Source organism: Xenopus tropicalis, chromosome 1 (genome assembly GCF_000004195.4).
Source record: "Xenopus tropicalis strain Nigerian chromosome 1, UCB_Xtro_10.0, whole genome shotgun sequence".
Classification (NCBI taxonomy): domain Eukaryota; kingdom Metazoa; phylum Chordata; class Amphibia; order Anura; family Pipidae; genus Xenopus; species Xenopus tropicalis.
In genome coordinates, this window is record NC_030677.2 from 98,588,678 (window position 1) to 98,732,856 (window position 144,179).

The 144,179-nt window shown below is 38.8% G+C and overlaps 4 protein-coding genes across 19 annotated transcripts in view; all 4 read left to right on the top strand.

The window, feature by feature from the left end:
- Positions 1-22,000: 22,000 nt before the first annotated feature.
- Positions 22,001-88,276, top strand: tcf3 (transcription factor 3). 12 transcript variants are annotated; one of them, XM_031897943.1, is made up of 21 exons: positions 22,001-22,702; positions 23,420-23,664; positions 33,907-34,005; positions 40,015-40,087; positions 57,458-57,531; positions 59,862-59,955; positions 60,862-60,923; positions 61,637-61,778; positions 62,467-62,516; positions 69,834-69,936; positions 71,656-71,795; positions 73,094-73,214; positions 73,360-73,418; positions 74,830-74,908; positions 75,275-75,348; positions 75,472-75,654; positions 75,765-75,885; positions 76,562-76,721; positions 78,093-78,331; positions 85,692-85,829; positions 86,848-88,276. In XM_031897943.1, exons 3-20 carry the CDS (start codon positions 33,934-33,936, stop codon positions 85,826-85,828), a joined length of 1,983 nt encoding a protein of 660 aa, XP_031753803.1. In that variant the 5' UTR covers positions 22,001-22,702; positions 23,420-23,664; positions 33,907-33,933; the 3' UTR covers position 85,829; positions 86,848-88,276. The 12 variants fall into 12 exon arrangements, with proteins under 12 accessions (XP_031753803.1, XP_031753819.1, XP_031753841.1 ...); XM_031897959.1 differs by lacking the exon at positions 78,093-78,331 and adding an exon at positions 82,036-82,274; XM_031897981.1 differs by lacking the exon at positions 78,093-78,331 and adding an exon at positions 82,039-82,274.
- A 13,011-nt stretch (positions 88,277-101,287) lies between these two features.
- uqcr11 (ubiquinol-cytochrome c reductase, complex III subunit XI) lies at positions 101,288-105,435 on the top strand. The gene is made up of 3 exons (XM_004911030.3): positions 101,288-101,395; positions 103,536-103,685; positions 105,202-105,435. Exons 1-2 carry the CDS (start codon positions 101,346-101,348, stop codon positions 103,654-103,656), a joined length of 171 nt encoding a protein of 56 aa, XP_004911087.1. The 5' UTR covers positions 101,288-101,345; the 3' UTR covers positions 103,657-103,685; positions 105,202-105,435.
- A 10,326-nt stretch (positions 105,436-115,761) lies between these two features.
- On the top strand, positions 115,762-126,865 carry mbd3 (methyl-CpG binding domain protein 3). Of its 5 annotated transcripts, none has more exons than XM_018092426.2 (8): positions 115,762-116,078; positions 117,823-117,882; positions 118,650-118,809; positions 118,924-119,061; positions 120,262-120,352; positions 121,585-121,762; positions 122,880-123,053; positions 125,778-126,865. In XM_018092426.2, exons 1-7 carry the CDS (start codon positions 116,011-116,013, stop codon positions 123,046-123,048), a joined length of 864 nt encoding a protein of 287 aa, XP_017947915.1. In that variant the 5' UTR covers positions 115,762-116,010; the 3' UTR covers positions 123,049-123,053; positions 125,778-126,865. The 5 variants fall into 5 exon arrangements, with proteins under 5 accessions (XP_017947915.1, XP_017947920.1, XP_012815666.1 ...); XM_018092431.2 differs by having other exon boundaries at positions 117,826-117,882; XM_012960212.3 differs by having other exon boundaries at positions 115,763-116,120; positions 117,826-117,882.
- A 16,118-nt stretch (positions 126,866-142,983) lies between these two features.
- Positions 142,984-144,179, top strand: part of mex3d (mex-3 RNA binding family member D) — a gene marked incomplete at its 3' end in the record, with an annotated part of 2,929 nt that continues 1,733 nt past the window's right edge. The window contains 1 exon segment of the mRNA NM_001123472.1: positions 142,984-143,081. Coding sequence (NP_001116944.1) covers positions 143,021-143,081 — 61 coding nt within the window. The 5' untranslated portion in view covers positions 142,984-143,020.

Here is a 144,179-nt window from a genome sequence, read left to right on the forward strand (position 1 = left end):
GATCTTTTACACTAGGTGGGAGCCCTGGTATTGTATATTCAAAGATTATGTAATAAACATGAAATTTCTCAAACAATCAGGGAAAATAATCAAACAACAGTACAGTTCTATGTCAATAACAGATCAATCAAAATAATTCTTCGAACACATATGTAATTAATTAATCTCTGATCTACTCAAGGATTTTCCAGTCAGTTCATCTATACCCCTATTTCTGCAAGCTTGTATATATACATGTGGCTTTGCCGCTAGGGTGCTAGCCCTGATATCAATTCTTGAAAAATGTTTGGACTGCTCAGCTACCTAAACCTAATCTGGACAAACATCAACTTTTAACCTAAGAGGAAACCATATAAAAAATCTGAACTTCTCCCTGCTTTATTTGGATTTAAAGGAGAATGATACCTTATCATACGCTCAGCAGTAAATCACCCATGAATTTCTGCTTCCTACAGTCCTCTTGCAGTGGCCATCTTATTAAAGTAACTGGCCTTTTCTTCAAAATGCACATCGCATATGCAAAAAATTTCTTCTTTTAACACCATAACATGTCATTGTCTCACCTTTTGCAGTTGCTTTATTATTGTGATATAAATAGTTGACATTTACATCACAATCGCCCCCTGCAATGTGCAAATGCTTTTGCTTTCCTGCTGGCTTCTGAAACACTTACCATGTATGCAAATGAAGAACCAAGCGTCTCCATGGTGATTTGACACTTAAGGTGGCCACACACGTGGTGATCTGCAATCTTTCGTGCGACCACCGGTCGCACGAAAGATCGTCAGACCTGCCACTAACCTTCAGGGCTGAAACGGCAGATAAGGAGGTAGAAACAATAGGATTTCTACCTTCTTCTGCCGATTCAGCCCTGTCGGCAGATTTTGCCGGATGCACGAAAAAATCGGCGAGAATACGCTCGGAGCATTCGCATGAACGCTCCGAGCGTTCGGGTCTTTGTAAATCTCCCTCTTAGGTTCCCATTAGGGTTGCCACCTTCCAAAAATGTGAAAACCAGGCGGGGGCCGGGCAGGGACATCATGGGGACGTGACAGGTGAAGTCAGGAATGTAGCCAATGATGGTGGGGCGGGTTATGACGTGGCAATCGGTGATTGACCAGTCACCACTGTCAATCTAAGAGACTCCTGCCCAGTTTCCTTAATTTGAAAAAACAAGCAGGGAGTTTTGGCCCAGGCTTTCCGGGTGAAAACCAGACAGGTGGCAACCCTAGTTCCCATTGGTTAAGAGGCGGCACATAATCTAAGCAGAAGGAAAAAAGGCTGTCATACAGCATGTGCATACTGTGGCCTGCCTGAGGCAAGGAGCGGATGTAAAAGTAGGAAATGCTGACATCCAAATGCAAATTGTCTTAAAATATAATCGTCTACATCATACTAAAAGTTAATTTAAAGGTGAAACCCCTTTAATAAACATCCTGATAAAAGAATTATGTTACTAGCAGAACTTCAAGTGCATTATCCTTCAATTCCCACAAATGTTGGAATATATTTTAAAAGTAAAATCACTGATGTTTTTTGGCACAATCAATGTGAAAATATGGCTGTGTTAGTTTAAAGGAGAAGGAAAGGCTAATAAAGAGTTAATCACAAGCTGCAGGCATACCTTCAGTTGTCTCAATAGTGCCCTTAAAGGAGAAAGAAAGGTAAAAACTAAAAGTAAGCTTTAGCAGAAAGGTCTATGTAAATACAGCCATAAGCACTCATAGAAACACTGCACTGACTTCTCTGTCAAAAGATTTGTTGTGTCGGTTTTCCTGTGCCACTGACACGCAGCTCTCTCCTCTCTCCCCTCTCCTGCTCCCCTCTCAATAGTGCCCTTAAGTCTCCCCACATTTCTCCTGTTCTGATGATCAGAAGCCTCACAGGAAAAAAGCCGATGTTAGTTAGACTATGAGCAAGCTTCCTGCTGATTGGCTCAGATCCACATTCCTAAGAGGGGGAGTGAGTTCTTAGCATTCTTGAGGGAGGGGGGAGCAGGAGAGAGCTGTGTGTCTCTGGCACAGGAAAACAAAGACAACAAATCTTTTGACAGAGCGTGCAGCGTTTCTGTGAGTGCTTATGGCTGTATTTACATAGACATTCTGATAAAGCTTACTTAGTTTTTACATTTCCTTCTCCTTTAATGACTAACAAGTGCCTTTTATCCAGAGAAAACAACCCCAAACTTGAGAGTCTACCCTCATAGTTTAAATCTTCAGCTCATTAATATCTTCTTAAGGACAGGAGTCCAAAACCGCACTGCATTCCTGCGTCATCCAAAAAACATAATCCTTCTTTAAAGAGCTGACAGATCTGGAGATCTGGAACACATATCTTTGGATGACATTCAACAGGATACATATTCCAGAGTATTTCTAGTTCCTTAAACCAATGGCTATTTTGAAAGACAATAGCGTTTGTAAATGAGTACCTTTTCATCCTTCATTGCAGTGATCCCCAACCAGTGGCTCGTGAGCAACAAGTTGCTTACCGTTTTCTTTAATGTTGCTTCCAGTGGTTTCAAAGTAGATTTCAAAGGAGATTTGTTTAAATCTCCTGCATGCCAATTCCTCAGTGCTCCGGGACCAGAGGAGGAGCATGAGTGATAGGGCAAAGGGGAAGCGGTGAGGAGGCAATTCCTCCCAATACAGACTTTTCCCTGCTGTTACTAAAAGCCAATAAAATGCTGATATTAAAACTAACGAGAAAACCCTAGATCCTGTAGTTACAAACTAATTACTAACTATATTATACTAAGAACAGTTTACATTGCTAAATTCTCTTTAATCGACTCTATTAATTAGCTGCCCCAACTTGCACTCAAAACAGGATGGCTTTCTGCTAGGCTGAGAGGCTTGAGCTCAGAACTGCTCTTTCTAGCTCAAACCCTAACTGCCTTACACCCCTAGAGCGTACTATAAAGGGAACTACACCTGCCACTATCTAATGCCTCATTCATGGGGCCCTGTTCCCCGACTTTAACTAGGCCCATTCCCCAGGCTCACAGCAGCCATCCACCCTGTTCCTCAGGTGGAAGCAAAGAGGAAGGTGCCACTCCTTTCCCAGCACTATACCAAAGTGAGGCAGGAAGTGGTCACCATACCTGCTAGCCAATAGCACACATATGTTAATGAACTTACTTAGATACATTCCCTTCTGCCCAGCAACTAAGGGTACTGAACCTGTAGGGATTTAAAGCCATAGGGGCCATAAATTTAATACATATATTGTGACAGTGTGGCTAGGAAAGACAGCATTCTTTCCTAAAAAAAAAGTATACATTTCAGTGTGATGTGGACTGCAGGGGCATTCCCCAGGGTTGGGGGTACCCAGGGTTAATAATCACTCTCAGTTGGCTAATTAAGAGGCAGCTGAGAGAGAAGCTGCCTGGAGAGGTAAAAAGGTGTGTGTTCATACACCAGGGGTCCGCTCAGTGTGAAGGAGTCACTGAGAGTGAGGGGTCACTCAGAAAGGTGTCCACTCTCAGATCAGGGCACAGGGCTGGAAGGCTGTCTGCCTGAGTGAGGAACTCCCAGAGGGGCATGGGGGTGCTGCCTGTCACTGCAAGGAGCAGAGGGAGTCGTGACCAAGTGTGTGAGAGCTGAGAAGAGTCAGCAAGGCTTAGTGAGAAGCTAAAGTTCCCAACGTTACCTCAAATTAAACCTCTCTAAAACTGAACTGGTTCTCTTTCCCCCATCCAACGCCCACATTGTTCCCGAGGTATCTATAACGGTTAACAATTCTACCATCACCCCATCTTCCCAGGCCCGGTGCCTTGGGGTTATCCTTGATTCTGCCCTGTCCTTCACCCCTCATATCCAATCACTTATCAAATCATGTCACTTTCACCTAAGAAATATCTCCAAAATCCGATCATTTATCACCCAAGATGCTGCCAAAATTCTTATTCACTCTCTTATAATATCTCGCCTGGACTACTGTAACTCCCTATTAATTGGCCTTCCCCTCCAAAGACTGTCCCCTCTCCAGTCCATAATGAATACTGCTGCCAGGCTCATACACCTCTCCAACCGCTCCTCCTCTGCCGTGCCGCTCTGCCAATCCCTGCACTGGCTTCCCCTACCATCCAGGATAAAATTCAAGCTATTGACCCTCACATTTAAAGCAGTCCATAACTCTGCCCCACCCTACATCTCTGAACTCATCTCTAGGTACCATCCAACCTGCTTGTTACGCTCCTCTACTGACCTGCTCCTCAACTCCTCTCTCATTCCCTCCTCACACGCTCGCATTCAAGACTTTGCAAGGGCTGCCCCCCTTCTCTGGAATTCGCTCCCACAAACTGTCAGACTTTCTCCCAATCTCTCTGCCTTCAAGAAATCTCTAAAAACACATTTATTTAGAGAGGCTTACCCTAATCTAGTTTAGCAATACCCTGTGCCCCACCTCTCACAACTCTGGTCATGCCCATTCCCACACCTTGTGTCTCAACCCTTTCTCCTTGTAGATTGTAAGCTCTTTTGGGCAGGGCCCTCTTCACCTCTTGTATCGGTTATTGATTGCTTTATATGTTACTCTGTATGTCCAATGTATGTAACCCACTTATTGTACAGCGCTGCGGGATATGTTGGCGCTTTATAAATAAATGTTAATGTAATGTTAATGTAAAGTGTGCCAGAAGCTGGTGAACTGGTATCCCAGAAGGGGAGAGACAGCAGGGTTGAGTGAGTAGCCCAGAGTGTTCACAAGTGTGAGAGTCACCATGAATTTGTGAAAGCCATTGGGATCAGTGGCAAAGCCCCGGGAAAAAGTTCCAGAGTGTGAAAGTTACCCTGGAAGGTGAGAGCCCTGAAGAAGGGACAAATCATTAACATGTTTGATGAACTGTTTACTGATGAAGTTTGAACATCATCAACAACAATACAGGAGGGCTTATTTACGTCCACAACTGCAGTGAGCAAAGGGCAATTTTGAGCACAATTGCCATATTTTTTCCCACAATGCAGTATGTTTTCCAGATTTCTTGCATCATTGCAAACGCAAACAGGGGATTCTTTTGATGCTATTGTTCTGTGTCTACCGCAATTGTATCCGATTCAGCAAAAATGGAAAGCAGGATAGTTGGGGGATATGCATTATGTCTCTGGGTCATTCATTGAATTTCTATATAAATGCACTCAAAAAATGTTTCTATCTGGTAGCTTTTTTCCTAGAATTAGATATTTAATTCAGACTAAGAAAAAAAACTGGTGACTTAGCTCTCTGCACTTTCCACTATTATTAAAGCACAAACTGGATTGACACCCAACTGGATTGGAGACGGGTACATCTGCACTTCTCTGCCTTAATGTTTTCTTTTTTTTTTAGAAACTTCTAAAGGAAATGGCACAGACTTTTAGATACCTGCTTCTCTTTCCTTATGAATTGTTGTTCCTTTGTTTCTCCATAAGGATGTTAAATTTTATTGTTATTGTGGAAAATTTATTGTAGTTCCTTATTTGGGACAGTAGGTGGCAGCAACTCCTAAGGTTGGGCCTTGATCTGTTATTTACCATGAAACATTAAGTTGGGGGGGGTGCCCTATCATCTTTGTCCCCTTTGCCAAAGGGTCTTGCAACTTGGAAGACCTCTGGTAGTCTTCTGACTAGGAAAGAAAAATCTTTATAATTCCAGCTGAAGGCTGGGGCCATAACTCAGGGCACTTACAATGATATATTATTTATTTATTTCATTACATTTGTTAGTTTCACTTTGACTTTGTTCTTCTTCTAGAATTCTGGGGTGCTGCTTCTGCGGAAAGCTTCTTCTGACCCCAAGTGGGAAAGGAACCCTACCTAGACACTACCAAATCTGAAGAGCCTGGCTCTTTTCCAGAGCCTTGTGGCCAGGGGGATGGAATTTTTGGAGTCTTTCCTTCTTAAAGGAAGGTCTGCCTCTGATGCATATATATAGACAGAAGAATAGAGTTAAACAATTTATCATTATATTAGAATGATTTGTTTAAACAAGGACATTGTTCAATTAGGAAAAGATTGTTATCTATTTATGAACAATATGCATCAGTAGCAATAAATTATGCACTCAATTATTATTACTTGGTCTCACTTCTACTAAATATAAAACATGGGCTGTCCGACTGGAGGTCCACAGGCAGAATGTGCCCTTCCAGGGGATTTTTATGGCCACAAGCCTGCTAAAAGGCTTCATAGGCTTTGCATGATTCTATAATTTAATGTAATCTGGCCCTTGAACTAACTTGCAGTTACACAACACTGTAGGCAATTACTACTAGGAGCATTAAATTCTACAAAATGATGAATAAAATGACCAATTAACGGGCTTATTTATCAGTTTTCAAGCTTGTGAATTTGAGTTTATTTTTCTAAATCGAATAAACTTGAATATCGAATGCTTTCTGATTTATCAATTAGGAAAACTCCTTCAAATAAAAAAACTTGAATACCTCAAATTTTTCGAGTTTACAGACTTGGAAAACTCAAAAAATTCAAGTTTGAAAATATGGGTTGACTTTGCCTAGGACAACTCTTGTTGACTTCTATAGAAACTAGCAAGCTTTTAGTTTTAAACTGGCTAGCAGGTGTCACTATCTTATGCCAAAATCCACCCACACAAAGTTTGGGCTGTTGCAGTTACAGGATAAAACAATGCAACCCCCCTGCACTAAATTGTCATCTGAAACTTTGAAATAACCTAACAATCTGATAATTTGCTTTATGCGTAGCTTGCACTAGAATATGTCAGAATGTGCATATATTGTATCTGTGTATTGTTTGATCAAAAATCCAGTGCAAGTAGGGTCGCCAGCTGCCCATTATTTCACCAACCCAGCCGGTAAAATACCAGTTGAGGCTTGGCTAGTATTACACATTTAATGACAATGTACTTTACAGAAAATGTATAATAGTTAGTCCTTGTGCCTTCAGTCATCCCCATTCTCCCCTTCTAACTCCTAGCATTTATGTCACAGACTGCCCCCTTGCAGGCCCTCCCCTGCCTAGCTGGTATACTCAGTCTGAGAAGGTGGCAACTCTAAAGGGCATATTTATTACCATTGGAGACAAAAAATACCAGGCATGTTGCCCTCAGTAATTCGATTTGAATGATCTGAATGGTTGCTATACACAACATCACCGGTGATGTTTGTCTCCAGTGCTAATAAATACACCCCTAAGGGCAAGGTGCAGAGTACAGCATTGGGGGACAGGCCAGCCACTTTATGCCTCTATATTCTGCTGCTCCCTAACTTGCACAAAAAAACCCCACTGCAGTGTAGTTTAAAATCATTGCAAAATTGCACTGTGCTTATTTTGGTTCATAGTTTTCAGTATTTCAACTACTTTATATGACCCTGCAAATTGCCCCATCACCACCTATTGTGTAACATGTTGTCCCATCACCACCTATTGTGGTGTTACATGAGAACATGTTACATGTTCTCATGTAGGCATCACACACTACTATTCATATAAAATAATGATACAAAATGTAGATCACATTATTACATACAGAGATTTGTGTGCCCTGGATGTTTATCCACCAGTACATTTTTCAAGAAGACACAATGCCCTTCATTGAGATATAAGGAAGTAATTTTATAAGGAAAGCAATTTTTTATTCTTTTATAGTAAAAATAAAATCATCTAGTGCTCTCACTACATCCAAATGGAAACACAGCTTTTTGCCATTCTCTGTATCAGTTATTAAGGGTTGAACTTGAATGTGCTTCTTTTCCCCAGTCTGGGCTGTGCTACCATGTATATAAGCATGCAATATGACACTGTTAAAACACAGCAGAAGGCCACCATAATGACTTTTTTTTTTACCCCTAAAAGAAAGGTGCTTCCTCCAGCGCTGAACAAATAAACAAAGAACAGAGAGCTGCATAGACACAGGATTCTGACTGGGGAATCCTCTTTCATATCAACTGAAGCTGAGGCTGCCACAAGAGAATTTAGGGAGGACATAGATAGGCGCTGTCTTAAGGCATTGGCACATGAGGAGATTTGTCACCCATGGGAATTCTGTGCACCTACGGCCAACAAATCTCCAGAAAATACCTGTCCCCTCACTAACATTTGGATTGTTGCATGTAAAACACTTTACATGCAGTGAGTAGGCTTAATAGCTGAAAGAAGCAGACATTTTTCCATTATGCTCGAGTAAAGTGTTTTACATACAGCGATCTGAATGTTAGTGAAGGGACAGGTATTTTTGGGAGACTGCAGTGGCACAGATTATCCATGTGTGACAAATCTTGTCAGCCATGGCCTTAAAACAATAGCTCTTATATAAAGCTCTTAGTTATAAAAGAGGGTCTCTAGAGGCATGTTTATCTTCCTGGGTACAAAGAAAAGCTACTGTCTCTGGTATCTTTTATGTATATTTGGCTACACAGCTGCTTATTTATATAAGCAGTTATGTCTTTTTTTAGTACTTTGCACTTTGTTTCAATAAACTTTTTGCACAAGTAGAATGGTGCTCACTTCACTCTTTATGCTGTATTGCCCTGCATGGAATGGGCTTTAGGTATGCTGCTTGAAAAGCTCCATAACTTGAGCTTCATCCAGAACTAAAGTAGGAAAGCACTGGGGGATGCAAGGTACTTGAGTGCCTTGTACTTACTGACTGCATATGGATTGTAATTTGCTATATTGGTAAATGCTTTGTGCCAACAAATGCTAGAGCAATTTTGGCTAAAGTGCTACTTAATCCACCTCTCATATAATGTAGTCATATCGGTTACTAAAAAAAGACAAGATCTCTGCATTAATTGGCCAAAATGTTCCAAAATTATCCAATGCCCTGTCGGTTCACCTGTCAGGCTGATGAAGAGTATTTAACAAATTAGCTTACTATAGACCCTGTGGACAAAACATTATGCTTGAGTATGGGCAGAAGATTGAACAAGATATTTTGTTTTAAAGTCAACATTCAAGACATTGAGACCAAAAGTGGGTAATTAGATTACCAGTGCATACATAATCACCCTACATAATTGACTCCTCCAAGCAAAACAGTCACAAAAAAGGGAGAAAAGAAATGGGTTTAAACTGGAAATCTAATTTTCCTAATTATTATCAATATTCCTCATACAGACCAAACATTGCAGCTCAGCAGTAATGTATTTCTGACGTTTATCAGCAGACAGGTCACATGGCTATGGCACCCTGGGAAATGAAGAATATGGCTAGCCCCATGTAATATTTCAAAATTAAATATTAAAAAAATCTGTTTGTGTTTTTGAAAAACGGATTTCAGTGCAGGATTCTGCTAGAGTAGTACTATTAACCAATGCTTTTTGAAAAAAAACATGTCTTGATGAAACTTCTTTATGACAGAAATGTTTCTCTTTACCCCATTAAAAGCCTATAACACCCCAGTATTGTGTAATATTGAACCATAAAAGCAGCTTGGATGAGTGATAAAATGTTTTCAGAAAACTCGGAAAGTCCAGTTGCTTGATTCTTAATTCTTAATTCTACTAGATACAATATCCCAAAATTGTCTATTGCGGCTAACTTTTATCCTTGATTCTAACCTGCCCTTCACTCCAATTAAATCATGTCACTTAAGGAACATGATTTATATAGCATAACTGGCTTCCACTACCTATTGCCATGCTCAGAACCCCAGAACAAATGCCAAAATTCTGAAAATCTACCCTAGTAATAAGGTTCATTACCTGGCAAGGATAAATGCACACACCCCTACATAAATAATGGAAAAATTGTACACATGATGAAGATCAATGTACTGTATACATATGTTCTACATTTCTAAACCTTGCAATTCTTTAGAAACATCTAAGCAACATTATTGCTTTGCAAGTGGTTTGCAATATTAATCAGTCTATACTGCATAGAAACAGACATTCTGCAGTCATTAATATGCAATCATGCAAATAAGTTTGTAATTATGCTACAGTTCCCAAGAGATGCTCTGATGTTGTAACTTGTATTGTTAGAAAAACAGAGATGTATAGAAAAGGGCGAGTGAGTGGAATGTGGGGGAAGGTAGTTAAGGCAAGACAAGAAGATAAAAAGAAAGATGAACGGAGGGGTATGCTGACAAAGCAAATATGAATCAAAGAAAGAAGAAAGTACAAGCAGCTAAGTAATGTGAAGGTGGAAAGAGGGCAGAAAGACAATAAAGTAAATTGGACCAAGGAATTGGAGGAGACTAATGAACATGATACTGAATAGTGCTTACAAAAAAAGCCCCCTGAATGGGTCAGCAGCATGACGTACATGATTTTAAACATTATTAACAAGCATTTATAAAGTTTCAAAATATTTAACAGCACTGTACAATAGAGAGACAGGGGATTTTGCAACATCATTCCCTCATTCCCCAAACGTTAAAATGATTGTACAATGAACGAAAAATCATAATCAAGTCATAACGCATGCTCTTTACATGGAAGTAATTTATATTTAGCATGATTGTCATACAGCCAGCCCCTGCTACTACCACATTAGGGGTTTATTTTCCTTTTCAAAATAGTAAAAAATCTCCCGCTTTTTAGGGTTATTGCACACAAAGTTTCTTTGCAATGAAATCTTGCAGCCTTATTAGAAGCACCAAAAAATACCTGCAGTCTACCATTGACTTTAATGGAAATTGCCTGACTGTGCTAATACAGGTGGATCTGGGCATGAAAATTACTTTTAAGGCTGAGTTGGGCTAAAACTTATTCATTACTTCTGTCCTGCTTGAATACCACAAATATTTACATATAGAGACAGAAAATCCAGTGACTGTTGGGGGGGCAGTAATATAAGGCAGCAGTTAGGGGACATAAATGATGGATATGCTGATTAAATATGTGGAATGTGGTCATCTACCCAAAAGTTTTCTGGATTTTAGATCCTAAAAAAGCACTTTGTAATACTAGAAGGTCTTACTTGAAGGGCATTAGCATTTGGGGGCTTAATTATCAAAGGGTGAAGAAACAATTGGCTAAAAGAGAATCCTATAGGTCTTTTTACTTAGAATTGGCCATCCTTTAACATACTAAAAGGTAACTTAAAGGTTACCAACCCCTATTCTTCTTGGTATAATATTGAAAAGGGCAACACATTAGATCTTCTACAGGTCAGAAAGATACAAATCCTAAAATGAATACTCCATCCTTTTTTTACATTTGGTCACAATTAGACTACGAAACAAGGATAAAAGGTCAGGAATGGCCTGAAACATTGTTTTAATGCTCTGTAAGTGTGCAATAAAAGCATTCTAACTTGAAAAAGAATTGTGGTTCTATTTCAGTTTACTGTGGTTTAGCACTTCAATCCCAGAGAACCTGACCTCTAGCTTTCCTTGGACCAAATAAAAATGTGGGCAATAATTAAATAGTGCCATAGTCCAATACTGCCCCTGGCACTGAGGATAAGTGCAGCAAGTCTGGTGATGACAGCTTACTTTTGTGAATGTTAAATCTGTCAAATATTTACTGACTATCTTCTACATAACTGTGTGATCAGACTAGCTTGGTTCCTCTAGTACAGTGATCCCTAACCAGTGGCTCGTGAGCACCATGTTGCTGCCCACCCCTTTGATGTTGCTTCCAGTGGCCCCAAAGTAGGTGCCCATTATTTAATTTCTAGCTTGAAGGCAAGTTTTGGAAGTATAGAGACACAGTTTTACTACAAGCATTGCCTCCTGCAGGTTAATTGTCCACATGGGGCTACTAAATCGCCAATCACAGGCCTTATTTGGCATACCCAAAGAACTTTTTTCATGCTGGTGTGGCTCACCAACACTTTTTACATCTGAGTGTGGCTCACAAGTAAAAAAGGTTGGGGATTCTAGTACAACCCTGTTTTCAAAAAAGTTTGGATACTGTGTAAAAAATGTAAAAAGAAAGAGAATAGAATCATTTGCAAATCATTTAAACCCTTTATTTAATTCTTTGGAAATAGTACAAAAACAACATATCAAATACTGAGGTGGGTATTAGTGGACTTATCACAATAACTGTAAATGCAGGCTGTCGGGGCAAGGACTGCATCAACAAGCCAATGCAGTCCTTGCCACAACGTGATTCTTAAAGCTGCCCAATCAATATCTGGGTGATTTTTAGACAGACCCAGTGGACCCCATAAATGGGCAAATAAGCTGCCGACCTGGTCCAGAAAGACAGAAGCAGCAGCTTTTATTGGCCTGTGTATGGCCACCTTAAGTTTTACCTGCAGCTTACTTTTCAAGGTTAAAAGTTTCAAATGGTTGCAATTGTTATTGGCCCCACTGGGATCACCTGACTTTGGCCATGTTGTAGCTCCCATCATTTCCAGCTCTGCTCAGTACTAACATGTACTCAGTTTGCCTGTGTGCAGACAAAGAGTGGATTTAGTCACGGAATTATGTAAGTATGCATTTTCACACATTTCCTTGCCCCAACTGCAAAGCAGAGTGGATCAACTGTTTCTTGGCCTGCTTTTATAGGCACTAGCCTATGCTAAAGTTCTGTTTTCCCTCATTTTTTTCAGGAAACTGCAAACAATTTATTTGATTTTCAAAAGAGTTTTAAGTTGCATTTAATCTCAGTCCCTACTTAGTCTTTTTGAGAAGACAATGGTCAAATTTGCTATCCATATGTTGCAAATATGGGCCCCAAACCTCAGGGTTTCAGATCCTTCTAGAGTTTCTCTAGATCATTTTTCTAAATGAATGGCTCTGTGGTGATGACACTGATTGATGAATCAGTGACTCACTCCATGCAAAAAAATGCATGTAGGATTATTTTACTTTGCCCCATAGCTCAGCAGCTGATACACTGTGTTACAAATATGCCCTACAAAGGCAATTAAAATTTGCTTTGTTCATTATCCTCTTAACGCATCTTTGTACTCCCTAATGAAATTGGTGATTTAGCTATAGGCTTAGAGAAATAATAGGGCTCTTGCTCTTATAGCTAATCTATGTAATTCATGTGTCCCCATGCCCTTGTCTGGTATGGTCAAGCCTATTTAGGCACTTTCCAACTATTTCCAGAGAGAATAACTCATAGAATGTCATTGGATATGTGTCTTTTTTGTGGGGGTCAGCAGCAATTTGAAATCTACCAGATGCTTCAGGGACTACAACGCATAGGTCAGTTTGTGAAAATTCATTTGGGTTCTCAAACTTTCAGACTGTCCCTGCTCTAGTCATTCTAGGCCCTAGAAGGGAAAAGGGAACTATATCAATATTTATTTTGCTTCCAATTAGTCTATCCCTATTACTGTCAGAAAATGCAGGTTTCAAACGAGAAGTTTGGAAACCATTTGCTGGGTAACGCGAAACTAAAAATAGTTCACACACTTACAAGCACCTGATAATTAAATGCAAGGCATGTGGTGCAATAATGTACCGACAGTGGTGGCCCTCCAGCTGTTATCAAATAATGAACAATACTAGTAATCAGCACAACAAGATGCAGAAAGTGCCAAAAATCACACGGACAGAGCTGTGCTGCACCAGTTTACAAAAGGCTGTTAGTTCAGCAAGTCCTCACACCACACATTTGTAATGCTTTATGCATATAATTAAGCATGCATACAAACACTGTTTAATAGTAGTAGCAGATATATCTGTGGTATAGGGCTTCCCTCAACAGGATTTTTCTTAAATGGTAAGAATAACTAAAAGTTAAAATAAGGTTATTTGTTTTTAAACATTACTATAGCATTAAGCTACAGAAATTACAGCTGTGCATTATTCTGTTACAGTTTATGGAAAACATTTGACTAACTGACAAACCTGTTGAAACTTGGTACGGTACCAAGTTAATAATCTGGAAACTCTAAAACATATTTTACAGGAAACATAATGCCCCCTTTTAGATTTGGTCATTTTAAAATCATAAATGATATATTTAAAAACATAAATCATATATGTATGTTGAGTGAAATTGAAGACAATTAAAATATATGAAGCTTATACAAAATAGCATAAGTATAGATGGAAATTTGCTGCAGGGGAGACACCCATAGCATGTTAGTTTTATTCTTACAGCACCAGGCTAATAAAGGCTAGTTGCTGATTGCTTGCTATAGGGATGTTATCAAGAACAACTGAATGGGAATGTGAAGTTGGAATTCCAAATGTATTTGATGACTATTTGGACAGTAGAGGTCACTGTTTTACTGTTGTCTATGGATGGGATTTAGGGCTCATACTGAGGAGCGTTTCCATCTGCACTCCCCTGGGGTGGCGTTCTCCTGCGTTTCACCACAGGGGAGTGCAGATAAAAAAACGCATTCCATTCTTCTTTATGTGGCTGTACTAACACAGACGCATGTGAGCACTGAACGCAGCATGAGCAAAGCCCCATACAAGAATGGAATGCATTACTTCCCATGCTCCTCTGCCGTGGAACACAGGAAAACGCCACCACAGCGTAGCGCAGAAAAAAACGCTCATCAGTACGAGCCTTAATCTTTTCTAAACTCTCCATCAACTTTTAGTTTGAATGTTCCACGTAGCCCTCCACTGGACCACAACTCCCAGCATCAACTATAACAACAGCTTTCCAGATTATGATGCAGGCTGTGCATCACAGGAATAAATATCTGAGTACTATGGATGCTTGCAAGTACTATCTGCAGCCATCTCAATATAGCTTAGATTGCAAATTTTATTCATTGAAACTAAAATGTGTTAAATGGAAAGTCACAAAATACAATTATCAATATAACTAAATACAGGCATGGGATCTGTTATCCAGAAACCAATTATCCATTAAGTCCAGAATTATGGAAAGGCTATCTCCCATAGATTTCATTATAAGTAAACAATTCTGTTTTTTTAAATGATTTCCTTTTTCTCTGTAGTAATAAAACAGTACCGTGTATTTGATACTAATATAATTAGTTTTTATAGGAAGGAAAAACAATCCTATTGGGTTTATTTAATATTTAAAATATTTTTAGCAGACTTATGGAGTTATGGAGATCCAAATTATGGAGAGATCCCATATCCGGAAAACCTAAGGTCCCAAGCATTGGTATTATACCTGTACTTTATAAAACAATGTTCTATGGTAAACAAAATTAAGTAAAGAACCTTCAGAAGTGGCTAGCAGGAATGGGGTTAAATCTAAAAGCTAGAAACCCCCATCCTGCCTTGTTTGTCCCCTCTACTACTCACACATGGTTTTGTGACTCAAAGCTGGTATCACTACCCTGTGACAGACAGGGACAGGTGCAGAACTGTCTCCCATGGTGGTTTGAGGGGGAAGGGAATAAAGGGTGGAACTTTTCACTTTGGGGAAAAGCCATTTACAAGGATGTTACTTGAAAACTGGCCAGCTGTAGAATATATTTACTAAAATGCTGACAAACGTAGTAATGTTAAATGTAACAGAAGTTATGGAAAGCATTTATGGAATAAGGCGGTACTACCTGTGGAACATGAAGCCAGTATGAAGAAAATAGGAGTTCTTGATACAAAGCATTTAGTATATAAAATTATCAGACCAACACACCCTGAAATTTGCTCGTAAGTTACATATATAGGACATTAAGATCCTATTAATAATTCTATGTATTAAGCTACTAAGAAATGCCCTCCCCTAAACAAAAGAATAGAATAGAATATATCTTTATTGTCATTGTCACATAGTAAACAACGAGATCTAAAAGAAGCAAGCAAAGCATGGATTGTTTGAATTTTGTGGCCACGGCATCAATGGTTTAAAATTTAGTGGTGACCTATAATTTTGCTATAACTTTTGTAGCCCGCTAACCTTTTAAAAGTCTTCATATAACTATTTGTATTGCTTTAATATATTAACAGATTATAGCCCCTTGACCATACAGTATAGCAAATGATTGGCTAAATGACTGGTGGGAGAAATTTTCAGTTTGAGCCTTGTGTTAATCTCAAACTGATACATTTTAATGAAAATCAATACAAATGTGGCAGTATTAGTATAAAAGGGCCAAATTAGCTTTTTATGCAAAACTGCTGCAAGACTGCCCCCAGCCTAGCAATATCTTGAGTCACCATCAGACAAGAGAGCTGCTTACTGCTACTGTTTGTTATGCTGGATATGGTTTGAACCTTCCATAGACAAAGGTGAGGTTGCATAAAACTGTGGGCCCAAGTAGGGTGGGGTTTTTTACCTGCAAGCAGAAGTAGACTATCATGATTTCCTTTCAGTCTGTCAGCTATCAAAGTTCAGATAGTGTGTATGCACTTTTTTTTAGTCTTTGTTGGGGGTGGGCATACTAGAGGCCTGTGAGGTGATCAGTTATTTACAGTCCTAGATATTCATGCCAATACAGTTCACAAATGCATGCAACATTGTTATGAGTAGTGATGGGTGAAATAATTTGGCAGGCATGGATTCCACTTTTCACCAGTGGGGTTTATTTTTGCGAAATGGGCGACAAAATTTGCCACAGAAAAATTTGGTGCTTAATTTTTTTTACGCACAACATTTTCGGTGTTTCGTGCTTTTTTCGCCATTTTGGAAATCTTTTCAAAGATTCGCAAATTTTTCAGCAAAGCAAAACAGGACAGATCAACTCATCATTAGTGATGAGCTTAGAGAAGCAATAGATGGGTCTACTTGAACCTTTATGGTTGGATAAAAGTGTTAGTGTCGAGGTTGGTAAGAAAAAAGTTAGCTGAGACAGCAGAAACTTTCATCAGTTACAAGGAAGCAAATAAAGCATGCAAAAAAGCTATCAGGCAAGCTAAAATAGAGATGTATTGCAGCAAGGAGTATAATGAAATTAAAATTAGTTTTTAAATATGTAAATAGTACAAAAATGAAGCAAGAAGGGGTGGAACCCTTATTATCACAGGGTGGTCAGTTGGTTGATGAGAACAAGGAAACAGCAGAAACTCCTGAACTGCTGAACTCCTAATTTTCATCTGTCTATACACCTGAGGAGCCAGCTAATGAAGGCTTCCCTTTTAATAGACCCAATTCTAGTAATATAACTAATATAATTTTTGTAGATAACAAGTAGTCTAATTCCAGGCAGTGTTATTTTTATTCCGTGGCTACTAAAGCCAATAAAATACTGTCTTGCACGAAAAAAAAGCCATTAGGATGAAAACATAATTTTGCCTCTTTATAGGTCTCTGGTAAGGCCTCACCTTGAGTATGTAGGGCCAGGTTTCAGTCCTTAAAGGGCACCTACAGTATAACCCCCTATACTGTTTCCTCCACCAGAGGTGCGAGATAACAGAGCCCGCACTCCAAATAGGGGAAACAATAGTTGTTGTTTTTTTAAACTACCCCTGCCAGTGCTGGCAGCCATGTTGGGGCACATGCATGCACATAATGAGCTAGTTGCAACTTGCTCATTATGCATATGTGTGTGACGCAGGAAGGTGATTTACATCCACCACTCCTAAGTCAGGTGCATGCGCATAGTAAGCGAGCGGGGAGACAACCAACAAGGCCGCCTGCACTGGGAGCTCCCTCCCTGTGTATTGTTTCCCCCAACCAGAGTGCGGGCTCTATTAGCCCGTACCTCTGGAGGGGGAAACAATATAGGAGTGATAGGTGCTCTTTAAAGCTGGCCATACACGTGGCGATCTCACGATGTTTCGTACGACCGTCGGTCGCACGAAACATCGTCAGATCCGCCACACACCATTCAGGGCTGAATCGGCAGGTAAGGAGGTAGAAACAATAGGATTTCTACCTCCTTCTGCCGATTCAGCTCTGAAGGGAGAATTTTGGTCAGGCGCCTTCTATGGCGCCCGATCAAAATTTTCTAACCTGGCCGATCGGCGAGTCGACCGATATCAGCAGCTTCCTGCGATATCGGTCGGCTCGCTGACATGCCATACACGCACCGATTATCGTACGAAACTAGGTTTCGTACGATAATATCGGTGCGTGTATGGCCACCTTAAGAAGGCTATTTATGAGCTGGAGAGTGTGCACAGACGTGCAAAACTGGTAAATGGGATGGAAGATTTAAACTATGAGTGTAGACTCTCATGGTTATTTCCTCTGGAAAAAAAGGCACTTGCATGGGGACATGAATAATCTGTACAAATACATTAGAGGGGATGATAGATAGATAGATAGATAGATAGATAGATAGATAGATAGATAGATAGAGAGCCATTTTTTACCATAAAAATGATCAGAGCACAAGAGACCACCCATAGATTAGAGGAACAGAACTTTTATTTGCAGTAATGACAGTGAGGTTGTGAAATGCCCTTCCAAGTGATGTTGTGATGGCAGATTCTGTTAATGCCTTTAACAGTGGCTTGGATGATTTCTGAAACAAGCATAATATCCAAGGCTATAGTGATACTAAAATCTAAAATAAGTATAGAAACTGGTAAATATTTTATATATGTAAGCGTATAGACAGGTTGGTATGGGTGTGTGCTGAGGTTCGCTTGGAGAGGTTGGACTTGATGAACTTAGGTCTTTCTTCAACCCAACTTAACTATGTAACTATGCAGGGGGGGGGGGCAGGCAGGGGACGGGGTTGCCAGCCTATAAGTTCCTATTGCACGTGGCTGGCTTGGCCCCAGACTGCTTGCGGCAGCACTGATGCACCCATTCAGCATATTCTGATGAATTAAGAGCAAGTGCACATTATGACACAAGGGAACCATGGAATTGACACAAGGCTGGAGGTAGTGGTAATTTTAGGGTTCCCTTAGGAATGCATCTACAGTCATAACTGACTTGCATGAAGCAAATCCAGCCATAATCTTAATAACACAGAAGTGACACCATGATAAAATGTGGAAACTGCATCCATCACAACTTACAAATGATTTACCATAATGGATGCTATGCTATTTTACATCCATATTGCTACATCCTCTGCATATTGTTGAGAATGTTAAAAAAAAAAAAAAAAGTAAAAATAAAAGTGTAGTGTGTATGTATGCTTGCTAAGGATGTGTAGATGTAGTGTGTGTATGCAAAATTTAAAAATAAGCAAAAATGAGTCAACTTTGGTGTGTGTTGTGTGTAAATGTGTGTTTATGTATGTTTTAGCTGTAGGACAGCAGGAGGGATCCAGTAACAGAGTAACATACAGCAGGAAGTGTGGGGGCAGCACTGGGGGCTGCAGGAAGTGTCCAGAAAGCAGATACATGTTCTTCAGGATCGATACTGGGATTACTGGGTCCTAAGGTCAATTGCACAGGCCTTTAGGCTCATTCAGTATAAGATGTGAAGGAGTATAAAGCATTTCAGCTGTGGTTAGTACCGCCAGCATAACACATTATATGACATTCCAGAAAATGTATATTCTTGGTTGCTGTCATACTGAACCTTTGCCTTCCAAGCACGTAGAGCTGGTGTGCTCAGCAGGCAAAGATTAAATTATTACTCTTTCCAGCTGTTCTCTATTTTTTATTTTTGCAATACTTGCCCATGGTAAAAATGAATTTACTTTGTTTTCCTCCCTTTCACTGTAGATTCTAAGTACACCAAGTTGCCAACTCTCGGAACTGTTATTTCAGAATTTGCTTAAATAGTTGATACATTTCTCGGCAGCATTAGAGGAATGTCAGCAACTGATGTATCAACTGTAACAATTCACTTTAGTAAAGCTCAGGAGCATACTCAGTGGCAGCCAAAGTGGCTGCTATTAAAGGCAATCTAAATCCAAAAAACGAATTTAAGAGTCAGCAATTTTGCAGTTTACATTAATTTTCTATTTTCATAGTTTTTGAGTTGTGAGCAGCGGCAATTCTGGGGCTGCTGCTGCCTAAGAGCCCTCCCTATCCTGCTCCGTGCTTACAACATTAGCTTCGGAGCAGAAACACTAGTGCAGAGAACACTAATTTGCTCTCTGCATTGGCAGAGCTAAATTTTCATTTTAAAAAACAAAAATTCAGCTCTTAAAGTTACCAGAGGTGGCTTTTTGCAGCCCTTGGTAACTGGCCACTCACTGCTTGCCTCATGGCAGGAGTGGCCCTAGCTGTAAGATATTAGCCTTCTAAACATGATTCAGCTTAACAGTCCTCTTTGAAGGCCTATAGTGCCAGCAACGCTGTCTATGCACTTCCTGTACTCATTTAACCCTATGGCTGCTGACTCTTAGGGGCACATTTACTAATCCATGAATCCGAATGGGAAAAATTCGGATTGGAAACTAATATTTTGTGACTTTTTCGTATTTTTTTCGATCTTTTCCGTCGCCGTTGTGACTTTCTCGTAGCCGTTACGATTTGCTTGTATATTGTCACGACTTTTTCGTATTGAGCGCTCGTAAACGGCGGGCAAACCTTTCAGACTTTGCATGATTTTGGAAGCCTCCCATAGGACTCAATGGCACTCTGCAGCTCCAACCTGGCCCAAGGAAAGTCACGATACTGAAGCTTGAATGAATCCGAAACTTTCGTACTCGGCGCGACGGCTATGAAAAAGTCACGACAATTCGCGCAAGTCGTAACACTACACAAAAAAGTCGCAACAATTTACGAAAAAATCGCAAAATACCAATCATTACGAAAAAAATGCATTCGGACGCTTTTCGGACGTTCGTGGATTAGTAAATGTGCCCCTTAGTAGAGCCAAAAGCCTGATATTAGCAGTTTAAGAATGTAAATATCTTAAAAACCACTGAAAATTAAAAAAACTCTGAGTGCATTTACATCAATTTAGTTTTTGTGGTTAGGATTCCCTTTAAAGAGATACTGACACCAGACATTAAACTATTTTTTTACATCTATTATATTTTACATGCTATTTATGATTTTGCCTTAAAAGTATTTGCCTGATGCTTTTACATTACTTATCTGATCCCCCATGTTCCTCTATGAGGGGACTGCCATATTTGTGTAGCAGGAGTCCGTTATGATTAGAAGCTATAAGTGACAGGTTGAGAAGGGACAAAACAGTCAGGTTGGCAAAACAGTCAGGTTTAGGAACTTCAAGTAATAATTATTTACAAAAGCAGCCCTATCAGTGAAAAATGATCAACTTAACCTATAGGTAAGTTTTAATGTACATTAATATTTTGAAGAGTGGTTTTTTGCCTGTATCATTTAAGGAATTCATCAAATTTTAACAGCTTCCAGAGTCCCCTAATTAAGCTTATCCTGGCAAACATAACAGGATGGAAAACAAAACTTATGTATCAAGGCAATAATCTTGACTAAAAGATCCCAATTTGGCCACCTACACCAACAATCACGATGTGGGCCTATTGAGATACTGAGACTCCTCAGGAGAGGACTACCATCACTACGCCAATGCAGTCCTTGCCCCATGGGATATTCTAACCTGGCCATAAAATATGTGGTTTATTTTCAGCTACGTCTAACAGGCCTTTGGGAGGGCCCCAGACAGTCTACAGTTTTTATTGGTCTGTGGATGGTCACTTTAGATCAGTGATCACCAGGGTCAGACTGGGGCTTGGGGCTTCTGCCTCAGGGGCCCCTGCATCCCCCAATGGCCATGTTGCTTACCAACCCTTTGGATGTTGCTTCCAGTGGCCTAAAAAGATGTTCTTGTTTTTTAATTCTGCGCTTGGTGTCAAGTTTCAGTTGTATAAAAACCAGGTGTATTGCCAAACAGAGCCTTCTATAGGCTGCCAGTCAAGATAGGGGCTACCAAATAGCCAATCACAGAACTTACTTGGCATAACCAGGAACTTCTTAAATGCTTGTGTTGCTCCCCAACTCTTTTTACATTGAAATGTGGCTCACAGGTCAAAGGGGTTGGGGATCCCTGCTCTAGACTAAACTTTTGTTCTTTATGCCGTTACATAAGCCACTTTTGAAGCAGTCTTTCATTGTTAATGCAGACATAGAAAATGCAATTGCCATGATAAATTGTAAGATCTACACATACAGCAGAGTAGCATTTGCCATTGGAGCCTATTCTTTGTATGTTTCAAAATGCTGTGCTACAAACTGCACTACAAATCCCACAATGCACTATAATTCAACAGTGGCAGCTAGAATAGACAAAGCGCTTGAGTGCTGTGGCAAACGTATATTTCTCTATTAATAGGAAGCACACTGTCAAGCGTGACCATAAGCATTTATTTACACTTCACTATTGCGCCTTCCGAGATCTGGCAACACGCCGACTTAAAAACCTGTTGCTATTTCCTTTCCCTCTTATTTACACTCAGTTCTTAGATGAAAACATTTATGGAACGAGAAGCGTATACGGCCCTGCCACGTTTTACGCAGGATGCATGGATGACATACAGACGAGCCATTATAAATATGACTTTGCGCTAAGCATTGTCCAAGAACACAGGGTCTGGCAAGTTCTCTAAAACCCAAGGACTGTTTATTGTGTTACGTTATATAAATACATATCACGCACGATTAAGACCGTAAACTTTCAGCCTTGTTTTTGCACACTAAACCACGCCTCCGTAAGAAAATGAAGAGTAACATATACGTTATCCACTTTGTCTGAAGTGTACAAAAACATGGTTTAGTCTGGATTAAAAATAATTGGAATGGTTGGCAACCCCCATCCAGTTATATTACATGACTCCCAGCTTCGCCAAAGAAAGCGCTCACGTGGGCGACTGATGCGTACTGGACTCTCTGATTGGCCAACGTGACTGGCGTACGGACTACACAGTATTATGATTCGCCATTTTTAAGGGGCGGGCAATGACTATCGCGTGGTGACTCGAATGGTTTGTGTCGCTCGATTTAGAAAAATACATGTTCTTCCGCCGCAGAAAGAATTGAAAATAGTCCTTAGCTCCCGCCTCCTTCTTGGGGTCTTCTTTGGGCGCAGGAGGGGCCGAGAAGCTAGTCGAAGGTGAGAAGGAAAGATGGATTGTTGAATACTTAAGAACAATGATAACATCAGTATTTGTTTAGCTAAGGCAAGATATGCGATTTTGGGCGCTTTATTTAGTATAGGAATAGCCAACCTACAGCTTCCAGCTGTTGAGCTACATCTACTAGACTACGCCGAAAGCGCTCACGCTGCCCGTAGCATGTTGGGAATTGTAGTCCACCCTGGGCTTAAGGGCGGTAGGGAAGACGGCCTTGCATAAGAGCAGGCATATTTAAAGATCTATAAAGAACGGAAGGGTTATGTCATGGAGCATTTAAAATGCTAAGGGGTGGAGTGTTTGGCTGTAAAGAAGCACAGGCAACTAACAGAGGTGTGTTTTGTGAAATAAAGGAAGAGGATTTTTAAAGTGGCAGTGCAGGATTAGTTGGGGGCTTCAACTAGAGGGGGGAAATTATTTGAGAATGAAAAATTCTGTAAGAAAAGGAGGAGGGAGTGTCTTCGTGGAGTTGTAGGGTGGAATGGCGCGGGAGGGGGTGGGCGGTATTTAGCCGCTGCACGAAGTTGTGGGTTATTACTGCAGGTCTAAAGCAAAGGGATTGGAAAAAAAAAGGGGTTGTTATTGGGGGGGGAGGGTTGAGTTTTATACAAGGTGGGAGGGGGAGGAGGAAGGTGTGGATTTCCTCCTCTCGCCCTCCCCTTCTCCTCTCACTCCCTCTCTCTCTGGTTACATTGTAGCATTGGAACTAGTTACAGTTGCTGTTTCTCAGACAAGAAGACAGACCGCTGCACCCCCCTCCTCCTCCCAAATAACCCCCCCAGTCAGGAGGGGGGCACAGGAAGGACCCCAGAAATCATCAAACAGCCCCCTGCTCTGCTTTCAGCTTGAGGATAGTATAGCTGCGCCCAGACCTGCTTCTCCTGGGGGACTTATCCACTTCCTATCTCCATGCAATCCTTCTGGATGTTGACTTTGTGAAAAGGTAAATCCTATATTTACATCCCTTCTATATACTTACAACATTTTACAAATGGCAGGAGGCATGTAGTGTTTTGCGTATCAACCAGACTATGTGACTGAATTTGTGTATGTGTGCAGTATTGTATGCAATTTGCTTAATTACTAATGTGCATATTAAAAATGTACCTAACAATCAAATAGTTTATCACTTGTGTAGTCAACTTTCCAAGTCTAAACATGGTTTGAAATTGAATTGGATTGTAAGCTGTTTAGTTCAGAAGAAAAATCTAGATTTCCCAGTTGATCCTTAGAAGCCTCTTCCTTTAACATTGTATTATCTCAGTAGACCTTGGGCCTCAGAAGGCTAACTAGAATACAGTGTACATGTTAACATGTACATGTTAACATCGATAACTTATCCTTTGTGTATAGATTTCCTGTTAAAGGTTTGCTTGTTTTATTTATTACTTTGTTGTTTTCCTTCATGTTATGCAATACAAATATATTCAGAACTGACACTTTATTTTACTCATATATACTGCTTGTGCACATTTTTATATTAAACCGACAAGTTTTTATTCGTACTGCATTTGTAAATACTTTAAACTTAGTATTTTGTTTTCCAACAATGTACCTTTTGAAATGAAATTCATAAAAATATTGTCACCCATTTATTTATAAGTTCAAACAAAACTGATTATTTTCTTTATTTTATATTCTATGGAGGCTTGAGTTTACAAAAGTTGTTTCCTTCCCTTTATATAAGGGAGGAAAAAATATTTAAAATCTTGCCTCTTTTAAAATTAAAAACATCTTCTTTTTTCTAATTTTTAAAACTTCACATGCAGTACAGTGGAGTTTTTCTACCTTTGTGGCGTGGGCTTTGGTGGACAGGGACGCATGGCAGGGGTGTAATGGTGGATGAGAACCTTTTGTCCGTAAGGAATTGGTTCTTCCTGAGTGAGTTTGGCAGGCTCAGTTTGTTGAAGGAGGGGAGGGAGGTGGTGGAGGGGAGGGGAGTCTCTCCTTTTCTCTGAGCTACAGAAACATCTGCTCTGTGTTAACTGGGTAGAAGAGGGACTAAGACATTCAGTAAAAAGGAAGGGGGGGGGGGGGCAAAGTTCTGAGAATAATTTAAAATCCTTTAACAAAAAAAACTTCAAACTTATTTCTGCTTAATGCATAACACCTTGAACCCAACCGGCAACTGAACACAAAATAGACTGATATCCCTGAAAAGTCTACTGTACATTCACCCATAAAAAAAAACAAATCTGTAGGATTACAGAATATTGTTGTGCCAACATTTTTTTTATATTATACATTTTGTAAATACATGTTTGATCTCTGGAAAGGTGACAGTCCTATGGTATTGCAAACCACAATTTGAGAATTTGGATGTATAGGTCAGTATCCCTTTGCTTTACTATTGAGGTCCCAGAGGTGGTAGGTAATGCACAGCCAAGCTTCTGTAAACATACTAACATCATTTTGCATATTGCATAAGTAAAATCTGCAAATACAGGTCTATTTTTGTTTTAATTGTAGTCACATTAAAGTGTTCTGATGTCGATTGGCTTGTGGCCTGTCACAACAAGGGGAGAACTCTACTTATGCTGCTTGTAGCACAATTTTTCTTATCATATGGGATGTTTTATTATATGTATTTCTTAAGGACCAATATCCAATCTATATAACTTTAGCTTTAAAATCACTATCAAGTTCATCCTGCACATGTATGGACCAAGAATGCTTATAAATAAATGCATGAAACCTATCAGTGACATAAGTGAGGTTAACATTGATGTGTGATAAGTGATATTTATTAATTAGATCTATGGCATATGTTATGCAGAATGGGGGGGACTTAGGGTTTTGCAGATAACAATATGTGTAATTTATAATACCAATTCTTAATTTAAAATGAAAGGCTTATTCCTTGGGTGGTGGGTAGCAAAATGTTAGGTGCCCCCAGTGAAATAAATCTCTGCCTTTTCCCCCAAACCAGGTTTTTTGGTTAAAAAAAAAAAAAAAAAAAAAATGCGCTGCTTCAATATCTTAGTCTATATCCAGGCTTCCCGGCCTAAGCTTGTGCAAACACTGTAGATTTTAATTTACTCTACCGCGCTAGGGGCACCTAAGAAAGGTGAGAAAAGCACTTGTTAGTTTTTTCCTCTGGGCTGGGGATTGTTTTGTTATACATCATGGCTTTATGTAACCCCATTTAAAATCAATTACATGGTATGGTCTTATTACAGGAAAAAAATGAATTACTTTAAATGGGAAATTATATTGCCATGTTTTAGAGGTTTCTATATAATGGTTTTCCAGATACTAGCTATGCTACGGGTAACGGGTATATTCACTTGAACATACAGATTTCCATACAAAGCCATAAATAACGATACAAGAGGTAAAGATGGGCCTGCCCAAAGTGCCTTTTCTTCATAAATTTTGTTTCTACACCACACATTAATTTCCATTTTTCTAATAAACTAGCTATATGCACATAAATTAATACTTTATAAAAGTTACCTTTACCCCAGTATTTTTTTTTTTTTTTAGCAAGCTACAAGTTCTAGCATCCCGATGATGCAGATGGATGCTCAAGGATGCATAGAGCTGCTTGTATGACGTTACTGATATGTCAAATACTTCATTCTGTGAACTTTTGCGCGCATTCTTTGCAACTCATTTGTTGTTTAAGGCAGTTTCTGGTATTTTATATCCTGCATTTTATTTCAGTAATAGAGCACACCCAAAGAATAAGTCAATCTCACAGATGTTTAAGAGAGTAGATACAATAACAATTTAATGCATACATTTTGTTAATTACATTGTTAAAAACAACACATTTTGTATAAACAACACTTTTCCTTGTATTGCCAATTCAGAATATGTTTATGCTTTCAGAGGTCTCTCTAACTTCAGTAATATTTCAGGTTTCCTAGAGCTTAAAACTTGGTGTGATGATATTGTTTATCATCAGTGAAAATCTCTCCACTTGACTCTCTACTTGGTTCGACTTACAGCATTAGTCTATCTCTTTGTATGTGCATGTGAATGCACAAGCCCAGACCTGTATGGACTTGTGTATGTGTATATTTAATGAATGAATATGCATTACTTGCTGGGCTGAAAAATTCTGCTAGTTAAGTTTTTTTTAGTAATCCTAAGTAGGTGAGTAAATATTTAGACTGTTAAATATTTTGGCCTGTATCCCCGCACGCTTTTTTTTACTTTGCATTTAGTAGCTACATAGATTTGGCTATATCATGCATATTTACATATGTTGGTGTAAAAATAATTGTATATTGACATTATATAATTCTAATCTTCCCTTAATCAACTGGAGAATTATTTTACCTACCCCAACAACCCATGTTGTCAGTGTCCTTTAACAGTGCAAAAATACTGGTGAATTTTCTTCTGATTAAATTTCCCATAGCGTGTGTCTTGTGAGCCTGTGGCAAGGATAGATGTTAGATTGTGTCAATTTGGTATTTATGTATCACAGCATAAACCACTGCATAACATACCCACACTCTAAAATCATAAGCATCATGCTTTGAATGTTTTCTTCAGTTCATTAACTAAAAAGTGCTCTACTTTAACCAGGATTTATCTTGAGTCTTGCTTGTAGAATTAAAGTTTGCTTGCAATTTCTAAGGGCGCAATAATTCTTATGTAAGTGACAAATACAACAAGCAGGAATTGCAGTGTATTTCTTTATCATTTTTAAAGGAGAAGGATCACTGGGGGTGCCAATGTTAGGCCACCTTCATTGACTTTAATTGTTTACCTGAAACGATTGGGTATGCAGTTGAGCATTCCTTCTTTGATTTTCACGCATGTGCAGTAGAGTGAAAAGCTGACCTTAACCAAAAAAGCCAGGTGTTTTGCTCAAATGCACATATGTTGGCTCATGGGATTCTGAAGGAAAAAGACAGTAGGAAGAGAAAGGCTCACTCGTATATACATTGGGTCAGCGCAGTTTTCTTGTAGGGCTGATGTCTGACAGAGCGGTTAAGTTGCCCACAGGTTTCCTCCTGCAGACAACTTTGCCTGACTTCAGGATACAAAAGTGATGGTCTTTCCAATGGTGACTCCTATTGTTGCCGGTGGAAAAGCATTTAAGAGCAGTTAAGTCACCTGCAATAGCAGAGATTTATTGTGGGTGACCGAACAGGAGCACCAGACTGGGGTATCGGGTAGGCGGTTACAATCACTCGGGGTGCCTAACATTTGGCACCCCCCCCAGCACTTCAGCCTTTCTTCTTCTTTAAACTCTCAAGTTGACCTTGTTATTAAATACAATTAATACATTTGTACTCATGATAATGTTAAATATTTAGTAAATTATGGAAATGTGTGGGAAATCATGTACAATTTGAAATTATTATACCTGTACTCCCTTGTGCTTGTGTAAAGGAATGTAATTGCAGCTGTCAATCATCTATTGCCTGCCCCGCCTTTATGCCTTATGCATAGAGGCAGAGCAGACAATAACTTTAACTTTCCATTCAGCACTACCTAGATCAGGGGTGGGCAAACTTTTTGGCTCACGGGCCGCATTTACTCACCCCCGGGCCGGGCCAGGGCGGGCACCCTTCTCTCTTTAATTCCGGCACGCCAATGACACCAAGTCTCGCGTGATGAGACTTGGCTTCGTCGGCGGGCCGGATTAAAAAGGCAAAGGGGCCGGATGTGGCCCGCGGGCCGTAGTTTGCCCACCCCTGACCTAGATGTCACTGCAATTCTTACTTTCCCCCTCCCTCCTCACCATCTAATTGTGTAGGCAGTGCATGAGTTTGGGCCTCCATTCTATCAAATAAACCAGATTTTAGCATGATGCAAAGCTTGTCATAAGTGTCCACAAAATGGCACCAGTCTGCTTGTTATAATGGTGTAATTTCAAATTTTATATAGTGTAAGTGAAGTTTATTTTGCTTAACTAACATGGTAGAAATACATTTTGGAATTATTTCTGAGGTGACAGGTCCCCTTTAAAGGAGAAGGAAAGGCTAAGTCACTTGGGGGTGCCAAAATGTTAGGCACCCCCAAGTGACTTTAATACCTATCTTTTACCCCGGGCTGGTGAGAGAACAGCACCAGCCCGGGGTAGCTGCAGCACTTCCTCCTTCTGGCTTTGCGCGCGCGCGCAGTAGAGTGAAAAAGCCAAACTTAAACTATAAATTTGGCTTTCCACTCTACTGCGCATGCGATTGTCCCGGGAATTTGCGGCAGAACTAAGCAGGGAGAAGGAAGCGCTCGTTACAGGTACCCGGGGCTGGTGCTGTTTTCTCCTAACAGGTGCACCAGCCTGGGGTACAAGGTAAGCGATTAAAGTCACTTGAGGGTGCCTAACATTTTGGCACCCCCAAGTGAATTAGCCTTTCCTTCTCCTTTTTAAGGAATGAGGTTGTGGCTACAGTGTCTTTGTAACAAAGGCTTAAGTCCAGTTCTCTAAAGCTGGCCACACACGTACCCATAAATTTGCATGAAACCTAGTTTTGCATGATTTTTGTTGCATGTGTGGACTCTGTGAATTATTGTTCCAATTATTTTCTTACCATGGCAATTGGTCGTTTAGTCGATTAGCCGGGTTTAAAAATTTTGGTTGGATAACGATATAGTCAGATACACAATACATGCGCAGATTTTATCTTTGGAGGACCTACAATAGAAGTCACTTTAGTCTGTTTGGTGTCTGCCAACTTTTTCATGTTCAGAACATCCTCCAATTTGTCAGAAGAAGACTAAAATCTGAACGTTTATGGCTAGCTTTAGAGAACTGGACTCGAGCCTTTGTTACAAAGACACTGTAGCTACAACCTCATTCCTTAAAGGGGACCTGTCACCTCAGAAATAATTCCAAATTTATTTCTACCATGTTAGTTCAGCAAAATAAACTTCACTTACACTATATAAAATTTAAAAATCTTGAAATTACACCATTATAACAAGCAGGCAAGCAGGCGCCATTTTGTGGACACTTATGACCAGCTTTGCATCATGCTAAAATCCTGGCTTATTTGATAGAATGGAGGACCAGAGTCTTTGCTGCCATAAGGGTTAATTATCCCCATGTTTGTATATTTATAAGGGATATACCAAATACCTAATATATACCTGCATCCTAAACCAAATCTGAAATCTAATTTGTATGTACATATTAGCAGCTGGCCTCCCCCCCCAAAAAATAAATAAATCCCACCTTCATTTGTCCAGCAGTTTGAAGTAATTTAATATTTAGATTTGGTTTGGCCAAATGGTCCGGATTTGTCCAAATCCTCCAAAAAAGGCTGGAATTTGGCCGCATCCCTGTTAGTTATAAGCTAGGAACGTGAAACGTGAACTATACAGAAAATGTTGCAGTATTTTGGTGGGAAAATATAACTTAAGAACTGCTTAATGAAACATTAGTTTTCATGAGTCACATGTATTTGTTCAACTGTTAGAACATAGCTAATAATAAAGGTTTTGAAAGCATGGTGCTGTGATGTGCTATAGAGGCTTTGAGTTCAGGGCAGGTAATCGGCATTGCATGGAATGTACGTCTTTCATGGATGAACATTTAATGGCATTTCCTCATTAGTTTCCCCCCCCACACTCCTTTGAATAGGTGCAATAAAAAGCTAACATACAGCCATGCATGTTGTGACAGTAGCCTAAGCTCAAACACAAATTTTGAGTCCAGTGCACACTTAATTGCAACGTGTACAAAAAAATTCTGTGTTTCTGAACTATCCACTTCTGCACACATATTTATATTTATATATTTTTTTTTTATAATGGGAACGTGGTTTCAGTAGTGAATAAATCTTTTTTTCCTCATGCAGCCAAATAGAAATTAGAGGGAACTTTTCTTGCATTTCTGTGGTTCTGAGTTGGATTCAGACCCAAGCAGTGTGCTATCTGTATCTGTGTATTGATCTCCTTGTGTCTTTTGTGACATCTATGTGTTATGTTACTACATGTGCTGAACATACTTGTGTAAAAATACACATTTACTTTTTATAGCAAGTGGAAACATTGAAATTGAAGGTGCTTACTTTTGTCTTTCAGACTTTAAGGTGAACAGTAATCAATTTATTGTCGCCATATAGTAGCCTATCCTATGCAGAATCTAACTAAGTTAAACAGCCTGATATTGTTCTCTTATTAGAACTGTGCGAATTGAATAGGAGTTGTGAATAGTCTGTCAAAAGTGATACACACCCGGGCTTACATGCCCAGAATGTCTGGCGATATAGTCATGGGGGAGAATCGGTCAGCATGTGGCTGCAGATGCACTCCCATATATATATTTTTTTTTTTTTTTTTTTAATCAATACCATTTTTACAGTGTAATGGGACCAATAAGAATATTTCTACTAAGAAATAGAGAATTTGGGTGTTCTTTTATCTTTTTCACATTTTTAATCATTTTTATCTGACCACAAGTTTGGCATAACCTATGCTACACTTTATATTCTATAATATGTATTATATTTTATATATAAGAGCACATAGAAAAGCTAAGCCTTGAAACATTTATCTAGACATTGAACATTATGTATGATGCAGGTGCTGGTAGGGTTATTCAGGTAGCAATATAAAGTTAAGTAATTAAAAGTTACATTGAAACTAAACCTTCACAGGGATTTTATTTACTTGCTGTTATAGTATTTCTGTGCCGTGCGATTTTTTTGCTTGGTCTGTGTAGGCCTTTTTTTTCCTTTTCAACCAACTAGTTTTGTGGCACACTTTGAGTGATTTTCATGTAAGTGAGATTTGTCCTATTAGTAAAAGAAATCTGCCTCTAACACCAGACCTATTAAAATTGTTCATAAGAACAATTTCTTGAGGCATTACCATTGTTAAAAACTCTATTAGGCTACCAGAAATGGAAGGGACCTGCATCCCTTCAACCAGCACTACTTTTTAAATGCCCAACTGATTAATAATCAGGTTTTCAAGATCAGCTTTACTAACACCTTAGTTATTTTTTTTTTTATGTGAAAAAATGATGACCAAATTGGACCAAGATCTGCTTGTCTGTCAGCTAGCATCTCGCTACAAGTAGACCTTCCTCATCTGTTTAAATTTACATCATAGTGTTGTTTGTCTGTTTTTGCCTAGAATATATGTGTATGTAGCTATATATGTATAACGTTATATAGTGCTACTAGTATATGCAGATCTGTACATCTTTTACAATACAGAAAAGTAAATATACAAAGATTATACAAGTATGCTTGGCACCTGGGGTTTTCCAGATAAGGGGTCTTTCCGTAATTCAGATCTCCTACCTTAATTGTACTAAAAAATTATTTAAACAGTAATTAAACCCAATAAGGATTAATTATATCTTAGCTGGGATCAAGTACAAGGTAGTGTTTTATTATTACCATTTTTAAAAAATGTGAATTATTTCATTAAAATTGAGTTTCTGGGAGATGGCCGTTCCGTAATTTAGAACTTTCTGGATAATGTGATTCTGGATAAGTGGTCCGATACCTGTACCAAGATCAAATGCTGTGTGATAAGAGACGTGTGTGTATATATAAGTATGTAAGCTGTGTGTTACAAGATCAAATATTATGCAGGTCAGTGAAATACAGAACAATATAGAATGAATTGTGTCAAATATTTTGAACTCCTTTTAAAGGGGATGTACTGAGAAAATTTCCATTATCAGGCCCACTGCTGGAAAACAAGCCTTTCCTAATATAATTGCAAAAATGGTACTGTTTTTATAAAAAATGCAATATTCTATACTTTGGTCCCCCTTCTCTCCACAGCCTTTTGATATCTGCCTGCTGTGGTACTGTTAGCACTACTTCAAGGTCTGCGTGGCAGGAAAGCAATGTATGGGTTTGTTTCTCACCGAGGTTAGCCTAGGTGAGAGACAAACAAATAAAATACCCCGCAAGCTGCAGTTCTGCCATCCAGAAGTCTAAAGATTTGCACAGGCTTAAGTCGGTGCCTGTGGATAGAAGCGGGTACCAAAGGGCATTTTTTATCAAAACAGTACAGATTGTTATTAAATACTATATATCCTTAAGATGCAGGAAACTATGCAAGCTTTATGGAGATTTGTCGATGATGATTCATTTAAGCAAACAATTGTAACACGGCCTAGACTCTTCATTTGTTGGCAATAGCTACCCATCTTTTTATTTTTTGTACAGGACAAAAAAAGGAGAAATTAAAGAGTACCCTCTATCAAATGAGCTAAACACTTAGCATAAAATTAACCTGCTATCTTTGGAGCTATAAGTTAGTGGAGACAGCCAGCAATGTAACATGTAATGATAAAACAGATATTTTAATTCCTGGATTAAACTCAAACATGTGAGCCAACTCCTCATACTCAGGGGAATTAACAGTCTCTGTGTAAATGTCTTGTGTTATTTAAATAATAGTAGACCTAGTTGTTGATGTTAAGACACCTCACACTTCAAGTACCATCACACTTGCAATTCAGTTTGTAGTAGAAAGGGGCTTTCTACTGTCTAAACTTGTAATTTTCTTGTACACTTTTTTTATTTTTTTTTAACTAAGGCTTTTAAGTCTGTCCCTTTCTTTTTCACCTCACTATTTACACACAAGCTTGTTTTTTTTTTTCCTGGCCAATCCTATTGTACTGTTGCAATATACTTTTTTTTTTTTTTCTTCTTATGATAATGTTTAGAGAGAGGAAAAAAACATGTTTTTAAAGTCCCAGCATTGAAAATAATTACCGGAAAGAGTAGTAGCACTACAATAAAGAATGAGGGGAAGGGCTCTGATCACATTGACAATATCTTTCATTGTCTGAGTTATAAGTCATTTTTCAATTATTTTGTGTGTACAAAATGTCTAGCAAACTGTATAAGATGTATTCTCTTAACTAAAAACAAGATTTCTGACCCCCACCTCTTGTGGACTAAAAAGCATAGTGGCCCAGTGGTTATGTTCTGGTGGTTTGCTTAATGGTCTTCTGTGCCTTGTGCGGTTGTGTGAATTTGATTGTAAACTCTAACCTAAAGGCATTGATGACCAGTCCCTGTATAAGTGCTATACTAAAAAAGGGTGATGATCTTAAATAAATCACTAGGTTGCACAAAAGCATTTTTTGTTTGGCTACCACTGGTCACTCTGGATAAGAGAGGAGCATTTCTTTTACTTTTAAAGCCATACATACAATATGCAACACTTTAAAGATGAAAGTCATGTGTAACTGTCTATCTTATATTTTGCTTTCTTTCTTTTAAACATAAAAACATTTTATTTTTAGGGGTCTGCCTTTTAATTGTGGAGGAGAATGAATCAACAGCAGAGGATGACAGCTGTGGGCACAGACAAGGAGTTAAGTGACCTCCTTGACTTCAGCATGGTAAGCAGTCAGCCTGTCATGAGTTTCCCTAATGAATCCTGATTGTACACCAAGTTAACTTAAAGGTGACCTATCCCTTAAATCTGTATTACTGGTAGGATTCAACATTCTTAATTTCTACAACAATTTGAAGTAGAACAATACAAATGATCAGTGTATATCAGAACATATTAAACTTTTATTCTTGCGTGTAAAGACTCATGTCTGCAGCTGCCTACAGTGTTTTTGTTTTTTTTTTTGTTTTTTTTTACCTTTTCATTTTATGATTAAACAAATGGTAATAAGCTGTCAAATTGACATACATACAAAGTGTAATGAGATGCAGACAGCCTGATTAAGTAAAGGCAAATTGACTAAGTGGCAGGACAAAATATTTTATGAAGCAACCAAATCTTGATCTTTCGCTACATTTGTAGGAGAGAGTTGTTCGTTCACTTATAGGATGGATCCAAAATATGGCCATCTTGTTGCCTGTGAACCTACTCCAAGTCCACTCCACAAGCAATGTGTAGTACCGCAATATGGAATCCATAATGATCCATGAACCTTAATATACGATTGTGTACCTAGACCAGGGATCCCCAACCTTTCTTACTCGTGAGCCACAGTCAAATGTAAAAAGACTTGGAGAGCAACACAAGCAAGGTGCCCAAAAAGGGATAAGAATGGCCTTATTATTAGGTAGCCTCTATGCCCACTATCGGCTTACAGGAGGCTTTATTTGGTAGTAAATCTTGGGGGCACTGAGAGCAACACCCAAGGGGCTGGTGTGCTACATGTTGCTCATGAGCCACTGGTTGGGGATCACTGACCTAGACAATGGAAAAAATATCAGGAAAGTGTGATGAATGACTGTTATCCATCTATAATTTCATTTTTTTTATACAGTAGTAGTGGTCTATTGTAGCATAATATTGTTTAAATGTAGCAGGATGCTTTGCTCTAGCCATTTGAGAAACAGCAATGTTACTACTTCAAACCTGAGAGTAACTGGGCAGGGTTGGATTCCTCATTCCCCTTTCACATCCTGGCTGACACTTTTTTTTTTATTATTTTTTTTAAGAAGGGGTGTTGAGTAGACCACTGAAGGAGTGAATCCTCTCACCTCACTGCCACTTAATTACACATAAGACAGGGGTTTCCCAGGGTTAATAAGAACAGTGAATTCAACTCCCACACAACCAAAAAGGAAATGAAGGGTCCCCCACCTGCCTCCTCCTTTCTCTCACACCCCCACCTTTTTCCCCTGCAGTAGGAGGAAGCTGCAGTTTGCACAGTGCTGGGGGGTCCCCTGTGTGAACCTCTGCAGATTGTTTCATTTGAATGCTTAATTAAAATGCTGCTGTGTGCATGTAAAGCAAACAGTTCTCTTCTCTGCTTCTGTAAAGACCCCCTACCACTACATTAAATCTGAATTCTATCCTGTGAAACTTGTCAAAGGGAGGGATTGCCCAAGGTTTAGATATGCCACGTGGGTTTAAAACAGAGTGGATAGAAGGGTGCAGGTAGCTAGATATAGCATTAAGAGTCAGGAAAGAGGGATATGCGTTTAAAACTGGTCTTAACACATTGAGCCAATATCTATATTTTAGTATCCTAGCACATTTTTATCACAGAAAAAGCTAATGCTCATGTGAGGAAAAAGAGAGACATTTTTACATTTCACTGAATCACAGCAAGATGTTTCTGAATTAAAGCAAATCAGTTTTAAGACTTAAAGATGTTAGGAGGGCTGGGTTCAGATTATAAAGTTTTTACCAATATTTCATAACTATAAATTGAGTTTGTACTGGGAAATGTGTTTGATATTTATGAATACTCTTTATTAATAGTAGTATTTTAAATATAAATAGTTGTGTATATAATGAATATGACTAGTTATGTACTTGAGGGAAAAATGTGAGGTTTACCTAAAAGTAGGAATCCAGACGGTGATTACAGACCAAGCTGGCCAGCAAACTTCTTTCAGCTATAATAGCATCTTTTGCTTAGTTGATTTGGCTTGTACATCAAACATCCATTTTCAGTTTAACAATTTAACAGCTCTCAATAGATGTGTCATAACGCTATTGCCACATGTTTGGGTTTGTATGCTGCGTTTTTAAACGGGTTAGTATGCCAATAATGCATTGCATTTGTGTGTACATGCATTTGCAATGGGCATAAACATGACAAGCTTTGCAGGGCAGTGCATTTTTGGCGTAGGCTGAAAAACGACATTAAAAAAAAAAAAAAAAAAAAAACTTCCATGAGTGGCTAAAATTCACTGTGGTTTAAGATGGCTTCTTATGAGACTGTGTCCCTGCACCATTACATAAAGCATGGTACCGCGCCATTACATTTACGCAATCATGCATTCTGCATTGATGCACTGAATCATAAGAAACAAAAAAAATAAGCCTTCAATTTTGCATTCCCCATGTAGTTGGCCCTGACTGTTTTGTATTCATGCCTTGAGATCAGACTTTGATTAAAGCATTTTGGTAAGTTTCATTCAACAAACATGTATGGAACATACCTTTTTGTCAAGTAGACCAAATAACGTGTTTGAATTGCCACAAACATGGTGATCCAACCATGGGCTCAAGGGCCTGGTCTGGACCACAACAGATGTGGCTGAATCGGGTTCAGAACTTTTAGCATCTTAACCCAAATAAGTGGATGTTTACACATATAGCCAGCTTTATTGTTGATTGCAAATACTAGTATAGGATCTCTCATCTAGAAAGCTCAGAATAAGCAAAAACATATATTTACATCTTGAGCCAGATTTAGTTTGAGAACCTAAATATAAAACCTTTCTTAAAAGTATAGTGGAGTTAGTAAATTATCCATTTGTAATCAGAAATTTCCAGAACAGGGGGGTATTTAAGGTAAGGATCCATTCATGATCTTTGTCAGTGCCATGGGAAATGCATACTACTTACACAAAAGTGTGAGAACGCACCGACTACAATTAAATCAACTTCTGTCTTTTAAGTCACATACTTTTCTTTTTTTAAATTTTGCTGAAATCCATAACGTAAACACTACTTTTAAACCAACCTAGATGTGTGTCTGATTCAGGTAAATAAGGATCACATTAAAAGATTACAGGGAAGGATGGAGCTTAAAAGGTATTTTAGGATGCATTTATTAGCAAGATTATGGGATTGGGAAGCCTGCAGCTTTGTAGTAAATAGAAGACATGGCTGCATGTAGGCTTCCAAGATAGTTTGTGGTTTTCTGCCTGCCCACAAGTTTAAAAGACTGCCTTGTATTATTTTTTTTTAATGTTTTTATAATATTGAAAATCTAAAGTCCAAGACAAACATTTTGACATATTTATAGCTTTGAAAAAATTTTGCACAGTGTTATGGCTAATTATTGAAGCAGCCTCCCATCCCCCACCCTCCAGAATATCTGGCTTTGCAGAAATGTGTGAGTGACAGAGCAGAGTTAAAGCCGATTTGCTGTGGCATGTCATGAGGCCACACCCCTCAACAGCAAACACATGCAAAGGGAAAGTAAAGGAATGGTGCCAGGGTGGGCTGGGTTCTGATGAAGCTGCATTTGTACATATAATACTAAAGCAGTTTATTCTTTATATCCATATATACGCAGCACTTTAGGGTCTTTTGCATTTGGGTTTTGTGCTGCCCACCAGCAGACTTAGAACAGCTTCCAGTCACCCTCCTGCAATTTACACGTGCAGATACAGGTCTTAATTCAATAGCCAGATACAGGTGTAACAAAAGTGTATATAAAAGACTTCCTCCATACCAGTGACAGTGACACATCAATTGCAGCAATATTACAGACCCTTACACAGGCAACTGTGTGAACAGGCACATAGAGGTGTCTGTGAATCCAACATTGACTCAGGTGAGTGAGAAAGTGTCAGACAATGGAATTGTGTTGAATTTTTAGACCTTCTTAAAAGTCTCTTTCAGTTTTTCTATCATATAGGAAAGATGGGAAAGTAGGTGTTGAACTGTAGATGTCAGTCAAGAATGGTTGGACCATTTCCACTCCTGCTCCCACAAGCTGCCTGTTTAAAACTGAGCCAAGTAAAGCAGATTCCCTTTCATGATAGTTCCCCTTAATAATTTTGCTTCTGTCCTCCTTACTATAATAAAAATGTTATGGGCCTAGACCAAGTTGAAAAAAATTACTTTTTAATTTACCTAAAAGTTCATGAGATAAAGCATCTCTTCTTACTTCAGGAGCCCTGTAGCTTAAGATTTTTAATTTAATTACATTTATTTAGTTTACTCCTATTTATATTCAATTGTTTTGCACCTATACAACATGCCACATTTTGAAAGTGCTTCCTTTTTAGGGCTTTGGCACACAGGTTTCTCTGCTGAATTTCTGCATTCTTCTACATTAGCATACTGTGACAGTTAAAATTCCAGGTGGGCCTTAGCATGTAGCAGAAATAATAGCACATATATGATTTTCTGGTTTGGTTTTACATATGGGTTCAGCTAGGTTTTAACTAATAGACCAAAACATTGACTAAAGGTGACCATACACGAGCAGATCCGCTCGCTTGGCGATGTCGCCAAGCGAGCGGAGCTTCCCCCGATATCCCCACCTACGGGTGGGCGATATCGGGGAGCATTTAGGTAAAAAAAATAATAATCCGATCGTTTGGCCCTGGGGCCAAACGATCGGATTATAGTTGGGTGGCAATGGGGCAGTCGGATCGGGGACCGCATCAACGAGCCGATGCGGTCCCCGATCCGACCGGATTTTCTAACCTGGCCGATCGAGATCTGCCCAATTTCAGGCCAGATATCGGTCGGCCAGGCCGCTCTGCTCTCCCCATACATGGGCCGATTAGCTGCCGAATCGGTCCAAGGGACCGATATCGGCAGCTATAGTCGGCCCGTGTATGGGAACCTTAAGAGTGAACAACAGTCTACACAGTTCTTGTTTGTTTTTACTTCCTGGCTTTTTGGTTACTTGCAATCTTTTGTGTGTGCGTGTGTATGCATGGTGCACCATATTTGTATTCCTAAATGTCTGAAAATTGATGCACATTTAAAAGGAAATAACATTACTTGTCCTGTGTATTAGGTAAAAATATTTCTACATTTTTAAATTCGTATCTTGATCCTGCTCCTATAACAAATGTCCCATTTATTTTAAGCGATATCCTCTTGAAGAGGTTGTAATTCTGGTGTTTAACTTTTGTTTATCTTTGTGTGGTAATCCTTATATCATTGTATTTTGCATAATTTATCTGTAAATCTTATCTTTATCTGCAGGAGGAAACTTAGCGCACCTTTGGAAAAACAAATGTGCATGTCTTTCCACCGGCCATTCACTGTGTTGTTCACTTGTTGGTGGAAACGCATTTTGGGGAGATTAGTTGCCCACAATTGCTGATATTAACTGCAGGCGACTGATCTTCCTATAGGACATTACGCTAAAGCTGGCCATACATTCACCAATGATATTGTAGAAACCTCATTTCGTAAATATTCGGTGCATGTATGGCGGCTCGACAATGCAACCAATCTCGCAAAAGGCTGCGGATATCGGTCGACTCGTCTATCAGCCAGGTTAAAAGATTTTGATGGCGCCCGAACAAAATCTACATTCAAGGCTGAATCGGCAGAAGGAGGTAGAATTTCTTTTGTTTCTACCTCCATATCTGACGATTAAGCCCTGAACGTCAGTGGAGGGTGGGAATGATCACACCATCGGTCACGTGAACGATCAAAGTTGCTACATGTATGGCCACCTTTTAAGAGTTGTAGTCCAGCAAAAAGTAAAGATTGGTTATCTTGTGCCCATTTCTAGCATGCTCTTGAGAAATTGTAAGCAAAAGCCTAAATACTTTAACTGAAAATGGTACTATGTTCATGCATATCATGCATTATTGCTGGTAATGAAATTGAAGCTTGAGTAAAAGACATTCCTGCAATATTTGCAATGCACGCATACAAAGCACTTTACATTTGAAATTTATTTAAATGTATTAAACATGCTCATTGCTTTTTTACTTTTGTTTTCCAGATGTTCCCTCTACCTGTAGCTAATGGAAAGACCAGGCCTACTACCCTTGCTAGCACACAGTTTGGAGGATCAGGTAAAAATTTTTGCCTCTCATTAATTTTGTACAGTCCTACTGTGGGAGTTATGTTTGAGTTGTGAGACAGGTGTTTATTTCTTTTCCTGCAAAATCTGGTTTGAAAACTTGAATATTTGTAGACAATTTTGAGCAACAGAGAGAGGGGGAGAGTCTGCATTCAGACAGGAAACAGAAAAAAAAAAATACAGGCCATCTGCATAACAGACTGCTCTTTACTCACTGTACAGGATTGCCTTCTGATGTACGATCTTCTTTTGGTTTTTTACATCCTCTTATCGTATAGTAGGGTTTATATTCCTCTTGTGCATAGAAAGGGATTTTGTTGTCCATTTAGTGGTTCTGTGTATGTAATGTATGTGATGTCCTGTATTGGCCCCTGCAGTAGCGATATTTAACCGTGGGCAACTAATGTCACCATGGGTCATCCCCCTAGGGCAGGGGTAGGGAACCTTGGCTCTCCAGCTGTTATGGAACTACCAGTCCCACAATGCATTGCAGGAGTCTGACAGCCACAGTCATGGTTAATTAAGGAAAATGCTTGCTGGGATTTGTAGTTTTATCACAGCTGGAGAGCCAAGGTTCCCTACCCCTGCCCTAGGGTTTATAGCACACAGCTACTTAAATGCTTGGCAAGTGCTGATAGTAGCTCTCTTAGCTGCTTCATTCATGGTGTGACTCCACCCCATTTTCTTTGCCGAGCTGTCCTTTTTTTCTCTGACTGTGAAGATGATCGAAGAGGTGCCTACCACGCATGCCTGATGGATTTCCTAGGGAGCAGGAGGAAATTTTGCACAACTTTGGAAAATGAAGCAACACATATTCCTTCCCACCAGAGATTAATTTTATTGCTGGCGAAGGCCTTAATTGCCATATCATGATTATATTATTATTATTTATTTATAAAGCGCCAACGTATTCCACAGCGCTGTCCAATACATTGGACATACAGAGTAACATATAAAGCAATCAATAACCGATACAAGAGGTGAAGAGAGCCCTGCCCAAAAAAAGCTTACAATCTGCAAGAAGAAAAGGTTGAGGCACAAGGTGTGGGAATGGACATGACCAGAGTTGTGAGAGGTGTGGCACAGGGTATTGCTTTTAGCAGCACACAGAGGTTATGTTAAACTAGATGATACTGTCTTTAGGCAGAAGCTTTATCTGAAGAAACTAAATTGGTACTTTTTTTGTGGTATTTCACAAGCACAAGTGAATGGTGTCTGGTGGGTAATAGGGCAAGTACTGGATGTTTTAAGGATTCTTTTCCCAGCTGAGGAAATGTTGGAAATTCAGTATAGTAAAAGTGTGGCCAGGCCGTTGGAATGTTAACCCTCCGTTGAATTAATTTATGAATGTGCTTTATCTTCTGTTTGGGATCACTGAATACTGTTTCTCAGTTTGGAAAGTGAAGTAAGGCTTTGTTTTGCTGTTATATTAACCTGTTTTGTTTTGATGGGGAATCAGCATTTTTCAAAGGTTTAACAAATAAGACTTTTAATGATTTAAATGCTGACTGCTTGTTACAGGGGCCTTTTGACACCTAGCACTGCCCTGAGGTTGCCTAGGGAATGATGTCCCTCTCAACCATTTAATGCTTTGTGCCGCCCCTGCCATGAGGCAAGGTGTGGGAACCTTGCATCAGGAGGCAGTGATGAGCCAGTTACCAGGGGCAGCAAGAAATTAGGCTCTGGTGATGGCACCAGCAAAGCGACCTGCTCTGATGCTAGAATTGTATGTTCGATGCAGGAGTGACGGGGTGGCATTGAGCCACCGCCACATGCGGCTGCAGCCCCAGGAAAGTCAATGAGGTGATTGCATCATTAATAACTCTTTGCACAGGAAGAGCCGAAATTCCATTTTAAAAATTTAAATTTCTGCTCTTGAAGTTATCAGGAGCAGCTTTTTGCCTCCCCTGGTAACTTCAGGGGTGCTGCCACCTGAGGAGGTTTCTCAACTCACCTTATAGCCCCTGGTTTGCAAGATATATAAAAACCTTTTCGATGGTGGGGTAAGTATATGTGCGACATTATGCTACATTGCTTGCTGCTGTTTTAGGGATCCTTAAAATGTAAAAGCCCAGTTTAAACTCATCTGTGCACAAAAATTATATTTATGCTGTTTGATATATTTGTAAAGTTTGATGTTTACTTGGTTCTAACCGATGTGTACACACACAAAGAACATTGTCCTCCACCTTTAAATGTTTGGTACAGTCTGTTTTTCTCTGCTACTACTTGTAATACAGTACATTCAGCTAAGCAAACCCAAAACAACACTTCCATGTTTACCAAAAAGGAAGTTAAACCCTTGAACAATTAAAGGGAATAAAAAAAGCAATATTTTTAAGAACAAATTAGAGCATCCCGATCAGCACTTTATTTTTACTGTTTTACCACCATAGAAATAAATTCAAAGTGGCCTCCAAGCCAAGCTGGATAATGCTTGGGCAACAAAACTAAAAAATGTAATTTTTTTTTTTTTTAATTTTTTATAATGCTCCAACATATTCTGCAGTGCTTTACAATGAATGGGTGCATGCATTAATTGTGCACGGAATAGGTGCTAAATTGCACTAGTGTATTTATCCATAGCAACCAATGATACTTTAGCTGTAATTTTCTATTGTAGACTGATCAAAACTACCTGGCGATCTGCTGCTGCACACTGGTATAATTTTAACACCTAAAGCTGGCCATACACCCGCCAATATCATATGAAGTGAGGTTTCATATGATATTTGAAAGCCTTGGATATCGGTCGTCTCGTCGCTCAGGCAAAGCAAAAGATTTAGGGGTAGAATCCCTATTGTTTCTACCTCCACATCTGACAATTCAGCCCTTACTTACTGAAATAGTTTAGTGCAATGGTCATTTTGCTAATTAACAGAAGCAATTTTAAATTATCAGGCTGCCAGAACTTTGAAAATGGAACAAGACAGATCAGTTTGCAGTAGATATCATGAACATAGTGGGCTGTTCAATAGACCATAGTGCACAGACTGCCTGTTCATCACAGTTGTAAACCAAAATCTGGTGCAATAGCAGTGTCTCCTACATAGGTGCAAGGAAGCAATAATGAGTAACCTGATGCCAACCAGAGTGTAAAAAAAAAAAAACTTTGCTGAGGCATTTGAGTTTTTTTGGGGTGTTTTTTTTTTTTTTTTTTTTTGGCAATGTGGCTTCGCATTGTTCCTATTATTCATATTACTGAAATTAATAATAAAATGTAATGCTTTTTTTTTTTTTTTTTTTTTTTTTACATTGCTCCCACAGCAACTTAAAACCCAAACTGGATTTATTCATTCTTGTCACTGTACATGGGTCAGGTCCAAAATTATTGGCTAGCACAATGTCGGAAGTAAAAAAAAAAAAAAAAAAAACCTAATTTTTGATGTGTGCACCATTGCCCTTGAGAGCAATTGCCTGAAATAGTAATGGAGAAGAATGCAGTGCATGGGTACATTTTGCAAACCATGCTTGTGGTTAAGGTTTGCACTTACAAAAGTAATAAAGGAGACTGCTCTACTGCAAGCAGTCTGCTTTTAAACTGACTGTCATGCAGACTGTCCCCACAGGAAACAATGTAACCTATTTTTAGCTGCCTCAAGTAATCAGTTTATGTGGTATAATCCTTAAACATATAGCAGAGGATTTTGTCAAAGGAAAAACCCTGGATTGAGTTTAGCAACAGTGGTCAAATAAGGGGATGATAGATGGGGGGGGATGAGCTGCTAGCATGCGCTGCTCTGAACTTTCTGTGCTACACCCTAATAATCCAAGTGAAAACCGCTTTTATAGCCCACAAACAAATATCCTATGACATGCATTTATTCTGTGGTAGATGTGTACTGGTAATTATTTGTAAATCCCTGTTATGGATTCTGGTACCCCAAGTAAATTTGGGGAATATAAGGCTGAACGGAAATGTCTGGAGGATTAACATACAGATTATTGCTTATGAGTTTTGCAGCCAACATTTAAGGTGGCCATATACGTTGGACCAAATGAGAGGCTAATTCGATTTTTTTGGCCCTAGGCGGGCATAGGTGCAGTCAGACCAAGGACCGCATCAATGAGCCAATTTGGTCCCCGATCTAATGGAATATCAGACCTGCCTGATCGAGATCTGGACAATTTTAGGCCAGATGTCAGTCGGGTAGGCCTGCCAGGGATGCCCATATGCTGGCAGGTAAGCTGATGAATCAGTCTCATTCAAATTGGCAGGCGAAATCTGCCCATATATGGCCACCTTTAGTCTTAGGGCCAGTAGCAAAGCTGTAGCCAATAAATACTTAGCGGCCCATTTACTAAAGGTCATGGTTTTTTTTGTTTTTTTTTCTCAATTTGTATTTTTTTAACACAAAAATAGGAAAACTGACAGGAAAGAATGCAACTCTAACTGTAACAGGAAGATTGACTGATATAACCTGGCACAGATATTCTATTTAGAATTACCCAATGGCACATAGTACTATAAAATTATATTTTTATAAAAATGCATAGTACTGTAAAATTATATATTTTTGAAAATTCTTTTTTTAATATATGGGCTGTTTTATGCAGTATATTATTTTTATACAGACCTGCAATGTTCAGGGGTTTAGTTATATGTAGCTCTTTGTCACCCAGGGCAGAAAAGTGTCTAAAATTACCCTTCAATTTAGAAGAATGATAATATGCAACACGTAAAACACTATACACAGTGATCCTGCTTAATTGTGGGAAATTTACTGATTCCACATTTTTCCAAAATTAAGCCAGATTGACATGTGTAAAATGTTTTATGTGCGGCAATCCCCATTCTTCTGACTTAGTGTGTTGTAGCACATTTTGTCGCTCTCCTGTCTCCCAGGGGCAACAAAGCATTACGTGTGACATTGCAATCCACTTTTAATTGGTAGGTCACAATGAAGAGTTGCTGATTATACATATTATTTTTACTCCAAATTCATATTGTACTTTGTGGTATTTTTTTATGACAATATTATCATAATAAAGCTTAATACAGTAAATATTATCTATAAAAGGTAAGCAAGCTGTTACTTTCTGTAGTACTTTCTACTACACTGTTTTGACCCGCAGTGCATAAAAGCCTGTAATTTTAAATGAAAGTCCTAATAACTCTTAATGCATTGTTTTGCTCTGTAATTATGGGTCGGTAAACATGGTTCATTTTCCATAGTGAATCAGTCCATTTTTTTTTTTTTTTAAAAAAAAAGGTAAAATTACAGTTTATAATGTGGAAAAACTGCTATTTCTGGGATTACTTTTTTTTTTGCTCATTTATTTACAGGATTTGATGTTCTTTACACAGAAACATATCTGTTTTCACTGACACAGGACCAGACATATTGTAGAGCTAGAGTCTGTGTTTTGGCAACAAGACAGCTGAAAAGAGAAACAAAGGATCTAAAATGCATTGAGAATGCTTACTCTCCCAACCCCCATGATTATCACTCAGTCTTACAGAGGAAAAAAGGTTAATCATAAAAGAGGAAATTCTGTCTGCCGGTTGACTATTAGGGCATTTATCCCAAGTGGTCTTAGCCATGCTTGTAAGGGAGCCTTCCCTTATAGGCAATATTAATACCACTTAGAAAAGTCATGTGCATGACCTCATAATGAGAGTTTTGTCATATGTTTGACTTAATTTTGATTATATATATAAAATCAAAATTATTTACATTCCCTGTTATTTCCTATATCTACATTATTTGGATTAAGTGTTATTGATCTACTGTCGCAACCCATTGCTGACACACAGGGCACTGTGAGGTGAGCCTGCTAGCATCTCCTTTATAGCCCATTGGATTGCTTTGAACTGAGCTCAGTTTGCTGCCAGATGGGAAAAGGAGCTGAGCAATGATGATCAAGAAAAGATTTGCACTCCCCTACACTGCGTGGGCATGGGGAAGGGTGGAGGAGGGATGTGACATCACAGCTTTTTCTCGCCCATCGTGCGTTTCAGTTGGAACATAGGTATCAACTCGGGCATGACGGTTGCATGCTTCATGAGAGGCACTCCCCAACTAGCAATTGTATGCCTCCTGTAATATAGTGCTTCTACTTTCTTCTATCACCTTAACTAGAAGGCAAAACACGTTCGGGGTTTACTGTTTGATATTCCATTAAGCTTCCCACAGGTAATTTTTTTTTTTTTTTTCCCCTACTACAAAAAAAAATACAGCCTGCTAGATTTCCTGTGCTAGAAATCTGTTTTACTATGGTCTAGCATTACAGGACAGGCAAATGAAAACATCTGTTTAGCACAGTGGGTATTTTTTTTTCTTCTTTGTCCTAACACAGGAATTTGTTCCGTGAAAATAAACAAATAATTATCTGTTATAGCGCTGACCCATTTTATGTTGTGCTATGTCCACATCCATTCCTGTCCCAGGGAAGCTTACAATATAAGTTGCCTATTACATTCACACACACACCCACACATGTACCCAGTTTCATCATGAAAAAGTCAAAGCCTCCTTTTTGGCAAATATAACTTCTTCTTTCCATTAGAAAATGAAAGGCCAGATATGTAGAACTACAGTTTCAATTGGATATCTGATGAAGCTCAAATGCTGCCATAGACAGTACTGAGAATTGTCTCTGCTAAAACACACAGAGACCGAAATCAGTATTGTCTATTTTGTTGCCACGACAAGTAGCTGTCTATAAGTAGCTCCATTTGTCATTACCACACATTACTGTGTTTTTTCATTGAAAGAGCATTCTGATTTATTGCTGTAGACCGTTATGTCATGCATTTCTACTTCATTAGACTGGGATTTAAATAAGAATTAGCATTACTCCACGAACAAGGCCCAGCAGCCATTTATGTCACATTAATTTAGTTTGACATTGATAAGAATTAACTTAAGACAACTGCTTTTTAAGATTTGCTTCTCTGCAAAAAAAATGGCTTCTTGGTCACTTTTGTGTTTAAAATTGAAGGGTACTTACTTAATGCATAGCTCTCTTTCATTGACTTATAAAGTCCGCTACTATTAGTGCTTATTTAAGTGTATACACTATAAGGTGTTTCGTTTAAAAAAAAAAAAAAATTGGTTGCTAAAATCCCATTAAAAATCTTTATTAGGAAGTAGTAGTGTTTAGTTATTAATTATTTATGTATTTTTCCAGTACAGTCCTCTTAGGTAAGGTTGTGAAACTATATGAGGATTTGAGGATGTATGGGTTTTGTACAAAATATTCCTAATCTTGGTTGAGTTTATTTATGTTAGAGGATGACCAATTTCAACCATACTGCCAACCATCTGGGCATGTATAGCTTGTCAGGGACCACTTAGACAGATAATACAGTAATCCTAGTTGGTAGTTTCTGCTGGTTGGCATAAGGAAGTGAAGAAAAGCTGCAGTCTTTACTTTCTGTTCCGATTGAACAGAACAATGCAAAGGTGTATTGCCACCGTAAGGCAAGCCATATAAATACAGGTATAGGACCCCTTATCCTGAATGCTCGGGACCAAGGGTATTCCGGATAATGGGTCTTTCTGTAATTTGGATCTCCATACCTTGTCTACTAAAAAATCAATAAAACAATAATTAACCCCAATAGAATTGTTTTGCATTCAATAAGGATTACCTATATCTTAGTTGGGATCAATTAGAAGGCACTGTTTTATTATTACAGAGAAAATAATGCAAAATTTTAAAACTGATTACCTTTTTCTCTGTAATAATAAAACAGTGCCTTCTAATTGATCCCAACTAAGATATAAATAATCAATTGGCTTTCCGTAATTCTGAGCTTTCTGGATAACTGGTTTCTGGATAAGGGGTCCGATACCTGTATTAACAGATCTTTTTTAACTAACTTCTTATTTCCTAAAAAAAAAAAAAAACTGTGTCTGCACAGACTTTTGCAGTGTTCCACTTATTTGAAATTTGTGCCCTAATGGAGAAAATCATAGCTCTGTAAGGTGGAACTGCAGCTTCTTACCTGTCTCTCAAAACCAGTACTCTCTCAAAATGTACCTGCCATTTTTGCTTAATTTTAAAGACTGATTTAATGTTTCCACTTATCTACAAAATTCTGCTGCAAGCTTTATTTCATTTTTTGCCCCTTCCTTTTGCCAGTGAGATTCAATTTGTAGCTAACCAGTTGATACTCTACATCTCCTGCCAGCAGACTGTCCTGGCATTCTGGGAGTTGTAGTTCATAACAGATGGCATTTCACTGATGACCTGAATCTCTCTTAAACAATTGAGGAAGAGTTTGACATTTTGTTCAGCCTTAACATTAATTAAACTGAATTGAATTATTTTGCCTCCAATAAGGATTAGTTAGTCTATGGGAGATTACCATCCCATAATTTGGAGATTTCTGGATAATGGGTTTCCTGACAGAGCCTATACCTGTATTTATCGGAAGGCACCCTTAAAAGTGCAAAAAAATATCCACAGTTCCTCAGTGAATACAGCACTGCTATGCCTTTGGCAGTGTTTTTTATTCATGTGGGGCAGGAGGGGGAGGCATGCAAGCACCCCACCCCCACCCCTACCCAACTCCTAATGCGCAAGCATTGTGAACCATGTGGCATTTAAAGATAGTTAATGGAATAGTATGGTTCCATCTATTTCTTTATATGATTTAATTAGTCCAAGAATACAGAGACTATTCTGTTTACATCTAAAGCTGTATACTGTCATAGCAGGTCAGTACAGTTGAAGGCATTATTCGCCTTTCAGTGAAGTTTTCTCATGCTCGGCGGCAGTACTCCTGTTGTGCGTTGAGAATGAGGCACAGTGAAAGAGAAGGGCTTATTTACAAAGCTAGGTGCTATAATCTGCACAATGCATATATGCATATATATATATATATATATATATATGCATATATATATATATATATATTAATATATTAAAAAATGCTGATGCACACTAGGAAAATTTCATCATCAGCATTTTTTACATATTGATATATGTGGAACACACACACACCATTTCACAGCAATTCTTCTATGTATTCATTCACCGTACGTTCCAACCAATCATACAACCACAGGTTATAATACGTGTAAAATACATAGTTTAAATATACATTAGCATTGTAAATGCTATTTTTATTGTGTGTAATTATGACACTGTATATCTATAACAATTTGTCACGGTAATGTATATTTAAACTATGTATTTTACACGTATTATAACCTGTGGTTGTATGATTGGTAATTTTTATCACTCTTAAATGCTGATTTTTTTACTAGCACTGGACACTTTACAGCACTTTTCGGCACTTTCACTTGCTTTCCAGCTTCTGCCATTTTTTGCACTTCACCTTGAGGTCACTTCCTACTGATTTGATGATTTGGGATATTTAAGGGTGTGTGGTATAAGCATAGTTGCCTTGAGAAAGGTCACGATGTGGATCAAAACGCAACGTCGGCTGTTTATGCCGTTTTAAAAAATACACGGTATAAAATATATTCATTTGTAGAAGTACTAGTCTTTGCATGTATTAACAGAAGCCTGGTACGCCCGAGGAAAACACCATCTAGCTTTAGCCTGATTATGACTACACAATCGCATTTTCGACCACTGGTTTATATAAGTGGGTAACTGATTTTTGAATGTGCTTGTTCTCTGTGGCAAAAAATGAGAAGCCCATGGATGTTTTCACTATGGGATCGACAGCTTGATCACATGTGGATTGCATAGACTGAACAGACCTGTCTGATTGTTGCAGAGTTTGGTTTATTACATCCAGCTAGTATAACTGGCTTGCTTTCTTTAGTATATGACCTAAAGGAAAGGAAGTTGAATAAAGTCTGTACTCTGGGTATAATGTGACCACCTTTTGTGGAGAAAATATTGTCCTCTGTCATATTGATAAAATTGTCGGTAGATGTAATTTTTACTGACTGGGCCTGTAAAATACAGATTACCAACTGTGAATAAGGCTTTGAAGGTACAAATTTCCCTTTTCAGTATTTAAACCCTGTAAAATCGACTATAAATTTTAAAACATTATGAGCCAGTGTTTAGTTTTTTCCCTGAGTATATGTACATGTGTTAAGCTAAACTCTGCCATCCCCCAGCCTGTTTTCTCATTTACAGAGTTCCTTTGGAATTCCCTCCCCTCTCTCAAGCAGCTGCTCCTTCACCCTCATCTGCTGATCTCCTCCTCTCCCTCCCTCCCTCCTTCCATCACCTCACTCCAACTTGTTCATCCATTGTGCACCCCCACTCTCTCTCTGCAGTGTTTCCTAACTAATTTCCTAGTTTGTTTGTTTTCAACACTCCTATTTTTGTACTTGTTTGCGGAGTATTTAAGAAGCATCTGCAGGGAATTCCAGGTGTCTACAGGACAAATCTATCCTGAGTATAAACCTCTTTCATTAAAGTACCAAAAACTTTTTTTTTCCCCCCCCTTTCCAAGACAATGTTGAAACATTTCTGGGAACTTCACAATTGGAGTATTGTACATAACAAGTATGTGTGTATATATATATATATATATATATAGCAAGACAATGAGCCGCACACGCAGGGACTTTGTTAGAAAACAAAAAATTTTTTTTAATGAAAACGATCCAACGTTTCGAGCACCAACAGTGCTCTTCCTCAGGTTTTGTCCCTGAGGAAGAGCACTGTTGGTGCTCGAAACGTTGGATCGTTTTCATTAAAAAAAATTTTTTGTTTTCTAACAAAGTCCCTGCGTGTGCGGCTCATTGTCTTGCTATATACATGGTTTTTGCAAGCACCTGGGGCATTTGATTACTATTGGGGTGTGCTCTGTTCTTTTCTGTATATATATATATATATATATATATATATATATATATATATATATATATATAACTTTCCTGTAGACAGCAATAATCATGAATCCATGAAAGTTATTTATTTAATTTTTTTTCTTTATAAAGATGGCTAGAATTGCTATTGTGGCAAAATGGCAGGACTGCTGAGTTTTGAAAGGCAGAATATGGACTTGTCCTAAATATCCATAAAAGGTCAAACAGTGGCTATAAGGACGTCAACATTTTTGTAAACCACTTTTATTTATTTTTTTTCCCAATAGCACTCTAGTAAGGATTGTTTTTTGTTGCAGCGTTAAATGCTTGCAATCCAGTTTATCCAGTAGAAACACCACTAGTATTGGAGACTTGATTTTTAAAACAAAAGAAGTGACTAAACGGGTTAATTTATGCACCCTTGAGCCATAATCAAGTGTAGATGTATCGGGAGGTATACAGTCATGAAATAAATCTTGTAGAATGTTCAATTGTGCCATGCTAAGATCTTTGGCAATTGGACACCTCCGCTAACAACATATGGATAGGTTTATTATACATTTAACTAAATTTTAGTTCAATTTTTTTTTTTTTTTAAATTTTTAACTAGCTGTATGGTTTGCAGTATTGGGGTCCATTCTATTAATTTGGTGCAGTGCTAGAGTGCAGTGAATGGGTTGATCACATTTGTTTCTCTTTGATCTCTTTTCTGACTTTTTGTAATGGTATTGTAACACTATGGAAGGGCAGTTGGAGGAGATCAGACAGGCTGTGGTTGACAGAGAAGAGTGAAGTGTTTGCACAGGCAAATTAAGTAAGGCCAAAGATGCTGCCCTTGGCAGCCTTCTGCAGCTTTCTTTGACTTGATGGGGAGTATGGTGTGCTGGAGATTCTCTCATAAGCATCTTTGGGCCTTAAAGCCCTCATATCTGCACTTGCACGCGTTTCCAGTTTAGGTTAATGGGAGCTGTCATTGGCGCTTTTGAGCTGGCTAAAAAGGCTGCTTGTGCCTTCATAGAGCCTAGTATACTTCTTTAAAATGTCTCAATAAAAAAACAGGAACAGTGACATCAGCCTCCTGGGAACCAAGTCCTGGTGATTTTTTTGGTCCATCAGCAGTATAAATACATGTCAATTTAAGTAAGAAATATTGAGAAAGGCTGACAGGTCTAGAGCAGCCCACAGTGTATATTATGTAAGGTTTCTTTCATGACTCTGAGCTGCTTTTTTGCTAACTTGAGGCCCAAGCATCTAGACCCCCATTTTAGTCAGTGCACTATAACGGGCATTTTTGCTTTTATTCATTGCTACACCTATAGCAATAGACTGGCTAACCAAAATCTTTTTGGTTTTTAGCTCAACTTGCATTGCCCAGTTTGTTATATTTTATGTCTTAATTTCGTCTGTCCATTGTTTGCAAAGCATATATACATAATTTTTATATTGCACATTGAAAAAGGTTGCTTATTTTCTTGCAGCTAGACTTTACTGAGAATCCCTAATACTAAAGTAACTAAAGGGTTAGTGTAAAGAAAAACAATATTTCTCACTGCCCTGCCTCTTACTTTTCTGTGTACCTTTTCGGTTCATTATGATTATATATTGTGCTTGGGTGTTGACCTGTTTGCACAGGCACTTTTCTGCTTTACGAATGTGGCAGACGGGGAGATTAGTCGCCCGAGACTAATCTCCCCGATATGCCATCCCACCGGCTTGAATGTAAATCGCCGGTGGGATGCAACTTCCGGGATTTTGGGAAATCGCGGCACCGTATATGCCATCCCATCGGCGATTTACATTGTCTGCCACGGCCCTTTAGGGTGAGAACACACACAGCTACACAGCTACACAGTGAAGCCTGCCGATGTGTGGTAAATTTTGTCGCTGCTTAACGACAGCATAATAAATTTGCCCCTTTGTGTCTGCTGACATACTAATCTCGTGCCTATCAGTGCACATACATACAAGAAGAGGAAAGCAGTTGATCGACTTTTCTTCGTTGGCTTATATACACCAGCGTAGAAAAGGATTCATGTGCCATTAGCTGTAGTGCAGTAGCAACAAAGCTAGCAATAATTCCAGTGCTTTGCTACAGACTTGAATTTCAGGCATTTTGTCATTGGTGATTTCATGTGTTCCACTGTGCATAAAAGGAGAAAGAAAGGTCATATCAGTACTCTGGCCTGGTGCTTTTGTTGAAGAAGAGTGCTTGCTTGGGGAAGCAGCTAGACATCCCCAGTAATTTACCTTTCCTTTTAATTATAGGGTCCAGTTTTACCCTAGCAATACCAATATAATGACCCACATGGGGTTTTGACTGATGCTGCCATCCATCAGAAAGTAGGAGCAGTCAGTGCCCTAACTTCTGTCACCCCAAGACCATTGCTGTTTTTTGCAATATGGCAGTAATGGTTAAATACCCCATGTGCAATAAGCCTAAGTATGCACAGTAAAGGACTCTGGAATGCACAGTACCATTGCACATGCATGCCATATATCCTTTCTAGGCTTGCAAGTCCTTTCCGAATGATCGGCGCATATTTATTACTGAAAATTCTTCCACACAAATGAAGTGAACAGTTTATAAATTATTATAAGACCATCACATTGCTTTATTGTTGCAAGATTTTAGATTCTATAGTATAAGAACAGAATAATGTCATATAATATCATCTGTAAACCAGGGACTTAAACACTGCCCTTAGGGTTGTGTCTTTGCATGAAGCAATAGTGTGCTTGTTTTTGTGTTAGAAAAGGACCATGGGAAGGATTTTTTTTTTTTTTTTTATTGCCTGTGACTGGAATTTATGACCCCAAAAGCAGATGTTTTGGTAGGGGAAGGTTTACTGCCTCCACTCGCAAACCCACCACTACAAATGCTTGATTATATTTTTGGTCAATAGTAATATAGATTGGATCAAAAGATATTGTTTTTCATATCTCTCATTTGATGTGAACTTACAAAGCAGCTATGCTGCCATCACTACTTGTAATATTATTATTGTTGTTTTTAACATCTGTTTATACAAATAAATGCTTGTAAAAAATAAACATAAAGATTATCAACAAATATACAGGTATGGGATCGGTTATCTGGAAACCCTTTATCCAGAAAGTTCTGAATTTTGGGAAGGCCATCTTCCAGAAAATCCATTATAAGCAAATCATTCTAATTTTTTAAAAATTATCTATTTTTTTTCCCACTGTACAGGTATGGGATCCCTTATCTGGAAACCCTTTACCCAGAAAGCTCTGAATTACAGAAAGGTCATCTCCCATAGACTCAATTAAAAATTAATTCTAATTATAAAAACGATTTCCTTTTTCTCTGTAATTATGAAACATATCTTAGTTAGGATCAAGTACAAGGTTCTAATTAAGCCTTATTGTAGGCAAAAAAAACCTGTCGGGTTTATACAATATTTATATGATTTTAGCAGACTTAAGTTATGGAGATCCAAATTACCAAAAGATCTCTTATCCAGAAAACCCCACGTCCCGAGCATTCTGGATTACAGGTCCCATACCTGTAGTAATAAAACAGTACCTTGTACTTGATCCCAACTAATATATAATGAATCGTTTTTGGAAGCGAAACAATCCTATTGGGTTTAATTAATTTTTAAATAATTTTTAGTAGACTTTAGATATGGAAATCTACATTACAGAAAGACCCCTTATCCGGAAAACCACAGGCCTCAAGCATTCTGGATAATAGGTCCATTAACTATAACAAAGTGGGTCTTCTAAAGGTGGTTTTTAACTCTATGGCAAAATTAGGTAATTTTCACACATCTGTATATGCCCTATACAGTTATGGGGTATACGTGTGTGTATGTATGTGTGTATAGAATATAACATTCAGAATCAAATATAAAGCCTGCCCAAAAGAGTATACGCTGTTAAATCGGCTAAGGAAGGAGCAACTCTATATTAATACCTTTGGTTTCAGACATTTTTGTAATACAGGTATGAGATTACTTATCTGGAAGCAGAGTATCTGAAACCCAGAATTATAAAAATATAAAAAATATAAAGAAAAATATATATAAAGATATTCCTATCATGTAATCGTTGAAATGCATTTTGAGGTTTTAGCTCAGACTCTCTATTATAACAAAAGCCTGAGAGCTTCTTTGGCCATACAGAAGTTTTTAAGTTTCGCCTGTCTCTTGAATAGTATCTATGGTTTATCTCGTGTTTCTAATTTTGGGCCTAATAACAACGCAATTTGGGAATCCACATGTATGCTTTCAGCTGTAGGCATAGATTTGTACCCATCCACCTCTTGTTATATGCATTGACAGGCCTGCCACTGCATACAAATGGTGAGGCGGATGAGTGCGAAATGGCCTTTCCTTCACTGACATCTATGCCAGCAGAGAAAAAAAAAAAGTGTGAAATTGGCCTTAGGCTACATATTACATGTGGCCATAACTTAATAATAGCAAAGTAAAGCCAAAATTTTGCCTAGTCCAGGCTTCAATCAGGTATCTGGATTCTGGAAATAAATAAGTTTGTGCAAATCCGTATCATCTCTTGTATTACATGTTGCAGGTATCCATCATTTTCTTGGACCTTGCATGTATCTGGCTTGCTTCCACATCTCGACTGCTCCGTAATCAACAATTTTATCTTCCCATCTCTCTCCCCGTTGATTAGAAAACAAAATGTAAAAGAAATTCAATGAATATTCATGAACTGCATAGATTAATATGCATAATTATGCAAATTAGGCAGCAATTAAACCACCAATTCTCCAGAGTGGCTTGAGGAGGGGGAGAATCTCAAGCACAAAAGACCCAAGTGTAGCAGGCTCTAATTGCAGCTGGGCTATTCCAGTTAAATGAGCAACAGCAAGGCTGAACTCTGCAAAATATTCTATATGTGCAAGGTTGAGGCCCTAAGGGTTTGCACGCTGGTATGCTTTTTAGCTAAGTAGATCTAAAAACTAAGCAGAAAGGAATACACATAATGAAATATCATGTTGACTTGCTTTACAGATTTAAATTCCCACTAAGTGACTACAAATGATAGGGGATGCTTTGTTTAATGGTTTCATATCTTCCCAAAAGGTTTCTTGCCCCTTTGCTTTCTAAATGTGACCTAGTCTTCATGTACACATGCAAATGTGTGTGTGTTTGTGTTTTTTTTTTTTGCTGGAAAAGATAGCATTAAAAATTGCACTCTGAATGCCTCTTAGTGCCTCTTTAGAATGCCTCTTTAGTGCATCGTGTGCTTTAAAAGCTACAGTAGTGGTGCTGGTCAGGTGTTTGCCATTCACGAGAAATGTCAGGGTAGTTCTAGGTGCTTCTCTGTTGGTAAAGACAATGCCATAAAGTGCAAAAATCTTATAAACTATTTAATTGGTCTGATGCAGGAGTATCTGTCAGAGAATGTTGATGTAAAGTTGTGAGTAGTTTTAAGAATGTTTCACTTGCTTAAGAAACAACCTTCACAAATGGGGTAAAAAGACTAAACCTTTTGTGAAAAAAGTAACACACATTCAGACATGTATATTCAGTGTCATTATGACTGTAGTCATCTGTTGCTAGACTGTTTTCCAGGAATGTGGTGGTTGACAAGGTTTTCTTGGAAGACTCTGCTAAGGGACAATATACATACCTGCAGTAGTGGTTTCCCTGGGGGCATTTGATCCTAGCACAGTTTGTGCATCACTAGAGGATAGTCTAAGCATTATGTAAACAGCTAGTCTTTCTTCCACCACTGTTTTCTCTCTATCTAAAATGCTTATTGTTTTGCAAATGTGTTTTTTTACTAAGAGTTAAATAAGATAAATAGAAATTTGTGGGGCCAAACATAATGGGAAAAAGAGGAGACCAATACAATGTAGTCACATACCTGTACCTATAAATCGTTAAAGGTAAAATCCTAAAGCAATGGACACTAGAACTGAAACAAAAACAGATGCATGTATGTAAATTTTCATTTTTTTTCTTTTATCTATAAATATTGCATTTACAGGTTCTGCAAATCAGATATAAACTAAATAAATAAATGTCAAGCATTTTCACTATGGGTCCTTTAAGCATCTCCTTTAAGGTGTGTTATTTAGCTTGAAGGTGTCAAGGGAGAGCATGGGTGATGCAATTGCTGTTAGCCATTTTAATTGTTTGGCTTCTGAGAGGAATTTTTGAGAAACACAGAAGCAGAAATAAAATCTGCAGTTTGTTCATGTTAAGGAGCAGATTTATCAAAATGTGAGATTTGAGCTCACCACAAAAAATGCATCCATTTTCTATTTATTCTAGGGGTTTTTAGAGGTGTATTTATTGAAGAGTGAAAATTAGAGTTTGCCAGTCGATAAATACGCTTTTAAAAATCCCTGGGGATTGAATAGAAAATTGTTGAACTTTTCTATCTTGAGCTCTAATCTCACATTTTGATAAATCTGCCCCTTAACATGAACAAACTGCAGATTTCATTTCTGCCCCATGGAAACTCTTTGTCCACCATTTAAAGGGTTAGTGCATCCTTGTAAATTTTGGGAGGTTAATAGCAGACTGTAAATGCCAAGAAGGCAATATAAATTGCATCTATGTTTCCTGATTTGGAAAATATAACATTTGTTTGTTTTGCTTTATTTCAAGGTTTGGAAGAGAGAACAGGCTCTGGACCATGGGGTACAGAAGATCACAATGGATCTAACTTTGACCAAGGAAGGGTAAGGAAGGCACTGTTAAATTATCTGATAATGTAATATATTTGTATCCCTGGGACCCCCTCTCCTTTTCTCTGCTATTGGAATTTTTCCATTCACGTTCTTTCTAGTAGGTCATGCCTTGCTGTTTGGGAAGTATGTAGTAAGAATTTTTTCCCTTTCTACTGAAAGGCAATATGTTTCCTGCTCCCTTATTGATGTGTATTTTGGGCTAAATTAAAACCAACCCATTCAGTCTGCTAAATAATTTCAACTGGGTTTTAGAGAACACATTGGTTTCCTAAATAGCAGGAAAAGTGAACATTATCTCCTCCTTGAGTATGAATCAACAGTAGTGGATACATTTATTATTACATTTATTATTTATTTTTATAGCATCCATAAACAATAACATGGGCGTTGTTTGCTGTTGGCCCCTGGGGCATGTGCCCTGCATCCAATAGCTAGATGCATGTTTATAAATAAGCTTTCAGCCTGGCAAATCGCTAATAAAGAAAACTTGCTTACTTGCTGTTCTAGCAGTTCTCAGAACATATACATCACAATTTTCCCATAACTACTTGTTATAGCCACATGTAGAGAATCTATAGGGATTGTAATGGTGGTTTTAAAGGGACAAGCAGCCAGCATGAGAGAAATATTTAAAGTGGACCTGTCACCCAGACTTATAAAAGCTGTATAATAAAAGCCCTTTTCAAATTAAACAAGAAACCCAAAATCATTTTTTTTTGTTACAACATCCATACCCATTATAAAAGCATTTAAAAATCCCAGCTGTCAATCATATATTGCCTGCCCTGCCTCTATGCCTTAGGCATAGAGGTGGGCCAGAGAGTTACTTTCACTTTCAGTTCAGAACATTTTAGATATTGCTGCCCTCCTCACATTCCCCCTCCCTCTGCACCATGTAGTTTTGTAACCAGTGCATGGATATGGGTATCAGGTCCCCCCATAATGGCACAGAAACAAGATTTTGGCAGGATGCAATCCCTGCTTTGATAAGTGTCCACAAAATGGTGCCGGCCTGCTTGCTGCTATTGTGAATTCCAAGGCTGAAGAAAATAAGATTAAAATAATTTATATAATACAAGTAAAGTTTATTTTGCTTGACAAACACAACACAAAACAATTTGGAATTATTTCTTAAGGTGACAGGTCCCCTTTAAAAAGGGAAGTTTGATTTTTTTTTTTTTTTTAATATCCCTTTTATCTCTAGTTTGTCACTAAAAAAATAAATAAATAAATAGAAGTGCTCTTTGTTGAGTGTTGCATTGCTGTCTTATGCCGGGGTTTATTAGTAGACTCTTATCCTTTTTATGGTGCAGATAGGAGGATAGAAGATGTAAAAAAAGGATTATCTAGTTAGTCACGCTGGTGCAAAAGAAGGCATCACATATGCAAAAAAGTTATGGTCTTCAAAAGGGGACATGGCCTACGCAAGGCTTCACCGAGAAGCAGTATATTTTAATTTAAAGGGATTTTGTCATAATTTTTATGGTGTACTTTTTATTTCTAATTTACACTGTTTACATAGCAAATAATTCACTCTGCCATTTAATTTCATTCTTGAAACAAATGAATTTTTTTATTTGTAATATTGGTGTGTAGGTGCCATCTCAGTGCATTGTGCCTGAGTCTGAGCTTTCAGAAGGAGCCAGCTCTACACATTAGAACTGCTTTCAGATAACCTATTGTTTCTCCTACTTCCATATAACTGGTGGATTCCAAAGCCAGACTTGAATTTCTTTCTCTTGAGTGCTATTCTGCTTTCTTGCTACCTTCCCATTGTTCTGCTGATCGGCTGCTGGGGGGGGAAAAGGAGGGGGACGATATCACTCTAACTTGCAGCTCAGCAGTAAAGTGTGATTGAAGTTTATTAGAGCACAGGTCACATGCCTGTGGCACCCTCGGAAATAAAGAATATGGCCAGCCCCATGAGAAATTTAAAAAATTAAATATTAAAAAATGTTTGTTTTTGAGAAACCGATTTCAATGCAGGATTCTGCTGCAGATGCTCTATTAACTGATGCATTTTTGAAAAAAAAAGTTTTCCTATCACCGTATTCCTGTCAGCAATCTATGATTTCTGTAGTATATAATAGAAATACTTGTCATGACAATGATTCAGAACTGACATAGAGAAAGCCTGTTCAAATGAAAATTAAAAAGTATAATCACTTTAGGGGTTCTAAACTATTAGGCACCCCCAGTGATTATAATACCTACCTGAGACCCCAGGATGATGCTCCTGTTTGCTGAAGATTGTGCCAACCTCTGTTTAAAGAAGGACTTGGTACCGGTGTCTTTGCTGATGTTATTTTTCTTTCTCTTAGGGTTATGGAGATGGATCACATTATGGGGAGCACAGGGAACTGCCATCACATGAAGGGAACTTATCTGCTCCTTTCCTTGCATCTGGTCTTGTAGGTAAGTGTAAAATGGTAGGTCTTCAGGATTTGTAGGGGATGCAGTTACAGTCAAAATGAACCAGAAAGAGTGTATTTATTTCACACATACAAATTCTTATTTCTTTATTCCATAACTTTGTTACCCTATGATTTTTTTTCTCTGCTTGTGCTTCTTTCCATGTAACATGCTCATGAGGTATGTGAGCCTGGCCATTCTATGATAGTTGACTGGCAAGTTTTTGGCTTAATGTTGTGCTTGATTTTGAACTCTGTTCAAACTGTTAGTTAGTAACAGAAGTCTGTATTGCTATCGGCAATTCTACTAAGGCACTTAATAGGTTGTACTGGTTTATGGGGCCTCTTCAATGAAAGCAGTGCAGACTGGTGTGCATTTGCTCTAATCAGTGTGGTTGGGGTTCATTTCACTAGCTTCTGTGTGGGCTACATAAACATTTACTGGTATTGGGATGGGCTATGAAAACTGCAGTATAGGCTATTGTAATATAGGATACTTTATCCTGTATTGGTTGCAAAGGGCAATTTTTTGTGAGTCACTGAAACTTTTTGGGAGGAATGTAAACTGGGAGAAGTATTTTGACCTTCGGGAGGGCCTTTTGGGCTGTATGCACTTTAATGGGAGCCTTGTGGGCTATGAAGGCAATTTGTAGATTGTGTAATGCAAAATGCTCTTTAATGGGGAGGGGTAGGGTATCAGCCGGACAAGGTAAGTTCATAGGGACCCAGGGTAAACCATACATAGTGGCCTGAAGAAATACCTGAAGAAATAAAACATGACAAAAATGTCACTTGAGATCTGCATTACACCATTATGACAAAATGCTGCTTAAGAAACTTAATATTCTAGAAATTCCAAAATATTTCAGAACGCATCTCTTTTATACTTATAATTTTTTTTTCCCTCCAGGAAAAAATGAAAGACCTCCATATTCTACTTTTGGAAGAGACTCTGGGATGGCAATGAATCAGGTAGAATGTACAACTATATAGTTATACCGTTTGTGCGCATGGCATAGTGTAGGTGAGAGACTTTCTTGCAAAATATGACATAATGATATTACCTACTACATTTGCTGGTCTGATTTACCTGTAATCTGAGTCTTTGTAGGTAATGGCTTTACATACTGTAGTAAAGTGGTGTGTATTTGGGAAGTATAACCAAAAGCTGAATATAGCAATATATAGGTCAGTACTGCTACTATTTTTTGAGAACTGCCCTTTTGTATTGAGCATGTCCTTGTTTCCCAAGGTCAATATATGTTCACACTAGAGGTGAAATGCCTGATGCCAGTCTAGACTATTTCCACACATCTGCAAGATGCACAATGGGAGTGTTTACCGTGGGGATTAGATGCAATTTGTACAGGCAAAATATTTTAAATGGTAAAACTACCAATTAATGTTGTCATTCATGTCTACCCCACACAATTTTGTGAAAATAATAATAAAGGTTGACACCTTTTTTTTATGATGAACTTCCAATTTCAGTTCTGAGTTGCATTATTTTTGCAAATTCATAGCAGACACAAGAGACTGTAATCTTTTGCAGGCAGCCCTGATCTTGTTTATTCTCAAGCCTTTCTTAGTATTTTATTGAAAGTCTCATGTATGTTATAATATTTTAAAACTCTTTGTAGCTTGCTGTTAGATGTATAATCATGATTTGATCTTTTCATTTTTAGACTGGATTTCTTCCTGGAGACTTGGCAATGAACAGTCCTTCTGCTCTGTCACCAAATGCAGGAAAAGCAGGCTCACAATATTATACTTACCCCAACAATTCAAGGCGGCGACCAGGAGACAGTAACCTTGGTAAGAAAACAGGTGGGCTTTTTGCCTATTTAATCACCTAAGTCATTTGCATATTACATTTGATTTAAGAAACGTTTTAGGCTGATGCCACACGTGGCGTTTTTACGCTGCGTATTTTCTAATTCTCTTGGCGGCTGAAAAACGCACAATATCATCATCCATAGAAATAACTTGAAAAGACCCGAAGCAAACCACACAATGCGTAAATACGCTCGAAAACGCCTTACCATGGATTTTTCAAGCGTTTGCCGAAATACGCCAGTATTTGCACAGCAAGCTATTCCTATGTATACACGAAGGCAGCTGCCAGACCTAGCGGAAATATGTGGCGTTTTTTACTATTTCGCACTATTAGCACCATGGAAACGGGATTTGCTACGTCACCAGTACTAGGCTGAAAAACGCCATAGTCAGGGCTGTGTGGCTTGTGCAGCGTTTTTAGGCTGAGAAAATACGCAGCATAAAAACGCCACACGCCTAAAGCTTTAACTACTTTAAGTTGCTTTAATATGAACATTTGGTTAAGGGGGCAGTGATGGTGGTCTGGGGGTGATCACAGGGATGGCAGATGACCCACAATGTTATGCTCCTGGGTTAAGGGAATACCAAGATAATGAGTGGTATTTTATCCCTAGCTGTTTGGCGGTGTTTGTTTTCATTTTATTATTTGCACTGATATTCATAATTCTTTATCCCACAGATGCCCAGCCAAAAAAAGTGCGAAAGGTACCACCAGGACTACCTTCTTCTGTAAGTGATATTTGTTTGCCATTAATTAAGCCTTGTGCTACTTCTGCGAAACAAAATCGATACCTTTCTGTAAATTCTACCGAAAAAAAACTAAAGAAAAATATGAAAGTAACTGAGAACACTGCTATTAAAATATAGTTAGCAGGATATTCTAGACAAAAAAAGTTTGTCTCTCTTTATGAAGCTCTGTGTAAGAATTTGATATTTTGATTGACTTTTCACTGTACATTGTCTGGGCAAAGGGAGCACACACCAGTTCATATGACCCTAACTGTTGGATCCAAAATCCAATCCAATCCATCTCCAATTCATGCATAAAGAGAGAGACGAGATAACTGAGAAGGGAATATTGATATCTCACAGTGCAAAATTTGTATATATTTATATTACAGTGCCCACACATAAATCTGGCTATACATCCTAAAAGGGTAGAGCACTTTTTCAAAACTTAGTTTTTAAAAAGTACAACCTTTCAATTGCTTTCTTGAATTTTTCTAATTTTTGTTCTAAACTCACTTTTCCTTTCCACCATTACAATTTTAAGCCTTAGTTGCTGTCATATCTCAGCAGATAACCGATGACCAGTAAGTGCTGAACGTGCCGCTATGTAACCTGTGCCTTTTCTCCTTCCAGCTTGAATGGCTGCCCCAAAGGCTGCACAGTAGCTTATTAATATATAAACTATAGTAGTGTTTCTGTAGCAAATACACCACTTTTTCCAGTGCAGGGCAACAGTACATTATATTTTACTTATTTTAAAACACTTTTTCATTTTTTTGTTACTGTTCCCCCACGCACACACGCGCACACATACACACACACACACAGAAAAATGGGTGACTAACGATAAAGCAGGCCTCAGCTGGGCCCCCTGCACCCCCCGCCCCCCTGCTTGCAGGATCTGCTTCCCTCTGTAGTTATACCACTGCCAACTACACGCTCCCAACCATTTGTCACTGTAGTGTACTATTTAAAAACTACCGTTTGTAAAGCTGAATTATCCTTAGAATACATAACAATCTAGGAAGTTGGATGATTTAGTCAGAATTAAATTATTTCTGAAAGAGTGAAATTTTTTTTCTGGAAAATGGTAAATTTAAAGTTGAAAAAATAATTTGAATCTCTCAGCAAAGTATCACACTGAATATCTGATTTTTCCGAGTAGATATAATATTTAGAATGTATGAATAAATGTGTGGTTTTTAATAAATTGTGAATATATTTTTAAGAAACTCTCATTTGTTAGATATTTTCTTCTGTATTTTGGAAATCAGTTAGCATTGTTGTTTTGCAGTTCTTGGGGTTTTAGGTTTCATAACGACCAGGGCACTATCTGCATGATGTTTTTATGATCTCTTTGTTTGCCTGGGTTTTTCTATGGATGTAGTAAACTGTATCACAAAAGATGAGGCCTGCACATAACTGGAAACCCAGCAGTCAGTAAAGTACTTTATGATATGAATGCCATCTGGCATCTAATAATTGCCTTCAGAGTTTCCAGTTATGTCTATTTCTATTGCTCGGGTTTCTTCCTCCAGTCTATACTTGGAAGTCAAGTAACCTCCGTGTGATAAAATGTTATGTCTGGTAACCTTTAATAGGGAAATTAGATTGTAAGCAAGCTTTATGAGGGCACTGGCTGTTTTGAATAAACAAAGTCTAAAAAGTGCAAGATAGTTACAGTCCTGGATTAATAAGGAAACGTTAAAGAGTAACATAATAAACATGCACACAAACAGCAGTGGATACGCACTTTACAACCTAAAAAAATACTAAAACCAATTTGAGTAAAACTTTTAGGTAAAGCCTTCTGAGTTGGTTGTTGTATTTTGTATCTCTGTGTTCAATATATACACCCATTTATTGTACATTGCTGTGGAATAGGTTGGCTTTTTATGAATACATGTTAATACTAATAAAAATTGGTTTATTAGAAATACATCTTACAGACAACAGTGCAATTATGGCATTTATCCAGGGATGCTAGTCAGGTAGTACCTGATTTGTCAAGTAATGATAGGTGGTAGTTTTGGTGCTAAATGCCAACTGTTTACTAGTGAGTTCAGAATGGGACTGTTCCAGTTCAACTGAGATTTTGGCAAAAAAAATGTATACTTTAGTGTTTCTGTGCCAAAATTCGCTCTATTTGTACTCTGATGGGCTGAAGCCATACCTGTCAGCATGCGTAACTATGTAGGGATGGATGGCAGCAGATCAGCTTTCCTCCCCTGGCATATTTACACTAGCACAAAAAGCGATGCTTGTGCCATTAGCCTTAGAAAGAACGTGCCTCTCAAAAGAGAACATTTTCAAGAAATACTGTAATTGTAAGTGTTGGTGATGGAACCAGTTGAGTGCCAGCATCCATGAAATGGGAAACAGGAGATTCTACAGGAGAGTCTACAGTAATGGCACTACGGCACTGTAAAACCAGCCCTTAAATAGTTAAGTATGTCTAAAAAAAAAAAAAAAAAAAAAAACTTCAGCATAACTGGTCCTTTAAAAAAAAGAGTGATTTTGGAGAAACAACATATTTATATGTCTTTATATTCAGGAGTTTTTAATGTAATGCACAAAAACTATGATATAGCCAAGGCACAATAACATTCCAGACCCTACTAAAACACTCAGGGCAGTGTGTCAAACCCCGCTCCTCACCCCTCCTCTAATGCTTAATCCCCTTGCGCCCCCTCCCAAACAGACTGAGCAGAGGAAATGACTTCACTCTGCTGGAGGGGTGAGACCCCCCTCCCAACAATTTATAAGGGGCTTGGAAAGGAGGAGGGGTAGTCTCTGTGATTAACAGCTTCCTGAGTAACTGTTAACTTACTCATTTCCAACCTGTGGGTCAATTGCAATTTTGGGTGTTTTTAATTTAGACGCAAAGCATAATTTTCTTTTACTTTGATGTGTATTTAAGAGTGTGTGTATAACTGCCCTACCTTTTGTGGGAAAGCTTTGTAGAAGATAAAGGAATATAATTTATGTTTGGTTGAATTATAAATATGACTATAAAGTTTAAATGAAGTATAATACACTATGTTATGTTTATTGAAAATCAGTGTTAAAGGTTAAATCCACCCAAACGCAAATTAAGTTTTCTGAAAAGTAAACATAATTTCAAGCAACTTTGCAATATACATCAATAAAAAAATATGCAGCCTAGCCTCTGTTCTCCTGTTGATCTGGCTGACTACTTTGAAATAAAAAAAAAAGTAATAGTTGTTGACAGTCCTCAGCCTGCCTTCAGCCTGCATCCTCCAAATCCCACAATTCCCTGCACATGATGTCAATAGGGAAGGTAGCTTCGCATTGCAATGCATTGTGGGTTATGTAGTTCTGCGTGCTGTGGGGAAGCTGTTGCAATTTGTAACATCAATGTTTTAGTTCCTCTTCACCTGCCAGGATTTCAAATGAGAGCTGTTTTGCAGCTGTATTTCAGCATATAAAAATTGTATTCATACTTTTTGAAGGAATAGATTACAGTGATTTCTATGTTGTGTGGGGCTCTGGTTTGGAATCCAAGGCTTATGGCTGGGAATAATTCACATCTTTTGAGTCATGTCACATTTTCATTGCTAGAGTATTCTCTTGTGTTTCAACTACTAAGTTATTCTCCAATATTGTGGTTACAGTGTAATTTCCTTGGTCAAGTGAGCAGTGTGGTGCTTTTGGTGCAAATTTATGGGACATTAAAGCTTGGCACCTTAAAAACCCTTGATCATATCCTATGGAATATGGAAATGTGATTGCAAGGACCTGTGGCTGTTGGTGCTAACTACAGGGCAAAGTGGGAAAACATGGATTTGCACCTGTTTTTGCACTTAATCCTCCATCATCCTGTCTTGATGTTGATAAATTACCCCTTTACTTTTATTAGTAGGAAGGGTGTATAATACAAGTGGCTATACACAATATTTAACATAATGTATCCTTAAGGGCTGTGGCACACGGGGAGATTGGTCGCCCGCGACAAGTGTCCCCGATATGACATCCCACCGGCGAGAATGTAAATCGCCAGTGGGGTGGCATACGCGGCGTTGGCGATTTGCCGAAATCGCTGAAGTTGCCTCAAGAGGAAACTTTGCCGATTTCGGCAAATCACTGACGCCGCGTATGTCATCCCACCGACGATTTACATTCTCGTCTGATGTCATATTGGGGAGATTAGTCGCCCGCGACAAGGGAGATTTGTCACGGGTGACTAATCTCCCCGTGTGCCACAGCCCTAAAGGAGTTAATAAGTGGTTGCCCCGTTGTTTGTTTTTTGGTCACGTAAAGGGTTTATCAGGGACGTGATTTAGGGAGAGTAAATTCCACAATGCCAGGGGATTACTTTTCTAAAAGCTGTTGGAATCTGCTATATATGCTGAATTGGCTCTATACAGAATGTTGTTTATTTGCGTGGAAGGTTTACTACTCATTTATTAAGGGTTCTTTTGATTGAGAATGAATATATTTAGTATACAGCATCTCTAAACCTCTTGCAAGAGAAATGACGTATGCATCTATATTTATCTGTACTTATGTATGCATCTATAACATCGATTTTGTATGTGTAACTTGCTGGCAGGTGGAGTTCTTCTGATATATATCCTTCCACCTCTTGTCTCCCTTCCCCCTTCTATTCTAGCTCCTAACATAGCCCCCTCCTCCCTCTCATTATCAACATCCCCCCTACTCCCAGCTGCCCAGAGTGCTGGCACAGTGCCAAGGTATGGCAGATGGTGCTGAGGGTCTAACTCCCCCCTCCTTTCCACACACACACACACGCACTCTGTCTTTAATCAAATTATAGGAATCCAGTATTTTAGTATCCTATGTATTTTGAGATACTGGGAGGTACCTTCTCTCAGTACTTAACTCCAATGCATTCCTTATCTGCACAGTATGCTCACTAATGTGATGTATTAACAATTCAGAAAAATTCTGTTCTGTACTGTACCGTTTGCCTTTTATACTTTTCAACTTTCCAATAATCTTTCCCCCAAATATATGGAAAAAAGGGAAAACTTGCCTTATGGCATGGGGAAACTTGGTCAGTATTGTTCTTTACTATTTTCATTTTACTAAATGCACTCCGACCTATATCTATATTATTGATGTGTACAGATGGCCATACGCAGGATTAAAAAAGATGCAAGGGTCTGCTCAACCAATATATGGTCAGAATCCTCCAGTTATCTGTGTGGCAGGTTTTAAAACAGTGAGCACTGCCTCCTCGCCCAACAGGTCCTAGTAGCCTATGAAATGCCTAATTTGGCCCTGCACATGGGTGGCTAAATAGGCAAAATGTATGGCCAGCTTAAATTTTACACTTATTGTGTTTTCTTTTACTTGGCACATCATATCTAACATGGACTTTATATTTATGTGATCTGTGAATTTCGGTATTTTCACTTCAGATACACTTTTTCAGTTTTTATGCAATATAACTTGTAATGTTTGAAAACTATTTTATGCAATGATGACTGTGCACTTTCCCTTTCAAACACACAAGTATATACATAAGTGTATATATCCAGAATGCTCAGGACCTGGGATTTTATATAAGGCTGGTGGCACACGGGGAGTTTAGTCGCCTGTGAAAAGTTACCTGCGGTAGCGAAGATTTATCTCCACGAAATACCTTCCCATCGGCAAGAATGTGAATCACCGGTGGGATGGCATATGCATCGCTTTGGTTTTCCGAAGTTTCCTGGCGAGGCAGCCTCGGGCGACTGAAGTCCGCGTATGTCATCCCACTTGCGAATCACATTTTTGCCAGTAGGAAGGTATTTTGGGAGATTAATTGCCCGCGGTAGTGAAGATTTATCGCAGGTAACTAATCTCCCCGTGTGCCACCAGCCTAAGTGGTCTTTCCGGAATTTGGATTTATAAAATAGCCCAATTACATTGCATGGATTTATACAGCTTAGTTACCATCAAGTACAAGATACTGTTTTAATACAAAGAAAATTTCGATGATTTTTAAAAGTCCCAAAATAACCAGCGCAATGTGCATTTCGCCCATTGTGTGGGCTTCCTCTGGGCAGGGCCGGATTTAAGTTCTCGGCGCCCCGAGGCTGCCCCCGCCCGGCCCCCCAGTGCGCATGCGCGAACGCGCGGCGCCCTCTCCCCCCGAGTGCGCATGCGCGATCAACGCGCAATCGCACATTTAAACTCCCATATGGAGCAGTGGGGAGAGGTCCCGACTGCTCCGTATGGGAGCCAAATTTAAAAATTCTGTTGCGGCGGGGCGGCATGCCGCCCTAGGCTCGGGCCTTTGTGACCTTTCCACAACTCCGGGCCTGCCTCTGGGGCGCAAACTCATTAAGATATGTGCTTGGAATGAGCTCCTGGTTTATTTTATATCCTAAATTTGTCCATTTATTTGTGTTATTGCATGTATTTGAAAGGATCATGACCATGACAGTGCATATTTACTTTAATAAAAATGTAATCTTATTTAGTTTTTAATTTAGCCTGCATTTTGGTACTTAAATCCTTAGGTTCAGCATTTTTGCTACATGGTTGATTGAATTTTTAGGCAGAGAGATCTCTATGTAAATAGAGATTTTTATTTTTTTGCATTTATAAACCTTGGCTCAGGTGGGGGGGGGGGGGTCTTTTTTCTTTTTGTGTTTTGATGGCTGTAATTTTCCCCAGGTAGCTCCTACTTAGTAAAGGATATTTATTTATTAGGGTTTTTGTTTTTTTTATATTATATGGAGTGCATCTCCAGGTTGTGGCAATCGCAATTTTTTTTTTTATAAGTTGTTTTATACATCTAAAGCACTAAGGTCATTTTTATTACTTCTCATTTGTGTTAAAAGGAATATCATGAGCACAGATAACCAGTGATATCACTATGCGGTGATTATAAGGCAATGTTACTACATATTATGTCTTTTGTATATTATACATTATCATTGCACAGAAATGTTGCAGATTATGTAAAACTGTTGTTGTTTATGACGAGGTTGATATTTCACTCAAGATTGTCTTGAGAATAAAAAATACATGTAACTATTGGACAAGGAACAAGCTAGTTCACAGGGTTGTTAAAATGCATATTTAGCACCCCCAGGCCTTTGCTGGGTGGAAAAAAATGCAGCACATTCTCATCATTTAACGAGGAAGAAATAACAGACTTTTCATTATCATGGTATTTTAGTCCAGGGAATATAGCTATTGTGGGAAATAACACACCCTTTGTATGTATTTTAAGTCGTTAATCTTAATTTAAATGTTTCAGTCGGTTGATGTGTTAAATGCAAGTTGCATTTTGAAAATACTTTAAAATTTGCTTTTATACTTACCACTTTATCTATGCAGGTTTACCCAGCAAACTCAGGTGATGAATACTGTGGTGACCGAGGAAGTTACGCCAACCCCAAGGCACCTAATTCAGTGTATCCTGGTGCATTCTACATGACAGGTCAGCCATAACAGCAAAATCGTGTTTGTGTTTTCTAGTTATGTTTCTGATCACAGAAGAGGAGTATCAATAGCTGCATATTTAATAGCTACTGGTAGAGCATCAGACACTGCAATCTGTGACGAGATAAGACACATTGGCAGCACCCATTAATGCAAAAATTATGTGCACTGTGAGAATTTGTTCAGCATACAAAATAATCCTCGACCTCATACACTATGATTTATTGTATATGAAGTGAAGAAAAAAATCAATCTGCTTATAGAGGCAACACCTTTAAAAAGCATCTTACAATGTTCTCTGTGATGTTAATATGTGTAGTCCATGTAGATCAGTTGTTACCCTATCCTAGCTGCAGTCAAAGCAGTGGCTTGCAGGCCCAGCCTAAAGACTAGATATGGGTAGTGCCACACCAGGTGGATTCTCAGCCTGCAGATAAATGCAGGCCAAGAATTTGCCCCTGGCCAGTGGCTCCAGGTGCAGGCAATTAGAAGCATAGAGGCAGATTCTTAGGCTGATGCGGAAAAACGCTTGCCGAAAATTCAGCCCTACGCCTGCTACTTGTGCCTGCACCTGAATGAATGGGATACGCTCTGGTGCAGGCACATGTAGCCGATATACGCACGAAAACGCGAGAGAATGCAAAGTCTTGCGTTTTCATGCGTATATCGGCTACATGTGCCTGCACCCGAGCATATCCCATTCATTCGGGTGCAGGCACAAGTAGCAGGCATAGGGCTGAATTTTCGGCAAACGTTTCTCCGCTTGCCGAAAAAACCAGCCCTACGCCTGGTGTGGCATCAGCCTAAGCCTACGCTGAACAAATTTAAGACCTGAAGCAAAGTTTAAACCAAAAATCTCTGAAATCCCATGGTAAAGAGACAGAACCTTAGAATTCAGTACATAAGCTATATGCATAAAGCACATCATGCAAACAAAATATTTGAGTCTGTTCAAAGAGTTCAATTACAGTCTACTATAAGTATCACTTCCTTTACACAACATTGATTCTTCTTTCACACTTATGATATAGTGGTAGAAGCTTTGTAATGCGCAGTATGCTTAGGGGCACATTCATGAAATCACGAGTTTGAGTCCCGAATGGGAAAAATCCGGATTTGATACGATAATTTCTGAAGATCGCAAATATCACAAAAATGCCTACGAAAAAATCGTATTAGTCACAATTATTTCGTATTGGCGATTCGAAAGTTTCGTACCGGACGATTGTAAACAGTGGGAAAACCTTTCCAACTTTGATCCTGCTGTGCATGATTTTCGAAGCCTCCCATAGGAATCAGTGGCACTCTGCAGCTCCAACCTGGCCCAAAGAAAATCACGATAACGAAGCTTGAATGAATCCGAAACTTTCGTACTCGGCGCGACAATACAATTTTGTCGCACACATTTTGTCACAAAGTACGAAAAAGTCACAGAAAATACACTGAGCATTCGTGCATTAATAAATGTCCCCCTTAGAATGTGTGTACATACTCTTTATCATTGCACGTTGTTGTATCACTTGCCCAACAGAAAAACTCATCATTCCAAATCCAGAAAATGCAAATTTCTATTTCTATAGAGGAGTGTATAAAACTGTTTTATGTAGTGCATAAATACATACTACTGTAATTTGGCATGCATTTATGTTTTTATATTCAGAGAACTTTTTTTTTTTTTTTTTTTTTTTTTTTATGTCTTCCCCCTTTTTATTTTTAGATGGACTTCACAGTTCCTCTGATATCTGGGCTTCTTCAGGAGGGATTGGACAAGGAGGATACAGTTCAGTCCTGAATAGCTCTCAGTCCTCCGTTTCCCAGACCACAGGATTCAGCAGCCTGCATCCCCATGAACGAATGGTTGGTGACTCCTATCTTTTACACTTTAGTGTAATCGAAAACTTTAGAATGACAAGTGCTTGTTTATATTAAAAAAAAAAAAAATAGGGTCAATGGTTGTTGAAGGTTGTAAATCTTGTCTAATCACCGATTTGGTCTTTTCATTATTGATAGCTGGGCAGGGACAGCTTTTCAGAATTGGGCATTATTAAATAGATATTTTCCATGAATAGGTATCAACTGTCAATAACCTGATCTTGTAGGCAGTTTCGAATAATATATGGTGCTGGTTTCTCTTTGGTCAAAAAAGTAAATATGTAAAAATGGCCTCTTTATTAGATCCTCTCTGGTTCCTGTCATGTTTCAAATGAGGGGTGGTGTGTCCTGACTGTCCTGCCAGGAGCACAGTAGGAGAGGGATAGCCAATCACAGCCCTGAAGTCACACAAGCAAAGACAGGCTTTGGCTTCCTATCGGGTCAGCCTAGCTGTTGATTGGTTCCTATCTTGCAGTGTTGGCGCTTAGTGCCTCTGGCCCCCTTGCACAGCCTGGAAAAGGAGGCAGCAGGAAGTGGAACAGAAATTGCAATAAGCCAGCCTGAAACACTACTTTTTAAGCACATTCCTCCTGTATTAGGAGAAGTACAATTCATGGGCACAATGTGTCCCACATGTGCAAAATATGTCCTCTTTAAATTATTGTAAGATCCATTTTGTTATAAATATTTGAAAAGTGGTGCAATATAAATTAAATGTTTACTGGCAACAAGTGGGGCAGCAAGAAAAGGCCCTAAGCTGCCTTTGATTAGGTTTTGCATGCATGGGCAATACTGACCTGAGCTACATAGGTACAGCTTGATACTGGCTTACAGTGTGACTCTGATCTACCCAGCAAAAATAAAATGACCAGGTAAGTGGGGAAAATGAACCACTTCCCCCACACGCAGAAGTCTGTCTCCTACCAGCTACTGTAAACTTAAAATGTTTGCTCATGTAAGGTGCAGGTCAGGGAGGAGCAGGGCAGCCAAGAAAAATTGCTGGTTGTTTAGGAGAATACTGTGATTGCAGAGTTTTTGATAGTGAACAATAAGTTTGTGTTTAGATCACTGCTATAACTGGGCCTGAAAAGAGCAGTGGCCCAAATGCCACTTTCCACTTGTCAATATTTTATAATGTGATCTACGCAGATATAACATGGTGCCTGAAGCAGGCATATCAAAGTTGTGGATAGAAGCTTTGTGGCTGTTCCTTTTGTAGCCTGATAAGTGCCCAACAAGTGTCTTATGATATTTAAAAGTAATATGTGTCTTTTCATCTTAAGGGTTTTCCAATGCATTCTGGGGAGGTGAACCCTTCTGTGACTTCCAGTTTCTCCACTACCCCTGCACAGTATGGGGTTTCCAGCCATACACCCCCAATCAGTAGTGGGGACACTATGATAGGTAAGTAGGAGACTTGTTTATTTTTTTGTAATTGTTTTTTGAACCTCACATTTTTCCCACTTAACTCAAATCATATTTAAGTCTACACTGATAAGAGATACATACAACAAATGTAATTATGTGCCTTTATTGTGCTTGCTTGCAGGAAACAGAGGGACAGCCACTGGGAGCTCAGGAGATGCACTTGGAAAAGCACTAGCCTCAGTAAGCTCTTGCCTAATATAGGCCCTTTTATGGAGTTAATTTTATTCTATAAAGAATTTTCTGTATTAGTATTTGTTCTTATATTTACCCAGTTAAAAATTTGTTGTATATATTAAGCATACTGTGCTATATGATGCAGTTATGTATGTCTTGTAGAGGAAAGTTTTCACTCCCAGGGCTTAAGACTTTGGGCTAACAACTTAGACAAAAGCTGGGCATCCAGCAAAAACATTAGCATGCCAATCAACACCTTTTGACATCTTAAGCCCTTTTGAGTTCAAACTTTTCTTTAACTTCTATTATGTATCTACGTGCTGTATCTATGTACAATATTCCTAAATGCGTAAAGTACAATATACTGTACGTCCGTGATCCCCCAACCAGTGCTTCGTGAGCAACATGTTGCTCTCCACCATCTTGGATGTTGATCTTCGTGGCTTCAAATTAGGTGCTCATTTTTATATTTTTGGCTTGGAGGCAAGTGTTGATGGCATAAAACCAATTGTAAAGTCAAACAGAGCCTTCTATAGGCTATCAGTCCACATAGGAGCTACCAAATAGCCAATTATAGCTCTTATTTGCACCCCCAGGAACTTTTTTTATGCATATGTTGCTCCCCAACACTTTTTTCCATTTGACTGTGGCTCACGGGTATAAAAGGTTGGGGATCCCTGCTGTACGTACTGTGTATTGACTAAAGGTCCTTAAATGATATATAGTAAGTCAGAGATGCATACACACTCTTACTCTAAGGGTAATGGCACACAGGGAGATTTGTTACCTGCAGTTAAATCTGTGCTATCATGGGCAACAGATCTCCTGAAAATGCTTTCCCGCCAGCTATAATGTAAATTGCTGGTGAGAAAACATATGTGTGTCTTTGTTTTCCAAAATCGTCCGTAGTTTCCTTGTGAAGCTACTTTTGGGTGAAAGCATTTTTGGGTTAAATCTGCATTAGTGCAGATTTAACTGCGGGTTACCAATCTCCCCGTATACCATCATCCTTACTCTCACTCATTCTTAATGGACTGGTTAATATTGAATTTATTAGCATCCATATTAGTTGCCATCAGAGCCCAGTTTATTATTATTATGTTATTAGAAGGCCGCTTGAGTAGAGATGGGCAAAATGATTTGCGCGGCTTTTGACGCATGCATAGGTTTTTTTTTTGGTTTTTTTTTTTTAACACGTACGTCATTCCTTTGCCATGTGTGCAGAAGACGTTTGTGTCATAGAAAGTGCCGGCCATGTCAAAGGAAGCGGCGCAGTGAAATTTTTCACCATGCTAAATTATTTCACCCATCCCTACTCCTGAGGCCTACAAAATAATATTTAGTTTTGTAATCCACACACACACTGTTTTCATTTCAGCAGTGTTTGCTTTACACTTGACTTTTTTTTTTTTTTTAGATCTATTCTCCAGATCATTCCAGTACCAACTTTTCCTCCACCCCATCCACACCTGTGGGTTCACCACAAGGAATAACAGGTTTGTTTCTAAGTGTATATTGGTAACCTTATAAGTCTCTTCTGGGCCCCTGTACTGAGTTTATCCATATATTCAATACCTTCCTCTTTACCATATGTCTTATGGAAAAAAAACACAGTGCTATAGCTTTGGGTATCTAGGGTACAGTGAATGATAGGGCAGGAATTGCTACTTGGCCTTTGTTTTCACACTTTGTGTTGACATAGATACATATTTGCCAGAGTAGAATATGTCTGCATTCACAGAATATTTTGTAACAAAATATTTGTCTGCTGATTATTTCATCATTTTATGAATTTGTGGATTCATGTATAAGGCTTCCCTCTGGTGATTCCTGGCTTTAATTGCATCACTGTCATGTTGCAGGTTCAGGGCAGTGGCCAAGAGCAAGCGGTCCTGGAGCTTTGTCTCCTAGTTATGATGGAACACTTCACACGTTAGTAAGTACTCGTACTGATTGCAGCTTACTGAAGCTATAAACATTTTATCTTCCTCTGCAAATTATCAGTTGTTAATCCAAATGGATTGTAGCCGTTAAATGAACTTCTTTTTCTCCTTTATAGCAGAACAAGATGGAAGATCGCTTGGACGAAGCCATCCATGTTTTGAGAAGTCATGCTGTGGGGCAGACAGGCTCCCTTCCAGGAGGCCATGAGGACATTCACTCTCTTCTCAGTGCTACTGCTAGTGTTCTTGGAAGCGGCTTCCCTGCTGCTGTACTCTCTCTTGCCAATCGACATTCTATGGTAAAGCAAAAAACAATATTATTTTGTAATGTGATAACTAGTTATATCTAATTGTACTCTTTCATGGTTCTCCAATTAAACTGTCCTATTCCCCCTTTTTTTTTTTTTAGTTAAACTCTCACACAGAAGAAGCCCTGCCTAGTGCTTCCAACATGCTACACAGTCAGGTCACTGTTCCTGCACAGCCAGGTTCACTGCCTGATCTAACCAGGCCACAGGATTCCTACTCAGGTTGGGGCATTTTCTTTATTCTGGTGTTTGTTATAGAAATTCTGTGCATAATGACTCTCCTTTATCATGCAGTACAGCCTGTAATCAGTTGTTTTTAAGTACCGGAATGGAACAGAAAACTCCACAGTACTGCGCAGTGCCATTTTATAGTGCCCTATGTAAACAAATTTACTTTTTTTTTTGGCCGTGAACTTGCAGTTAACAAATCTGCATTGATTGTAAAGCAATAGTTTGTGTTTTTTTTGTATGTTTAAATATTTATTTGTAGCCTTAAGACACAGTGGTTCAACTTTTTCTGAAAACACCAGGTCCAATCATGCTAGAAAATAGATCCCACACCAAAGAGCACCTGATGAAGAGGTATCCCCAAAACATTTACTGGGATCTCCGTAAAATTTACACCGTTATTTCACAATGCATATATTTGAGTGTCATTTGGATCAGTGTTTATTTTAATGAACTTTTCTTGCAGCAGAAAGAACAAAGAGCACCATGTTTGAGACTGCTTAAAAATTGCTGTGGCAGTATGTGGATACCACACCTGCAATTTTTGCCTTTCATAATATTAATACATACTGTTAATAAAAATAGATACAGATGCTCATGTATGTTTTACTATGGCTTATTTATCTACATTATACCATATTTAAACTGTATGCTTTTGTGTTTGCTGCAGGGCTTCCTGGGCTTGGAAGGGCAGTACCTCCAGGCAGAGCCCCAGAGATAAAAAGGGAGAGTAAAGAGGATGAGGAGAATAGATCTGTGGGAGATCTGTCAGATGATGAGAAGAAAGAGTCTAAGACACAGAGAAGTCGGACACGATGCTCAATAAACAGGTCTCACTAATAGCTTGCTAGGGTGTAAAATTTTGTAAAATTATTTTTGCAGTCAATTTTTTGTTAAGAGGCTTTTTAAGAGATTGTCAACCTAGACAAGCAAGCTGTTGTTTGTGCTTTTCTCCAAGGTTGGCCTGATTCTTGAAACCAGGTTGCCTTTATCAGCTCTAGTCAAGACTAAGTGACAGTGCTTCTGCAATAGTAGGTATAAGAGGTGCAGGAAATAGAAAGAGACATTAAAGCAGCTACATTTGCTAGCAGTTATATTTACCAATATCTTGAAACTTTATTGTGTATTTTTTTTTTAATTATTATAAACTATATCACTTAAACAGTCTTATTTTTCTTTGTCTGAGTTGACAATTCCTTTAAAGGCCAACAATTTTTTTAAGATATTACACTGCTAGTACCTTATTTCTGGCAGAGCAGGACTGATTAACACCACCATCCAGTTTCCCAGATGTGAAATGGCTGGTGCCTGCAGTATCTGTGGATACAGCTCAGCACAATTCTTTTCTTCTTCCTTGGTTTGTTTAAGCATTTTTGACATCTATCTTACAAGAAGGTAGAGAATTGTTCGGGGTAAGGTTGGGAGATGATGCCTGCACCAAACATTTGAAGGGTAAATATATACCCTTATAACATGAGCTCATTCAGTTATGTTTGTGTACAATGGTGCATAAACATTATCCAAACTTATTTGTTGGACAGTCATACCTGATTTCACAGATTAAAAGTGAACCATTTCCCTACATTTCTTAAAATCACAGTGTAATACAACCCCTTCCTCACTTTATTCAATTGTGAAGTGGTGGATTCTGGGATATAAAGTTCCTCTGCTTTCCATAGTGGGTGGAGGGAATTCAAGTGCCATGATCCATTTCTTAAAAATGGAACAAAGTGAAGATGGGGTTGGATTATTTCGTAAGACTGAAAATGGGATCTGGTACCTACAGCACTTTTCACACTCTGCGAAATCATGTATGTGTGTCTGTGTTTAAAAAAAAAAAAAAAATGTAAAAAGTTTGTTCAGTAGTGAATCTTTTCTTCATAAGCCCAGCTGCATGAGCATGTCAAAAAGAGGGGTATATTTCCCATATTTTTCCATTTGTTGGCCGGAGTTGCTTTGCCAGAAGCCAGGTAGAGCACTGAGTAATTATACATTATTTACTTTTACCTTTAGATCTCCTTTAAATAAAATCTGCTATTGTCGTTGCATGCTTATATAAATATTTTTTATTTAACTCTGCTTAAGGGCTTGTGTGAGTTGGAGTGAGGACCTTTAGTCTTGCAGATATCTTCCTTTCTTTATATCATAGTTCCCTATTCCCTTAATTCTACATTGCTATCCTAACTAAACCTCCCCTCCAGTCAAGATGAAGATGAAGAGGACGATAACCTTCCTCCAGAGCAAAAAGCAGAACGTGAAAAGGAGAGACGGGTAGCCAACAATGCTCGAGAACGACTTCGTGTCAGAGACATCAATGAAGCTTTTAAAGAGCTGGGGAGGATGTGTCAACTGCACCTCAACAGTGAGAAACCGCAGACTAAGCTGCTGATACTGCACCAGGCAGTTTCTGTCATCCTCAGCCTGGAGCAGCAAGTGCGAGGTGAGTGGGATGTGCTAAGGGAGTGGTGGGGCACGGATCTGTCTGTCTCTCATCCCCCCTCCTATTCTTCTCTTAAGCTTCAGGATATACATGCCACGCCCCCCTCCATCCTTCAGGCGCTTTGCTTCTGGACAGTACATGTATATTCTGCTACCAATCCTTCCTGCTTGCTAATGTTTTGTTTATTATCCTGCTTTGTTTTTGAGTTTTGGTGGGCAGAGTGGGAATTATTGCATGAACTGCATGGGATTCATGACATGTTCCATGTTCACTAGTCACACATCTAGAGATGGGCTGCCAGGAGGCATTTGGAAAAAGATATATATTTAGCCACTAGTTATAACTGATACAATAAAATTTCTCCTTTTTGAACAATTTTTATTTTATATACTTCTGAACCTCCTGAACTGTAGTTGCAGGCTATAAAACTGCAGTGATCATATTTATATATTAAAAAAAAAAAAACTTAATTACAGTCACTCTTAACTGTTTGTTTTCTGGTAAAATTATATGTAGTGATTTAATATAGCTGCCCATATATATATATGTAGTGTTCTGTTTTTTGTTTTGCTTTGGGGGCCTATTTTAGATATGTATCGTAAATAATTTTTTTCTCATAACCTTAATTGTAAGGAAAACATGGCTTTATTTCAAGCTATTTTATGAAGGTCTACAGCAACCAGCAGCTGCTGAAAATTTACATTTAAAGTAATAAGAAGTAGGGAATATCAGCTTGAGAGTCCTTCTAGCCTTTTTTTTTTTTTTTTTTCCTTTAGGCCTGGTTTACACAGGTGACACTTGTAAATGTTTAGTATCAATATATCCTATGGCCTTGCAATATTGTGAACATTAAAAATATATTCCTCCTGCTACATTTTTATGTTGCAATTAATTGCCGGCAGTTCTTAGTTTCTTTTGAACAGAAATTGTACAGACAAGCTTGTAAATTCAGATTGTCTTATTAACTTAATTTTCTGCTGTGTGCTTCTGTAGTACAGTAATACAACTTTCTGTTTTAGGAATCCTGCCATAAAAAATATTTACGATCCACAGTACTTAAAAATTGTTTTTACTGTATTCGATTTTTTTTTTTTGGGCAGTGATTTTTCTAAATCAATATCATGTTCGTCACGTCTGATTAAAATGGTTTAGTTCTTTCAGGGAGCTATGGGTTAACATTCAAAAGATTATTTAGAAATGAGTGAACATGTAATAGGGGTGTGTTCTGTAATAGGCCATGCATGTTGGTGCCCCCTCCCCAAGTACTTACTTGTTAGGGTCACAGTTTCAACCATATGTCCTCACCCAGACTCTTGCTTTGTGCTGGGCATCTGCTGCAATTTTTGCAATTTTTATATGCCTCTCTTCTCCCACTATACTTTTGAAAGCTCATAACAGCCTATATCTAGAGTGATTTTATTTCATCCTTCTACACTGCTTCATTCTTGTCCTTTTCATACTTGCTGCCAAATGTCTTGCACTTTTCCTTTTCTAACAGACAGTTCTCAAACTTTAGTGCCTCCTACCAGTCCCTGCTCCTCCTCCTCCACAACCCAGTCCCAATGACCTCGCACTATCTGCTCCTAGAAATTGATTCCAAAAAAAGTAGTAATAGCAATGCGTGATGCTATGCTGCTGAGTTTTATATGCACAACTTAAGCAATATACTGTATACAGAATTGCAGCTATATTTAAGTGTATACACAATATGAAAACCTCTGTATACATGAGTAAAGCTTTGTATGCAGTAAAAGCAGATTTGTGCATTTACAAACTAAAATTTACTACATCAAGTACCAGCTCACTGATTTAAGTCTACACCGCAAGTTTAAATATTCTGGACAACATTCTTCATCATTGTTTTACTGACAAAAAAAAAAAGATCATGAGCTGCCTTCAAGCAAAACAAGAGCCTTCGGAAACCCACTCTCCTCCATTCACAACCAAGACTTTTTGCTCTGGAAGGAAGACTATCGGTGAATACATTCAGGGAAATGTATTTCAGCCATGTAAAATAAAATCGTGGATATTTGCTTTGGGAAGCAGTAATGAAAGATTCTTCAGTACTTGGAGAGCAGCGTGTGTGTTTGACTGGTTGTCTTAACTAAATTTTAAATACCTTCATTTCTTAAGGTATGAGTGGTTCTTTTACTGAGGCAAACATAAAGCAGCAGTAGTAAAACTTTACTTTGATATATATTGCATATTCATAATACACTGCAACCTAATGCTTATTGTTGAGGTTGTCATATAATTTGTGCTTAAAATAAAAATGATGGCAGCACATACCTAATAAAGGACTCTTAGGGCCAAAAACTCTACTCCACAGTAAACCAGCATTACTCTGGAAGTGTGCCTGTGCAGTTTTATTTCTGAAGTGCTCTATGGCTAATTAAGTCATAATGATGGAGCTTCAGAAAAAAACCTTTTAATTAAGCACACTGTGTAGCAAACCCAATACTTTGCTGTGTTTTCTGTTTAGACCTAGTCTTTTGCCTTCCTCTGCTCCCATTATTAACACAATGTTGTAGAGCAGTTTTCCGATGTTAGAATATCATGCCATGCATGGCTTACCTATAACTTGATTGTTACTGGACTTCTGTATATTAGGCTAAATCTTAAGAGTTTGTCACCTGTAATATTTATCCAACAGTGTAGTGGCAATGAAACCTCAAAGTGCATGCAGCATTTAAATAAGCAAAGTTAATATATAAGGAAATTGTGCTGATCTCAGAGGAGCTTCATTTCTTCTGCAAAGAATATCAATTTTCTAAAATCTAACAAAACTATGTGGCCGATTATGATGGACAAATCGGAGTAAATGTACTACATACCATGATGTTACATATTTGCAAATACACTCAAGGCACACAGGTGTTTTTGCCACTATTGTATTTCAACTGACAGAGAATTGCCTGAAACTGCCCTCACAGCCTTACATTTACTGTAATTTAATTTCTCTGAAAGTAAGAACCCTGAATGCTGGTGCTTTCAGCTGTTTGGCATTACAGTAAAAGGTAGGTACCATGGGTAGTTTTGTGCACTTTCTGATTGCTGAAATATGCAACATTTCTTCAGCCTAATATAGCGATATAACTAGAATGACCTAGTATATAACGAATGCAGCTAAAATCAGACCTTTATCTCTGCTACTGCTACAAACCATTTATTTTTTGGGGATATTTACTGGGGGATTATGCTGCTCTGTTATTTTAGTTTTGTCCTGTGGAAGTAGAAGAGCACAGTTTGAAAGCATTTTAAATTTAGGCAGAAATAGTTTCAGTATACTGTTTTTATTTTTTTTGAGAGATTAAAATAAAGGCAAATCATAAGTAGTTTCATTCCTAAAGGTAATGTTTATTTTTGCAGAAATTTTGCACAGCAAAATGCAGAGAATATGTTCATTCACTGCTGTGTTTGCAATAATGCTGTTTTTATGTATTGCCATACCTTTTAAATGGGAAAATGCAGAGATCAAAACACCAAATACACCTTTACCCATATCACCTAAATAAGGAATTGTCAATTCTTCTATTAAATGTATTACATTACATTGCACAACATCTCTATTAGTGCGAGTATGACTTCAGTGTGTGCGTATGTGTGTCTGTTTGCCAACTATCTGAGTATCCCAAGAGGTGAAAGGTATTTTGTGGGATATGAGCCCCATGCCATCTTTAATCCTTCACTATCCTGGGGTCCAGCAGTGGAGGAAGCAGTAAAGAAGAGAGTAACTCTGTGGAAGAAAAGGACTCAAGGGATCGTGACAGGAGGATGTCAAATAATGCACGGGAGAGGGTGCGAGTACGAGACATCAATGAAGCTTTCAAGGAACTTGGTCGTATGGTGCAAATGCATATGAAGGCAGACAAGGCCCAAACCAAGCTCATCATCCTTCAGCAGGCCGTGCAGGTCATAATGACTCTGGAGCAGCAAGTGCGAGGTATCCCCTACCAGCCATCCACTGTTGTATCTAGCTTGCCATTACAAGTCTTCTTTCTGTTACTTCCACTTTGCCTTGTGTCTTTTTCATACTTTAACCATGATAATCAATATTCCATTTTTTTCCCAATCTATAATTCATATTCTAATTTTTCCCCAATCTATAATATGTATCACTTTAACACATCAGCCATCTCTCTCCATGCAATGAAACCACAATCGGTTTTCTGAACCTCTTGTAGTTCGAAGCATCATCATTCTCAGTCATTTTCTATCCTTCTCTACACCAGAGCCTCGTTTTCCTTTATTACCTTTCACTCCCTTAAAAGCACCAGTTCATTTCTGAGATGAGTAATTTACTGCTCCACTATTAGGAGAATCAAGTTTTTCCTTGTTAGTGAGTCCTTATTTATTATACCCAGTATCCACTATAGCAACAGCATTAACTTCAAATATTTTTTTGGCGCCTTTCTTTTCAACACTTGATATCGCTACAATTTTACAAGTCTCACCTGTGTTATTGTCCCTTAACCTTGCAGCTTTAAAGAGAAATACATCAAGCAATATAAGGACACAAATTATGTTGGAGTATGACCATAAAATAGTATACTGTAAAAATCGTGACTGAACCATATTTTTTCGAGTATTTGTGTTCAGCAGACATTTATACCTTGAAAACAATATAATTTGTAAAACACACCAATTGTATAATTTTGCAATGTTGTGTGATTATTATGTTTTATCCATTTTGATACATTACCCTTCAAGCAAATATATTTTTGTTATATGGTGATATTGGTCTGTATTCACCTGTAGTAAACAAGCTGCTCTTACATATAGTTTTTGGTAGTTGAGGTTGACCAATTTTGCTCAAGTAAATCCTACCTGTCTGGCAAAAAAAATTAAATCTGAAGCTGTCTCTAGTTTGCTTCTGAAGCAGGAGATATTGCTTCCAGAGTCCAAAATGGCAGGTTTGGCTGTCAACTAATACTGTGCTATAAAGCAGGTCATGCACAGTTGCAGTTCAGGTTTTGTCGCAGAAAGTAGATGTTTTGGGCCCCCTGCTAATTGCTGCTGTCTTTGTTTTAGACTGAAGTAGAGCAGTGCTTTCTTTTATTACTGTCACATTCCCTCTAGGCTTTGTGCTTCAGCATGCGCACAACTGTTTATATCACCAGTTCAAGTCTTTCTTGAGTGTACAGCTTTTGTATACACACTCATAAGTAGGGTTTTGAACCAGACAATCTGCTTTAGGCAGGTGCTGTCCAGTTCTGAAAAGACTGGTTTCATATGATCTGAACATAGCTCAGAAAGAAATATGTGCTTATAAGCTTTCCAAAGAGGTTATACTGAATGATAACATCTTTAAACTATGAGTTATATAGTAGCAGGTCTAGTAGACCATAAGAGAGGAATACCATAAGCTTTACTGTCTTTTGGCCTCTTTAAATAATTTCTAATTTCTGTGCTTTTTCTTTATGTAAAATATTAAGTGGCTGACTAATGTTTTGTTTATGTGCTTCATAGTTGTATTACCATTTATTTATTTATATAGCACCAACAAGCATTTACATTAAAAACCTTGTTGTGTCTGTTATTATTGTGGACTGTATTTCCACATTATCACTGGTAAAGAAGAGGTCTGTGGCTGGTAAATCTGTGTAGTAGGTGACAGTGCTACATACAAAAGAAATATAGGCAACATTGAATCTATTTTTCCCCAATGCAAAAATACAAATACACATGAGTTTACATTCATAAACTAACTTTATGGCCAAGTGCATCATTATATATTTTATTTTTAAAAGTGTGTCTGACACCTACGAAGTTTGTGCAGAATGATATAGCTTTTCTGTTGCTAGTTTTCTATATGCTGTGCTGTTTTTATTCTAGCCCCTTGTTTAAGGCAACTGTGTCAAAAGTGTGGGGTGGGGTATAGTGGTTGGAAAAGAAATTCTGGAGAATGCAGTTTGTCCTGAATCTAAATGCACCTTGGGTCAGGGAAGGGCTGCAAGAGCAATAATATAGTAGTAATTGGTAAAAGAAGTGTTGCTGTTTATCTGCGGACATGCCTACTAAGACTGATATTTATTTCTTAGATGTTTTAGAACTTTTACCTCTCCACTACCCCAGCATAAGGACTAAGAAACTACATTAATACAATTACAGTTTGTGTAAAGATCAGGCAGATATATACAATTTGTCTTCCATTTATTTTTAAACATTTTTGGTTAGTTATGTTTCTTTCATAGGGAAATGAATGCTATATATGCATTGTTGATTAGTTGAGGTAGCAAAATCAAAACTTTAAAATGAGAGAACTATTTGTATCCTTAATATAACAGACATATTCTGCATCACCTTACAAAGTTTATATAAAATTCACATAAATTTCTGCCCAGGTGGAGCTTAAGCTGGCCATACATGTACCAATATCATTGTACAAAACTCTGTTCTTTATGGTTATTGGTATGTGTATGGTGCATCAAAGGACCCGACTGATATGCATGTAGAATGGATATTGGTTGGTTCAGGAATCTGGCAGCTTAGAAAAAGTTTTCTACCGATGCACCCTGTCTGTCCGCTCAAAGTGCATTGGCATATGAGGAAGTAAAGAGGAACATTGTATTGCAGCCTTTATAGTGTAAGGTCCTTTTCACATTGATACTGTGGTCACTTTAATCAGGAGCCAATTAACTGGCCTCCATGTTGTTTGAGTGTGGGAGGAAACCTGCAGTAGAGTAGAGGGCATACAGACTTCTTGCTAATGACTTTGCTTGAATCAAAATAAACTCCTAGATGAAGGTATCCTTCTATTTAGGAAATGTAGAAAACTCACCATATCGAGAGCAGTTTTGCTTGAGTCAAACCTAGGCCTTGGCACTAAAGGCAGCAATGTTACCCAATGTGCCATACATTCCACAGCACAGAAATCTATTTTTTTTTTTTGTATACCCTTCTCCCTATGGAACAACCTAGAAGTTTGTCACTGAAACTAGTTGAAAACATAAAATAAGGCTTTTTTTACAGAAGCCACACAACAGATCAGCAATTATCAGACGTTTTAGATAAAAAGAAATATGATTAAAACTGTTACAATACAAACAATACAAAAAATACTAACAATACAAAAATAATTATTGCTATAAAACCTTTAAGGCCGAGTGCATCAGCTGTTTTTGTTATGGAACCTCCGCTGAAGTATTGTGATTTATTAGGCAGGAAAGAAAATGAGCACTTATTATTGCTATCTTCAGTATACTTTGGGACCTCTGCCTTTACAATTTTAGTACATGTAAAATCCGTGACAATATGACACTGTTTTACTACGATAATCTTTTATACACATTGCATAAGGAAATATTAGAAAAATCATGATGTTGCACCTTATGATTACCCCTACCCACTTCTTTCATAGAGCGCAACTTGAATCCTAAAGCTGCCTGTCTCAAGAGGCGTGAGGAAGAGAAAGTTTCAGGTGTTGACCCTCAAATGGGCCTGTCTGGAGGACACCCTGGAGTTGGGGACTCTCACAACCCAGTGGGACACATGTGAGGTAAGTTACCGTGAAAACCATAAAAGATGTATTAGAATTATTATGTTGTTATGGGAATTTGCTGTGGGTAAAAATGTGTACAGTTAAGGTATAAATATAATGTGAAACTATTAGAAACCCACAATAACAATGTCTCATAGATTTTAGTGATGTATGTAAATGTATGAAACATAAATTTACATATCTATGTATGCATATATACTATATAGAAGAAACAATATTGCTGAGCTCATCCACTTTCTGCCCATTTCTGTTTATTGTTATGGGATTTTTATAAGCATATTTATCAGTAGATAAGTTAGAGCTTACCATTTGATAAATACTCTTCTAAAAATCGTATAGTGACGAATAGAAAGTAGGGTGGGTTTTTCTGTGGTTAGCTTGAATTTCACATTTTGATAAACCAGGCACAATTAAAGGAGAAGGAAAGGCTAATAAAGAGTTAATCTCAAGCTGAAGGCATACATTCAGTTGTCTCAGTAGTGCCCTTAAGTCTCCCCATATTTCTGCTGTTCAGATGATCAGAAGCCAAACAGGAAGAAAAAACGCTGAGCTGAGTAAAGAAAGTTCCCATAAAGAATCATGCCTGCACCAAGAGCAAGACCGGTGTACATGCTCAGTTAGACTATGAGGAAGTTTCCTGCTGATTGGCTCAGATCCACATTCCTAAGGGGGGGGGGGAGTTCTTGGCATTCTTGAGAGATGGGAGAGCAGAGAGCTGCGTGTCTCTGGCAGAGGAAAACAGACACAACTAATCTTTTGACAGAGAAGTCAGTGCAGTGTTTCTGTGAGTGCTTATGGCTGTATTTACATAGACCTTTCTGATAAAGCTTACTGAGTTTTTACCTTTCTTTCTCCTTTAAATCAAGCCGGCTTCTCATGTGTGCACACATGCAAAATATGCTCTTATATAAGGGCCCTATGAGTATAGTCCTAGCTATATTTTGGATTTTACATTTACACATTTGTACATTTTTTTTATTATTATTTCTTAAATTTCCAATTTTTTTTTCTGCAGTTTCCACTGGAGCACTGGAACATTTTTCTCTACGATCCTTTGTTGCTGTTATTGTTTTTTTTATATTATTACAAATTTACTTTTGAATTTTTTTTTTCTTTGTGTTATGGAAAACCTCCACGACACGGAAGTCTTTGTGGCCTTGACTTTATTTTCCTGGAAATTTCCAATGGGGGATGGACAAAAAAAAACATTGACTCAAACTGACAACTTGTCTTTTCTGGACTCTTACAAAGCAAAGGAAGACAATGTGAGAAATTGCCTTAACTGAAAACAAAATCAAATCGGTTTATTTAAAGGAGGCTGCGGGGGGGAAGAAGGCTTGCCCAGATACTCCCTGCTACTAGTGAGTTGTGGGGAAGCAAGGATATTTTTCTGTCCTTGTACTTACACATCTACAACAAACTGACTTTTTTTTAATGAAATGAAAAATGGAAAACTGCGAAAAAAATAAAAAGTTAGGCATCATAGAAAAATGTTTTTAAACTTAGAACAAAATAGAAATTATTTTTTTCAGGATTTTTCTTTCTTATGGTAACATTTTTATATAAAAATAAATGCTGAACAAAAATTTTAAAAACAGAAAAGGAACCCCACCCTATACACTTAATTGTAACCCTGCCCCTTATTTCCAACTTGCACACCCTAGTTCTACTTATTTTACTCCCTACACTACCTTTGCTGCGTATCCCCTTCCTTGTGCACATGTTGCACTCTTTTATTGGTAAAAAGGAAGCAAGACTAGTCCCACTTTGCACACAAGCGGGATGCAAAGAATGTCAATTGCTTTTCCCATGTCCTGTTTAGCAAAAAAGGGATTTTGGGGGGCTACTCCAATCATGAACTCTTTGTAAGAGATGAGTGCTTCCCTAATTACATCCAGTGTTGGGGGGAAGTTAAGACTTTTTTTTTTTTTTTTTTTTTTTTTTTTTTAAATGAACAGAATTATGCTCTCTGCTTTATATTCCACAAAAATATTGTCTTCAACTTAGATAGGGTTATGCAAGTCTGCAGAACATTGTTTCTGATGGATGCAAGGGGGTGTTGAACAAAGTACCCATCAGATCTATTTGATGAAATGTATTTTCTAAGAATATTACAAACTCTTATTGTCCCATGTGTCACATTTAGACTCCCTTTGACTGACCCTTACACTATTATGACTTTTCCTTTTTAAAACCCTTACTGCAATTTTTGTTTTGTTTTTTTTTTACAAAAATGTCTTGCTGTATTTTTTTAATTCTATATATAAAAAATATTTACTGAAAGACCTGTTTAACTCTCTGAATACATCATACAGCTGTAGCTCATGGCACATCAGCTGACACCCGATTGAAGACCTACCTGGACTGTCTTTAGTTCTCTCTCCCACAGCTTTTTATAAGGGCTGTGCATCAGTGTAGAAATATGTAGCATTAAATGTTAGGGTGCAGATACCCTTATTTTTGTAGATATGTGTTGTTTGGAAGGGTTGCAGTGGGATTTTGGAATATTTCTGGAAAAACTGCCTTCAGACATTCGTAAATATATATTTTTAATATTTTATTTTAAATATCCTGCCTTTTAACATGTCCAGCTATGCTTATTATTTGTTACTGTCCTTAATACTTCTGTCGGTAGTCAACATATTTTTTTTTTTTTTTTTTTTGCAATAGAGTTGAATGTACTGTGAGTTGATCAAAGGGGGTTGTTTGCTCTAGCCATAATTCACAAGTGTTGAAGACTTGTGTTATAGAATGGGTTTAATTGTTGTATCTGATTTAGAAACAGAATGCCTTGTGTGTAAGGCCATCACCTTAACAAAAATAAGCATGGGCAACTCCCAGAATCCTCCTCTAGGTATACCATTCAGCTATGTGTTTTGTTTTTTATTAAGTTTTTTTTCTTTATATGACAAAAACATTTTGTTCCATATTAGAAAGGCAGGGAATGAAGAGGCCTTAATACCCAAAATCAAGTAATTACAACTCAAAGTATTTTAGAAAGACAATACATATTTTTGTTGAAGAAGCACAAACAGAAAACAAATGGTATTTCTTTAGTGCCTCGGATATTTTTTTGTTTTGTTCTTGGTTTTTTTTTTTTGGTTTTTTTTTTCTAAATAATTTTATATGTGTCAAATCAGCTGGCTGGAATATTTGGAATTTTTAATAACAAAAATAATAATCCTAACTTTTTTTTAAGTAGGTTTTGAGAACTGTCCTGTACATAAATCTGTGTTGCAGCAATACATGTAAGCTTTTATAACTATATAACTTCTTGAATCCCGTTCTTTCAGATGTTGTATACGATGAATGATAAAAAGAAAATACATTTAAAAAAAAACAAAAAAAAAAAACATTGTAATAAAAGATTTGCATTGTATTAAATACGGTTTGATTCAGCTTTTCTGATATTGTAAAGCCCCAAAAGTACAGAAGTCTTATGCTATTTATATTATACAGTTATGGGATCCATTATCCAGAAAGTTCCAAATTATGGGAAGGTAATCTCTCATAGACTTCATTTTAATCAATTAATTCCAAATTTTAAAACACATTTCCTGTACTGAAGCCTGTAATTTAAATAGTACTTACTTAAGCATTTGGACACATTTTGCAACATTTTGACTAATAGCACTACATCACAAGTTAAGCACAGACCCTCATTAGGTTTGCATGCAAAGAGCTTGAACATATATTAGGTGCTAATAGGAACCCTGTGTAAGTAAGTCTAAGGGGTACCTGAAAGCAATGATTCAGTAATTTCCAGTCCGCAGTACAAAGTAAGTATACCAGAGATTTATAATGCAGGAATAGGCAAAAAGTATGTTCAGAGCAAGACCTTATAATTGAACAAGAATGTATACTGCCCCTTTGAAGGAAGAGCAATTTCTAGCATCAGCACAATAATCCAAAAGAGTATCACTGATATAAGAATTAATGCAATATGTCTGCACAGTGTCCATTATCTGTGCAGATGTGAGACTACTTGCTAGTTTTGTTTTACTTAACACTAATGCTAGTTATTGAACAGCTGTGGGTTCTTTTTCTTTGCAGAGTAGAATGACCTATGACCCTGATGTCCAAAATCTTTCTACAAACGCAGCACTTCTGTGTCAATGTCCCATTCTATAATCTTTGACAAATGGTCCTCTGCCATCACCCACTATCAATATATATGAGAAATTAAGACATTTTCTGCACTGAGCTATAGAAAACAAGGATTGTTTGTCCATATATTGCATGGCCAACTACGTCAGTTTTCTCAGGTCTGGCCAGTCCTACATTCACTTTTATCTGACTCATTAAGAATTCTGCTGCTTCATAATACATTTTACACAGGGACTAAGTTTTGCCTGCAATATGCTTGCTTTCAAGCTTAAAACTCCCAAATGGTTGCCCTCTTTATTGGCCACCACTGGGATCACCTGACCCTATATCTGTGAAATACATACATAATGTTTCTATCCATTTGTCTCCGATGAACTTTTTTAGGAATGCGTATTCCTATGGGATTACCTAAATCTTTTTCAGTTTAGAGCTGTTCTCTTTGGGATTTCTACATCTCTCAAGTGGTGGTGGAAAGATGGCATGGCTATTGTGCTATATAAAGGTTGCTAATATCGGGCTGATTTGATCATTTGGCCCTAGATATAATCGGGTCACAACAACAGGGATACAGCCCATCAGTCCAAGGACTACATCAATAAGCCAATGCGGCCCTTAATCCAGCAGGAAATTCAGACCAACCCAATTGACATTTGCCTGTTTTTCACCAAAATATCTGTTGGGTAAGCCTGCCAGTGCCACATACACTGGCAAACTTCAGACTAGTTTGGCAGCTTATCAGTTGCTTTCAAACAATATTTGAAAAACCTTTTACCCTTATCTACTATAGCATTCCTAGATGATAAACTATATGCCACTGCCAACTTCTAATGTATGGCCATACATTTTATTTTTTTATCCTATACGACCCCACCCCTTATATATCTTTCTTCCTTCTCCTATAAGGACTAGAATTTGCTCCTGTGGTGGAGTTCTATGTTCCACGTGTGTTTAATGCTTACATGCACCTGTGTTAGTACAGCCCTATTAGGAAGAATGGCGTGCTTTTCTTTCTGCACTCTCCTGTGGTGGGACACACGAGCGAGCAGGAACAAACACCCATGAGTACAAGTCCTTAGATTTAAGGTTCTAATGAGCAGAGCCCTCTTGTAACTCAGTATTTTTATGTAATCTTTATTGTATAGAGCTGTAAAATGGTTATTCTGCATATTGTAATTACTAATAATATTGGATTCCCAATGAGGGAAAATTGTGCCTTCAAAGCAAAAAGCTGTAAGAATGGGGATCCCATCAGAGAATCTTAAGTCAAGGGCCTACTGATCACTATTTAGTCCCCCTACTAAATGACGAACGGGTAAACTGACTGTTTTATGTCCTATCGTTGCCCATTGCAGTAGTTCTCAACCTTCCTAATGCCACAACCCTTTAATACAGTTCCTCATGTTGTGGTGCCCCCCAACTATAAAATTTTTCCTAAGCCCACCGGAAATATGTGTTTTCCGATGGTCTTAGGCGACTTTGACTTCCAAAGGGGTCCAGACCCACAGGTTGAGAACTGCTGGTTTTTAGAATCATAGTATGCAACATATCCAGTAATGTAATTGTGTGGATCATACACCAGTGTACCCTAAAACCCCCCTTTCTGAAGGCTCCCAAGTATGCAGTGGAAATATATATCTCAATCAGTTTGTGTTGTGCAATTTAGGACTGGCTATGTATCCAGTATAAATGTGATTTAATTTTATTAGATAAACCCCTTTAAAGGGAAAGTTAACCTTTTAAGTAAGTTATAGATGGATTTCTTCAGGCAAACTTTTAACCAGTCTTCTTTACTTGTTTTGTATGGTTTTTAATCATTATCCTTCCTATTCTGCATATTGCCAGCCTGGAAATGAAAATATTTGATTGTTGGAGGTCATTTTCCATTTTGGCTTCAAAATGACTGCCTGGTTAAGCCATAGCCACCAGATAGCTACCAAGATTAAGAGCTGCAGAACATAAGAAAAAAAAACCACATACATACACACAATGAAGACTAAACTATTTATTCTAAGCACTCCAGTTTGATCCTATTTTTACTCTAACTCTTGTTAGTTAATTATTGTAAGACCCCCTATTTATTACATAGAAATGGAAAGTACAGTATAATTGTGCTACAGTATATAAATACATTGATTGAATGCCCACTATTGCCCAGGCACTCTGTAGTGTGACAGTGACATGGTATGTGTCATAAAATAGATGGACCACATTAAAGGGGTGCTTCACATTCACAATTTTTAAAATGTTAAAGGATATCCTATTCCTAGCAACTTAGGACAAGATCTTAATTTTCTTTATAGTTTTGAATTATTTGCCTTTCTCTGCTACATTTTCTGGCTTTCATATGGGAAGGGGTCACTAAACGTAACAAAAGAGAGAGCACTGTATTAGTGATCCTTATAAAAGATTCAATATCTGCACCATTACCTCCCACATAGACCAGGTAAGTTGATCCACAATAGCCAAAATTACATTTAATACATAACTCCAAATCAAATTAACTAACTATGCCCAGTGGATAAACTATAAAAAGAAAAGAAAAGTTTCCTAGAGAGCAAAATCAAGGATAATTTTGCTTATATGTTCATGAATTATTGAAATCTATATATGCAGCATTTTATAAATCTGATCCTTATTACTTAATCCTTATTATATATATATATATATATATATATATAGCATTAAACAAAAATGACCTTGTATATTTAAAAGGGAATCCTGGATTTAGGTTCACTTGTTTTTGCTGTTTTGATGGCCTCTTGCCAGCTAAGCCGATTAAGATAAGAAATGATTTCTGTTATAGGAGGGGTTTCCTCTTTTAACCGATAATAAAATAATGCTTTTTTAGAGGCAGCCATAAACAAAAATAATAATTTATCAATTTTTTGTGCTAAGGAGACTGGTGAAATGCTTGATAACACCTCCTCTTTTTTAATGTGTAATAGAGCGAAACTAGGAGATAACTTTATATTTAAATTCAACCTGTGGTTCAAGAACCTTTCCACCATGTTCCAATACTTCCAACTCTTAAAATGATCCCCAGTTAAACTTGTATTTACAATTAAAAACGCATGGGTTGGAGCACTGAATCCTAAAGGGCAATCCAAAATGATCACGGTAAGTAAGAAAAACAAATTGAGCCCCGCCTGCCCAACCAGAGAATGCAAGGGATATCAGGAGGTGATTCTCACACCACACGGATAGAAAGGGAGATGTATCAATTGTCAAGTCCTGTTAAGGAAATAATGCTACTTTTCTAGCAACTTAGCACTAGATCTTAATTTTTTTTTATAGTTTTGAATTATTTGCTTTTCTCTGCTACATTTTCTGGCTTTCATATGGGGGCGGGTCACAATTTTATTTTTATTGTTACTTTTTATTTCTCTCTATGTAGTCCCTCTCCTATTCATATTCCAGTCTCTCAGTCAAACTACTGCCTGGATGGTATGATAAACAAAAGCCTAGCAACCAGAAAGCTGCTAAAGTTCCACTGGAGAGCTGCTAAACAGAAAAACAACTGAAAAACACATAATAAAAAATGAAAACAAATTGCAAATTGACTCAGAATATCAATTTATATGTCACACTAAAGGTTAATTTAACAACCCTTTTAAAGGAGAAGGGTGGCAAAATGTTAGGCACCCCCCAGTGACTTATCGCTTATCTTTTACCCTGGGCTGGTGCCCTTGTTAGGAGAAAACTGCACCAGCCCGCGGTACCTACAGCGACTGTCTCCTGTTCCTTCTTTTGTCTTCACGCGCATGCGCGGTAGAGTGAAAAGCCGAACTTTAACAAAAGAAGTCTGCTTTTTTATCTACTGTGTGTGCACTGGCCCAGGGATTCTGAAGACAGAAAGAAGAGGAAACACTCGGTTTTCTCCTAACGAGCACCAGCCCAGGGTAAAAGGTAAGTGATTAAATTCACTGGGGGGTGCCTAAGATTTTGGCACCCCCAAGTGACTTAGCCATTACTTCTCCTTTAAGGTGCATTCATGTGATGCAGACAGATAAATTTCAACATTTGTTTACTGTAAATCCATACTTTAGATCAAGTGAATTCATAGCCATTGCTAAATATAATTTTCTATGTAGATCACTATGTCAACTGGCAACCTGTTTGCTTTCCAGTCTGACATACTCTCTTTCCTGAACTACACCAGAGGAGAAACGCCTGGTACCATGCATGTTTTTGAACACAAAATCACCTGTTAATGTGAATTGAGGCCAGTATTCGGCTCTGTTATATTGAGTCCATCACTATTTTTTGCCATTGACAGGAAGTCATGTAGGTTCCATGTACATCCAACAAAGTGTTAATACTTGCAATGCATAGACCCAGTTAGGCATTTTTATGGTGGCTGCTTGCTAGATAGGTTTCCAAAGTTGTCAGCTTTTACTGCATATTATATATGTCTAATTACAATTGCACTGATATTGGTATCATTGTTATTAAATAATACAATTCATAAAATAATCCTTCAATTAATAAAATATTTTGTTTTACTGCCTATGTGCAGAAACTGTAAACTAAAAAAAAATTACTATAAAATCATTAGTTTGCATTTTTAATAAAAACAGATTTACATGTGTGTTTGTTTTTTAATGAAATTCAGAGTTCATATTTAATTAAATCAAGTTTATCTTAAATGTTCTTTCCTGCCTCTTGCTTTCAAAAAACAATAATGTTCATTTGCTAATGGTGGATCCATGGCACTATGTTCTTTGCACTTTAGACCCTGCTCTGAATACAATATATTAATCAAGCCCTTTTCTTTATTAAGGCCTTATGGAACACTTCCTTATAGTCTTACCCATGTTCATATAAGTGATAAAAATGTCAGACACACTGGGCCAACATTGGTGCATGAAATTTCTACACCAGATATAAATTGTTAAAACTACTAACAACTTATGGGTAGGGTCTGCATAATCGACATGATATGGGAGTATAAAAAAATTACTGTTAATGATCAGGAGCTATCTAGAATAAGTGAGAGACAGATCTGACTCTTTTATATGCACAATGAGTACTTTGACGTATTGTTAACTTATATGCTGGGCTGCTTAAAGGACAGGAGCATTATTGCACAAAGAACTGGACATCACTTTTTTGGGTCAGTGCAACTAACAAGATTCTAATTTATGGGAATGCATCAGTATAACTTTTTTATTAAAGCTCACTGATGTGAGCCCTTCACTATCCAAAACTTTTAAAATCAAAAATTTCCAAAGGTTTTAAAGGAGAAAGAAAGATAAAAACTAAGTAAGCTTTATCGGAAAGGTCTATGTAAATACAGCCATAAGCACTTACAGTATGCACTGAGTTCTCTGTCAAAAGATTTGTTGTGTCTGTAATTCATCTGCCAGAGACATGCAGCTCTCTCCTGCTCCCCCTCCCACAAGAATGCTAAGAACTCACTCCCCCCCCCCCCTTAGGAATGTGGATCTGAGCCAATCAGCAGGAAGCTGACTCATAGTTTTACCAACTGAGCATGTACAGTTGGTCTGGGTCTCTGTGCAGGAGTGAGGCATTATGGGAACTTTCTTTACACAGCTCAGTGGTTTTTCTTCCTGTTTGGCTTCTGATCATCTGAACAGGTGAAATATGGGGAGACTTAAAGGCACTATTAAGACAACTGAAGGCACAGTGGCTTGCAAAAGTATTTGGCCCCCTTGAACTTTTCCACATTTTGTCACAATACAGCCACAAACATGAATCAATTTTATTGGAATTCCACGTGAAAGACCAATACAAAATGGTGTACACGTGAGAAGTGGAACGGAAATCATACATGATTCCAAACATTTTTTTTTACAAATAAATAACTTCAAAGTGGGGTGTGCATAATTATTCAGCCCCCTTTGGTCTGAGTGCAGTCAGTTGCCCATAGACATTGCCTGATGAGTGCTAATGACTAAATAGAGTGCACCTGTGTGTAATCTAATGTCAGTACAAATACAGCTGCTCTGTGACGGCCTCAGAGGTTGTCTAAGAGAATATTGGGAGCAACAACACCATGAAGTCCAAAGAACACACCAGACAGGTCAGGGATAAAGTTATTGAGAAATTTAAAGCAGGCTTAGGCTACAAAAAGATTTCCAAAGCCTTGAACATCCCACGGAGCATTGTTCAAGCGATCATTCAGAAATGGAAGGAGTATGGCACAACTGTAAACCTACCAAGACAAGGCTCTCCACCTAAACTCACAGGCCGAACAAGGAGAGCGCTGATCAGAAATGCAGCCAAGAGGCCCATGGTGACTCTGGACGAGCTGCAGAGATCTACAGCTCAGGTGGGGGAATCTGTCCATAGGACAACTATTAGTCGTGCACTGCACAAAGTTGGCCTTTATGGAAGAGTGGCAAGAAGAAAGCCATTGTTAACAGAAAACCATAAGAAGTCCCGTTTGCAGTTTGCCACAAGCCATGTGGGGGACACAGCAAACATGTGGAAGAAGGTGCTCTGGTCAGATGAGACCAAAATGGAACTTTTTGGCCAAAATGAAAAACGCTATGTGTGGCGGAAAACTAACACTGCGCATCACTCTGAACACACCATCCCCACTGTCAAATATGGTGGTGGCAGCATCATGCTCTGGGGGTGCTTCTCGTGCTTCTCTTCAGCAGGGACAGGGAAGATGGATGGAGCCAAATACAGGGCAATCTTGGAAGAAAACCTCTTGGAGTCTGCAAAAGACTTGAGACTGGGGCGGAGGTTCACCTTCCAGCAGGACAACGACCCTAAACATAAAGCCAGGGCAACAATGGAATGGTTTAAAACAAAACATATCCATGTGTTAGAATGGCCCAGTCAAAGTCCAGATCTAAATCCAATGGAGAATCTGTGGCAAGATCTGAAAACTGCTGTTCACAAACGCTATCTAATCTGACTGAGCTGGAGCTGTTTTGCAAAGAAGAATGGGCAAGGATTTCAGTCTCTAGATGTGCAAAGCTGGTAGAGACATACCCCACTTTGCAGTTATTTATTTGTAAAAAATGTTTGGAATCATGTATGATTTTCGTTCCACTTCTCACGTGTACACCACTTTGTATTGGTCTTTCACGTGGAATTCCAATAAAATTGATTCATGTTTGTGGCTGTAATGTGACAAAATGTGGAAAAGTTCAAGGGGGCCGAATACTTTTGCAAGCCACTGTATGCCTGCAGCTTGAGATTAACTCTTTATTAGCCTTTCCTTCTCCTTTAAAGTTGTTTGTAAATTAAGTGCCGTCAGAAAGCAGTAACTGTCTTTGTTCTTTGGGACTGGCTCTTCAGTTGATGTAACAGGAGTAAGCGCTCATCCAGTCAGCTGTTTCAGGAGCCAGGAGAGAAGAAAAAGACGTATACTGCTTTAAATAGCAGTTGGAAATTTTAAACTTTAACACCACTGAAAATTAGCAATGAATGTATACTCAAGTGATTATATAAAGATAGCTGCCTTAATAAAGCTCAAATAAATTACATTTAGCATTGTTTTATACTACAAAATGATTTCAACAACAAATTACAGGAATCATTTTAGTTGAGGTAATCATCAGGCGCAGACTGGCAATCTGGTGCTGCTATAAAAATGCCATAGACAGTCACTACTTAGTGGGCTGGTGGAGGGATGTGTGGGACTCTTAAGTACTTAAAATGCCTGGGCTTGTTTTGAATCCCAGTCCTAGACCTAGTAACGATCATCCGGGGAGTGTCTTTGCAGATTCTTTCCCATTCCTTGTACTGGAGGCCTGGGCACAGGACCAAAATTAACCACAATACATGTTAATAATAGCAATGATAACAATTAAGACACCCGCTATACATACAGTTGCACAAAAAACCTTGCATATCCTTTGCTGTTACCTGGATTTCTGCATTTATTACTCACGTTAATGTGGTCTGACCTTTAGCTATGTCACAATAATAGACATGTAAAATCTAATATCACACAGCCAGTTGTATATCTTGTCAACACTTAACACACTGTTTAAACATTCCAAGTTGGGAATGATAATTTCTCTTTAAAAAACTGTTTCAGTTTGCTGATATTTCAGGGATTGCTTGCATGAACAGCATTGTTCTAGTCATGCCAGAGTGTCTCAGATAGCTGGACTTTCCCGTTGTGCAACACTAATGTTCTTCTGTTTGAACCATTTGGTAGAAGATATGCTTATGTTTCTAGTCACTTTATTGTTGCATCGCCCAAGTCCTGTTAAAGGAGAAGGAAAGGTAAAAACTAAGTAAGCTTTATCAGACTTTCTTTCTCAGAAAAATCCTTCATTCCTGGGGCCAAAGTCTGCTCAGTTCTTTCCTCTCTCCTGCTCCCACTCCCATAAGAATTCATAAAACTCACTCCCCCCACCTTTAGGAATGTGTAATCTGAGCTATAACAGCTATAGCTGCAAGCAGGAAGCTATGAAGACCAAGCTAAAATGGCAGCTGCAATCAGAGAAAGATTCTAGGGCTGTTTACTCAGGTATGGTAATGCTCTCTGCAGAATAAATAGTGTTTTAGGTAGCACTAATGTGGTGAATCTATTGGCAGTAAAATGCCTAATTGACTTTCCTTTTCCTTTAATCTTCAGATGATGAACTTCTCCTGTAAAATTTCTTTAAATAGTTTTGAACTTTTTGTACCCTCTATGGCAAGCTGTCCCAAATCATGATGCACCCTTATCCATGCTTGAAAGCTGGTGTGCAGTGCTTTTTTTTTTTCTTCAAAAACATAGCATTACTTGTTTCAACTTTTGTCTCATGTATTCCAAACACTGTAATCAGAAGCACTCTAGAATATCCAGGAACGTAAAATACGCAGCAATGATATTTGGAGATTGGTGATTTCTATGAAACCATGGTTGTTCAGCGTTTTTATAATAAACACGTGAACAGAGACTATGCCAAGTTCATGATACCCTTGCAGGTCCTTTGCTGTTACCCCAAAGTTCTTTTTTGCCTTCTTAATTATTTAACACTATGCTTTTTCAGACCACTCAGTCCAAGAGAGAGCAGAAACTGTAATGAATTCCCTTCAGTTGTATAGAATTTGTTTTTCTGTTAATTTTTGGATTGGCCTTTAGAAATGCTTTCGTTGACTTTTCCAGTTTTATGTATTTATGTATCTCTGTAATTTGTCTTCCAAGGTTTTTAAATACTCCTTTTGATCAGGGCACTAACATGAACAGCTTTTTCTTAGGAAGAGCAGACACTTATCCCATTTCATTGATTGCTCTATGATCTATGCCAGTCCTGTCCAACTGGCTGCCTGCACCCCCCCCCCTCCCCGTGTGGCCTTTCATCTGTCTGGCTGTATTGTTCACAACTCAGATTGTAAGCACCCACACTGTTTACCTGTTAACCCCTCAAACAGAATGTAGGAGCAGTGCCAGCATTGTGTCACTGAATGTACTGCCTACCCTATGCTGCCTGTGTGTGCCATACCCTGCCTGCCCTATGCTGCCTGTGGGAGGTGAACCTGGCAGGGGTTTGTACTGGGAGTTTGTTAGCATATGGAAATAATTGTTATGGTCCCTAAGGTATGTTATTATGTGCTGGGGGTTTCTGTAGTATCCACAGGGGAGAAGGAGGTATATGGATTTAAGGGTATGGTCAACCACCAGAGAGTTTATAAATGTTCTCTCGTTTGTATGTGTCATTGCTTACATACTGTGCACAATATTCGACATAAAAAAAGGCTTCAAAGAGATGCTAAAGTATTTATTGGTCAAGAAGAAGTAGGGTTGTCACCTTCTAGAAAAAAAAAAAAACGTACAGCATGTAGTGGGTGAGATGACATGGATGAGCAGGTGGCTGGGTGGACATTGGTATGATCCACAAGACTGAATGGGGTGAGGATTGTAAAAGCTCAGTGTTTAATAAGGCAGGAGGGGGCTGGGGGTAGGGGAATTACAAATGTACCTGCTAGGCCGGATAAAAAAAACACGGGCAAGTATTTCCTCAGCCTAGGCAGTAAAATTGCCACCCTAGAAAGGGCTGACAATATTATTTAACTTATATGGTCAGCACACATTCAGATTTTGAGCTAAGCTGATTAGTGTTTCCAATTTGCTGCTGATTTGCTGCTGTTTTCCTGCCCAGATGGTAAAATAAACACTTGCTGCCAACGTTATAACGTTATAAAGAAAAAAAAGGCTTGTATGTTTTGGAAGTGGTAAACGTTAAGGCATCATGTTCGCAAAAATTCAGAAAACCTCTGCTTTTACCCCTAGGGGCACATTTACTAAGACACGAATCTGAACCGAATTGGAAAAATTCCAATTTGAAAACGAACATTTTGCGACTTTTTTGGTTTTTTTGCGATTTTTTTCGGCGTCTTTACGACTTTTTGGAAATTGTCGCGACTTTTTCGTTACCAATACGATTTGCGCAAAAAAACGCAAGTTTTACGTAGCCATTCCGAAAGTTGCGCAAAGTCTGGTGATTTTTTCATAGCGTTAAAACTTGCGCGAAAAGTTGGGCCTTTTTCGTAGCGTTAAAACTTAAAAGGTGCGACGTTTCGCGCAAGTTTTAACGCTACGAAAAAATCGCAACTTTTTGCGCAAGTTTTAACGCTACGAAAAATCGCCAGATTTTGCTCAACTTTCGGAATGGCTACGAAAAACTTGCGTTTTTTTCGCACAAATCGTATTAGTAACGAAAAAGTCGCGACAATTTTCCGAAAAAATCACAAAATAACGATCATTACGAATTACGCATTCGGCCCGTTCGTGGGTTAGTAAATGTGCCCCCTAGTGTTTCACGTACCATATTATGGCTCTGGAGATAGTCTTAACCAGTGTTCCCCAACCAGTGGCTCACGAGCAACATGTTGCTCCCCAACCCCTTGGATGTTGCTCCCAGTGGCCTCAAAGCAGGTGCTTATTTTGAATTTCTGGTTAGGAGACAAGTTTTGGTTGCATAAAAACCAAGTATAATGCCAAACAGAGCCTTCTGTAGGCTGCCAGTCCACATAGGGGCTATTAAGTAGCCAATTATATCTCTTTTTGCTACTCCTAGAAACTTTTTTCATGCTTGTGTTGCTCCCCAACACTTTTTCCATTTAAATGTTGCTCACAGGTATAAAAGGTTGGATTCCCTTGTATTAACTATGTAAACCTTAGGTTTTTTGTTTTTTTTTTGACTTCTCAAATTTTAGTAAAAGAAGATAACAGTAACTAGTTAGTACTAAACTCTTGCCATTAGCCAGTTTTACATTGGTGAGGCCGAGCTTGATGTATAGTAGTCCTATAAATCTCCTGAAAATATAGACATTCGTACTGCTTCTCAGGAACTGACGAAAATATGTTTTAATCAGGCAGCAACTTAGTCAGCCCGAAGCCAGAGGTCCTTTCGCCGCCATTTTGTTTGCGAATGTTTATAGCAGAGACTACAGGGACGTGCGGGTCACATTGAATGCGAAGCAGGAATCATGATAGCTAAGCTGTTAGGTCCTCGGTATCAGCAACTGGCAAAGAACTGGTAAGAAATAAGTGTTTCTTAGTTGTGTTCGTACCACTTAGCGATTAGTTGTTCATTGGCGATTAGGGTAGGCATATTTAACCCTTCCTTGCCTTGGCAATGTGAGCGATCATAGACTATAAATACAGATTCACCTAGGATAGGAACAACATTGTCACAATGAGCTCACCTCCTTCTCTGCTTTGTAACAATACAACAAATATATGGAACGGACACAGGTAACTTGCTATTCAGCCTAGCATTTTCACAATGGGATTTCAAAGACTTTCTACCCTAATGTTTTTTGTGTTTTTGCAGAATCTAGTTTTGGGTTACATAGAACTCATATCTGCTTTCTCCTATGTGTTGTAAAGAGCCAAGAGGCCTGTGCTGCATTTCAGATCTTGCAAAGGACAGTAGATTTCTAAAGTGCTCCATGTTTTGTCCTTGTAAGGTAGATGAATTAATTACAAGTGTAAAGATAAATCCTTTGCAAAATGCACATCTGCTAATAAAAAAAAAAAGCTGTGACAAGGGGTTTATATACTGGTGATATAATTATGTACCCCATGATTTCAAAGTACTACTCCGAAACTGCTAAAACATGGCAGCTCTCACATTTAAAAAAAAAACCCAGGCGGGTGGTCCTCTTTTCTGAAAAATACATGGTTAGTTACTGTATCTACTGGGGGCCTAACAAATTGGTTTCACCCCTCCCTTTAAGGCAGTGATCCCCAACCAGTGGTTCATGAGCAACATGTTGCTCCCCAACCCCTTGGATGTTGCTCCCAGTGCCACAAAGCAGGTGCCCAGACAAGTTTTGGTTGCATAAAAACCCAGTGTAATTGCCAAACAGAGCTTTCTGTAGGCTGCCAGTTCACATTGGGGCTATTAAGTAGCCAATCATAGCTCTTATTGGCACCCCCAGGAACATTTTTCATGCTTGTGTTGCTCCCCAACACTTTTTCAATTTAAATTTTGTAAAGAGCCACAATGGCACGTGACTCCTATTTATCATTTTATTGTAAAGCTGGCAAGTTGGCCTCTCCAGATCGAGTTGGCAGCCTGTCTGCCTGTATATAAGGCCATTGGGAGGTCCTGCTCGATTCATATCTATCTGAACTCTGACCTTGTGGATCTTGTATGGCCATCTTAAGAATGGTAACCACTGCTTTCTACTACCTTTTTTTCCTTACAGCTTAAATGGCTGCACAGTTTCCCATTGGCTTTTTTTATATAAATGTAGTAGTGCTTCAGTGGCAAAGACATGGTTTTTACCAGTGCAGGCTAAAAGTATTATTTTTAAAAACCTACCTGTATAGGAATGGTTATTCTTGGCTGAAAATTTAGTTATGTAAATTCCTGTTATTTATAAAGTGATATTCTATTAGGAAGTTCTGCACAATGAATACAATAATAGATATCATACTGCACCACCAAGCAATGGAAGTCTTTCCTAAACAAGGTGAAGGTAATTAATAGAATACCTTTTGAAATACATGCTAAAGGTTAGAAATTGGGAGATTCAGTTTATGCCAGATAAGAGCAACACAAAATGTACGATACAAGGAAAAGTGCAATAATGATGACTAATAGATGAGCAAGAGAAAGATACAGGATTGGTGGAGCTCTTAAGGGTCAAATAGGCCATAATTTCTTTACTATCGGATCTTAATTCAGGTCTGCGGAGGCCCATCAACAGCCTGGTTCTCGCCTAAATCTAAAACATTCAAGACACAAAAGTGTGAAGATTTGTTAATAGGTTTAGGTTAAAAACTATTTATCATTTTTTTTTTTTTTTTAGGGCTTTATATACCCTTTAAGGTAGCAGAAAAGTAAAATTACCGATTGCAATCACTTACCTAGATATGTTACTTAACTGCCCTGGGGTTCTTCTAGTGAGCACCACAGAGCAATCATCTTCTTCCACTTTGGATTTCTTTGCTACTATGGGACCAACACATGCACAGTAAAGTATTCGTTTGGCTTTTCACTTTACTTTGCATGCGCACCCAAGTGAAGAAAGAAGCAGGACAAGTATTTCTCTGTGGTGATCCCCCCCCCCCCCCCCCTATCCTTCTCCTTTAAAATATTTTTACTTTATTTTCCCTTTAACAAACATCTTGTTTGTTTCCTTGGACTTTTGTCTATTCTCTTTTAGGGCTCCAGTTCTAGCCACGTGGGGTTCAGTAGGAGCAGTGGGACTTATATGGGCTACAGATTGGAGGCTTTTTCTGGATTATGTTCCATATGTAAATGGAAAGTTTAAGGATGAGAAATAAGTGTATGCCCATCTACTGTATTCTATGAGGTAAGTACGTTTTTGTGTTATGTTAGTGCTGTTTACATATAGTAGGCGGATTTCTATGCCACACATTTAAGGAACATGCTATATTAAAATATATCCTATCAGAGCAGACTCATTAGCGCTATAATATACTGAGGGCCATTTGTCGGTAGGGAATATGACTGTAGCTCACAACATCCGTGTGTTGGTTGCAGCTGCACTAAAATGTTAGTTTGAACAACATACAAACTGGTGAACAGATCTATTAAATATCCACTACAGCAGTGTTCCCCAACCAGTAGCTCGCGAGCAACATGTTGCTCCCCAACCCCTTGGATGTTGCTCCCAGGTGCCTCAAACCAGGTAGTTATTCTTGAATTCCTGACTTGGGGGCAAGTTTTGGTTGCATAAAAAGCAAGTATAATGCCAAACAGAGCCTTCTATAGGCTGCCAGTCCACATAAGGGCTATCAAATAGCCAATTATAGTTCTCATTGGCACCTCCAGGAACATTTTTCATGCTTGTGTTGCTCCCCAACACTTTTTCCACTTGAATGTGGCTCACCGGTATAAAAGGTTGGGGATCCCTGCACTACAGTTTAGTGGATTTTCTACAATAGTGAGTTACCCTTTTAATGAAAGTATTATTAATTTTGATGGTGGCTGTGCATGTGTGATCACTTATGGCAGTGCTGTCCAACTTCTGTGGTGCCGAGGGCCGGAAATTCTCTCGCATACATGGTGGAGGGCCGCTAATGGAAGCCAGTTTTGGCCACTCCCCCACTTTAAACCACACCCACTTCAAACCACACCCATTTAATCACAATGGTCGCTGCAGGGATATCAACCATCATTCATATGTTAAAGAATTATATTATGTCATATTAAGACACACCCTTAAATCCATGTGCCTCCTCCTCCCCTGTGGATAGCACAGCAACCCCCAGCATATAATTACACATTTTAGGGACCATTTAATGGCTATTTTTAACTGCTAACAAACTCCCAGAACAATCCCCTGCCAGGTTCACCTCCCACAGGCAGCATAGGGTAGGCAGAGTATGGCACACACAGGCAGAACTCTGCCTGCCCTATGCTGTCTGTGTGTGCCATACCCTCCCTGCCCTATGCTGCCTATACACAGACAGCATAGGTCAGGCAGTACATACAATGTCTGAGGTGTGAACAGGAGAACAATGTGGGTGATTACAGCCTGAAGTGTGAACAATGCAGTGATTAAAAGGTGTGAACAACACAGGGGATTACAGTTTTAAACAATACAGCCTGATTACAGCCTGAATCTGAGGTGATAACCATGCAGGGGGCCAGTTAATCTTAGAACTGATACCATTTAAAGCTAACACAAAGTCGCGGGCCGCCAGTTGGACAGCACTGACTTATGGTATCAGTCAGATACAATGGGGGATCGTTCACCTTAAGATTAAGCTCTCTTTCTTTTAGTAATGCTAGATGTTATAATAACTGTCATTTTGTTTGCAGATGTCTTCTAATTTATATAATATTATCTCTTCTGTCCCTAGCATGTCTTTGAATTGGCCCAGAGCAGGAGATCTTCAGCATTTGGAATGTTTATGCAAAGGAAACGGACCAACCGTCTTTACACCTTGGATGAAGCTGCTTATTTATGAATAAATATTGGACTTGCATATTTCAGAATTATTTTTCGGAGATTTGTTATATCGGTGTCATTTTTTAACTGTAGTGCTCACTTCTCCAAAAGAAATCTAATAAAATGTTTGGAATTAGACTTGAAATTCAGTATTGTGTTCATTCCAAACGGATTTCCCAGGGACTGTAATGATTTAATAGGGTTGTTCACTTTCCAAACATTAACTTTAGTTGGTTTCAGATGGGAAAACACTTAGGGGCAGATTTATCAAAATGTGAGATTAAAATTTTCTGCAGAAACTCATTTGCTTTTAAATCAATTTTATAGGATTTTAAGTAGCGTATTTATCAAATGCTGAATTCTAACTTTCCCATTTGGTGAATGGTAAATTCTAACACCCATTGATAAATGCACTTTTAAAAATCCTATAGGAATTAACAAAGTGGGTGAATTTTTCAGCAGCAAACTCTAACATCGCATTTTGATAAATCTGCCCCTTAAGGTCTTTATTTCTGGTGCACTATATTTTATTCATACAACTTTCTAGTACTGAAGTGTAAAGTTTTATATTTTTTCACCTTCTCCTGTCTCCTGTGTTAGGGGTCACCAACACTGTAAACTGCTGATTCCTGTCCCTGGGGTTTTGGGCTATAGGTGCAGACTCTAAACCAGTGTTTTTCAACCTTTTTTGGGCAAAGGCACACTTGTTTCATGAAAAAAATCACGAGGCACACCACCATTAGAAAATGTTAAAAAATTTAACTCTGTGCCCAGCAGCAGTGCCCCCCTAGTACACTGGTGCCCAGCAGCAGTGCCCCCCTAGTACATTGGTGCCCAGCAGCAGTGCCCCCCTAGTACATTGGTGCCCAGCAGCAGTGCCCCCCTAGTACATTGGTGCCCAGCAGCAGTGCCCCCCTAGTACATTGGTGCCCAGCAGCAGTGCCCCCCTAGTACATTGGTGCCCAGCAGCAGTGCCCCCCTAGTACATTGGTGCCAAGAGCAGTGCCCCCCTAGTACATTGGTGCCCAGCAGCAGTGCCCCCCAGTACATTGGTGCCAAGAGCCAGCCCCCCTAGTACATTGGTGCCCAGCAGCAGTGCCCCCATAAGTCAGTGTGCCCCGTGGCCCCCCCTAATACATTGGTGCCCAGCAGCATTTTACTTCTGCTCTTTGGCGGCTTCAGCAGCATCTTCCCCTCACGCTCGCCGCCTCTGCACTTCTGCCTACACGCGACCGCACACAGGCCCTTTTATAACGTTGCGCCCCGTGCGTACTGACGTCACCCGTACACACGGGGCGCAACCAATGACGGCCCGGATTTTTTTTTTTTTAAAGTAAAAATTGCGGCCCTGCCTACGGCACACCAGGCAACATCTCGTGGAACAGTGGTTGAAAAACGCTGCTCTAAACTATTACATTTTGTTGCATCATTTGATAACTTTCCTCAGAAGCATCTGCGGCATGTTGGCAACTATTGTATAAAATGTTTATGCAACTATTGTTTCACTTATAACAGCTGCCTTCAGTAAAACTCTGGAACTATGCTTAGCAGGGCCAAGGCTAAAGGTGGTTATACTTGGGCAGACTTAAGCTGCCAATTTTGAGTCCTTCAGACCAATTTGGCAGCTTATCTGCCCTTGTATGGGAACCCCTGCTAGGCCTACTCAACAGGTATCTGGCCAAATGTCAGGCAGGTTTGATTTTTCCCATTGAATTGGGGACCACATTGGCTCATCGATGTGGTCCTTGGTCCAAAGTCTCTCATTCCCCCTATGGCTAAACAATCTGATTAGAACTATATCTCCCACTTAAGTTGGGCATATCAGGGGAAAGATCTGCTTGTTTGGCAACCTTGCCTTGTAATAAAAGGTACTAATTTTGCCCAGGTGCAGTAACCAATGGCAACCAAAACTTTAAATGGATGATCAGTTAATGCTACCTACTGATTGGTTGCTATAGGTTACTGCACCTGGGGAAACAAAAGGTGCCTTTAAAGGGGAACTCCACTCAAACACAACTCAAGCTTTTTGAAAAGTAAACATACTTTTAAGCAACTTTATAATACACATTTTAAAAATATGCAACAGTAGTCCGTTGTCCTCAGCCTGCATCCTCCAAATCCCACAATACCCTGCAAGTGATGTCTATAATGAGATGAACATTACAGTTTAATGCATTGGGGGATTATGTAGTTCCTGCATACTGTCTGTAAGCTGTGGAGAAATAATTATAATTTTTAGGCCCTCAATGTTTTAGGCCCTCCTTCCCTGCTGGGATTTGAAATGATACAGAAAGAGAACTGTTTTGCAGCTGGATTTCAGCATAAAAAATTGGAATTCATACATACACAGATGTCTGTGTTTGAGTGGGGTTCTTTTACAAAATGTAATTCTAAAGCCAGCGTCCCCCTTTAATTACATAACCTTGTAAGTCTTCCAGCCACTATTGGGATATGATTCGTCTCGAGAGTTACTTTTAAGTATATGTTGCTTTGGGACATATGTCAGAGGGTCCATTTGTATTTTAATCTAGAGCCCCTTATAAAAGCTTCACTATTTCCAAGAAAGGAGTAGCTTTGGGCCAATTTCATATGGTGAATTGCGAAGGCTGGCCCTCATAATAATCACTCTGAGATCATAGGGAACATTCTGTGAAGTTGTTTTATGGGTAGAACCAATTGTCTATACCGTCTGGTTTTTTTTTTGATGATTTTCAGCATTTTTCTGTGCATCGTAGTCCTCATTTGCATTTTTCCCATGCAAATCTCAGTACTCTGTATTGCTAGAATTGCTGCAACATTATTTTAAGTACCCAAGCAATGACTGCATCAACCGAAGGCAATTTTGTCTTTCTCCAAATGAAACAGAGTTCCAGATAGCATAACAGTATTGTCTTTTTTTAGAGAAGGGATGGAAATTCACAAAGTGGGTATCCCAGTGCTGGCACAAAAGGGTGTCAGCTGCACAGAAACAGAAGTGACATAGCTTTTGCTCAAAGGTCAGTCACTACTCTACATGTTTGCAATACATTGTTTTTTATTTATCAGTCGGGAGTGGTGACTGTTTTTTTTTCCCCCACTTCTTGCGAGCAGATGGCAGCAACAAACATGTGCCATAGAACTAAAACACCATCTGAAAGGGACACCTGTCCACTTTTCCTCAAAAGGGTGCAAAATTCCTCATGTCTAAATTCAAGTATTTTTACATGTACTAAAAGGGACCAAAGGGATACATAGTAAATAATTGAGGGCTGTGAAGGCAATGCATTTTTTCTGTATTTGGGTGAAGTTTATCTTTCACTGCCAACCAAATCCGATGGGGCACTTTCTGGTAATCATTTTTAATTAATCTAGGCAAATCAATTTTTTTTCTCAGGACAAATTAAGATTGGTAAATCTGCCTTAGTGTTAGTGTTATTTCAAATTTGTAACAAGATGTGGGTCTCTACATTACTCACCCCCAAAAAAACTATTTTTGATTATGCAAGGGGTATCAAAATAAATTTCATATGCAGGAAACCCCATTTGTCATGAGCAATATAAATATGTATAGTTTCATGGAAATTCCTGACATAGATGAAAAATATACACCAGTAATCTTGGAGCCTCATAAGTTTGCATGCTGGCCCCGACAAAAGGTAGAATAGAGCCCCAATGAAAATGTAATGCCTTGAGCATGCATTGCCTTTCCCTGAACTGACCCGACCACTCATATTATGCCAAAATCTATGACTATGATATGCCACAAAACACCAATTTTTCCATAAGCCCTACCCCTGTTGCAACCTACTAATTGCAATTGTGCATCTCTTGGAGCTCCCAGATTGAAGTAAATCAATCCCTCCCTAATTCAGTCCAATACCAAATTTTCAGAGCACCATCCTTTAGATCAGTGATCCCCAACCAGTGGCTCGTGAGCAACATGTTGCTCACTACCCCCTCTAATGTTGCTCCCAGGGCCCTTAAAGCAGGTGTCCATTTTAAAATTTCTAGCTTAGAGACAAGTTTTAGAAGCACATAGACTCTAAAGCAGAGCCTCCTGCAGTCCACATGGGGTTACCAAATAGCCAATCACAGGGCTTTACCAGCACTTTTTACATCTGAGCGTGGCTCATGATTAAAAAAGGTTGGGGGTCCCTGCTTTAGATTAAAAGGCCCAAGACTCCATAATACCCTATATACACATTCTGATTAATGCAAATGGTTAAATATTGATTAATGAATACTGCAAGGCTTTGATAAATTTACATTTCTAAAAAAAACTGTCTTAAACCTGAATTGTTTGATGCCCAGTATGCTTAGGATTACCAGAATATGGCCTTGTAGAGATAAAATAGTGCACGCAAATCTTCATGGCAGTCACTTGAGCCCCTGAAAACAAAACCACACTAAATGATTCCCAACAACCCCACAGCCAAAAAATTGCTTTGTTAGGCTCTAATTTTATTGCTACTGTCACTTTTTATTATCTTTATATTTTGACCTTCTCCTTTTCATCTGCTAGTCTCTCATTCAAAAACCGTGGTTGCTAAGGGTAAATTGTACCATAGGAATTAATCACTGAAAATTTCAAACTAACGAACTGCTGAAAAAAAGCGAAATAATTAAAAACAAAAACAATAAAAATTAAAGTCGGAAAACAAATGCAAACCTGCTTCTACGCAGAGCATTGAGGAAACCATGCATGCCCACAAGAATTAATACAAATAGTTTTCATATTTCAAGCTTTGAAACTGTAATATGCTCTCAACAGTGTATTCGACACTTTTTTCATTTTAGAAACACTAGAGCTCAGCTGGAAAAGCTGTACCTGTACTTATCTGTATAATTGATACATTGTTAAAAAATAATTGAAAAATTCTAGGTTTCATTTAAAAAATGTTACAAGATAACTAGTAAACACAGTGCAATATAGGAGTAGGCCATTAGATGGCAGTGCTTGTTTTGATATAGTATTGTCTAAGGCTCTAAGCACCTAGCCCTACTTTGTAACTGGCCTAATGTAGTGCAGCATTTTCTGTGATAAATACTATAGTGATTTTGTAAAATACCTATATATGCCAGGAACTATATATTTAACAGTTGTGTATCTAGGAATTGTGACCTTGGTTAAAATCAAACTGCTCTCTTTCTTCAGCATGTCTTATTCTGTGTTCATTATCTCATCACAACCGATTCTGCTCCCCCATCATTGCACAAACCACTCTTTCTTCCCATACCTGCTGACAGTGTTGCACTGGGGTAACTGGCCCTACCAGTTAAGCCAGGGACCCACCTGACACATTAGTGTACCTGCTGTCTCAACAGCTCACAGATTTGGTATCCCATGTCCACTACTATGTACACAGACAAGCAGGAATAGTTCAACAAATTATTTCCTTAACTGTGGGAATTAGGATGCAGGTGGGAGTAACAAGAGACAAGTCTCAGAGCAGTCTGGGCAGTGTCAATGCATTTGGATGCAGATGGCAAGCAGTGTCAGTGTGATTTGTGGCCTAATTTTCCATTAACATAAAAAAAAAATTATGGGGATGGTCAGACCAATTCATAATCAAATCCATTACAATAAGGCTGGTGCCACATTGGGCAGATTCTCTGCCTATGGATTAACACAGGCCAAGAATCCACCTTTACACTTAAAAAAATCTGATAGTTGTGGCTGCACCTTAAAGGGGTTGTTCACTTTTCACTTTTATTATGATTTAGACATTGATATTTTGAGAGAATTTGCTATTGGTCTTCATTTTTTATGTTTTTTTCAGTTATTTAGCGTTTTGTTTAGCAGCTCTCCATTTTGGTATTTCAGCAACTATCTGGTTTCTGAGGTCTTATTGAACAGGCAGTGGTTTGAACGAGAGATAGGAATATGAACAGGAGAGGGCCTGCATAGGAAGAGAAATAATAAAAATGAACAATAACAACAATAGTGTAGCCTCAAAGAGCATTCGTTTTTGGCTGCGGGATCAGTGACCTATACTTGAAAGCTCAAAGAAGAAGGCAAATAATTCAAAAACTATAAAAAGTAAATAATAATAAAATAATTGCAGAAGTGCTAAGAATAGGGCACTTTGTAACATAGTAAAGTTAACATAAAGGTAAAGGTTTGGTCTGGGAAAAAACTCTGGGAAAAAATGACTGAATTCAATGTGGCTGCCTAAGATATCGTCACCCCCGCTCCTCCAGTGAATCCTGGTTTCCTTGTCCTATTAGAATAGGCTGGTCTTTAACAAATCAAATAAATTTAGTTATGATCTACCCCTTTAACTTGCTTATTTTCTTATTATTCTAAACAGCACCCATCAACGAGAGCTGCAGAGCTTGGGGGAAACCGGCACCTGCCTTGAGAAGTGAAAAGAAGGACAAAAAGTGCTAAGGGACAAAAGGACTATAAAGCAAAGGTAAAAAGATGTTAAATAAAAAAACGTTAAGATCAAGCAGTTCTATAACATACTAAAGGTAATTGAAAGATGAACTTTCTCTTTAACTCTAAACAGAACCTGGCAATGAGAGCTGCAGAATGCTGAAGTTTCGCAATGCGCTGGGGCCTGCCTAGATAGGTAAAGAAAGGAAAACTACTGCTAAAGCACAACAAAACTTTTATGATAAATGGCACTTAAATTAAAAAATTGTTAAAGGACATGGAAACACAAATGCCCTATGGGTGTTATGGGTTTTTTTCCAGGCAGTGCTCCTTTTAAGAAAATATGCACTAAGATCTGGTGCAGAGCAAATTCTGTACCCAAAAACTCTGATGCTCGGCAGCTCTTGTTGCCTGGTTCTTGTTTACAATAAATAGGCACCAGCCCAAAGGAAAACATGGGGGGGAATCAGTTTTATGCCAAATACTGCTCTGTATGCCAGGCCAATGCAATGGTTGCACAGAGTGCAATTCGGTACAAACAGAACCAGGCAATAAGAGCTGTTGAGCATCTGGGAAGTTTCTGGGAATGGGATTTGTACTGCACCAGGTCCTGCCTTGAGAGAGGAAGAAAAGAAGAGGACTCTAAAGGACAGAAAACAAGTATCAAGCAAAGGTAAAGAGATTTTACTCTGTTAAAAAAAGCTTGCTCTGTAACAAACTAAATGCTAAAACACTGCAGTTCTCAACATGTGACAATCCTAAAGGTCTAATAACAGGGCCATTGGGGCCAAGGACCTTGAAAAAACAGTATTTATCACTTGACAAGTAAAAGGGTGTCCAAACTTTTGCACATGCCACAATTACTACTTTCTTTTTCTCGTGCTTTTTTTTATGCAGATTTCGGCTACACGTGCCTGCACCCAGGGCTGCCATCAGAAATCACGGGGCCCCGTACAACAAAACTATCAGGGCCCCCCAGAGGCCTAATGGTTAAAACCCAGAACACATATTGGTGGCCATGGGTACCGTGTAACCAACAAGAGGGAGATGTGACAACAGCAGTGCTAATGGTTATGGCACATGGGGAGACTGGGGGAACTGTTGGCTATGTGGGCAACAAATCTTACGAAAATACCTCTCCCTTCTTACACATATTTCAGCATTTATGCTGAATTGCCACAAGTAAGGTGTTTTATATGCTGTGATATGAATGTTAGTGAAGGGAGTGGAATTTTCAGAAGATCTGTCACTTGCACATAGCAACAAATCTCGTCAGCCAATTTCCCTAACACAAAAAACTCAAACTGCAGATGATAAAAAATGTACACTTATACTGCTGCGCCACTTGCTATGTACCCCTATACTGCTGCGCCACTTGCTATGTACCCCTATACTGCTGCGCCACTTGCTATGTACCCCTATACTGCTGCGCCACTGCTGCCTTGCTATGTACACAAGCAACATAAGGCTTGGATATATAAAAAATGTGCAAGCGCAAAAAAATTCTGCTTACTTTCTTTTTGATTTTGCTGTTCTCTGATTTCTGCTTTGTTTTTCTGTCCTGCTTTCTTACACTCCTATGTTTTTTCTTCTTCCAGCATTTCAGCTCTTATACTACTTTTTGTCTCTTTTAAACTTTTTGTCCATATTTCACACCTTTTCTAACTTCTTTGTTTTTCTCTACATACTCTCCCTTTCTGTTTCTCCCAATCTCTTCACTCTCCCATTCACCATATTTTTCTGCCAAACACTTTTTCTTATCCATTCCTTGTTTTTCCCATGCTTTTCTCTATGGGGGAGGGCTGGGCCAATCCAGGCTGCAGAGTGCTGGGCAATCTGGGCTGGGGGTGGACTGGGCCAATACGGGCTGGGGCTGGACTGGGCCAATACGGGCTGGGGCTGGACTGGGCCAATACGGGCTGGGGCTGTCTGGGCCAATCTGGGCTGCTGCTAGCTGGGCCAATCGGGTTGGGGGCGGGCTGGGCCAATCCGGGCTGGGCCAATCTGGGCTGGGGCTGTCTGGGCCAATCCGGGCTGCTGCTGGCTGGGCCAATCGGGTCGGGGGCGGGCTGGGCCAATCTGGGCTGGGGCGAGCTGGGCCAATCAGGTTGGGGCGGGCTGGGCAAGCAGTTCTGGGGGCGGGCAGTGCAACGATCTTGGATAAAGCAAGATCCTAGGTTTAGCTGCTGACAGCAGGGGGCCCGGCTAATAAAGGTGAGTGCAGTACAGCCGGGCCCCCCCTTAAGAGCCAAAACTCATGGGGCCCGGGACGATTGTCCCCCCTGTACCCCCCTGATGGCGGCCCTGCCTGCACCCGAGCGTATTACATTCATTTGGGTGTAGGCACAGGTAGGAGCATATGGTGCGTATTTTCGGCAAGCATTTTCCGGCTTGCTGAAAATATACGCCTTACACATTGTGTGGCATTGAAAATGGATTTCCCTTTCACATAATTTCAGTGTCTGCTTTTATCAGAATGTTGCTAATATGGTACAACGCAACATATCCCCCTACTCTAATTAAAAGAACAAGGGATTGTCAAGATGTTTATGGTGTACTTTTTATTTCTAAATTACAGTTTACATAGCAAATATTCACACTTCCATTTTATACTTTAACCAACAAATGTATTTTTTTTTCCTGTAATATTGGTGTGTAGGCAGCCATCTTAGTGCATTGTGCCGGAGTCTGAGCTTTCAGAAGGAGCCAGTGCTACACATAAAGGTGGCCATACACGTGGCGATCTGACGATGTTTCGTGCGACCATCGGTCGCACGAAACATCTTCAGATGTGCCACACACCATTCAGGGCTGAATCGGCAGGTAAGGAGGTAGAAACAATAGGATTTCTACCTCCTTCTGCCGATTCAGCTCTGAAGGGAGATTTTGATCAGGCACCTTCTATGGCGCCCGATCAAAATTTTCCAACTGGTCCGATCGGCGAGTCGGCCGATATCAGCAGGTTCCTGCGATATCGGTCGACTCGCCGACATACCATACACGCACCGAATATTGTACGAAACGAGGTTTCGTACGATATTATCGGTGCGTATATGGCCACCTTTAGAACTGCCAGACTTGGATTTCTTACTATTGGGTGCTATTCTGATATCTACTGGGAGCTGCTATCTTGCTACCTACCCATTGTTCTGCTGATTGGCTGCTGGGAGGGGGTGATATCACTCCAACTTGCAGCTCAGCAGTAAAGTGTGACTGAAGTTTATCAGAGCACAAGTCACATGGCTGAAGGCCCCTGAGGAATGAACAATATGTGAAATTTTAAAATTAAATATAGGAAAATCTCTTTTGTGCCTTTAAAAAAAAATTTTTTTTCTTTTTTTTTTTAAATTCTCCTCTAAGTCAGGGCTGATTAAAGTAAGTGAAGCTAAAGTAGGGACATTTCTGTGATAGTACTACTGTGGTGAGTCTGGATATAACATAGGGTGCAGACCTGCAGACAGAGAAAAACGGCCCAATAAGGATTTAAATTCACCCCCTACTGATGCCTGCTGCTGAACCCACATCCCACTATTGTGATGGAGTAGGACAGTAAGTGCTTATGACCTGCAGGTCACATAACTGGGTCTGTTCTAAATGAAGAAGCCATAAGCCAACAACCATGGAAGCAGATAAACCGTAAAGGTAAAATGACACTGCAGAAAAACGCCTCCACTAAACCTACCAATTTTTGTTAGAGAGGAAGGAGCATTTGATCAAGAGAATGTCCCCGTAAAGAAGAGAACGTCACATGGTTTGTGTTGTAACCCTCTCCCGACTTATTCCACTTAGGGGTTCTGCCATTTCGGTCAAAACTTAGTCACAGGAGATGGGCCGGCGTTGGACCCCTATTTTTTCGAGTGCTGAATAAAAGCCCTTTTTTATTTACTGAAACTTCCCTGCCTCCGCTCCTTTCCTACCATGCCTCTCACAAGTCACTGTACATGAATGTAGATCACTCATGCACGGTCCCAAATCAACTTTTAGACTACATTCATTTCCCCCACTAAGGTTTTCCCACTTAAATCCCCGTTTAAATTTTGCACAATTTCAATTCCTCCACTTCTCTGTAGGTTCAAACCCTAACTCCGCCCCTTCCGGCAGCGTGGTCCTGCTATCGCGACATCACTAATTGTCATTTTCTTATTAGGATTTAGGCGCTAGTTTGTAGCTTTTTGTCAGCGACCCCGTGACCCATAACAAACAATGGCGTTCTAATTGAGCTCCATCCCTTCAGTGGATCGACCCAATCAACGCTCGATCTGCCTCTACGAAAAAAAAGCAATTAGCGGAGGGATTCTTAAGAATACACAAGACTTCGCGGAGGTATACGCGCTTTGTGTTCCAGGCTGAAGCCGTACGAAGATGGAGAGGAAGCGGTGGGAATGCTCGGCTCTGCCCCAGGGCTGGAAAAAAGAAGAGGTTACCCGAAGGTCTGGCCTCTCCGCCGGCAAGAGCGATGTCTATTACTATAGGTAACTGGGGAGAGAAGTAAGAGAGCAAGTTCTAGTCTTTAGCAGGCTAGGGGGATAAGAGGGACAGAAAAGAAGAGAGGGACTGGAAGGCGGGTGGGTTAGTGCAGGTTGTAAATACATAGGGGTGCAGAGAGCCCTGGGTAGGGGTAGGAAGGGGGGGTTGGGTGCTACCAGTTAAAGGTTCAGTGTAAATCAGAGAGAGAGTCAGTGTGGTGGTGGGTCAGATGGGGACATACAGACTGGGTGCAGCTGGAGGAATAAAGAGTAGGCGGGATATATGGGAGTCAAGGTTAGGAGGGGCAGAGAGGTGCCCACTATGGGTAAAGATTGGAACGAAACAAGGGCAAAAATATCAAGTTGGAAGATTATGCTCCTCACTGGTATCTGAATGTTGCATTAACGCATATTGATACAGCTTCTATTTCCCTAGTGACGCTGTGTCACTATTTATCCAGTCCATCAAAAGATACAGCCTTACAATGGCAAACTTTCTATTAGAATTAACTTTTTAGTTAATGGAAAAATGAATAGGTTGTTCCATATTTCTATATGCTGTATTGCCCTGTAGACTAGTATTCTGTATATTGCCCCGTAGACCAATCTGGCACATACACAAAACGCTGTGCAATTTAATCACCCACATTACTAAAAACTTGTCACTTGTGCTTTGTATGCTTCTACTCAGTGCCAGGCACATTCAGCTCAGCAAAATCCAGTGTGATTCTAGGTGCCCTATCATGGGGGTGGGGGGCACTGGAATGACTACTAAAAATGTTTGTTTTTTTGTTTTTGTTGTGTGTTTTTTTTTTTTTTTGTTTTGTTTTTTACAGCTATGGTCATTTCACATTTACTGCTACATATGGCACTGTTAGTATCCCTGCACCTGCAATTATTATCTGTAAATGTGTGCTGGCTAGCAAAATGCCTTATGCATCATCCCTTTCAAAGATACAAGGGTCCTTAAAACTTAGAACCTTTCTCAAGGTGATGCCAAAGCCAGTACCTTTTGGCTTAATGACTTGGCAATCATTGAAAGCAATATTCCTGTGTTTGCTAATGACTCAATGGGGGGGGGGGGGTTATGTCATTCTTAACTAGGGACCTGAGCAAGCTGGTGATTTGGGCATGTGGGTGGCATATTTAATAAAGTCAGGCTAAATGTAAGGTAATGTATGTACAGATAACATGCTGGGACTAACTTGATAGAATGCATCAGTCTAGTTGCCAATCAGCAATCCGTTTAGCTGTATCTACTATAAGCAAAATGTGACTGGTTGAGTTAAGCAGCTACACTGGGGCAATTTAGCATTTGTCAGTACAATCTGGTCCACTTAAGTCAGGTAAAAGAGAAGAAGGATCTAGGAATACTTGTGAATTGATAGTCTTGCCTGGGAAGAATTTTGTTGTGTTTTAAAAAGGGTAAATCATCAGGGACAAATAAGGGAGGATTTGAAATGACTGAAAAGGGACACACATTTGCAAAAGATGGACTTAATGGGATGGTATTATTGTTATGTATAAATATATAAAGGGGCCAATTAATACACCTTCTGGTTCCTTATTCACTTCCAGAAGACACATGGGCATCATATGATATTTGGAAAAATACATTCATTTGTAGGTGTAGAAAGATTTTTGTTTTTTGCTTTTTTGTTTTTTGCATCATGAAAAAGTATGAAGTTGTGGAATTCTCTCCCAAAAGCAGCTCTCCCAGCAGATATAATAGATCGCTTCGAGACAGGGTTGGATACCTTAATACCAAGTAAGAAAATACAAGGCTACTGGCATTTATACTGTTAGTACAAGGTTGATTCATTGATTGATCACATTGCCAGTTTGGATTTTTTTTTTCTTTTTCTGAAGCTAATTGGATCTAGGCTTAGATAGATGCACCAGGATTCCTATTCATGTAGGATAATAACTGCTAACCTTTGTTTTAAATGTCATAGTTCTGATGTTGTACTACACCCATATACATGTATAGCTTATTGTATTGCTCATAACTACATACTATTCATATTTTCATACCCACATATGCTTCAACAGTACTGTGATATAAAACTAAAAAAGGAAATGTTAAAGGAGAATGAAAGCCCAAATCACTGGGGGGCAGGGTGGCATTTTTTTCCCCAAAACGTAACCAAAAGTTGGTAACATTCCACCCAGGGGAAAAGTGCTTTATCTAAAACAAAACAAAAAAATGCACCCACCTTTCAGGCAACATACCCTGCTGCCATATTCATCCAGTACTCTGGGCCAGTACAGTTGTGCCAGCTGGGCATAAGTTAACTGATTTTAGTTATTTGGGGGGTTCCTAGCAGGTTCTCCCAGTGTTTTTGACTTTAATTCTTCTTTGCTATCATTTTGAAATTGCAGTAAAATGTGACACTTTAAAATTTAAAGCTCTGTTTGCCTTTCGTTAACCCCATAAAAGGCAAAGAGACAGGTTTTCATTTTGCAAAGCCATGCTAATAATGGGCAATCTGTTCAGTTTGTTGTGCCAGTGAATTCCTTCCTTTTATATTGTAGCCCAAGTGGGAAGAAATTCCGCAGTAAGCCTCAGCTTGCTCGTTACTTAGGAAACTCCATGGATCTCAGCACATTTGACTTCCGTACAGGAAAAATGCTCATGAGTAAAATCAACAAAAACCGACAGCGGATGCGGTATGATGGACTAAATCAATCTAAGGTATGAATAGAGGGATTACCAAAAGCAATAGGATGTAGCTGCTGTATTAAATGGATTTAAATTTTTTTAGGCTGGCATGATCACTCACCACCTACTTCTCTCAAAACTTTGCAGGGTAAGCCTGACCTTAATACTGCACTTCCTGTCAGACAGACAGCCTCCATTTTCAAGCAACCAGTGACCAAGGTGACTAATCACCCCACCAACAAAGTCAAGAGTGACCCACAGAAAGCAGTTGACCAACCAAGGCAGGTGAGGGGTTTATGCTTTGTTCTGAGTTATGTCACTCTCTAAATATAACCCTGAACATTAAAGTGATACTGACATCAGAAAGTAAATCTTTTTTTTACATCTATCATAACATTGTCTTTGCAAGAACTTTATAATTTTGCCATAAAAATATTTGCCTGAGGCATTTACATAACCTGTCTGATCCCCCATGTTCCTCTATGAGGGGGCTGCCATATTTGTCTGTTAGCATTAGAAGCTATAACTGACAGACTGAGAAGGGACAGTCAGGTTGGCAAAACAGTCAGGTTTAGGCACTTCAAGTAACAATTACTTACAAAACCAAACCTGTCAGCGAAAAACCGTCAACACAACCTATAGGTAGCTTTTTATGTATATTCATATTTTGAAAAGTAGTTTTTTCGTGTCAGTATCACTTTAAATGAAAACTATACCCCCAGAATGAATACTTAACCAACATAGTTTAAGTTATGTTAAGTGACCTATCAAACTCATAGTGGTGAATCTCACCAAACTGGAATATTTATATCAGTAAATGTTGCCCTTTTATATCCTTTCCCTTGATCCACAATTTACTGATGGGCTGTGTGCTCTAGTAATGTGTGGGTTGAGAAAACCTCGACCCGCATCTGGCCCTTACCTGTCCGCTCCCTACCCGACCACAAATGGGGTGTGATGCCTATAAATACAGAAGCAAGAAGATGTAGCCAGCACTGTAAGGTTGCGGGCGGGGAGGGTGAGCAGAAGAGCTCAACCCGAACCCACCCGCAAGTTGTGTCACGGTTGGCCCTAACCCGCCCGGTTTCAGGCCGGCCCTCACATTACTAGTGTGCAACCTCAGATCACATGACCAGAAAAAATGCAGCTCTAACTGTAACAGGAAGTAATGTGGAAGCAAAAGACAGAACATTAATTGGCTGATGTGGCCTAGCATGTATATGTGCCTTGGCTGGTTTGCACTGTGCACTGTGTTGCACTATGATCCCAGGAGGCAGCCCCTAATTCTTCAAACAGCAATTTTGTATTTAGGTGTACCCAATAGCACATACTACTAAAAAAAAAAAGTATATTTTTATAAAAACTTTATTTAGATGAAGCAGGGCTTTACATATGAGCTTGTTTATGCAGTATATTTTTATAGAGACCTACATTGTTTTGGGATATAGTTTTCCTTTAAGTAAACTCTAGCTTTCACATCTGCAGCTCTTCTGGGAAAAGAAATTGAGTGGGTTAAACGCATTTGACATTGCAGAGGAGTTGGTGAAAACCATGGAGCTACCTAAAGGTTTGCAAGGTAAATGTGTGATGGTGAATGTTTCTTAATGCTTGAATACTACTGTTTTATTGTGCAAGTCTTTTCTTGCATGCAGCATTTTAATAGTCACTGCTTCTGGTGCTGATTTAATAAGGCAGTAACTGCCCTTATCACTTCCCATTTATTTGAATTGGAAGTATTGTGGGTCAGCTTGCATGCCTGCATCCATGCCAGTCATCGGGGCTTTGCCATGGCCCAAAAGGCTTAAAGATACTAGCTTGTGTGTGTTAATTTTACAGTTTTTAAGAAACGTATCGGTAAACTATATTTGAACAACAGATTTTGCAGTGCTATCACCTAAACATCTGTTGTGCACTTTACATTTTAGAAGTGTGGAACGGTAGACACATTTCTGAAATGCTGAGTATATTGCTTACATTACCTCTAAAAAATAATCCCCACTGCTTTATTCTGTCTATCTAATTCCTCAGATATGCAGGTAGAAAAAAGAATTCTACCTCTGACGATTCAGCATTAACGTTTTGCTGATGTTGGGGTGCTTCAAAGCACCATGCTGTCCGATTAGCAGGTAGACCAGTATGCAAGGCTTTTGCTGATATTGTTTGCCTTGTCTCCAACCATACACACACCACACTGAATATCGTCCGAAACCTTGTTTAATATAATGATATCAATGCATGTATGGCCACCTATATATGTATTATTTAAAGTCTGACTTTGGGGTCAGCTTGGTATTAAAGGAACAGTAACACCTAAAAATGAAACGGCTTTAAAGTAATAAAAATATAATGCACTGTTGCCCTGCACTGGTAAAACTGGTGTGTTTGCTACAGTAACACTACTATAATTTATTAATAAGCTGCTGTGTAGCCACGGGGGCAGCCATTGAAGCTGGGATAAAGGAGAAAAGGCACAGGTTACATAGCAGATAACAGATAAGTTCTGTAGAGTACAATAGGGTTTTATCTGTTATCTGCTATGTGCCTGTGCCTTTTCTCCTTTGAATGGCTGCCTCCATGGCTACATAGCAGCTTATTTATATAAATTATAGTAGACTTTCTGAAGTAAACACACAACTTTTACCAGTGCAGGGCAGCAGCACATTATATTTTAGTTACTTTTATACACTTTCATTTTTTGGTTTTACTGTTCCTTTTAAGATATACCATCCCCATATGAATGTTCTTGTGAGAAATAAATGAACCTGGAAAGGGTAGGTGTGTTTGTAAGTTGTATTCTTTTACTCCTAGGTGTGGGTCCTGGCTGCACAGATGAGACTCTTCTGTCTGCAATTGCTAGTGCCCTGCATACAAGCACCATGCCTATCACAGGTCAGCTTTCAGCAGCAGTAGAGAAGAATCCTGGTGTTTGGCTTAATACATCTCAGCCCCTTTGCAAAGCCTTTATGGTGACAGATGAAGACATCAGGTGATTACCATGTTTTTTGGTGTAATAATTAGCCTTGTATTTTGTAAATAAAACAAATAAAAGTAGTGGGGAATATGATAAATATTGGTATAAATCAAAGACTTAGTAATTTAAACCTAAAAATGCTGGATAATTCACAGGGTTACTATACCAGGCTTTACATTTAAAATCTTTGCTAGTGATCCTCCCCTAAACAGCTTCATATCATCATAGTAATTATTCCGACATCACAGTGCTTATACACTAGGAGTTAATCTGAACAATACAGCAACTGATACAGCACACAAAGGCACCATGGAGAAGGCCCACAAAGATAAGGAAAATAAGCTACAGAGAACAAAGTCATTGGTATGAACCTTCAGTGTTAAGCAGCTTCTCGAATGAATACGCAGGGACAGGGAATTTATCAGTTACCAAACTATAAAGTGATGTCATGCTGCAATGGCATTTTAATCACTGCAGTGGTGGCATAGGCCTACAATTCAGGAACTCACAACATTTTATTCTAAAACTGTTCTTGTAATGAAACAGAATAACTTCTGTCAACTGCATTTTCGATAGTGGTAAGGTATACAATACAAATGGGCAATTATACCTCTACATTTTTAGATAGTGCCATTTTATTATATGGGTCAGTAATTTTGTGGCAACTTCCTCACCAAAGCATTAAAAAAAAAAAATTGACCCTAACAAAAGTTCACAAGCACAGAGTGCAGTATATATTTTTTATGACACCTCAAAGCTACCAAAGCTTGCGAGACATCCTCTTAATCCATTTATTTTCAGAGTAACATGGTAGGATAATGGAATTATTAGTTAATAGTGTACAGGGTAACCCTTTTGAAATAAAAAATAACAAAAGTGGTATAAAGGTGATACCTTTATTGGCTAACTAAGATAACCATAGCAAGCTTTCAGAACATTTTAGTTCCTTTTTCAAGCTGATTACCCTATCACCTTTATACCACTTTTGTTATTTTTTTTTATTTCAAAAGGGGTTACCCTGTAAACATTTTTGACTGGCTAACATGGTACATCACCTTTTCCTGCATTAATAGTGTACAAAATACAGAGAACAAATGGGTATGTCAATAAAGTATTTATTGCACGTTTCCAGGAAACAGGAGGAGCTGGTGCAACAAGTGAGGAAGAAACTGGAGGAAGCTCTCATGGCTGATATGCTTGCTCATGTGGAAGAAATTTCCAAAGATGGGGGTGCTCCTTTAGACAAAGATATTGATGATGAAGACGAAGACCCCAGAGAACCAGAAGCAGATGATGTATAAGAATGGTAAATAAAATAATGCAAAGATTTGATACAAAGCAAAACTGTTTTGCTCCACTCATAGAAAAAAATAATAAAATCCCCATGCAGAACTTAGTAAAATGAAGTTTGGAAGGGCCAAGGACCATCTAAATTACCATTTTTGTGCCAAAGACTTTTGCCATACCAGCATTTTGTGCTCTTTCAATTTAAAGAACAAGGAAAGTGTACATACAAGTTTAGCTCTATTAAAAGTCTTACCTTTAATCTCTTTAATAGTACTTTTAATTTGCATAAGTTTCTAGCTTTCCATCAATTTCAAACCCTCTAAAAAAAAAAAAAGACAGAGTATAAAGGAAAAATTTCCCATCATTCCGCTCTCCTCCTACAAGACCAAGACCTGTAGCATGCGCAGTACACATTTTCAACAACTGGTGCATGCGCGTAGACTACTTCTGTGTGTGCACTCACAACTGTTCCTGCTCAAGTGTTTGCTGAATATGGCCGGCTTGTATTCTGTGCAGACCAATAGCAACAGTTTAAAATGGTTGCTATGGTGACGTGCCGTGCAAAGATTAATATAAACACCAGATCGGTAAGCGCTATGCATATACTCCTGCGCACTGATCGGTGTTCGGGCTGTGATCTTAACACTGTGGCTTCTTCCCTGGCTTGCCTGCGGGTATGCACATATACTTTACAAACAGAACAGTTTGATGCTCCTAGGCATGTGGGGCCCCAAAAATGTACAATTTCACAGCTGCTGTTAACACAATACACTGCCCTGTGTTTTGTGTGTAGTAAAAGCACCTAGTAGGAAGTTGATCCTAGTAATCAATGTTTTTGTACAAGTACAAGTTCTTTGGGGCAAAAGTATATTTTACTGTATGTATATTCCACTTGTAATGTTCTAAATGTGAAATCTCTTTGGAGCAAATATAAATATAATCCAGAAAGATTCCCAGCCCCAAGCATTGTGGATAAGAGGTCCCATACCTGTGCAACAGAAACTTTATTTTTGACTTTAGTCTTTCTAAAATTGAAGTTACAAAGTCAAAAATAGTTTATCATTTGCTACATTAGCATCTGTGGAATGTTAGCAACTATTGTATCAGTTGCTAACAGCTGCCTTTAATGAAACTCAGGGATTATGCTCAGCAAGGGCCTAGGTCAGGATAAGAAATGTATCAAATTAGAACAGTTTACAGAGTAGATGACCCACCCTTCCCAGAGCAGCACCAGGGAGAGATGAGGTGAAAAATTAAAACTTTAAACTTCAATATTCAATATCACTTAAAATTATAAAAAGGTAAAAACAAAGTTCTAAAATAGCATGTAATAAAAAAAACCTTCATTTCTGGTCTACTACTTTTTTTTTTTTTTGTAGTCCCACCAATATATAATACATAATGCAATTCCCTTATTTTACACAGTTCTACTGTATATATGATAAATATTTGGTAGTCCTAAAGATTTTATAATAGTTGTGCATATGCAGTTTTGTGCAAAAATTACCAGACCATAAATCCTTGCTAAATTTGTGGTCTTTATAGTTCTCGTAAATTTAGAATAAGTATATGTATTTTTTATGCAAATTGTTTTTCTGAAAATTTGCATTTTACTTATCGCCCACATATGTTTATGTAGTATGGTCAAATCACAGGTCACATGTAGATGTGAATGTGGAAGCCTTCTAAATAGTATAATTCCCCATTATGCATTGGATTATAAAGCTATGCAGTATGTAGAGACCCCAGAAAAAAAATATTGCCTATAAAGTTTTTATGGGTAAAAACAAGTAATCAAGATTCAGAATATAATAGTCCATAAACTAATAAAACCAAGCGGATTAATAAGATTGAGTGCGATGATCCCAATTCCAGTAGTCACACTGTGCAGTGAACATTTTCATACATTTTTAGCCATTTTATTAAAATCACTGAAATTATATCAAGTAATTCCACAGTATGAGTGCTCACATTGGTCTCACTGGGCAAAAAAAACCAAACACATTTTAAGGCACAAAAAGAAAAAAAAAACTGCCCCCTGGACCAATATCTGGCTGGAGATCAGCACAAAATCCTATTGCTCAAGGAATAGATTATCCATTCCTTGTCTCAAATTAAGCAAAGATATGCTAGTTTGGTAAACTAGACAGCTTCAATGTCTTATTAGCCTTTCTTTACCAACTGTGCAGACCAATAGCAACAGTTTAAAATGGTTGCTATGGTGACGTACCCTGATGTTTAAAAGGGTAATTCACCTTAAAATGAACTTTTAGTATTATGCAGATCTTGATATTCTCTTTATATTACCCTAGCAACCAGGCAGTGATTTGAATGAGGAACTGAAATATGAATAGGAGAGGGTCTAAATAGGAAATTAAAAAAAAAAAAAAAAAATAGCAATATCAAAATTGTAGCCCGACTTGCCCCCACTGAACAATGGTTTTTAATTGCTGGGGTCAGTGACCCCCTCTTGAAAGCTGAAGAAAGTCAGATCCATAATCCAAAAACCATAAGAAATTAAAGAATAAAAATAACCGATTAAAAAGTTGCTAGGGTTAATTCTATAACATACTGAAGGTTAACTTAAAGGTGAACCACTTTAAGGTTTGCTACGGTAATTTGAACCCTAGCAACCATATAGCTGCTGAAAAGACAGCAAAATTAGTAAATCATACTAAAAGTTAATTTAAATCTGAAATATAGGCTAGTCCATTGTCATTTATGTTGTTTATCTCTTTTATAGGCCTGCTACCCAACAACCTCTTCCCTTCATAAAATACTTCTGGCAACTGGAACCAGAGAGGCGAAGCTCTCATGCAGGGCTGGCATTGATACCTCAAAGAAAAGTATACCCTTCATTTATCTTATCCCAAGGTCACTGTCAGCAGGTTCTGATTTTGGATGCTGAAATCTCCGAAGAGCCATAAACATTTTGCTTTTTAAGGCATTTCTTTACCAGTGAGTTTTTCATCAACTTCTTCCACTGATAATACAAAGAAAACATGGATACTTTATATCATTCCTCACAGCTGCTTTAAAAGAAATACTTTTTAAAATGATGATTATTTTGGCTTAATTTTTAAACACCTTTTGTAAATTAAAAGTATAGTTAAAATCAGAGTCTAATGAAATTTACAGAGTCTAATTTAAATTAGAGCTGTAACAGTGTTTATTGTTACCGCCATGTCATTTGGTATAGGCTTTGAAAGGTACAACCATGTATTTGTAATGTGGAAGAGTCTACTATTGACCTATCAGATGGCGTTTATTTTTCTTTAAATAAAGCTCTAAATTTTCTTTTAAAATGGTGATGAAGTATTTAAGCCAATACATTGTATTTTCTTTTCATGGGTAAATCCATTCTCTTTGTATCCAGGCCCAGTCCCTAACATAACATGTAAGACCTACAGTAAACAAATTGCTTTTCAAAAACATTACTATACGTAAAATGAACTTTTTGTATAAGATGCACACTCATGTAGTTTATAATTCAAGCACAGAGACAGGTAAATTCTCAAGAAACAGGTTGTTACCAGCAAGGCTTAAAAGTTGTACTTTTTTTTCCAGCTTAGAGACTGGGCAAGCCAAAAAGGAATGTTTCCATGGAGAAATACCTCTCTCTTCTTGCAAGCCTAGCTGCAGAAAATGTTCAGGGATTAGTTATCAAAAAAAATGATTTGTGTGTCTTATGTGAAAAGTCTATTAGATATTTGAATGAACTTGTTTTGTATTTCAATGGAAGAACTTTTTCAAGATACTAATTGCTCTTCTAACCAAGGGCTTTTTGTAACCTTTGAAAATGTCATTAAAAATACTTAAAGATCTTCTAAATTTCTTTGCATTTTTTTCAGCAGCTGGTTTGATCCTAGCTAAAAGGCTTTTTTATGAATGTCTTGCACATGGAGATCTTGAGCCATAGTCCTGCAGGAATATGTTGGCCAAAGATGTGTCTTGATTTTTCAAGATATGTAAAAGTGCACTTTAAGTGCTAACTTTAAGCAGCCATGAAAGCTGAGCCCTGAATAATTTTTAATAGTGAAAGTGGCTATTTAGCCAAAATCTTTGCTGACACAGATGTATAATTGTATGTGTTTATACAACTTAGAGGGTAGAAGTGTACAGAGAAAGTGTCAAGACTGAATCAGATATTATTTTGTAATAAGCATACCCAAGAGGGGGGGCTGCAAATCGTAAAATCTGTGGCAGGTAGAGCCTTTTTACACAATTTGTAGATTTTAGCATCTGCTGCAGGTAAGTTATTAAAGTTTGTAAGTAAGTTGTATGTATATATATATTTTTTTAATTTCTAAACTAGTGATCATTAATCCTCAATTGGGAAGCATGTTGTTTTTTGTTTATATTTGATGCTACGCAGTATAAATGCTATGCTAATAAATTAGTCTATCACTTAATATCATCATAATGTTCCACTAAGGCTTTTAAATACATGTGGATGTTACATGTCCCTTTCCCAAAAGAAGTGGAGGTGCAATGATCACCCAATGCTTTAGTGTAAGATGTAGCCTTATAAAGTTTTAAAGCAACACTTAATTTTACCGAAATGAGTTACGGCAGTCAGATTTGAGCATGGTGCGGCAGATATGTGGCGCTAAATGCGTGTGTTTTTTCTTGTTTAATTTGAACCACATACAAAACTGAAGCAAGTGGTAGATATGTGAAGTGCTGCATAACAGAATGTCTTTTGTTAGTACCCAGGCACATTGCCTGCAAGAAAAGTGATATTTTAGTGTTTATGATAGACCTGCATCTGATTACTAGTGGTGAAGACCCCTACGGTACTCCACTAAGAACACTGGCCCAATAAGAAAATGTTCCATTTACTACCACACATCCAAGTACAAATATTATGATCTAGGCCAATATTCCTCAAGGTTATCATTAGCTTTCTGTGAGGTACTGTATCAAATGCTTTAGCAAAGTCCAGGTAGATGACATCCACTGCCATTCCAGTGTTGCGGATCCTGCTCACCTCCTCATAAAAGGCAATTAAATTAGTCTGTTATTAAATCTGTTATGCATAAAACCATGCTGGCACAAACGTTTATAGAATTGTAATTTGCAATGTATTCAAGTTATTACCCCTTCCAAAAGCTTTCCTGCCACTAATGTCAGAATAACAGGTCTATAGTTTCCAGGCTGAGAACAGGATCAATTTTTGAAAAACTGAACCACATTAGCAATATGCCAGGTCCTTGGCATCATGTAAGACCCCAATGAATCCTGAAAAGTTAAGTGAAGAGGTTTGGCAATCACAGAGCTAAGATCGTTTAATACCCTGGGATGAATACCATCCATTCTTGGACCTTTGTTTACCTTTACATGTTTAAGTCTCTTTTGAATTTCCTCCCGAGTGACCCATAAACCAGTAGCTATGTTACTAGAACTGGGTCTATTAAAAGAGATGCTTTCATTAACTGGCTCCCCAGTTGTATATGAAGAAAAAGAGTATGAGCAGGCACTCCGATTCCCAAAAGGTAGTAGCAGCAGTCATGTTTGTTTAAAAAAGTGTGCAAATTTTATTTAATCCATATATATAAAAAAACAAAAGCCTTACGCGTTTCGTACCAATAAGGTACTTAATCATACCTTAGTACCCTATTGGTACGAAACGCGTAAGGCTTTTGTTCTTTTTTTATATATGGATTAAATAAAATTTGCACACTTATTTTAAACTTAAACATGACTGCTGCTGTTTGATATACTACCTTTTGGGAATCGGAGTGCCTGCTCATACTTTTTCTTCATGTGATTTATGGCTGAAGGTCTGGGGCATGAGTACCCGGACTCACCTATACTACGGGTAAGATTTCTACACTACCTGGCTCAGACTGTGATTATTTTATATTTTGGATTCCCCAGTTGTATAGGCATATGAAAAATAGTTAATAATTTCTGCCTTTTCCCTGTTTTCATCAACCAAATGATCCCCCTGTGATAAGGGTCTCACCTGTTCTTGCTTCATTTTTTTACTTGTTTACATATTAAAATACATTTTAGGGATTAATTTTACTCCTAGCTGCAATACCCCTTTCCATTCCATTTTAGCTTGCCTGATAGCTTTTTTGTATGCTTTATTTGCTTTCTTGTACCTGATGAGTTGGCTATCCCAGCTAATTAATGCTTTAAAAGCACGTTTAGCCTAGTTGGAGACTTAACCAATGCAAAAAAACAAAACAAAAAACCAGACTTAGATTTGAGCCCTTACAATTACAAGTGAGAGTTCCACCAGTACCAGTGTTCGGCAACACACTTTGGGGACCCCTAAATTTCAGCAGCAATACCTGTTGAAATCCAACCCACTTTAGGACAATCATTAGCAAATGTACTGAAGTGATAATCCAAAAACAGGAAAGGCAGCCAGAATCACAGTAAAGAAACAGGAAAGGTTCAGTAACCAAACAAAAAAAAATGCAGCAAGGAAAGCAGAACTGCAGATATGGATTTAGCAGGTCCTACATAATGCAAGCTGGCTTAAGAAACATTGGATGCCAATGAACAACTTTAAAGAAGCAAAGGCAAAGTCACTTGGGGGTGCCAAAATGTTAGGCACCCCCAAGTGACTTCAATAGCCTACCTGGTGCCCCTGTTCAGAGAGAACAGCACCAGCCCGGGGTACCTGCAGCGCTTCCTCCTTCCTGTAGTACTGCGCATGCGCCCATGTGTAAGTCTTAGCAAATGCAGGCGGAAGCGCATCGCTCCAGGTACCCCGGGCTGGTGCTGTTTTTTCCTAACAGGGGGCACTAGCCTGGGGTATGAGGTAAGCGATTAAAGTCACTTGGGGGTGCTTAACATTTTAGCACCCCCAAGCATCCCCTTTAACCCTTTAAGTGCCAGCCGAATTCGTCATTTCAGTTCCCCCCAGTGCCAGACGTTTTGTAAACATTCTGTGCTCTCTCAATGTAGGGGCTTTTACTGGGGGCAGGGTTAAGTTTAGGTAGGCAAACTATATATTGTTTTTTTCAGGAGAACCTGAGCTTTCCAAATCTACCTGAGTTTTTGTGTATTTCCACTTCTGGAACAAGATTTAGAGCTTGAAATACAAAAAAAAAAAGAAAAAATGCTATTTTTCATGATATAAGGATTTATACCAGAAACACATTTTATTTTATGGACAAAAATTCAACTGATTTGGAAAGCCTCATGTCTCCCGAACGTGCCAATACCTGATATGTATAGTTTTATTGAGATTTCTGACTTCTATAGATCAAAAACTCCCAGCAGTAAATTACTAAATTTTCAAAGCATTACAGCAGAATACGGCATACTTTACATTCCAAAGCCAAAAATCCTGGAATATTAGGTTTACCCCAGGAAACCATACATTTTTGAAAACTACACATTCTGACGAATCCGAAATGGGTAACTATGTCTTCAAACTCCTAAGTACCAAACGGCAATGCTTTACTGAATTTAGCATTTTCTATAAAAAATTATGAAAATTCTAAAAAATCACCTCAAATCTTCCATTTTCAAGCACCTTATCTCCCACATAACATTAGGTACGAAGAAAACACACCCTAAATATGAAAGCCAGGGGTCCACTGAACAGTTTGATGCCCATTGTGCATAGGATCACCAATGTATCTGGAAGTTAGTACATACAAATTGCCCAGGAGATCTCTTTAGCTACTGAAAATTCAACACATTTACTGCATTTTCTGTGGGGTAAAAACACAAAAAAATACATTGACCCCCCAAAATCATATATTTTTGGAAAGTACACATTCGGACGAATTCAAAATTGGTACCCATGTCTTTCTACTCCAAACTACTGAGCCGCAATTCTTTCCCAAAATTGCCAGTTTTGATGAAATACCTAAAAATCACATCAAATCTTCCACTTTCAAGCACCTTATCTCCCACATAACATTAGGTACCAAGAAAACACACCCGAAATATGAAAGCCAAGGGTCCGCTGAACAGTTTGATGCCCATTGTGCATAGGATCACCAATGTATCTGGCATTTAGAGACCCCATAAGGAAGTTAGTGCATACAAATTGCCCAGGAGATCTCTTTAGCTACTGAAAATTCAACACATTTACTGCATTTTCTGTGGGGTAAAAACACAAAAAAATACATTGACCCCCCAAAACCATATATTCTTGGAAAGTACACATTCGGGCGAATTCAAAATTGGTACCCATGTCTTTCTACTCCAAACTACAGAGTCGCAGTGCTTTCCCAAAATTGCTAGTTTTGGTGAAATACCTGAAAAACACATCAAATCTTACACTTTCAAGCACCTTATCTCCCACATAACATTAGGTACAAAGAAAACACACCAGAAATATGAAAGCCAAGGGTCCGCTGAACAGTTTGATGCCCATTGTGCATAGGATCAGCACTGTATCTGGCATTTAGAGACCCCATAAGGACGTCAGTGCATAGAGATTGCCCCAGAGGTCTCTTTAGCTACTGAAAATTCAACACGTTTACTGCATTTTCTGTGGGGTAAAAACCCAAAAAAATACATTGACCCCCCAAAACCATATATTTTTGGAAAGTACACATTCGGGCGAATTCAAAATTGGTACCCATGTCTTTCTACTCCAAACTACAGAGTCGCAGTGCTTTCCCAAAATTGCAAGTTTTGGTGAAATACCTGAAAAACACATCAAATCTTCGACTTTCAAGCACCTTATCTCCCACATAACATTAGGTACCAAAAGAACACACCCTAAATATGAAAGCCAAGGGTCCGCTGAACAGTTTCATGCCCATTGTGCATAGGATCACCAATGTATCTGGCATTTAGAGACCCCATAAGGAAGTTAGTGCATACAAATTACCCAGGAGATCTCTTTAGCTACTGAAAATTCAACACATTTACTGCATTTTCTGTGGGGTAAAAACACAAAAAAATACATTGACCCCCCAAAACCATATATTTTTGCAAAGTACACATTCGGGCGAATTCAAAATTGGTACCCATGTCTTTCTACTCCAAACTACAGAGTCGCAGTGCTTTCCCAAAATTGCTAGTTTTGGTGAAATACCTGAAAATCACCTCAAATCTTTCACTTTCAAGCACCTTATCTCCCACATAACATTAGGTACCAAGAAAACACACCCTAAATATGAAAGCCAAGGGTCCGCTGAACAGTTTGATGCCCATTGTGCATAGGATCAGCACTGTATCTGGCATTTAGAGACCCCATAAGGAAGTTAGTGCATAGAGATTGCCCCAGAGGTCTCTATAGCTACTGAAAATTCAACACGTTTACTGCATTTTCTGTGGGGTAAAAACCCAAAAAATACATTGACCCCCCAAAACCATATATTTTTGGAAAGTACACATTCGGGCGAATTCAAAATTGGTACCCATGTGTTTCTACTCCAAACTACAGTGTCGCAGTGCTTTCCCAAAATTGCTAGTTTTGGTGAAATACCTGAAAATCACATCAAATCTTCCACTTTCAAGCACCATATCTCCCACATAACATTAGGTACCAAGAAAACACACCCAAAATATGAAAGCCAAGGGTCCGCTGAACAGTTTGATGCCCATTGTGCATAGGATCAGCACTGTATCTGGCATTTAGAGACCCCATAAGGACGTCAGTGCATAGAGATTGCCCCAGAGGTCTCTTTAGCTACTGAAAATTCAACACGTTTACTGCATTTTCTGTGGGGTAAAAACCCAAAAAAATACATTGACCCCCCAAAACCATATATTTTTGGAAAGTACACATTCGGGCGAATTCAAAATTGGTACCCATGTCTTTCTACTCCAAACTACAGAGTCGCAGTGCTTTCCCAAAATTGCAAGTTTTGGTGAAATACCTGAAAAACACATCAAATCTTCGACTTTCAAGCACCTTATCTCCCACATAACATTAGGTACCAAAAGAACACACCCTAAATATGAAAGCCAAGGGTCCGCTGAACAGTTTCATGCCCATTGTGCATAGGATCACCAATGTATCTGGCATTTAGAGACCCCATAAGGAAGTTAGTGCATACAAATTACCCAGGAGATCTCTTTAGCTACTGAAAATTCAACACATTTACTGCATTTTCTGTGGGGTAAAAACACAAAAAAATACATTGACCCCCCAAAACCATATATTTTTGGAAAATACACATTCGGGCGAATTCAAAATTGGTACCCATGTCTTTCTACTCCAAACTACAGAGTCGCAGTGCTTTCCCAAAATTGCTAGTTTTGGTGAAATACCTGAAAAACACATCAAATCTTCCACTTTCAAGCACCTTATCTCCCACATAACATTAGGTACCAAGAAAACACACCCGAAATATGAAAGCCAAGGGTCCGCTGAACAGTTTGATGCCCATTGTGCATAGGATCAGCACTGTATCTGGCATTTAGAGACCCCATAAGGACGTCAGTGCATAGAGATTGCCCCAGAGGTCTCTTTAGCTACTGAAAATTCAACACGTTTACTGCATTTTCTGTGGGGTAAAAACACAAAAAAATACATTGACCCCCCAAAACCATATATTTTTGGAAAGTACACATTCGGGCGAATTCAAAATTGGTACCCATGTCTTTCTACTCCAAACTACAGAGTCGCAGTGCTTTCCCAAAATTGCTAGTTTTGGTGAAATACCTGAAAAACACATCAAATCTTCCACTTTCAAGCACCTTATCTCCCACATAACATTAGGTACCAAAAGAACAGACCCTAAATATGAAAGCCAAGGGTCCGCTGAACAGTTTGATGCCCATTGTGCATAGGATCACCAATGTATCTGGCATTTAGAGACCCCAAAAGGAAGTTAATGCATACAAAGTGTATACACTGCAATATAAGCTACCGGCATGTGCATTATGCGGCATAAGACCCCCTAACAGTAAGGAGACCCTAGAAAACCATATATTTTCCGAAAGTACACATTCTGACAAAACAAAAATGGGTACATACATCTTTCTACTACAAACTACCAAACTACAAAGCTATGCTAAACAGAACGGTTTTTATGACATTTCTGAAAATTGTCACAAAGCTTGCATTTTACCCCATTATGTACCCCCGCATTTTGTACCGTATCAACATAAAACATTCTAAATATAAACGCCAGGGGTCTACTGAACAGTTTGATGCCCTATATGCATAGATTTACCAAACTATGTGGGGTACAGGGGCACCCAAGTAAAAATAGTGCATATGAATTTTCACATAAGATGCTTCGGCTCATGCAGTTTTTGCACCCGGTATGTGTATTATGTGCCATACGACCACCTAACAGTAAGGAGACCCTAGAAAACCATATATTTTCCGAAAGTACACATTCTGACAAAACAAAAATGGGTAAATACATCTTTCTACTACAAACTACCAAACTACAAAGCTATGCTAAACAGAACAGTTTTTATGACATTTCTGAAAATTGTCACAAAGCTTGCATTTTACCCCATTATGTACCCCCACATTTTGTACCGTATCAACATAAAACATTCTAAATATAAACGCCAGGGGTCTACTGAACAGTTTGATGCCCTATATGCATAGATTTACCAAACTATGTGGGGTACAGGGGCACCCAAGTAAAAATAGTGCATATGAATTTTCACATAAGATGCTTCGGCTCATGCAATTTTTGCACCCGGTATGTGTATTATGTGCCATACGACCACCTAACAGTAAGGAGACCCTAGAAAACCATATATTTTCCGAAAGTACACATTCTGACAAAACAAAAATGGGTACATACATCTTTCTACTACAAACTACCAAACTACAAAGCTATGCTAAACAGAACGGTTTTTATGACATTTCTGAAAATTGTCACAAAGCTTGCATTTTACCCCATTATTTACCCCCACATTTTGTACCGTATCAACATAAAACATTCTAAATATGAACGCCAGGGGTCTACTGAACAGTTTGATGCCCTATATGCATAGATTTGCCAAACTATGTGGGGTACAGGGGCACCCAAGTAAAAATAGTGCATATGAATTTTCACATAAGATGCTTCGGCTCATGCAGTTTTTGCACCCGGTATGTGTATTATGTGCCATACGACCACCTAACAGTAAGGAGACCCTAGAAAACCATATATTTTCCGAAAGTACACATTCTGACAAAACAAAAATGGGTACATACATCTTTCTACTACAAACTACCAAACTACAAAGCTATGCTAAACAGAACGGTTTTTATGACATTTCTGAAAATTGTCACAAAGCTTGCATTTTACCCCATTATGTACCCCCACATTATGTACCGTATCAACATAAAACATTCTAAATATGAACGCCAGGGGTCTACTGAACAGTTTGATGCCCTATATGCATAGATTTGCCAAACTATGTGGGGTACAGGGGCACCCAAGTAAAAATAGTGCATATGAATTTTCACATAAGATGCTTCGGCTCATGCAGTTTTTGCACCCGGTATGTGTATTATGTGCCATACGACCACCTAACAGTAAGGAGACCCTAGAAAACCATATATTTTCCGAAAGTACACATTCTGACAAAACAAAAATGGGTACATACATCTTTCTACTACAAACTACCAAACTACAAAGCTATGCTAAACAGAACGGTTTTTATGACATTTCTGAAAATTGTCACAAAGCTTGCATTTTACCCCATTATGTACCCCCACATTTTGTACCGTATCAACATAAAACATTCTAAATATGAACGCCAGGGGTCTACTGAACAGTTTGATGCCCTATATGCATAGATTTACCAAACTATATGGGGTACAGGGGCACCCAAGTAAAAATAGTGCATATGAATTTTCACATAAGATGCTTCGGCTCATGCAGTTTTTGCACCCGGTATGTGTATTATGTGCCATACGACCACCTAACAGTAAGGAGACCCTAGAAAACCATATATTTTCCGAAAGCACACATTCTGACAAAACAAAAATGGGTAAATACATCTTTCTACTACAAACTACCAAACTACAAAGCTATGCTAAACAGAACGGTTTTTATGACATTTCTGAAAATTGTCACAAAGCTTGCATTTTACCCCATTATGTACCTCCACATTTTGTACCGTATCAACATAAAACATTCTAAATATGAACGCCAGGGGTCTACTGAACAGTTTGATGCCCTATATGCATAGATTTGCCAAACTATGTGGGATACAGGGGCACCCAAGTAAAAATAGTGCATATGAATTTTCACATAAGATGCTTCGGCTCATGCAGTTTTTGCACCCGGTATGTGTATTATGTGCCATACGACCACCTAACAGTAAGGAGACCCTAGAAAACCATATATTTTCCGAAAGTACACATCCTGACAAAACAAAAATGGGTAAATAAAACTTTCTACTACAAACTACAAAGCTATGCTAAACAGAACGGTTTTTGTGACATTTCTGAAAATCAAGCGAACAAGAACTATGCATAACTGAAAATGCTATAAAATGGCTAAACATGCAGTAAAATACCCCAAAATCCACCAAAATCACAGAAAATGTAGTAGAAACACCAAAATAATACACAAAAGATATTGCGCAGTGCGGTTAGCGAATACACTATCCGCAATGGCAATAAAACATTTTTTTCAGGCAGGAATAAAAACGATGCGATTAGAAAAAAAAAAAAAATTACAAAATTACATAAGTGTGTAAGTGTGTGTGTACATTAGGTAAAATGTGTTTTGTGTGCATGTATGCAAGTAAGTGTGTGTAAGTGTAAGTGTTGTGAATGTTTGAAATCTCCCAACTCCCCTAAAATGTATGTGTTTGTGTGTAAATGTGAGTATAAGTGTGTATTAGTGTATCATTAGTGTATTATGTGTGTGTATGTGTGTTTTTGTGTGTTTTTGCCACTTACCTGTGTAGGAGATCGTGGATCTGCAGGGAGACACACACGCAGCCGTTCCGGAGTGAGTATCAGCAGCAGGAAGGAGGGGGGCCAGCAGGGGGGGGAGCAGAGAAAGGCAGAAGGCGATCGTGAAATCCAGGAATGGATTTCACGTGCCTGCCTTTTCTTATGTGGCCCCTGGGCGATCGCGCCCCAGGGGCCACTCGTTCCCCACCTCTGACTGTTGTCTGGAGGCTGGGGAACGAGCAGGGAGCGAAGGAGCGGCTTGAAAAGCCGCTTCTCCGCTCCCAAACCCGGAAGTGCCCCAGGACGTAGAATCTACGTTCTGTGGCACTTAGGTCCTTTAGTACCCAGGACGTAGATTCTACGTCCTGTGGCACTAAAAAGGTTAACCCTTTAAACAGGGCCTGCGGAGCTAAAATGAAACATGCACATACCTAAAACTTGTTTACTAACAGTGGGCAAATTTGAACTAGTGCAATAATACATGGAGAACAAATTGCTTAATTTTGTTGTTCTTTTTGCAGCTAGGTGAAAGAAAAGTAGACTGATTGTGGATAAAACCATAACTTTTGCTCTAAATATTCTTGGAACCATGGCTGAAACATCAACAATTTCATATGTCTGCAACTTTGGAGGGGGCCCTGAACAAGTGTGGAACCTTAAGTTTGGTGGTCTGCTACCAAAACAAGTCCAAAAACAATGACACCATGTAAAAAGTGTTAAGATTAAGGGTGAAGACACATGGAGCTACTAGTAGCAGCTACTTTTTCATGGCTACTAAACTCCAGAATTTCCCCTGCCATAGACAATACTGAGAATTGCCTCTGCTAAAACACACATAGTATCAGTAAATGATCAGCATTGTCTATTTTAGTAGCAGTGACAAGTAGCTGCTACTAGTAGCTCTGTGTGTCTTCACCCTAAACACGACTAATGCCTCTTGCACATGCAATAAATTTAAGTACAAACCCTTGCATATAAGGAATCAAGTAAGCCCTTGAACATAAGGGCATTAGGCATGTTGTTTAATTACATTTAAATGAGGATGTTAAACACACAGGTCGTTGAAGTCCTTTAGAAGGTGGGGCTATAAATCCCTTGTAGATCTGCATATGATCTATCGCAATTTATTTCACAAGCGCGAACATGAGGAAACTAAAGGGCACCTGTATTGTTTCCCTCACCAGCGGTGCGGGCTAATAGAGCCCACACTCCAGACAGGGGAAACAATAGTGCGGGCAGCCATTAACATTACATTACATTAACATTTATTTATAAAGCGCCAACATATTCCGCAACGCTGTACAATAAGTGGGTTACATACATTGGACATACAGAGTAACATATAAAGCAATCAATAACCGATACAAGAGGTGAAGAGGGCCCTGCCCAAAAGAGCTTACAATCTGCAAGGAGAAAGGGATGAGACACAAGGCGTGGGAATGGGCATGACCAGAGTTGTGAGAGGTGTGGCACAGGGTATTGCTAAACTAGATTAGGGTAAGCCTCTCTAAATAAATGTGTTTTTAGAGATTTCTTGAAGGCAGAGAGATTGGGAGAAAGTCTGACAGTTTGTGGGAGCGAATTCCAGAGAAGGGGGGCAGCCCTTGCAAAGTCTTGAATGCGAGAGTGTGAGGAGGGAATGAGAGAGGAATTGAGGAGCAGGTCAGTAGAGGAGCGTAACAAGCGGGTTGGATGGTACCTAGAGATGAGTTCAGAGATGTAGGGTGGGGCAGAGTTATGGACTGCTTTAAATGTGAGGGTCAATAGCTTGAATTTTATCCTGGATGGTAGGGGAAGCCAGTGCAGGGATTGGCAGAGTGGCATGGCAGAGGAGGAGCGGTTGGAGAGGTGTATGAGCCTGGCAGCAGTATTCATTATGGACTGGAGAGGGGACAGTCTTTGGAGGGGAAGGCCAATTAATAGGGAGTTACAGTAGTCCAGGCGAGATATTATAAGAGAGTGAATAAGAATTTTGGCAGCATCTTGGGTGATAAATGATCAGATTTTGGAGATATTTCTTAGGTGAAAGTGACATGATTTGATAAGTGATTGGATATGAGGGGTGAAGGACAGGGCAGAATCAAGGATAACCCCAAGGCACCGGGCCTGGGAAGATGGGGTGATGGTAGAATTGTTAACCGTTATAGATACCTCGGGAACAATGTGGGCGTTGGATGGGGGAAAGAGAACCAGTTCAGTTTTAGGTTTAATTTCAGGTAACGTTGGGACATCCAAGTGGAGATAGCGGACAGGCAGGAAGAGACGCGAGTTAGAAGCTCTGGGTTGAGATCAGGAGAGGAAAGATAGATCTGAGTATCGTCAGCATAGAGGTGGTACTGAAAGCCAAAAGAACTGATTAGTTTGCCAAGTGAGGAGGTATAGAGAGAAAATAGTAAGGGGCCCAGGACAGAGCCTTGAGGAACCCCGACAGAAAGAGGCAAGGGAGAAGATGATTCCCCATTGTAAGAGACACTGAAGGATCGATCTGAGAGATAAGATGAAAACCAGGATAAGGCAGTGTCACGAAGGCCAAGAGAGCGGAGAGTCTGGAGGAGAAGAGGGTGATCCACAGTGTCAAAAGCAGCAGAGAGATCGAGAAGTATTAGTAGCGAGTAGTGTTTTTTGGCTTTAGCCGAAAGGAGGTCATTTGTTGCAGTTTCGGTGGAATGTTGTTGTCTAAAACCAGATTGTAGGGGATCCAGGAGGTTATTGTCAGAGAGGAATAGCGCCAGTCGGTTGTATACTAGGCGCTCAAGCAGTTTGGAAATGAATGGGAGCAGAGAGATAGGTCGGAGGTTAGTAGGATTGGAAGGATCTAGGGAGGGTTTTTTCAGAAAAGGGGTTACCAGTGCATGTTTCAGTTGGGAGGGAAAGATTCCAGTAGAGAGCGAGAGATTGTTGAGGCACGTGCATAATGAGGGAGTGCGGCAACTCCCTCATTATGTACGTGTGTGACGTAGGAGGGTGATTTATATTCACCGCACCTACGCCAGACGCATGTGCATAGTAAGTGAGTGGGGAGAGCCAAAGTATATGGTCACCCGCACCATATATAAACATATACAGAAGGGAAAAGATAGTTAGTTGTACATTTCCATTTATACAGAATTAACATCAAGATTTCGTAATACTACATTTACCCGTTATATTCATTCTGAGCGTATTCCATGGAATCTTTCCCATGCGTCTGTTAACTTATGGGTATTAAGGTAAGTAGTTGTTGAGGGGGGGAGGGGTGGCAGGAAAACTTAAGGGTTGGGGGTAGGGATGTTTATAACTGGGAAAAGTTTTGGGGAAAACATTCTTAAATGTAAACCTGGTTGCTGCATCGTGTTTATACTTTTTACATTGTCCATCTAGTACACTTAATAGTGTTTATCTAGTCAAAGATATTTTAATAGGTTAATGCTGAATTACTAAAACCATTGGGGTAGCGATATTGAATCCAAGGGTCCCAGACCTTAACAAATTGTCTGTCTGTTTTTTGGTTTTTTTTTTTTTAACTATTGTTTCCCCAAACAGGAGTTTGGTCTCTATTAGCCTGCACCACTGGTGGGGAAAACAATATAGGGTGATAGGTGCCCTTTAAGGAAAACAAGAAGAGGATTGTGAAAAAGTATCAGTGGTGAAAAATGAGAAAGAACATTGGAATCACTTTATTGACAAGCTTGGGGACTTGGGGTTTTCTTGGATAAGGGGTTTTTCTATCATTTCTATTAATGTTGAAATTATTTTTTAGCAGACTTAAAGTTTGGAGACATTAAGTCTGTACAAAAATAATTTCAAACATTAATTAAACCCAATAGGATTGTTTTGCCGCCAATAAGGATTAATTACATCTTAGCTGGGATCAAGTACAAGCTCCTGTTTTATTATTACAGAGAAAAAGGAAATCATATTTGGGAGAAGGCCTTCCTGTGATTTGGAGCTTTCTGGATAATGGGTTTTTGGATAACGGATCCCATACCTGTATATGATTGTAGTGTCACAAATATATATATATATGTAGTTGTAATAAGCAATGGTCCAATGGTAACATAAACACCAATCAACAGAATCAATTGATTGATAATTAATGAAATAAGAACAGTACCAATGTCATACAGTATGTTATGTACAAGAAAGGGCTTGTATCATCAGGGAACTTCACATGTGCCTAGCAATTTAGTGGGGTATAGGAATACCTTATTAAAGGGTAAGTCAATTCCCAACAGTTAAAGCTGAGGTGACAGAAGCACTAGGCGATTGAGGGGTGCAACAGTAAGGGCTGTAATAGCCCAAATTTCAACAAAAAAAGAACTAAGTAAAGTATTTTTTTGTTCCCTAGAGCTCTGAGCAGAGAAAAAATATAACTGTACTCCTGGTCAAATATTGGGAGTTTGGCAGCAGTGTGTGTTAATCCCAGTCCAGACCTGCAAGTCAAAGTTCTGAGCACAGGAAACAAGAATACTTTTTGGTCAAATGTTGGGAGCAGAGGCTGTGGTGACTGGTATTTTTTGGAAAAAAACAGGAAAAGGGTGACTTTTTGTTTTTCTCAAGAGAAAAAAATGAATAATTTTTTTTTTTTTATCAGGAGCAGAAAAACCAAAATGTTGGTAAAATTTTTGTGGAGGAGGTTGTGGTAGCAGTAGGTATTGTTGACAGCCAGGTGACAAGTGTAATAAATGACCAATTGTTGCTTCAGGAAAAATGTATTTATTTAATAGATGTACATCCCAGAGTCCATTAACCTAATATGACCGGTATTGCTGGCAAAAATTCTCTTCTTCACTCATACGCATAAAAACCTAACATAAAGAGCTAACGGAAAACTGAAATTACACCTTATTATTATTATTGTTACCCATTGTGTTCTCCTAAATTAGTTCTTTTTTAAACCTAAATTGTATAGATTATAGTCCTAGGCTACACAGAAAAAAAATACTGGGACAAAAAAAAAAACAAAAGCCTTAAGATTTGATTACTTTTAGCCAATTTCACTTATTGTCCCGGGACCCGCCGTGATGCCACTATAGGCAATCACTAAGGAAAAAAGTCGGAACTGTTTGCAATAAGAAAGTAGTGAGTGACCGGCAGCTATCTGTCACTGCTATAGGTCGTTACTAAGAGTTTCTGATTGTCTATCAATGTTACACTCCATACTTCATCATCATTCCTGTGCAGCGCGTAGGCGCGCTTACGTACGTCTAGCCGTGGCGCCACGATCTCGCGATATGAGACTTGTGACGTTGAGATTAGCTGTCCGGCGGATGCCGGCTGGACATTCATGGCGTTACAGTACGGTTAAACAGCGAACCGATGCTGCGGGCTGTGTTTTGAAAAAAAAAAATACAACACTATTTCGCAATAATCGTGACTGTTGGGCGATATGCAGTTATCAACGTTACATAAATATAGGCTTGAAAATAACTAGCCAAGAAGAACAATGTCTTAATTGCCCAGGCAATGGAGGGGCTGTGTGTAACCAGAGCCCTCAAGAGCAATCTAAAATGCAAGGCCTGCAAGAGACCACTTTGACACAGTTACCTGAAGACCCCGTTCAAGCCCAAGAATCCATTCGAAACAAGAGTCCTCAGGAGACCTGTGGTAACTTGAGCCATCGTGCGCCTTCTAATAGTAGGAGCTCTCAGAACATTAGTTGCCATGTGTGGTCCAACACAGAAAATCCCGATATAAGCACAGGCCAGGTGATGCCTAATACAACAACAGATACAGGGGGGACGTTAAACAGCACTGGTGACAATGAGCCAAGTCACATTATATTGCCATACTGGGAGGCGGCTCACAATATGAGTCCCCAGAAATCATGGATGCAAGAAGAGGACCTTATCAGGCCAGGATTTCCAGAGACCTTGCTAAACCCACTGGCCTTTCAAGATATAACCCATCAAAAAGCAAATAGTCCTACTGATTCCCATGAACTCTGCTTTCAGACTGCTCTCCAAGATTCTATTTTGCATAGGCCTCCTTCCAAAGATTTGGGTACCCAGTTATGCCCAGATGAACACCAGTCTGAAGAATTCCCACTGTTAGTGGGTGCCTTCTCAGTTTTAGGATTGCAGGAAGACCCTGATGATGGCCCAGCCTCTGATGATGCAATCTCAACCTCCCCAAGTCCAGAACCAGGGGATGTGTTCGGAATGGTTTCTGCAGAGAACATACTTGGGCCTGGAAATCGGAGGAGGGGAATCAACATGACAGAAGGGGTGCCAGTTCCGAGCTCAGAGCATGTAGCTGAAATTGTTGGAAGGCAGGGTGGGTAAATACAATGATCTTAACATATATCATTTTAAACATTTATGAAATTAAGCGGTGGTAGTTTCTTGTACATTTCATGGGAAATACTTAAATGGTACTAACTTTATTCCTTTTGTACTTACTAATATGCTTATTAATTAATGAAGAAATACCTTCTTAAAGTGATGGCATTAACTTTTATCCGTAACTGTGCTGCTTCAGATCTTTGGTTTTTATAAAGTTAAAAAAAAGTTATAGCCGCTTTTAAGTTAAAGAAAAGTTTGCATAAGGAAAGGAAATGTAATTGCAAACAATGTTCCATTATACAATGATACCACAGTTTCAATTCTTTTAAAGCTATTTGTAAATATACAGTGTTGCAGCATTCACCTCTACTTTAGCCAAGGCCAAATGCCTTGCACATTTCTGTACTCCCCATTATGTACAAGTCTGTTAATCACAAAATGTACAAAGGTATTGTGAGACCTGTAATCTTTGCAGAAGGGGGATAGTAAAGGAGAGACAGGAATTTCGTTTATCAGCAATAATGTTTACAAATACCTTTTCAAATCACTACAAATTTTTAATTAAGCTATATTGTAATATTGATTTAACATACATTTTCTCTTATTGTGTAAACCTTTTTTTAATATTTTTACATCACCTTTAAACAGCATTTAACTGTTCTACATTGTTTCCTAAATGTGTAATGTAATGCATATTTATTCCCTCTAAAATAATTTCAGATTTTTTCTAATATGTACTTTAAATGAAATGGAGCCCCTGATTTCACTTACTCATTTTACATGCTCGTTGTCCTGGTCTCACTTTGGCAGCCCTTGTCTACATCATTCTATAAGTTAAATATCATAAGCCGATCAGGCTTTTTAAATTCCAGCATGGGAAGTTGAACATCAAAAGTTAATTTAAAAATGAAAATTGTTTTGCATCATATTAAAATTTAATTTAGTGGTGAAGTTCCCCTAACTTAAGGGAATGTAAACCTCAAACTATTTTTTTATCTAGCATATTTGTAAATGTATATTCATTTGAATGCAGTATTATTTTAAACTCCTTGTTTTGTCGCTTGAAACAAATGATCAGAAGTCAGCCTTG

Coding starts and splice junctions, on each gene's coding strand:
- tcf3 (XM_031897874.1), top strand. CDS start 33,934: ATGAATCAACAGCAGAGGATGACAGCTGTGGGCACAGACAAGGAGTTA. Junction 57,532..59,861: donor CTAACTTTGACCAAGGAAGG/GTAAGGAAGGCA, acceptor TCTTTCTCTTAG/GGTTATGGAGATGGATCACA. Junction 74,909..75,274: donor TTCACCACAAGGAATAACAG/GTTTGTTTCTAA, acceptor GTCATGTTGCAG/GTTCAGGGCAGTGGCCAAGA.
- uqcr11 (XM_004911030.3), top strand. CDS start 101,346: ATGATAGCTAAGCTGTTAGGTCCTCGGTATCAGCAACTGGCAAAGAAC. Junction 101,396..103,535: donor CAGCAACTGGCAAAGAACTG/GTAAGAAATAAG, acceptor ATTCTCTTTTAG/GGCTCCAGTTCTAGCCACGT.
- mbd3 (NM_001006900.1), top strand. CDS start 116,011: ATGGAGAGGAAGCGGTGGGAATGCTCGGCTCTGCCCCAGGGCTGGAAA. Junction 119,062..120,261: donor CAGTTGACCAACCAAGGCAG/GTGAGGGGTTTA, acceptor TCACATCTGCAG/CTCTTCTGGGAAAAGAAATT. Junction 120,353..121,584: donor GCTACCTAAAGGTTTGCAAG/GTAAATGTGTGA, acceptor TTTTACTCCTAG/GTGTGGGTCCTGGCTGCACA.